Source organism: Aedes aegypti, chromosome 1, assembly GCF_002204515.2.
Source record: "Aedes aegypti strain LVP_AGWG chromosome 1, AaegL5.0 Primary Assembly, whole genome shotgun sequence".
Classification (NCBI taxonomy): domain Eukaryota; kingdom Metazoa; phylum Arthropoda; class Insecta; order Diptera; family Culicidae; genus Aedes; species Aedes aegypti.
The window spans coordinates 142987401-143131579 of record NC_035107.1 but is presented as its reverse complement, the minus strand read 5'-3'; the positions used below and the strand labels follow the sequence as shown (position 1 = coordinate 143131579).

The window sequence follows — 144179 nt, the reverse complement described above, 5'->3', positions numbered from 1 at the left end:
ATAAAACTACTCTATTTCGTTAAATAACTTCAGTTCAATTATTCACTTTGCACTTTTTCACTGAAATCGCATGGACGAACACGATTTGAGATGCTTAACGATCGACGCCAGTCACACCACTTTATGATACAAGTTTCTTCTCTTCAGCTCATTTGGTGCAAATTTAGATGTGCTTCAAATCAGTTTTATGTTTTTGGGCTGTATTTGAGTTTTAAAAATGTGTAACTCACGAATGAAGAAATAAAAGATAATTTAATTGTCGTCAAATGAAAGCCACACTAAAGTAACAAAAGTTCTCAGAATAAACATAGTAAATTTAAACATGTTTTATTTAATTTTAGACCATTTTTCTTCTGCACAACATAGAAAAATGTCTGGTTCTAGATAGATACTTGCCCACAGAAGGTACATATGGATCATTTATCCATATTAAATGTTCAGGAAACAAACGCTTCATATTTATACTATGGCAGTCTAGCCAAATTTTCCATGTAGCTATTGATAATAAATTGTTAAAAATCAATAAGTTTGAAGCTACCTCAAATTTCAGCCGACGTACTGAATAACATAATGACACAAGCATTGACCAATATTTTTTTCAAACACGTTAGCATTGATTTTCAATGATGATTGATGATTGTTTGTTCTAGAAGAGCAAATGCTGCTGTTACTGTGATTTAAACAATATCGAATGCAGCAAAATATTTCATAGCCAACGTCGTTGGCTCAGTAGGTAACGTGTTGAGCTCATAATTGGATGGTCAATGTTTCGATTGAATGTATCGAATATTTTTTTATCACAGTGTTCTGCACCACAACATCAAGCCTTGAAGAAAAATATGCGTTGAGAATTTTTTAAGGCCCATTTTGTCACCAAAGTGAATTATTTGAAAATGAGTAAAGGCAGGTGGCTCAATAGCAGCCATTCTGCCTACTGAAAACTCGTGAGAATAAAACAACTAACATTTAAAGCTACCAATTGGTTGTACGTATTTTTTTCTAAATTTTTGTATATTTTCAATAAAAGATAACAATTCAGTAATAACAATGTTTTTATTTTAAAGTTATTATATTTTTCTACATGATTTGTTTATGCTGACCTTAATAATCTAAATAAATGGAATTTACAAGGAAGTTTCATGAACAGTAAAACATATGCAAAAAAATCTGGAGTAACTACATTTTAACAACAAAAAATATTCAAAAGAAAAAACAACAGCAGTTATTAAATCTAAGCCTTATATATTCGATCCGCAATTTCTCCTTTGGAAAGTTTTGGAAACTGTTTTCGATTGATAAAAACATTTGCCAAAATAGCTTGCTTCTGATTTTCGTTTTGTGTAGCAAAATCTTTATATTTTTGTCCAAGTGCAACAGCACGCTCTGCAGAATCATTAACTACGGCGAATTTTGAACACATTGCCTTCGCTTGGATGAATTCTTCATGTGCTTCCCATTCTGATGGATCTTGGTTTAATATGACGTCCATTGGAAAACCCAGAATTTGGAAAAATATTTTTGAATTTTCACTAACGTAATCAGCGAGATCTTCATTGATTTTGTTAAAACTGTTGGAGGTAGTGATGCGCGAAAGATTCTGAACCATTTTACGTTTTAGGTCATTGGTTACCTCGTTATCAAAAAATGCTTAACATACATTTTGCTCGTTGAGATAATCCAAATGACGGAAAAGTTTCAACTTTCTAGCAGTGGCAATATCCTTGTCGACTTTTTCATAATCTGTTAGCATTTTTAGCAGATTTAAGTCTTTCCTTGGTGCCACTATCGCCAAAGGAGCCGTATACCAGGCGTCTAAATATATGTTTATTATAAATAAACATATTCTCTTTAATCCTCTCTGCTCTGCTGAAGATAGTGTAAATTGTTCTCTATATAAATATATTTTCAAAGTATATATGCCTTTTGCCATCCATCGGGCATGATGCATTGCACCTGCAAAAATATATTGTCAATATATTATTCTGTTTCTACTTAGCATAGATAATACCGGGCGCTTTCATTTTATTTTTCAGTGAACAAACGAAAAAAGAAGTGACCTTCTAAGAGGTTTTTTGCCCAAGACGGTGTACAATAAGGATTACCACCGCCAGATTTCGCTAACGGGTCCAACGAAGGCACGGGTCCAAACAAGGATCGATATGTAGAAAAAAAAAAAGTATCATTGAAAAGTACTATTTTTGTAGCACTGTGTCATGTACCGTTTGTGTACCACTGAGAAGTACTATTTTATTCCTTTATGTAGTTTTTAAAACTTCCGAGAGCAGAAAGAATTTATTTACGATGCGCACTCTTGTTTTCACCCACTGATCTATGTAAAGCTTCACCCATACCCACAGATCAATTTAAACCTAATGCCGCTTAATGGTTCACAAGTTGGCGGCTGCTTGCATGTCTCCCTAATTGTACCATAATTACTTGAATTTAAATGACCACACATCGCAAATAGAATGCCATTACAAATTTATACTGCAGCGGTCTAGCATGAATAGCACACGTTCTGGTTTCCAAATCTACCAAATTTAGATGGCCACGGTGTCGACTCAATGCATCAGAATAAAACCCCGTGCTATAATTGAATTAGTTGCACTATATGGCTCATTGCAACCATGTACTCCCTGCATATCAGCTAGCTAGTCACTTTGGCAGGACGTTAGTGCAGGACATATCTGCACATAATTCCTACCAATTTAACAGCTATTTACCGCTTTAATTGCGTTATAAATTCCGCGTATCTGCAGTCACAAAAATTGGTAGTCCAATAGGTGCTGGTTCTGCAAATAATAGAGACATCACTTCGACACCCTTCCCGAAGTCAAACCCGGAGGAGACCCCTATGCGACGCTCGTTCCATTGATGCTGCGTGAACATATTCGATCAGAGGTTAATAATGAGCGTATTTGGTGCAATTTGGCGCGCTTAACAGCCATGTAACTGGTATTTTATGTAATGGGAAACGTTATCTACCTTCATTATTATTTTTTCGCCCTTTAAAACTGTTCAGCGCTTTATCGGAAACGATTATTTATGATTATGTGACAATATGGTGTTGCTTTATTCAAAAGTTCTTTCAGGTGTCGTAAACAGAAGGTTGATAGACAAACTTGATTGAAGTTTTTTTTTCCAGAGCATCATAGATGAAAATCACTGATTTTCATATGTTTTGTGAATCTGCATGTCACCCTTTCAAACTCAAATAGTGGTGTAATTTGTTTTCCGTGTCCCTTCCGAAACGTCATATAGAAATAACTCCACTGTTAAAAATTAAAAAAAAAACCATGTGGCATATTTGTCGACTAAGCACGTCAAACATGGTCAAAAGTGTCAAGGTTCAGATTTGGATGCGTTTTGTAAATTAAAGTTTTAAATGTTAAATGCCCGTTTTTTGAGCGGGAATGTTTACCAAAGTAATGGCAATAACATGCTCTACGCTGTGTGGCAGCGCTAGTGATTTCAACGAGTGATTTATACTAGAACAAAAATCTTCTGAAATTCTGTGTAAATATTTATACTGAAACACGTTTAAATCACTAGCACCACCACACAGCGTATTGCGTCAAACAGTGCACTGCAGTGGTGAATATCAGTACCTTGAAATATTTCATATTCACCACTGACATCATCATGGCAACTTAACGATAACAGCACCAACACGATGTTGCTACTTGTATTTCCATTGAAAATGACCATTAATTGTCTTACACAGTTTTACAATCGACCTTAAACATCTGTTATCTGTGGGGATACCTTCAAGAACTCAACCTAGCATATATTGATAACCCTAGGAATTACCCCAGAGATTTTACCAGCAATCCGTCCAAAGAATCTCTCAGAATTCAAAATGTTTGTAAAACTCTTATATCGAACACTGTGCAATTCACAATTTTTGATATTTTTTAATTTTTGTTATGAAAATGGTCATAGCATTGTAAATGACATAGCATTCTAGGGGGAGTCTACGATTTTGTTTCGAACCATGAATTAGGTATAGGAAAATAAGCTACCATGGGGAGCAAAAAATGCTACGTTAAATGGGGTAAATGAAATAATTTGCATATTTTAGTAAATATGTGAATTAACGTTTTAAACTCATGCGTAAACCTTCGAGGCCATTCAGAACATTACGATAGGTATCAGATTCCTGAGATTTTTCAACCATAATTGCACAATAGAGCGAAAGATTGTTTACCTGTTAAATATAACTCCGTAACAAGTTGGCAGCGTTTTTATATTTTCAGCGGGAAATAATTTTCTGTACCACTTCTGAGTTGTCCCCTTTGACAGTTTTAAACTGCAATGAAAAAAGATTCAGAATTAATTCGACATAGACCTAAAAATAGCTAAATTGAAACATCATCAGTTTTCTAATCACGTGAAGCAATAGGGTGGTTCAAAATTTAAAAAAGTTTGAAAATCCAATCTCTCATATCTTTCATACCATTCTTACCATAAAAATAGTGTTCTTTGAAATTTTTAGCATTCTATGAGGTGATTTAAAGGTGGTCCAAAGACGATGTAGGTTTATATGGAAATTACTATGGAGAAATTTTGGAAAATGTTTCAAACAAGTTAGTATTGAAATGTAAGTACAAACTTGTCGTTCCATAGTAAAAACTCATTCTACAAACCATAATAAAGAAAGTTGCTCAAGAGCGCAACTCAATCCGATGGATAGGAGAAGAGATATTCATAAGTTTGTTTGCCATTATTTAGCTTTATATGTGATTATAGCCCATCAATCATCTACAAAAATCCCGAACAAAATTAGCTGAAAAGGATTTGTTTCTTCAGCACCGTCTTTCATTAAGATTCAGAGAATGAGTTTTTACTATGGGATGATATGTTTGTACTTACATTTCAATACTAACGTGTTTGGAACATTTTCCAAAAATTCTCCATAGTAATTTCCATATAAACCTACATCGTCTTTGGGCCACCTTTAAATCACCTCATAGAAAGCTGAAAATTTCACAGAACACTATTTTTATGGTAAGGATTGTAAGGAGAATATGGGTGATTGGATTTTCAAACTTTTTTAAATCATGAACTGCCCTAGTGGGGCAATTGAAAAGTTTCTCATTAGAGATTGAATTTGTGTACAAGGTACAAGGTGCGCAATTATCATAGAACATCAGAACGTTCTGATAAATCAAAAAACACTATACTCAAAGCGTTAAAAGCTATTATCATGGCATTTCTCTAAAAAATGTTGCCAAATATTACGATATTGATATGTGTACTTCGGACAGCCGATTAAAAGCAAGACGTTGATTGAAAAGTTCCAATAGAAGAGAACGCACGAAAAAAGTTTCGAAATACTTTATTGGAGGATTCCGTTTGATTTCCCATGCTGTCCCATGATGTAAGAACTGCCATTGGAAATGTTGCAGTTATAATGCTGTCGAATCATTTCATCAAACATAACTGAACAGAAGAAAATTCAAGTAACAAGAATAAAATGTTCTTTGTTTACATTTTATTTATGTTATTGTTCATTGAGACGCCATAACAAATGTTAAAGGTAATAGGAATCGTCAATATAACTGTTAGTTTTTTAATTTATTGCTCAAAACGATAAACTTTTCACTTGCCCCACTTGAGGGGCAAGTGAAAAGAAAAGAGGCGATTTAAAAAAAAAACCTTTATTTGTACTTTTTTAGTTAATTTTACATAAAAATCAATTTCAGCATACTGCTTATATTTGGTGGGAGTCAAGGTAAAAAATATACATGACCTCATTTGTTTCAATTTAAGGTCTCTAGAATTTGAAGAGTTCCACCTATGCGTAATCCATTACCCACTTGCCCTAAGGTACCTTACATGATTTTCCGTATATATACTCATTACCATCTCATTGGAAATGAACATAGCACAACTAGTCTGTTTGAATTGCATGTATGTCCAAGTTATACACGTTACCCTAGTATATACTAGCGATCGATGATAAGTATAACATTTTAATTCTAACTATATGTGCCGATGGCCTAGTTTCAGTAAGAATTGCTCTGTATAGTCGCACAAGTGACTTTTTATGACCATTTTGCTTAAATCGCAATTTCTTGCCATGCTGTTTATCTAAGTATAGTGCTCGTTCGCAGGGTATCGACTACCTGGAAAAACCTAGAAAGTCAGGGAATTACATTTTTGACCTGGAAAGTCAGGGAAAGCCACTATAGGTCAGGGAAAAAATAGCTTTCAATAGTATACTCCAAACGAGTTGAATGTCTGCAAAGTTATAGATTATGTCAACACAGCCATACAATAGTTAATAATAATATTGTAATCAATCTTTCAAAATAGCAGTTAACCATCTATAGTAGGGGAAAATGGGTCAGTTTGGCCACCTTAAGGAAATGTTGATAAAGTGCTGCAAATATTATGGGTTCTTCGAATTATTTCATGATTTCCAACATTTTTTAGATCAATACACTTAATCCGTATGATTTTCGTTTTCTTATAAAGTTCACGAATGAATGTGTGTTTTTCCAAAAAAAAATATTGTTTGAGTCGATTTTTTATCGATGGGATGAAATGAGCACCTTATTTTATGTTGTGAAATTATCTCATGTAATCTAAAAATTCATTTTTTTTTTCACTACACTTGAAAGTTATTATTATTTATAAACACTGTGCAAAAATACTGAATTTGAAAAAATATTCTAACTATTAAACATCATTCTAAAATGATGAAATTTGAAAGAGCCATTCGGGCAATATGGGCAGTTTTATTTTAACTTTATTTGTTTAAACTATATTTTACAGTCGACTCTCCACATCTCGATGTTCTACATTTCGATATCTCTCCTTATGTCGATTATTTCCTCGGCCCCTTCATTCTGCATATAATTTTTTTCTCCATATCTCAATATCCTCTCTATCTCGATATCTCCATATCTCGATGTGGTTTTGTTGATTTTTCGTTCCCGATTTTTTCTCCGTATGTCGATAAGCACTTTATCAAAGGATACTAGACCAGATTTTCGTGATTAAAAAATATTGAGGAGCATGAAATGACGTCTGTTTGATTATTATTATTCCTATTTTCCTAACAACGGAGCGGTTTTCAATCTAGTATTCATTAAAAACATGTTCTATGTCTCGATCTCTCCCTATCTCGATGGTCCCTTCGATATCGAGATGTGGAGTGGCGTCTGTACTACTATCCGGAAAATCCTCAGAATTCAAAATGTGGTGAATTAAGGTCTAAGCGTCACTGCAGGATTTTTCTTATATTGATGTGCAGTTTTTTTTTAGAATAATCTCCTTATCTGGTGATTATTCTAGAGAATACTCAAGTACAGTCACACCGCAGTTATGGATAGCACACAGATAAGGATCAGAGTTATTATTATTATTATTATTATTATTTATTGAAATTCGTAACTTAAGACACACATCTTTTATGTTACATGATTTATCATGGTGTAATTGATGTTTAGTTTGATTTGAAACTGGATTGAATTGGATATTTAAGTATAAACAGACAATTAAAAACTAATTACTACTACGATTAAAATGCTCAAAAATCTTCCTTCTAAAGCTTGCCAGTCCTCTAGATTGGATAATAGTGAGATCATTAGGGAGTGAATTCCAGAAGGCAACACCTCTCACGAAAAAAGTTCCACCATACTTGGCAGTGCGATGACGTTGAATTGCAAATTTTCTTGATCGACTTCCTCGAAAAGCAGACAATTTGTCGTATAAATAACCTGGAATTTTATTGTTGACAAGATTAAACATGAAATGACAACATCTTAATTTGGAAAAATTGTCAAAAGAGCATCCAAGCAGGTTTACCTGTAAATGAGATACATGTGAAAGTCTATTCAATCCATAGACAAATCTTACGCATGAATTGAGAGCTACACGCATTTTTTTGTATAGTATGAGACGAAGATTGCATAAGCCATAGATCACATGTAACGAAGTGAGGCAAAATTAAACTCTTGAAGAGCTTAAGTTTAATATCCGTATTCAGGAATGCTGCAGTTAACTGAAGATTGCGTAATTTAGCATATATTTTACCACACTGATACATAACGAAAGTATCCCATTCAAAGTTTGATTGAATGTTGAAACCAAGGCTCATAGCACATTCAACATAGTTAAGAACAACATTGTTGAGCTTGATTTCCGGTTTCACAGAATTGAAATTTCCAGTGTTGATAGCGTTGGATTTGTTTGGATTCAACATGAGTTTATTCTTAGTGGCCCATTTGAATATTGCGTTGAGATCTTCATTGATTTTCCAACCAGCTGCCTTAGAATGTTCAATATATATTTGTACATCATCTGCAAAAATGTGTATACAACTATGCTTTACGATTGAAGAAAGGTCATTAATGTACAAAGAGAATAATATTGGTCCTAAGATAGACCCTTGAGGTACACCTGAAGCCACATGCAACAAACTGGAGAATTCGCCATTATTAAATACTGATTAATATAGATTAACAGCATTAAGCGAAAAGCCATAATTTGACTGAAGCTTTCTACACATAATATTGTGTGAAACACTGTCGAAGGCCTTCGCAAAATCCAGCAGAATAAGTAAAACAGGTTTGCCGTTGTCTAAAATAATCCCGATGTCATCAAACACCTTAAGCATGGCTGTTTTTGTGCTATGTTTAGTTCGGTAACCAGATTGAAAGCACGAAAGTAGATTATTATCATTAATATAGCTGCAAAGTTGATTTTTGACAATTCTTTCAAAAACTTTAGAAAGTGCACAAAGTATACTTATAGGGCGTAAATTTTCAACAGTATTTAATGAAGACTTCTTCTTCACAGGAATAATTTTGGCTTCTTTCCATGCTGATGGAAAACAACATGTTTTAATTATAGCATCGAATAAGTGGACAATTTGGTTTACAATCATAGGAGATATAATTTTTATAAATTTCAGTGGAATATTGTCGAGACCAATAGCATTGGATTTAATTTCATACAGCGCATTTATAACATCAACATTACTAATTTCATTGAAATGGTACGAACCCCAAGATGAACTACTGGTATATTGAAAAGTTTCGTTAGGTGATGAAAAGTTTTTTGAGAAGCATTCGTTGATCTCGTCAGCACTATAGTTGTTGACACTAACAGGCACAGTTTTACAAACATTCATCAATTTTAACCTTTTCCACAGCTCCGTAGATGATAAATTTGAATTTAACTGATCTCCATAGTAAAGTTGCTTAGCTTTGTGAATAAGTGAGTTAACCTTATTACGTAATCGTTTAAACATAACATGATGTTCAACATTATTAGTAGACTTCCAAAGTTTAAATACTAAGTCACGATCAACCATCGCTGTACTTATAACGTCGTTGAACCAAGGATTGTATTTTTTACGCAACCGCACAGTTTTTAATAGGACATGTTTATCAAGTAAGAGCTGCAAATGGTTATTGAGCGTCTCATTTAAAATTTCAGGGCTGTCAATACGATAGAAATCAGCCCAATTGATAGATTCAATATCGTGTCCTAGTTTCTCAGCATTTATTCTGCTATAATCACGGTAGTTGATAACATTATTGTCTACATGAATTGTATCAAAGTCCAAAGATGCAAAAATAATATCATGGTTTGAGAAAACAGGAGCTTCAATTTGATTAAACCTTAAAACATCTGATAAATTATTTAAAAGATGGAGATCTAATTGCGATGAACCTCTACCATGGAAAAATGTTGGTTCGCTACCAACGATATGGAGCTGATGAGCAACAAGCACTTCTCGTAAATTCATAGCTTTAGGTGAGTTCTGTAGCATATTTGTATTAAAATCACCTAAAAAATGAATTTGGTTGTAAAATGTACCATATTTTGACAATAAATTATCTAACACTAACGAACAATCAACATTTGGGGGGTTGTAAAAAGATCCTAAAAGTAGTTTAAAATTGTTTAGAATAAGTTCCACTAGAATAAATTCAGTATTGGCAATATTATCACAGTTTGTTTTCTCTATCACATTGTATCTCAATCCATTTTTAACGTACATCATCACGCCTCCTCCCAGGCGGCTAATTCTATCACATCTGATTACTTGATAGTCATCAAGCATGATTACTTTATCATCAATTCTCTCATTGAGCCACGATTCGCAAACACATATAACATCAACATTTGATATGGCAGCTATTCTTCGCAGTTCATCAAGCTTTGAAAGTCTACGAGCACAGATACTCTGACTATTTAGAGAACAAATTGAAAGCTTTCCAGGATACAACGCGGATTTCATTACTACTCCAGGGGTACACAAATTCGTGAAGGTGTCGTTAGGGGTTAGGTTATCCATTATCAAGAACAAGGATAGCAAACTGAAGAAGAAAGAAGATTTTGAGCACAATCATAATATTCGCAACATACATTATTCACATTTTTTTTTCACAATACCAAAAAGCAAAACCATAATACAGAATCAAATCAAAAACCACAAAACTAAAAAACTAGCATCACTGCTGTAGATTCATAGCATAATTAACACAAACGTCGCTACAGATTTCCATTGGCATCCATGTAGGGTAACCAATATAATTTGGACCCCTATATATTTTGGACCCCCTTGGCCATTTTCCTGCAAATTTCCCAATTTAAATCGAAAGATCAACTCAATTTGCATGCTATTTAGGAAGATAGGACTATTCCGCACTTGCATCAACCGTTTGTACAAAGAAAATGTTTTTATTTTATCTGAAATTAATTTAATTCAATCGGTGCATCCATGCAACCGTTACAGAACGTTACACACAGAAATTGAAGCCGTCAGAAAGTTTCAAATGTAAACAAAAACGTTTTTTAAATTTCTGGACAAAAATCGTAGAATTTCTTCGGTTTTCCATTGTCGATCGATTGATTAGACTATGGGCAAGCATATTATACATCCAGTGTCATGGACTTTGTCACCAAACGATAAAAAAATGCCGATGGTCCAAAATATATACTTTGAGGGTCCAAAATGTATTGGTGTGTCCAAAATAATGAAAAACAGTGCTTCACAATTCAATTATTATCGACGTTTTTTGGATCCCACATGACCATTTGGGTATTTTTATCTCGTAGAGGAAGTTTTTCTCTACATTTTGACATGTTCTTTGACTTGGTTACGCTGTGCAATCAATTAATTGGGACACAAAACTAAAATCACTTCCTTAGGGGGTCCAAAATACGACCGTTACCCTATGTCTCAGTAGTGTGTCATCCAGCGGGTACAGTTGTTCGTAAATTGACTTTTAGGAAGGAACAGACGGAATGACTTGAGGATCTGATTGGAAGGAAGAAAGAAAAGAACAGGTATGTGTACAGTACATTGACTTTCAGGTGGAGGAGACACGGACTTACAAGGAAAGGAGTGATGGGAGAAGAATAACATTAGGGGAAGGGTACATCATTGCAGTAACAGCTCGATATCATTCATGGTTGTTATCACTCTCTCAGGTCCTCCATCAGTTGGCTTAACATATACATTGCCATCCCTCGAATAGACTGCACGATTTTTTCCAGTTTTCTTGAGTTGAAGAGCCTTTGAGCGAATCTCTCTTGCGACGGGAGTAAGGTTCTCATTAATGTATACTCTTTTGTTGACTGGAAATTCGATTTGCGACAGAGTGATATTCCGAGTCCGCAGATAGCAAGAGAAAAATTCATTACTCTGAGCGTTGAATGCAAATTGGAGCAAAATAATGGGTGCAGATCCAGCGTTTGCTCCCGGTTTTGATAACCGCCTTATATCTACTAGTGGTATTCCGTTTTCGAGGTATCCCAGAGAACGACACCAAGCATCGATGTAGCTGCGTAGATTTTCTCCAGACGTGTACGGGACTCCGCTAATGATGAGATCATTTCGCTTCATTGATCGATCTACAGCGTGAGTGGCTTCAGCTTTCGTACGCTCAACAGACGACACAAGCTCACCGACAGTTTTGTTGGTATCCTCCCGTAACTTTTGCATGTCTGAAGTGAGATCAGAGCGTAGTTGAGAGATCTGCGACGAAAGTTGATCTCCCATTTTCAGTATGTCTTCCTTCGTAGTTCGCTGATACGATACAAACTGAGATTTGACTAGCTTTGCTAAATCAGCAACACTCATATCAGAAGCCGTGGTGTTCCGTTGTTGCGACACAGAGTTGCTACGAAGTCTCATAGTGCTCAAATCTTCCTCGGACATCATGGTCGCCTCACAGATAACGGGCGGCAAACTATATCACAGCACGTTAACTGCTCGAAAAATGGTGAATGTACGATCTTCGGTGGTTCCACTTGGATGAAACACAAAACTTCCCCCATAGTAAGATTGTTTGTATTAGAATAATAAATCAATTGAATGGTGCGTAAAAAATCTCGGTAGTAGATCGGAAACCGGTTGTAGATAAGCAGTATGAGCGTCAGAGGCATCGCTAGGAGTTTTAATATCATATTGCTTGCGTCCTCAACACCCCCCATAACTCCTTATGTGATTAATGAACGGTCCCTATATTGGTCCAGTTTTGGACTTACTAAAGATATTACTCAAAGAATTCCTTCAATATTTACTGAATTATTCCGCGGAATCATGAATGGGGAAAAAACTGTGTTTCTTGGAAAAATCTTTTGAAGTATTCCTGAATAAATTCTTCAACAGTTTCTGGAGATGTGATTAGTGGAATTATTAGAGAAATTATTGCTTTAGTTTATGGAGGAGTAGTAAAAAAATATGAACACATTTTTCAGCCATTTAGCAGCACAGATTGTTACGGACAATCATGCTCCAATCAATCAAACCCATACACCGTGACATGGGGCCCAGATAGCCGTAGCGGTAAACGCGCAACTATTCAGCAAGACCAAGCTGAGGGTCGTGGGTTCGAATCCACCGGTCGAGGATCTTTTCGGGTTGGACATTTTCTCGACTTTCCAGGGCATAGAGTATCTTCGTACCTGCCACACGATATACGCATGCAAAAATGGTCACTGGCACAGTAAGCTCTCAGTTAATAACTGTGGAAGTGCTCATAAGAACACTCATAAGAAGCTGAGAAGCAGGCTCTGTCCCAGTATCATCAGAAGGCCGGCTCCAGAGGCACGTTCCCCGCCGTTTGGGAGATTTGTGCCATCGCCATAATTGAGCCTATTTCATCATTTACCCGATGGGAGAGGAAAGGGAAGGGAAAGATGGGAGGAAATAGGAGTGGGGTCCCTTGAAGAAGGAAAATCGCATAAGCGAATTGAGAGCATGTAGCTTAGGGCAATTCAAATTTTAAAAATGTTTGAGAATCCAATCTCCCATATGCTCCCTACCATTCTTACCATAAAAATAGTGTTCTGTGAAATTTTCAGCTTTCTAGGTGGTGATTTGAAGGTGGCCCAAAGACAATATAGGTTTATATGGAAATTACTATGGAGAAATTTTGAGAAATGTTCCAAATACTCTAGTACTGTAATATAAGTAGAAACTTATCATCCAATATTGAAAACTCATTCTTCAAACCCCAATGAAGTATGTTGCTGAAGAAACAAATCAATTTTGAGTTAATTTTGTTTGGGATTTTTGTACATGTTTGCAGGGCTATAATCCCATAATAAGCTAAATAATAGCAAAGCAATTCATGAATACCTCTTCTGCTATCGGTCGGATTGAATTTCTCTCTTCAGCAAATTTCTTTATTATGGTTTGAAGAATGAGTTTTTACTATGGGATAAAAAGTTTGTACTTACATTACAGCACTAGCGAACTAGGAACATATCTCAAAATTTCTCCATAGTAATTTCCATATAAACTTACATTGTCTTTGGGCCACCTTTTAATCACCACCTAGAAAGCTGAAAATTTCACAGAACACTATTTTTATGGTAAGGATGGTAAGGTGCATATGGGAGATTGGATTCTCAAACAATTTCAAATTTTGAACCGCCCTAATGTAGCTCCATACCACAATGGGTTCGAACAGCGCCCTAAAAAGGACACTGCAAAAACGCATGAGCGTAAAGAGAGCCTATAGCTCATTACCATAGCGGGTTAAGAATAACAGAATGTCCTGAAGATTCAGGTTTCTGAAATCAGTTTCACTTAATAAGTGTTAACCATTGGATTGGATAGTTACATATCAGATGATAAGAAGTTCCATAATCGGAATATTTGTTATGTGATAGTTGAGTCGGCAGTGGCCAGTCAAGGTTGTTACCAAGAGACTGCAATTCTGCTTTGACAGATTTGTTAAATACTTAGCCACCTTTGGGATGGCTCAGTAATGTACAATTTTGTTTGACGACATGACTCAAAATTATTCCAATATTGATTTTCCTTAATGAATGTGGACCGTCATCATCAGCCGTTTGTGATGGTCATTGAAGATCAACGGACTACGCTCGAGAATGAGAACAACTCCAATGTAGTTTATGACTTTAACCATTGCGATTTGGATGTATTGAATGTTGCAATTTCACAAATCAATTGGCGAGAGATCTTGAACTCTGGTACTTTGGACGAAGCTGTGGATAGTTTCTATGGCGGATTGGATTCTAGTTTTCGACAACACGTTCCTTTGAAAAGACAATCACGACAGCATGGAAGCAGACGACCTTGGTGGAACAGAGAGTTGCGGAATCTTCGAAACCGGCTACGTAAGGCTCGTAGTAGATACTTTCGACTGAGGAATGATGACAGTAAAGCAGTGGTGCGCGACTTAGAATGCCAATTCAATTCTTTAAACGCATCACGCTTTCGGTCGTACATTTCCCGACTAGAAAGAAATATAAAGGATGACCCGAAGCAGTTTTGGACTTTAATTCGAAACCGAACATCTACGAAAGCAATTCCTCACACCGTTAACTATCTTGGTGATACATCTTCAACGCCGTTGGAGTCTGCAAGTCTTTTTGCGTCGTTCTTTCAAAGTGTGCTAAGTAATAACTCACCACCTTTGGTTGAATCGTACCTAAATAGATTGCAGAGTTTCGACCTCAACTTGCCTGCAACTGCCTTCACTGAGCGCGACGTGTGCATCTTACCTGGCACAGGGTTTACCACGATCAGAAACTAAGAGAAGTTGACGGTTGTAAGGGGCCTGGATTGGATGGATTATTGCCGTATTTCATCAAACAGTGTTCTTCTTCGTTGGCTGTACCGGCTACACTACTCTTCAATCGTTCGCTCGAAGAAAGCACATTTCCATCGAGATGAAAGGAAGCGTCGATCACGCCAATTCACAAAACTGGAAATGTTCATGATGTTACGAACTACAGAGCAATTTCTATCCTGAACTGTCTGCCGAAAGTTTTTGAGAGTATGGTATTAGATTTTCTTTACCCGGCGGTGCGTAACATCATTGTAGTCGATCAGCACGGATTTATGAAAAAGCGCTCAACTACAACAAACCTCATGAGTTATGTGTCTTTACTGGTCGATCTAATAGATAAACGACAGCAAATCGATGCAGTATACATCGACTTCTCGAAGGCTTTCGACCGTGTCCCACACCAACTTGCGATCGAAAAACTTAAGCGGATTGGATTTCCTGATTGGCTGACCAAATGGTTTTCTTCGTATCTCAGTAAACGCTCTGCTTCCGTAAAGCTTAAGCGGATTGGATTTCCTGATTGGCTGACCAAATGGTTTTCTTCGTATCTCAGTAAACGCTCTGCTCCCGTAAAGCAGTTAAATCGGATCCGTTTTGCATTTCGTCGGGTGTTCCTCAGGGAAGCCATCTCGGTCCTCTTCTCTTCGTACTCTTCGTGAATGATCTTTGCAGCGAATTAGAATCCCTGAAAAGCATGTACGCTGACGACATGAAAATTTTTCGTGTGGTGTCCTCTCCAGTGGATTGCTGTGCACTACAGGCAGATGTTGACAAAGTTCTGATCTGGTGCGAGAGAAACGGAATGGAGGTTAACATACAAAAATGCAACATCATTACCTTTTCACGAATCCGCGCTCCAATTCTTTTTGAGTATTCGATGCAAAGCTGTACGTTGAAAAGAGTCTCAACCATTAAAGATCTAGGTATCACCCTGGACAACAAACTGCGTTTCAACGAGCACATATCGTCGGTGATAGCTAAGGCCTACGCAGTACTCGGTGTAATCATCAGGAACACTCGGGATTTCAATGATATTTACTGCCTGAAAACATTATACATCTCGTTGGTTCGCAGCCTTTTGGAATACGGCGTTGTGGTCTGGAGCCCGTATCATGCTGTGCAGATTGACCGCATCGAACGTATTCAGAAATGCTTTGTCAGGTTTGCACTTCGTAGACTACCAAGGCGTAATAGATTTCGACTCCCTGCTTATGAAAACTTATGCGCACTCATCAGTCTTCCGACGTTGGCAACTAGGAGAACATATCTTCAGAGGCTTTTCGTGTTCGACCTACTGGAGAACAACGTTGACTGTCCGGATATTTTGGAAAAGCTTCGTTTCAATGCTCCAGGTAGAACGATACGGCGTACTGACTTCTTTCGACGATCGGCACATCGCACACAGCATGGACAACACAACCCACTCGATGTTTGCTGCCAAGTTTTTAATGATGTGTATCACATGTATGATTTTAATTTGTGTAAATCTGCGTTCAAATCTAGAATAAGTAATTAAGTTTTAGTCTGTGCGATGTTAAAATATCGAAGACTGTAAATATATGAATAAATATTGCTTGTGCTGAGTTGCCGCCCAAGAATTTCTGAAGCTTCACCCAGCACTTCGAAATTAGAATAGCTGCCTGAGAGCCAATGAAGTCATGCGATGCTCCATTCCGAGCTAATTCATAAGCCAATTTATTCCCAGCAATGGAAGAATAGCAAGGACCCATATAAGTTTTACAGAGTTCACTGAATTCAGTTCCTCAAATTGAGTTCGACGTGCGATAGCAAGCTTAGACCTTGAGTTGACCTAAGCAAGAGCTTTAAGAGCAGCCTGACTATCTGACATATTCCTTTACAAATAGCCAGACGTCAACTAGTCCCGCGAAGGGAGTTGTGAGAAACAAAGTGACAAGCAATTGTGGAATTCACTCGAAGCAAGGACAATTGTGTCCCAATTCACCGGAAATGGAAACATTCAAATCACTAGGATTTCCAATGGACGGAGAGAATTCATAGAATTTGGTCACAACCAATTCCCAGTTTGTGGAGTACAACAAATGCAAAGTCTGCAAATTTACATTCATATGTTCATATAGAAATGTAGCGATGATCAGATAATGATTCATCATCTGATCAATTCGTTAACTCGTGACTGATTCTGTTCAAGCAGAGCATTATGTCTAACACTTCTTCTCTAGCAGATACCATGAAGGTTGGGCGATTCCCTAAAATAAGTAATCCAAGATTTGAACTACTTGAGCATTCCATCAGACTGGAGCTTCTCAAATTAATATCTGAGCTGCTCCAGATGATGTGATGAGTATCAGCATTACTACCCACAAATCAGCAGAAGGCCTTTCATAGGCAGTGAACGACAACTCGTTTGAAATCAACCATTGGGGATGGTTCATCATGTGGTAAATACACCACAAAACGAAAGACGTATTTCCAATTGAGGTCACCAACAGAAATATCAATTGTGACAGCACATACATCTCTGGTTGTTAACTCAGAAATGAGTGTAGCAACGTCAGCGCTATTTACAAGCACGCATGCACGAGGTATGGCACGCGAGTTTGCCATTTCATTTTTATGAAAGTAACAAAAACTGGCTCCGCAAGGTTACCTAGAAAAAAGTTCACAAAAGTAAGGTTTTTACGCCATTTGAACTGTACCATTTGCATTAGTCTACAAAGATTAATCGTTGCTGATATTTTATGCTGAAGATTGGTCTGACTAAGCTATCCTAACCGTAGCCACTACCCAAACTAGGCAGGATTAAGCTTTTCGCAACCTCTGAACGAAAAATAGCAGCAGCGAAAAAACCAGATCGGTATCTCTTAAAAGTCGCCAAAGGCGAAAACCACAGACTACACTGTGTAATACGCATAATGCGAAACCATAGAGGTGGAAATTTTAAACTAACTTACAACGTATTAATAATCCCACCCTAATTTAGCCTCAGGCTTGAGACTGAAAAAGGGCAGCCGATTATCTCGGAGAAACACAAGGTACGGGTTGCTCCGGGTAGCACAAGAACATTGCTCCGGGTAGCACAAGAAGGGCATAATACTGTAGAGGGCGCCCTGGTACTCCACAGGCTCCGTTTGCGGTTAGGTTTTATTTGGACCCCCCTAACCATTCATTCTTAGGCACGGTAAGCTTAAAGCCGCATGAATTAGAGGTCACCTGTGAGGTGGACTTTTACCACCGGAACAGGCAGTCCGTAGTGTTAATTCTTAGCCAGTTGAAACAACCGCTACCGACACTATACGGCTATCTAGGCTGATCGGGAAAAGGAAGTTAACATTGATGATTAACTCCTGACGTGCCCAAACAGCCCAATAGAGTATTCGTACCTGCCACACGATATACGCATGCAAAAATGGTCACTGGCACAGTAAGCTCTCAGTTAATAACTGTGGAAGTGCTCATAAGAACACTCATAAGAAGCTGAGAAGCAGGCTCTGTCCCAGTAGGGACGTAATGCCAGAAAGAAGAAGAAGACACCGTGACATGAAGCTCTTAGCTGCCTGACGACACTAAACGCAAGTCAACGCAGATCAGGAATGTTAGATATCCTGAAATAGTTTATGAAATTATATCTTTTGATATTAAAGAAATATGTGTGGTGAAATATCAGAAGAATACCTGAAAAATACGTTCAAGAATTTCAGGAGGGAAATCATTGTTGAATTCATTAAAGCAATTCTCAGAGAAAGTTCTTCGGCATTGCGTGGTATTTTACCTGAAAAAATACCAAATTTCTTGAGGACCTTTTCCATGGTCTCTATAGATCGCGACTTATATAAAAACTAGTGGTCCCGGCAAACTTCGTCTTGCCATCAAGTGGGCTTCTGATCTTCCCATACAAAATGACAGTTCCGTTCACGCTCGTTTTCCGACTTTCGCGGTGAACATCCTGCAGTTTTTATACACACAAACACGTCGAAACACTTGACGAACAAAACGGAAAAATAATCATTCAAAGCCGTTGACCCGTTCGGAAGCCATTTCGTGACATAAAAACACCATTCCATTTTTATTTATATAGATAGATAAATAGATATGGTATACTCCGGTAGCGAAAGGTGTAAGAAAAAAATGATCGTTTATGTCTGAATTTTATGAAATCATTTCTGAGGTAGTTAAGTATTTAACATTTGTGCTTGAAGATTTCAACTGAGTATGATTATTAGATGAAAAAGGATTTTCTGAGTTTTCAAGTTTTAGTATTTTAATCACACGAGTTTTTAAGCTTTAAAAGTAAACTCTTAAGTGTTCGCAGTTTAATCAAAACACGCTGTACAAAATTATCCAACAGGTGTATTTGAGCAAAGTAAAAGCTTTTGCTCAGTTTATTCATACGAACTTTAACCTAAAATATGCATTATGCAAAAAAAGTCAGATATGTATCTTTTTGTATATCGTAATTATTACGATTCAAATTAATCAATTCATTGACCTGGAATTTTCTTGAAGACCGCTGAGAGGTCAGGGATAGTCAGGGAATTTTATTTTCAAAATTGAGTCGACACCCTTGTTCGATTTTGACAACATGCCAACAATATTCGAAACATTTTCTTTTATCACCGTAATAATGACAACGAATTAAATTTACCTATTCTGAACATGTTTAGCTTTAAAAAAGCCCACAAAAACATTGAGATATATGCATTTCCGTGTTACCAAAATCGAACGGTTGCTAAGTTGCCAAAATCGAATCGTGCTAAAATCGACCGGGCACTGTACCATTGATTAATCCATTTATCGAAATAAAAGCTTCGAATTAAATTCAGGCTCCTTTGCACCAAAAGTAGTACTAAGACTATGACTATGGTACTTACAATAACACTAATAAGAGAAACTATTGTTTATTAAACCAAATAAAGGAAAAATTAGGAACTTTATAACGTCAATCAAAGGCTTTCGATCTAGGAAAATATTGAGTTACACGTCTTCTAGGTAATAATCGAACTCACGACTCCCTGCTCACTAGATATATGACGTAAATCGATTTTTGGTTTTTGGTTATTAGTACATCGACCCTAGCTTTTTTGTGTTTAAAAAACAATGCTTCTGGTAGAGGGCTCAATTCTAACAAAATTTTGTTCCCTTTTTGCGATAACCATGCTGGAACCATTTATACCCAGGTAACCAATAAACCGTACATTGGGTCAAAATTTGATTTACGGCTGATATAGTTCCTATAAGCCGTTAAATAGCACTATTTAAGCCGTATATGGGGATTGTGCCCGATATACGGCTTATGGTTACCTGGGTATATTTATAATTGGTCCATATCCTGTGCAACTGGAGAAAGTTTATCGCTCGTCTATCAACTCGCTAGAAACTTTCCAACTCTTTTAAATTGTAAGCAAAACTGTCCCCGATGCCATATCAAAAGTTTGTCCACCTTCTTTATTGCGATTATTTAAGACCTACTTGGGCAACTATACCTACAACTAACTACCTATCCAGGCAAGACAGGCATCTCGAAAGTTTACAGGGTCAGCCTTTCAGGAAGTAAAGCATGTCACACTCGATTTATGCGATGACACAATCTGTTGAGTGCAGTCTTGGGAACTGTGACCACAATTCATCACAGTTCATCGATTCTGCCATTCCACCAAAACACAAAGCAGCAGCAGCATCAATACCATCAGGCGTTGCGCTGCCAACGGTTCACACACTGCTTGACTGTTTTTGTCTCTCCACTATGACCATTTTCGGGCAGCCATTCCAAGCTGAATGATTGAAAAAAGTGTTAAATCATTCAATCGCTAATATTTCGCTTGTGTTTTCAACTAATTGAAATCTATTAGCTCTAACAGAAAGACAATAATCATTCCGTTACGATACATATAAACAAGTTCAATTTCATACTGCCTTTATCGAGCAAAAATGCAAAACCCCGAAAACCGCAAAAATCGTGTCACCACTGTGCTCGAGTCATTTCGCATTCGGGGTTGAAAAACGTTAGGAAGAAGAAGATTACATTTTTGAAGAGCCGTGACATTTTTTTGTTTTGAACCGTCATGGTTTGCTTTGGATGTTGATGGTCGTGTAGAAAGATGTAAATGTAGAGGCGGTAAATGTTTGCTCCAGTACTTTTCTCATCCCTGGTTGAGTGTTTCCTTCGCCATTCAGCTGCGTCTGTCCGGATATATTGTTCGGAGTGCGGAGACATCTGAATGAATAAATAAACAAGCCGATACCATGTGAATCAGTCTGTTGTAAGGACAAGGAAAAACTTTTTTCCTATCCCTAAACTCCGCAAAATTGAACCCCAAAGAATGTTTGCTACCGGTTGGAAGATGTTCACAGATCGATCGGCAGCAGCGTACAAATTGTGGAAAATGTGTCGAGAGGTGAAGTTGGTTTGGACACATGTGTTGCAAATGATGAAACGATGATACCGCTATCTACCGCAGAAAGTCAATCCCATTCTGAAGAGTAACCGACGACTGTTGGCGAAAACGTTCCCAAGTAAACACTATTCTCTGCCATCAGTCGAGTTAAGAGCTGATTTCGAGAAGGAAGAACTGCTGCGGCAGATAAATTATTTTCAAATAAGCCGAACAAATCAATCTTCTCCTTGATTGATTGCTGATTGGTTGTGGCTAGTGTAGATTACCGTTAAAATTGTTAGGTTGAGCGTATCTTAAAATATCTAGGAGAAACTAAAATAAGACTAAATTTGAAGCACAGAAAAAATTGCAATCGATTCAAGTATATGAACGGCAATTGATAGGGGCCTTCCTTAGCCGAGTGGTTAGAGTCCGCGGCTACAAAGCAAAGCCATGCTAAAGGTGTCTGGGTTCGATTCCCGGTCGGTATAGGATCTTTTCGTAATGAGAATTTCCTTGACTTCCCTGGGCAAATCGTTTTTGCTCCACACCGCCCATTCGATTCTAGATCAAATTCTGGGTATCCTCCCAAAATTTGAGCTCATTCGGACGAAAACTGAGACTGCACAAGCCCTTCAAAGTTTATATGGGAATTACTATGGGAAAAGCAAGCAATTCATTCAATTGGTCATAGTTGTTTCCCATGTGCTCTTGGTGATTAGAGCTACGTTGATACTGTGAGATACATTCATCAGTTACAACTTTGCCGAAGACCGTTTTAAAATCGGACGCCTCAGTAATTAGTTATTGATTTATATCCAGTCACAAATTCTTCAGCAGTGCTCATTTAACTTCTTAGCAGGCAACATTGCTGCACCTGGCGCGAAAGATAGCACGCACAAATCATGGCTACTATGTTTTACTGCATATATCCAGTGATGCCTGCAGAACAGTCCAATAATTATAGTCAAAGTTTTACAACTCATTCAAAAATCAATAACTAATTACTGGGGCGTCCAATTTAAAAACGGTCTTCGGCAAAGTTGTAGCTGATGAATGTATCTTACAGTATCAACGTAGTTCTAATCTCCAAGAACACATGGGCAAACACTATGACCGATTGAATGAATTGCTTGGTTTTCCCATAGTTATTCCCATATAAACTATAAATGGCTTGTGCAGTCTCAGTTTTCATCCGAATGCGCTCAAATTTTGAGAGGACACTCAGAATTTGATCTAGAATCAAATGAGCGGTGTGGAGCAAAAACGATTTTTTGAACCACTCTACTGGGCATAGAGTATCATCGTACCTGCCACACGATATACGAATGTAAAAATGTCAAATGTGCCAAAGAAAGCTCTCAGTTAATAACTTTGGAAGTGCTTATAAGAACACTAAGCTTAGAAGCAGACTCTGTCCCAATGCGAACGTAATGCCAAGAAGAAGAAGAGAAGTAGTTGATTACATGTGGAACTTTTTTTTTTCAAGCTCCAAAATACCGCTATTTACCCAATAAGTTTAAAGCACAGAAAAACTTACAATCATTGATGTTGAATCTATTATCTATTAGTCTAGTGATAGAGATATTGCCTGTTGAAAATGCATTATTGAACTATTTCAGCTAACTTGCATGAAAGTTTACCGGCTTGTATTGCGATTTATTTTGCCACCGAACTCAAACTTTATGAGTTGAATATTACTTATCAACAAAGCTCATAATACTTTCGATGTTTTATTATTTTATGAAAATTCTATAGATTTGCCAGAAAGGATTTTCTCAGTAAGTTCTTCTGGGATTCTCTCATTAAATCTTCCATGAAATCCAAACTACAATAATTGCTCCGATATTATATTAAATTCCCGTGGAACACACCAGAAATGCTTAGAATAGTTTTTTTATTCCAGGATTTCCTCCAGAACCATTTACATAAATTGTTACGAACTCTTCGACAAACAGTGAAAAGTCACCAAAACTAAACTAAATGATAATAATAATTACCATAATTGTACTTCAAGTAATTGTATTGTATTCTAGATAAATCCCTAAAGAAACTTATAGGATTCTTAGAGATCCATGAAAAAAAAACAGTGAATGAATCCTCGAAAAATAAAACCTCAGTCCATGTTTTGGCAGCATCATATACTTTACTTTACTTTTGCTGGCTCTACGTCCTTCAAGACATGACCTGCGCCACAATGTTACGCCAACTAACTCGGTCCATGGCTGCTAACCTGCAATTTCTCGACTCCCGTTCGTCTTGTACCGGCCGTATTTGCAGTGAAAACCATTCTGCGGGATTGCTGTCCGGCATTCTCACAACGTGTCCCGCCCATCGTACCCTTCCAGCTTTGGCGACTTTCTGGATACTGGGTTCACCGTAGAGTTGCGTAAGCTCGTGCTTCATTCTTCTCCTCCATACGCCGTTCTCACATTCTCCACCGAAGATCGAAAAAAGTGTTTTGTCTGTTCTGGTCGATTTTAGACGTTCGATGTCTTCAGAGAAGTTATTCGTAATTGAGTTTTGCATCTTTTAAGAAAAAAGTTGAATAGGGTGGCCCTTATTTAAGTTGAAATTTTGACTCAAACTTTTTTGTTTGATGAAATTTGTGGATGCGCTCTTCTGAAAACTTTTAGAAAATATTATTTTGAACAACTTTGTCGAAGACACTTTTGATCTAACTCTTCATTTGAGCTAAGTTAATTGATTTTGAAAGTTTTAACTTAGGATGGACCCATAATATCAGTTATTTTGATCTATCTTTTTTATTTTCAGTTCTACGTTAATGTGGTCTTCAGAAGAGTTGCAGAGGAAGTAAAGATACACATTTTTGCTGAACATCGCAAGTTTGTAATTCTTGTGATTTTGAAGTTATAAGCAAATTTAAGTGAAAAACTATGAAATCTTTAGATGCCCATAACTCATGGAGTTGGTTCGATAAAATTTTTCTTTTAGTGGGTTTAGAAAGGCCATGCAATAGGCAACTTTTGATGCAAAAACTATGAGAACGTAATTTTTGTAAATTGATAAAATTCAATTCAAAAATACACTTTAAAAACTCAAAATTCGCCTGTAACTCACAAAACTTTAAAGTTAACGAAGTGCTGCCTTAAGCAATGTTGTAGATTTTAGCCAGATCTAAAACTTTTTCATATCGAACCTTATGGAGAAATGTGAAACAAAAAAATGTAGAACTTATAATACATTTTACTATTAGTTAATACAAAATTATTCCAGTAGTAGCAATATAATTGCACTTTTATTCCATCAATAATTTTCCAAACCTGCACACTATTTGATAACCTTGGCTTCTTCAATGATATTAGTTTAGTTCTGTACCCTAGGACACTATTGTATATATTTAGTCACAATAATAGCAGTCACAATTACGAAACATTTAATGTTCCTTAAGTTGCATTGACATCATTTTACATTTTGAATTATATGTGAATTATACCACTGAGTACCGATAAAATAATAATAAAATCAAAATACCATACAAAGTTTACATCAGCAAGTATATGAAAGCGACTAACTTAATGTTTTATAGTAATAAATATAAGGTGACCTACATCTGAATCGTATTATCATATCTTCATATTTAGTTTCACATAAATCTAAAAAGTGGTGTATGGACAATTTGTATATCTAGTTAAATTCTACAACTTTGCTGAAGACAGCACGCCGTTAACTTCAAAATCTTGTGAGTTACAAGCGAATTTCGAGTTCTTTAAGTGTATTTTTGAAGTGAATTTTCTCAATTTGCAAAAAATACGAATTACAAACTTGCGATGTTCAGCAAAAATGTGTATCTTTACTTCCTCTGCAACTCTTCTGAAGACCACATTAACGTAGAACTGAAAATAAAAAAGATAGATCAAAATAACTGAAATTATGGGTCCACCCTAAGTCAAAACTTTCAATATCAATTTACTTAGCTCAAATGAAGAGTTAAAAAGTGTCTTCGACAAAGTTGTTCAAAATAATATTTTCTAAAAGTTTTCAGAAGAGCGCAGCAAAAAATTTCATCAAACAAATAAGTTTGAGTCAAAATTTTAACTTAAATAAGAGCCACCCTATTCAACTTTTTTCTTAAAAGATGCAAAACTCAATTACGAATAACTTCTCTGAAGACATCGAACGTCTAAAATTGATAAGAAAAAAGAAAACACTTTTTTCCGGCTAAATTGTCGATTCGGTCCATTATGTGTTGTTACAGTGAAGCGGTTATTCACGTCATAGCTGCAAGGATTTCAACAGTAATTTGCCCTTATTTCTTAAATAGGTTTTTTTAGTTAACGTTGGAATAGCTAGATACTAATAGTTTCATATGGAACAGCTATTTTTTTTGCAAGCAGTATATCCTTAAGGTGAAACAGTTTGGAATCAACTTCCAAGATTGCACTGGAACTTCAAAGGCACAAATCTCGCGAAGAAAGCATCCAACAACAGTGAACTTTTTATTTTGGCTTTGTGCACTAGCAGAAAGCTTAAAATAAGAAGATCAGAAACGTTTGCCAACTGTTTCTCCAGTTTTGTGCCTTTGAAAACGTGAGTAGGGGCACAAGTCGGCCATTGTGACGGCCATCTTTGGATTCCGAGATGTTTCGCCTTAAAGCTTTCGTTTAAGTAAATCTTGCTATAATTTGAATCAAAAAACTTGATTTTGAATTGTCATGCCATTTTCTTAACTAAGTGGACATTAAACCAATTTTTTAATAATTTTGTGCGTTTGAGTAGCTTTATATCAAATATATCTTGATGTTAAAACATTCAAAAATATTCAAAATATGAATATTTCGAGAAAACACATATGGCCAAATAGAGAATCACTATAGCCATAACTGGAACACGTTGCCTAAATCAAATGCCTACAAAAAATCAAAAACTAATCGATGTAAGTTTGAACCTATAATGTCGTACTATTGCTCAGGGTAAAAAAGATAAGAAGAAATGTCTGAAGGAAGTCTTCTTGTTACTATTTTTTTTACTCACTTTAGTTGTATAACAGTACATTATAATGAGTAGCTTCAAAGCCGATGAATTAAAATAATTTGTACCGAAATTGTTCGCAGCATCTAATTAGCATGTTGAAAGATTTCGCACGTGCGTTGATGTAAAAAAAAGCATTGAAGAACTAAAATTTTTAGACTTAAGAAACATATATAAAAAAAGATTTAAAAATAAACTCGGGAACGGGTCTAAAAACCTTCTGTACTCATCACTATTAACGCAAATGTACCGACAATCTTAAATGACGTATTGATAAATTGCCCAATTCTCGCATAATTTGTGATCTCGCCCTAAAAGCCATTGGTAACCGAGTGTGTAGCTTGTTGTTAGCGAGCAAACGAAAGAATTTACACGTTATTCAACAATGCTACGAGGAAGAGAAGATATTCCTCTATCTCCCAAAGGTGATAGTTTTCATCCTGGTTCATTAATTTGCATAGAAAGAAGGAGCTACACACTCGGTTACCAATGGCTTTTAGGGCGAGATCACAGGTTGTGCGAGAATTCATGAAATGCGACCCATCCTAAAAAAAAACTGAGCCTTAAAATCGATTTGGATTTATTCACACCCTTACTATGCTGAGAGGGGCCTTCCTTAGCCGAGTGGTTAGAGTCCGCGGCTACAAATCAAAGCCATGTTGAAGGTGTCGGGGTTAGATTCCCAGTTGGTCCAGGATCTTTTCGTAATGGGAATTTCCTTGACTTCCCTGGGCATAGAGTATCATCATTCCTGCCACTTGATATACGAATGCGAAAATGGCAACTTTGGGGATTTTTTTTACTATCGTACAAATTGGGCGGAAGGGTCTCAGATTTTCATGAAACTTTTTCCACAGGCAGGGCTCATGGATATATGAATAAAAAAAAATTGAGAAAAATTCAGGGTCGCCTATTTTTCCGGAAAACTCAGGTGGAAATTTTTTGTTTTCCCTTGACACTACTTACTTTGGAAAATCATAACTCATGAACGAAGCATCGTAGAAACAAAGTTTTTATATGAAAATTTAAGCAAATTTTCTCAAAAATTCAAAAAAAAATATGAACTGGAAAAAGATTTCCACAAAATTTTCCACCGTTGGGAAAATTCGTAAAGAAAAGCCGGAAAAACTATGCCCGAACTCGTGGAAAATTTTCAAAAAAATATTTTCGAGAAGGTAATTTTATAAGCTTTAATCACTGAAATTTTTGGAATGCACTTTTTTTTCGTTTTTGAGTTATGGCCAATTTTGTGAAAAATGTCCAGATGTGCCATATAAGACTTTTTTTTGAAAAATCATAACTCAAGAACGAAACATTGTAGAAAGAAAGTTTTTGTATGAAAATTTAAGCAAATTTTCTCAAAAATCCAAAAAAAAATATGAACTGGAAAAAGTTTTCCACAAAATTTTTCAACGTTGGGAAAATTCGTAAAGAAAAGCCGGAAAAACTATGCCCGAACTCGTGGAAAATTTTCAAAAAAATATTTTCGAGAAGGTAATTTTATAAGCTTTAATCACTGAAATTTTTGGAATGCACTTTTTTTCGTTTTTGAGTTATGGCCAATTTTGTGAAAAATGTCCAGATGTGCCATATAAGACTTTTCTTTGAAAAATCATAACTCAAGAACGAAACATTGTAGAAAGAAAGTTTTTGTATGAAAATTTAAGCAAATTTTCTCAGAAATCCAAAAAAAAATATGAACTGGAAAAAGTTTTCCACAAAATTTTCCACCGTTGGGAAAATTTGTAAAGAAAAGCCGGAAAGACTATGCCCGAACTCGTGGAAAATTTTCAAAAAAATATTTTCGAGAAGGTAATTTTATAAGCTTTAATCACTGAAATTTTTGGAATGCACTTTTTTTTCGTTTTTGAGTTATGGCCAATTTTGTGAAAAATGTCCAGATGTACCATATAAGACTTTTCTTTGAAAAATCATAACTCAAGAACGAAACATTGTAGAAAGAAAGTTTTTGTATGAAAATTTAAGCAAATTTTCTCAGAAATCCAAAAAAAAAATATGAACTGGAAAAAGTTTTCTACAAAATTTTCCACCGTTAGGGAAATTCATAAAGAAAGGCTAGAAAATCTATGCCCGAACTCGCGGAAAATTTTTATTAAAATATATTTGAGAAAGAAACTTTATAAACTTCAATTCTAGTAACTTTTAGGATGTACTTTCTGTTTGTTCCTGAGTTATGGTCAATTTTGTGAAAAATGACCATATTAGCCTTTTCTTTGAAAACCCATATTTCAATCGAAGCATCAGAAAAACAAGGTTTTTTTTATCAAAGCAATTGCAAATTTTTTAAAAGATCTGAGAGAAACGATATGGGATTGGTTTTAATGAAGTATAAGTCGGATTGGATTATATTTTTCATGAAACATTACACCGTTAAGCAAAGCTGAAAAAACTGTTTCTTTTCCATTCCAAGTATTGAAAAATATTGTAGGATTGGATCTTATTGATCGCTCTTTTCAAATATACTTTGTTTGAAAGCTGGAATAGCTAATCGGGTTTTCATTTTTTTTTCTTAAACAGTGAAAAATGTCCTGGGAAACTGATTCCATTTCAAAAATTTCATATTTTTGAGATAATTTGAATCCGGTTCGACAAGTCATGATGAGTCTTGAGTCATGATTTTTTAACGAAAAGGCATGTATGGCAAATCTTTGCATTTTTTACAAAATTGACCATAGATCAGGATTTAAAGAAAAGTACATCCTAAAAGTTACCAGAATTGAAGGTTATAAAGTTTCATTCTTAAAAATATTTTATTAAAAAATTTCCACGAGCTCGGGCATAGATTTTCCAGCTTTTCTTTATGAATTTCCCCAACGGTGGAAAATTTTGTGGAAAACTTTATCCAGTTCATATTTTTTTGGATTTCTGAGAAAATTTGCTTAAATTTTCATATAAAAACTTTCTTTCTACAATGTTTCGTTCTTGAGTTATGATTTTTCAAAGAAAAGTCTTATATGGTACATCTGGACATTTTTCACAAAATTGGCCATAACTCAAAAACGAAAAAAAAGTGCATTCCAAAAATTTCAGTGATTAAAGCTTATAAAATTACCTTCTCGAAAATATTTTTTTGAAAATTTTCCACGAGTTCGAGCATAGTTTTTCCGGCTTTTCTTTACGAATTTTCCCAACGGTGGAAAATTTCGTGGAAAACTTTTTCCAGTTCATATTTTTTTTGGATTTCTGAGAAAATTTGCTTAAATTTTCATACAAAAACTTTCTTTCTACAATGTTTCGTTCTTGAGTTATGATTTTTCAAAGAAAAGTCTTATATGGCACATCTGGACATTTTTCACAAAATTGGCCATAACTCAAAAACGAAAAAAAAGTGCATTCCAAAAATTTCAGTGATTAAAGCTTATAAAATTACCTTCTCGAAAATATTTTTTTGAAAATTTTCCACGAGTTCGGGCATAGTTTTTCCGGCTTTTCTTTACGAATTTTCCCAACGGTGGAAAATTTTGTGGAAAACTTTTTCCAGTTCATATTTTTTTTGGATTTTTGAGAAAATTTGCTTAAATTTTCATATAAAAACTTTGTTTCTACAATGCTTCGTTCTTGAGTTATGATTTTTTAAAGTAAGTAGTGTCAAGGGAAAACAAAAAATTTCCACTTGAGTTTTCCGGAAAAATAGGCGACCCTGAATTTTTCTCATTTTTTTTTATTCCTATATCCATGAGCCCTGCCTGTGGAAAAAGTTTCATGAAAATCTGAGACCCTTCGGCCCAAACCGGTACGGTAATAAAAAAAAATCCCCCTTTGTCAAAGAAAGCTCTCAGTTGAAAACTGTGGAAGTGCTCATAAGGACACTAAGCTGAGAAGCAGGCTCTGTCCCAGCGATGACGTAATGCCAAGAAGAAGAAGAAAAAGACTGAGAGTGTCCTATCACTGAGTTAAGAAAGAAAAAAACATGTTTGTCCACTGTCGCCATACATTGAATGGTTGCATGTCTGAGCAGAGATAGACATCTTTATAGTGAGGGTTTGACACAATAAGAGAGAGCACCATCCCTAAGCGATTAAATTCTAAGTAAGCAAATAAGCTCATTATCCGGGAAAGTGGATAAGAATTACGTTAAGCTAAATTGAATGACAATTTATTTTCTGCTATATTCAAGCACACAGTGATCTTGGTGACGTTGCCATTTCTTCTTCTTCTTCTTGGCATTACGTCTCCACTGGGAGAGAGCCTGCTTCTCAGCTTTGTGCTCTTATGAACACTTCCCCAGTTATTAACTGAGAGCTTTCTTTGCCAAACTTACCATTTTCGCATTGGTATATCGTGTGGCAGGTACGATTATACTCTATGCCCAGGGAAGTTAAGGAAATCTTTATAGTTTAACCACTCGGCTAAAGAAGGCCAGTTTTTGCGTTGTCATTTAGTAGTTTTATTATTTGTTAGTTAAATCGCACCAATAATGGGCTGACTGCTACTTTTTTTATTCCATTATTAGTATCATTTCAAGCATTATATGTATTTCTTGTATCTAAAAAAACATGGCGAATATCGGTGCATGTGATGCAGTATTCGCCACCTAACTTTTATATACAAAAACAAAGTTTTTGACCAGTTCTTATATGTTTCCTGGCATTGATTGCCAGGATTGAAAGATTTCAATCAACACAACATATTGACAGTCTTTAAGTATTTTTAATGATTTATTGAAAATTTTGATAATTAGTAAAGAAACAATAGAAAACAATAATAAAAACTAACTGTTTTGCTCCGTTGCCCCAGTAATAGCGGTACGTTCCTATAATAGTGAATTTTATGGGAAATCAATTGAAACCACTAACAGATGTAACACACTAGGGCGGTTCAAAATTTAAGAAAAATTAGAAGATCCAATCTCCCATATCTTCCTTCCCATCCTTATCATAAAAATAGTGTTCTGTGAATTTTTCAGCTTTCTCGGTGATGATTTAAAGGTGGCCCAAAGACGATATAGGTTTATATGGAACTTTTGAAAAATTTACCAGACACGTTATTACTGGAATGGAAGTACAAACTTTTGGTCCCATAGTGAAAACACATTTTTCAAAGCAATTTGCTGGAGAGAGCAATTCAATCCGACGGATAGGAGAAAAGATATGCATAAATTTGTTTGCTTATATTAGCTTTATATGGCATTATAGCTCTGCAAACATCTAAAAAAATCCCAAACAAAATTAGTTCAAAAGGGATTTGTTTCTTCGGAACATTTTTCAAAATTTCTCCATAGTAATTCCCATGTGAACCTTCAATGCTTTTGGGCAACCTTCAATTAAATCACCACCGCAAAAGCTGAAAATTTGACAGAACACCTTTTTATGGGCAGGATGGGATATGAGAGAGTGGATTTTAAAATATTTTTTAATGTTGAATGGCCCTAATGTAACACGTAAGATTTATCAGAAGCTCAATGCATCCTGCAACAGCTTTGTGCCGCGAGCCGAGATGTGCAGGGATCAGGATGGGAGCATCTTGACGGACTAGCGTGAGGTGATCGAAAGGTGGAAGCAGCATTTCGAAGAACACCTGAATGGCGCTGAGAGCAATGAAAGTCGAGACAACGGAGAAAATGCCTTCGTCAGTACTGCGATGGAAACCAACCAGCCCCACTTTGAGGGAGGATAAGGATGCCATTCACCACCTCAAGAACAATAAAGCTGCTGGTAAGGATGGTATCGGATGGGCTGAACTCATAAAGATGGGCCCGGAGAAGCTGATCATTTGTCTGCACCGGCTGTTAGGCACAATCTGGGAAACAGAACAGCTACCAGAGAAGTGGAAGGAAGGGGTAGTATGCCCCATGTACAAGAAAGACGACAAGTTAGATTGCGATAACTTTCGAGCAATCACCATTCTAAATGTGTCCTACAAAGTATTATCCCAGATCATCTTCCGTCGTTTGTCACCTGTTGTAAACGAGTTCGTGGGATGTTATCAAGCCGGCTTCGTTGGCGGCCGATCGACAACGGACCAGATCTTTACAAATCCTCCAAAAATGTCTTGAACACCAGGTCCCAAGGCATCACCTTTCCATCGATTTCAAGGCAGCATACGATAGTATCGACCGCGTAGAGCTATGGGAAATCATGGACGAGCACAGCTTTCCCGGAAAGCTCACGAGATGAATAAGTGCAACGATGGAAGGTGTTTGCAAAATTGTGTGAAGGGTTCAGGCGAACATTACAGTTCGTTTGGATCCCGCCAGGGACTACGACAAGGTGACAAGGTGTGTTGTTCAATATTGCGCTCAGGGATGGGAAAAGTACTGTAGCAAACATTTATCGCCTCTACATTTACATGTTTCTACACGACCATCAAAATCCAAAGCAAACCATGACCGTTCAAAACAAAAAAAATGTTACGGCTCTTCAAAACTATATTCTTCTTTTTCCCAACGTTTTTCAAACCCGAATTCGAAATGACTCGAGCACAGTGGTGACACGATTTTTGCGGTTTTCGGGGTTTTGCATTTTTGCTCGATAAAGGCAGCATGAAATTGAACTTGTTTATATGTATCGCAACGGGATGATTGTGCTCTTGCTGTTAGAGCTAATAGATTTCAATTAGTTGAAAACACAAGCGAAATATTAGCGATTGAGTTATTTAACATTTTTTTCAATCATTCACCTTGAGATGGCTGCCCGAAAACGATCATAGTGGAGAGACAAAAACATTCAAGCAGTGTGTGAACCGTTGGCAGCGCAACGCCTGATGGTACTGATGTTGCTGCTGCTTTGTGTTTTGGTGGAATGGTAGAATCGATGAACTGTGGTGAATTGTGGTCACAGTTCCCAAGCCTGATTGCGCTAGAAGGTGTTATGCGGAGAGTCGGGCTCAACAGCCGGGGCACGATTTTTACGAGATCCAGTCAATTTGTTTGTTTCGCGGATGAAATGGACGTAGTCGGCTGAACATTTGAAAAGATGGCAGACCTGTACATCCGCAGCAAAAGTTGGACTGGCGGTGAATGCGTCCAACACAAAGTACATGCTAGCTGGTGGAGCCGAGCGCGACAGGGCTCGCCTAGGTAGCAGTGTTACGACGAGTTCGTCTACCTTGGATCCTTGCTGACGGCTGACAATAACGTTAGTCGTGAAATACGAAGGCGCATCATCAGTCGAAGTCGGGCCTACTATGGCCTCCACAAGAAGCTGCGGTCAAAAAATATTCACACCCGCACCAAATGTACCATGTACAAAACGCTTATAAGGCCGGTAGTCCTCTACGGGCACTTGGAAGTCTTCGAACGTCGGGTGCTTAGGACGATCTTTGACGGTGTGCAGGAAAACGGTATGTGGCGGCGAAGGATGAATCACGAGCTCGCCCAACTCTACGGCGAACCCAGTATCCAGAAGGTGGCCAAAGCTGGAAGGATCCGATGGGCAGGGCATGTTGCGAGAATGTCGGACAGCAACCCTGCAAAGATGGTGTTCGCCTCGGATCCGGTCGGTACAAGAAGGCGTGGAGCGCAGCGAGCTAGGTGGGCGGATCAAGTGCGTATCGATTTGGCGAGCCGAGGATAAAGGCCCAAACGCAATGATAGCGGAACGGCGACGGAAAGCGATACCGGTTCGCCAGCATGAATCACACCATCTCAACTGAGCTGTCAACGTAGGAAGTGAACCAATACTGAGTCGACAAGCATGTTATAGTTCACGCTGGTAAACCGGTTCCGCTTTCCGTTGCCGTTCCGCTATCATTGCGTTTGGGCCTTAAAGAGATACGGCCACGAACCGAGTATTGTGGCGTAAAATTGTTGATTCAGTGTTATCCGTTTAGATGTTAACTAAATAAATGGAATGAACTGTTACAACCCAGATTTTCTACAGTGAACTTCGGATTGCTTTAGCAAATAAACACAAATTGTTTCGCAGCTACTATTTGGATATTGCTTTTGGGTGGTGTGGCATGTTGGTTATATAATGGTACAAGTCCCCTACAGAGCGAACGATATAATTTGCTAGCTGTTTATTATTCGGGTATTATGTGCTATAAAAAAAGATATTCAGACCAACACTTTCTGTTCTGTTTCCAACTTGAGTAGGTTTACACAAAAATATCAACAACCTACACGGCAATAACCACAAACAGCCTATGCACTATGTCCAAAGGAACAATTATCTCGCTCGTTTTCTAGTCGTAGGCCTGGTACTTGAATACGAAGGATGGCTAAATGTATGTCCCTAGAAATTCTACTAATGTCATTTGTGCCAAGTTTTCTATGTAAAAGCAGATAATTCACAATACTTACTGTACGATGGATTTCAAATGGATATATAATCACATTCAGGAGCTCTAATTATTTAATTATTGTTATTTTTGTGTAGTTTTGTATAATAATGCGTTCTTTAATTGACTTTGGTAAATACTTTTTCCCAACAAAGCTATGACCAACTGAGGTCAATTGAACGTAGTTAGTAATTCACAATAACCGTCGATAACAATGGCAAGAACTAAGCGAAAGGTTTTAAAACTAACGTAAATTCGAGGTATATTTTCAACCGCAAAATTAAAAATTAACTAAAGGTCAAGAACAACAAATTTGGCCTTTCATTGTGTCGCTCGTTTTGCACAAAAATCATGAGGAAACAGCATGCGACGCGACCCTTGTTCTTTATTCGTGCTATTACAAACACATCAAAAGTATAGTAAATATTATAACTTCAATTAAACTATAATTTATTTTTACTACAATTTTGACTTCTCTTTTTCGTCATCGGCATAGAATCCGTACAACATTCTATCTTACGACAAGTTTGAAGAATCTCTCTATAGCCAATTTGAAAAATATAAAGCAATAAGCCTCATTAATATAGTTTGCCTTAGAGACACACGCTATGAGTAATGTGTGATTTCAATATCAGAATATGCGTGTTAAAAGATGTCAGTTAGTGAACAGAAGCAAGCTGCTATTTGTAATATACTAATAGGAATGGTCCAATTTTGTTCGTAGTTTAGGATACACATATAGGCTAACAGTACAAGTAGTATAGATCTTTGGTCTAAATATTCGTAGGTTACAACGAAAGCCTATATCGGATGAAGATCGAAACACCCTCAAAATACTGTTAAAATTCTAGATACTGAAGAATATAATCGGATTCACATTTGATTGAAATATCATACGGAAAGGGGACTTTTGTCCAAAGTATAGCGTGAATAATATGCAAAAATTACTAAAGTAATCACAATTTTCTAGGGCTTTAATGGCTAAAATAGTCTTCCAACCTCCAATATAACGAGTAAGCTCCACAAAAGCACATTCGATGCTAAGAAACGGTTTACGCACAACGGGTAACTAACTAAATAATGGTAAGCACTGAAATGGCTAGATCCTGCATCGTCTACAGCGCGATCAACTTGCTGCGGCACTGGGCTTTGTCCCACTTTTCCTCCAGTTTTCGTATTTCGGCTGTTGGTGTTTCGGGATTCCTAGCTGGTAGCACTGGTGTCTGTAAGAAAAAGCGGATTTACAGATTATGGAAATGGGAAAAAGGTAGTGTACTGCCAATGAGTGATATTATTGAAATCAGGCATTGAAATAATGGGTACTGTTGTCCTCACTGATTGATCCTCCATAACTCAGTATGGATAGCGCCGCGCTTACCAGGAGCTTGCGTTTGCGGGCAATTACAGCAGAGCAGTCAGACATCATCCTCGAAAACGCCGCTATAGCCGTAGATGACCTTTTACATGCATATTCAACGAAGCTGAGCTTGTCATCAATCATTACCCCAAGATGCCTAAGGGATCGCTTGGACTCTATGGTGCAATAACCTACCGAGATAAGCGCCCGTTGCTCGAACTTGCGGTTGTTGATCACCACCACCTCTAGTGACGGGTCAGTCCTAGTTTCCTAGACTTCATCCATTCCTCAACTATGGAAATAGAGTGCGCTGTTGTCCCTACTTCCTCCATCGATTCGCCATAGACCACTAGGGTGATATCGTCGGTGAAATCAACAATCTTATTACCCGTCGGAAGAGGCAGCCTCAGTACATCATCGTATTGAACCTTGAGGTACTCCCGCGGTAATTCGAACGCTTTTATGGCCCTCATCTATGTCATACAGTAGAATCCTCCCAGTAAACACGCAATCATATATGATAGTATATATGAGTACAACAGTGGAGGCGTATATCATCGCCTCCAGTTTTGTACTCTTATGTACTTTAGTATACGAGTTTGTGTTTACTGGGCTACCATCAAAATAGCTTTCTAGAAGCGTACACAACTGCACCGGTACCTTGAGGCGGTGAAGTGCGTTGGCTATCGCTTCCCAGCTTGCGCAGTTGAACGCAAGTGACAACCGCGCAGTAACGGATGCCGCTCCTTTTATGCTCGATTGCCACCTCAGCTTTCTGAACGACTGACTGGATAGCGTCCAGAGTAGATATACCTTCCCTGAATACAAACTGGTTGATGGACAGGCCGTCCGCACCTTCCGTACTAGTCTGTTAAGGGTCTACCTCTCCAATAACTTGCCCGTCGTATCTAGTAGACAGATTGGTCTACAGGCAGACGGGTCACCTGGTGGTTTCCCCGCCTTTGGTAGTAGCATCAATATCCGTCGCTTCCATACATTCGGGAAGATTCCTTGATCTACGCAGCGTTGCAACATTTCCGGATCCGCATTCACTGCCGCTTTTAAGGCAGCATAAGGGATATCATCGGGTCCCGGTGCCTCATTTGACGCAAATTCACGACTTCTATTTCGACTTCTACCAGCTATTCGTTCATCACCCTCGTTGCTTCTTCTCCTTCATCTGCCGCAGACAGCGCTGGGAGCCATGGGCTTGTGGGATGATGCGAGAAGAGTACATCGATTATCGATCGAAGCACTTTAAAGTATGCCCGTTCTCGACTCTTGATTTCCTTTTTGGGACCTTACTTTGCCTCTCTGAATGCTGCACTGCGTTAACTTTTTTGTGCTTCTGTGCGTGCACGTTGCATTCTTCGTCTAGCCTGAAGGCAGATTGCATTTGCAAATAATTCGCTCCACCAGTACACCAGCGGCCTGTTCTCTCTAGGAGGGGATTTTCTCGGCATGGCAGCATCACACGCTCGTGATGTCATAGCAACTAGCTCTTCACCGTTTAGGTCCATAGTGTTCCGTTCGCGCTTCAGGGCTTCAGTGAGTACGTCGCCGTCGAAGCACGCTGTTTTCCAACCTCGAGCATGGGTCGATAATCGATACTGCACCATTTCTGTGGAAGGTACTCACTGTACCCACATTTGCCAGCTCTACATTGCAATATTTGGCCTCTTTGGTTGGTGCAGCGGCTACCCCACTCCACTGCCCATCCATTAAAGTCACCAGTTATCACTACTGGCTGCCGTTCAACTAGTTCGGTTATCATCTTGTCGACCATGTGGGAAAATTATTCAATCGACAATTTTGGGGTGCGTAACAGCTGCCATAGAACACGTCGTTTGAGATAGAGACTACCTCTTGGATTGGGTGCCGTCCTGTCGTCCCTATAGCTGCCAGGTGTTGAGACCTATCCACCACCCAGTTCCCGTCGTTGACTGGAATGCGGTATGGGTCCGACAGTAACACCACGTCAGTCTTGGTTTCCGAGAATGACTGCTAAAGCAGCTGCTAGGCTGCATCACAGTGGTTTAAATTTAACTGTGTTGCTTCCGTTTTGGCTGCTTTGATACTCCGCTTGTGCCCGGACATTTGGGTCCACCCGTTATTTGTCCGTTGTCTGCTCTGTCGACACAGATTAGGCACATCTTACTTCTGTCGGGATCATTGCAATTCCACGACTTATGGCCCTTCCCAAAACACTTGAAGCAAACTTCAGGAGGCTGTTGTATGCTCAACCGGCAAACCGACCAGCCTGCCTTGAGTATGTCCAAGTTCTTCACTTTGTTGGCCTCTGCAACGGCAGCCTGATCGCCGACACCTGAGTTCCCTGCGGGCACTTTCTAAGGTGGATGGCCTTATTGGCTACGTCGATGTCACACTGCTCTTTGAGGGCAGCCGAGACCACCGCTGCATCGGTGACCTCATCCAGATTTTTACACTGGAAAGTCGCTTCTGCAGTCAGGGATCTTACATCAACCTCGTCGCCAAGTACTTCTTGTGGCAGTTGCTCATAGGCTGCACACCTTTGCTTGACGTCCTTTTTTAAGACTAGGATCATTTCACCAATCCTAGTCCGCCTTATGCTCCGGACATCTGCGCCCATTGACGATAACTTCTCCGTGCTTCGCATCGCCTTCAGAACCTCGGCGTATTTCGCCTCCTCCGTTTTGATAACAAGTTCCTACGTTTCGCTATTTTTGGTTTGGGATTGGTCACCGTTTCCGGTTTGCTCCTTACATTCTTCTTTCCCAAATAGCCGTAGCGGTAAACGCGCAGCTATTCAGCAAGACCAAGCTGAGGGTCGTGGGTTCGAATCCCACCGGTCGAGGATCTTTTCGGGTTGGAAATTTTCTCGACTTCCCAGGGCATAGAGTATCTTCGTACCTGCCACACGATATACGCATGCAAAAATGGTCATTGGCATAGTAAGCTCTCAGTTAATAACTGTGGAAGTGCTCATAAGAACACTAAGCTGAGAAGCAGGCTCTGTCCCAGTGGGGACGTAACGCCAGAAAAGAAGAAGAAGATTCTTCTTTCCAACTCGTATCCACGGGTTGCTGTTACTTTGCGCCCATGGTTCCTGTGGATGCACTGCCTGGTTAAGATTATCCCGTGGCTCTTTTTCTTCCCTTTCTTGGCCTCTCCATTGTTGCCATGTCCTCTTGAATGCGGAGCTCGGCTCGTGCCAGCTTTTCCGCTCTGGAGGACAGCCGCGTAGGACACATTGCCCTTAGAAACCATGCGTCTTTTCACCACGTGTTCTTCCCGGAAGGTCCTTTATTTCGAATCACGTATCGAATAATATCACCTGATATATTCGCGTTACCTTTGAACGAAAACACTTCAGTCTGGCACGACTTACGTGTCTTTTATGCCTTCTACCTTGCCAAGTTGTGCATTGGCTTTTTCATAGTCTTGCTTTGCTGCAATTTCAGCAGACTTCTTTTCAAGTCCTTGCTGATATCGATGATGACATCGCGCTGCTCAGCAGCCACCTGCATGTTCGAGAATTACTTCCCTATTGCGATTCATCGCTTCGATTAGTCTCGGGTCATCACGTCACGTCCATGCCGTCGTTACAGTGTCTAGTCTTTTGCCCACACTGTTCTCACTTAAATTGATGTTGGTCACCTCCTTTCTTGGTGGGAGCTTTAGTCGGTTACTGATGAGTCCAGAAGCCTCTCCTTCATATTCCGCATGTTAGGTGTTGGTTGGTGAAAACCAATGACCGGTGAAGTGCGCTGATGCGCGGTGAGCAATTACTATTTAAATTTGGAGAAAACCATCATGCACTAGTTTTAAGAAGATTTTGCAGGGGCAGTCAGGCTCTCAAAATAATGTTTGGAGCAATGAACCACTTTGTCATAGTGTATCAAGTTCGGGCTGCGATTATTTTCTTCAGTTTCACCTGAATTCCCTACGAGCACGCGCGGAGGGAAAACAACAAAACCGCTAGAGTGAACCAAATAACGAGCGGGCTGCTGAAATACGGTGTTCAAGTAGATGACGGAATGTGAACAAGAGAAATGAAAATTGAATTGCTTCATCTGTTCGAAAAAAAAGAAATTTCTATCACATCGTGAAAATTGGGAAGCAGCGAATAAAATAGTTCGATCAAGTTTTTTGAGGACGTTCTAAGGACTCCGTAGAATACGTGACTGGCGACTGGAAGTTATGTACCGAGTCAAATGGAGACGTCTAGGCAAGAGATCTCAAACCTTACCTAATAAATGGACGACCCCTCATGATTAATAAATAAATAAATAAATACATACCTTGACGGAAATCTTCCTTGGATCAAAGTTTGCACTCAAACTTTGCAGTCCTTTTCCAATATTCGATAGCGGACTCGTCAACTTCTTCAACTGTTTGAATGCATTCTCACTTTGGTTTCCCGTTAAATTTAGAGTTAGATCCCTACGAGAAAAAAAAAACAAAATTCAGTTTATCACCCACGACTGCATAATTGATACAATAAGACATACTTTCCAGATCTTCCCTCGATGTTCGCTTTTTCTCCTGACTCGGTCGTACCTCCATCGACTCGAATCTCCGGCGTAGGACTACGGCCACGGATCGGCGAAGCACACTCGAGCATTCCGGCCGGCATATTTATGTGGTCAGTTACGGACGATATCGACATAGTTGACACATCGGACGACATTTTTGCAAAGTTATCCTTGTCGACCAACATGCTGGCAGGATTGCCATCGCCACCAGCCGACCCTGGACCACCCATAACAATTCCCACCGAAGGCAGAAACACGTTTTCGTTGTACAGCGGATTCTCCTGCACCAGTTCTCCTTCGTCTGGTTCATAGATACTCGTATCGGCTTCGTCGGACTCCGAGCTCGAACCTTCGGATTTTTTCAAACTAGAACTTCGCGATCCCACCGTGAATCTGCTACGCTCAGCCTCATCAGCTATTTGGCCTGCATGTATGTAAGGTACAGGATTTGCCGCCTTTGCCTTTTTACCGGCAGACGAGCGGCCTATTTTAGTTGGGTTCAAACTTTGGCCAATTTTTGAAAATTGACCCCGCAACGTTGCTCAAGGCTTTCGAGCCCATTTGAACCAGCTGTGATTCTGAAAGGTTCCTAGGAATGCCCGGCGGAACCGAGAGGAGTGTCCTGCTTTTTCTCCGTTGCAAACTTCCCCCGCATTGAAAAGGAACATTACCACGTCCCCGATTTTCTAGTGCAATCCGGAAGAGATCAACGATCGCCGTGAGAGATTCCGTGATTTCTTCCGTTTTCTTAATTACTACGGCTACGTTATTGAAGAATCGGATATTTGGAGAACGGAACATGTGGAAATACCCGTCTACGCCGTCAACAGCGTAATTCAAGCGAATACACAGGTGAGCAGGTGCCGGGCCCTGGAACATTTTGTTGTGCTGGAAGAGGCCGAGCTCAATCAGGGTAAGGCTATCCAGCGATACGTTCTCGAAGCGGACTATCTTATCCAAATGGGAATCGTACTCTGCGACTATGTAACAATCATCCGTTAGAATGAGAATAGCGTCCACCTCCGTCTCGTTGGGATCACCAGTACTGAGCAAGAATAAGAATATGATTCGATTGACATACTATTGTTCTATGCTTGTGCAATATATGATAAATAATCGGTATACCTACATTAGGCAAAGCACCATAATGGTAAAATCAAAGCGACAGTGTTTTACTAATCAGCATAATTGCATGCAAGAAACGTAAAAATAACACGATGTTCTTAAAATGTATGAAACCTTTAGTAAAAGTGCATCTCACGATTGATAATAAACTCTGTAACCTGTTCACGGTTAATGGCTGGCCATGGCGTACCATTGATACCTCGTAGTAATAAAATAGACCCCTTTGTGTGGTCCTTAGCCTCCTGCCCAGCAACTCCTATCCCTACTTCCTCGCGGTACTGGTCGGGGTACGAGCAACCTTAGGGAAGATCGGGTAACCAACGCCGGGGGGAGTTTGATCATATGCTGACAGAGAAAGGGGGGAGGGAGGGTTTGCTTCTGCAATCCTGCAGCGTCTGTACTCTATGTTAGGAGCGGCTCACAACAAGAGAAGAACTCTAAGCTAAACTGTGGCACTATGGCCTTCCGAACATTTAGGGGGAATGGTCCTCCGAAAATCTAGAAGGTTGGTGTCATGTCGTGCAAACCAACCGTTAAAACACATCAGCACAGGAACGTAAACGAAGAATACGGACCAGAACAATCGGCAAAACCCATAGCGACGCATACTCTCCGATGTACCGAAGACCCGCGGTTTCGGCATCGTAGCACTGCAGGAGGTGTGAGCAATGGTGCGAACGTTTAGAGGTAAGCATACCATCTACCAGAGCTGCGGCAACACACGTAAACTGGTAACAGCTTTTATAGTGATGGGTGCATGCAAAGACGCGTGATCGGGTGGTGGCCGATCAATGAACGAATGTGCAAGGTAAGAATCAAATGCCTTTTTAACTTTAACGACTCCAGATAGCCGTAGCGGTAAACGCGCAGCTATTCAGCATGACCATGCTGAGGGTCATGGGTTCGAATCCCGCTGGTCGAGGATCTTTTCGTGGTGGAAATTTTCTCGATTCCCTGGGCATAGAGTATCTTCGTACCTACCACACGATATACACATGCAAAAATGGTTAATCGGCAAAGAAAGCTCTTAGTTAATAACTGTGGAAGTGCTAATAAGAACATTAATCTGAGAAGCAGGCTTTCTCCCAGTTGGGACGTAACGCCATAAAAAATAAAGAAGAAGACCGCTGCCCAAGCCACGATGTCAAGATCATCATAGGAAATTTGAACGCTTATGTTGGCCAAGAGGAGGAGTTCAGACCGACGATTGGAAATTTCAGCGTCCACGGCTGACGAACGAGAACGGCCTACGACTAATAGATTTTGCCGCCTCCAAGAATAGGGTTATTCGTAGCACCTATTTCCAGTACAGCCTTCCGTATCGTTACACCTGGAGATCAACTCAGCAGACAGAATCGCAAATCGACCACGTTTTGATCGATTGACGGCGCTTCTCCGACATAACCGACGCCAGGTGACGGTAAAACTGCGCCCAAAACTATCCGTCATCAACGATGTACGGTACCGACGACCGCCTCGGTTCAATCTAGCGCGACAGAAACAACCGGATGTCGCCAATGCGTACGCGCAGCATCTTAAGGCAACGTTGCCGGATGAGGGCGAGCTCGATAGGGCCCCTCTTGAGGAGTGCTGGAGAACAGTCAATGTCGGATATGGTCGGCGTTAAGTCAGAGGGGACCAAGGACAAAACTTGAAAAAATTGGATTATTCTCTCATTAGAAGCGAAATTACCTTACTTTCGATTCACTTTGATCAGATTTTGAATATGCTGTAAACTGCGAGAAATATGAACCAATTTACTTTGGATGATCAATAAAAATCGATAAAAGGTGCAGTCAGGTGAATGATTGATATTTTCCTAGAAATTGTTCAGTCAGAGTGGACCAAGTACACATAGTCCATCAGAAAATCGTTCTATCAAAGGTTTGGATTATGATTTTTCATGATAACCACTTCACATTATATTCTTTAAAAGTAACACAAAGATGTTAGAAATATTGAACCAAATTTTTAACGAGTTCAAAAATTACAGAGCGTTAGAGTTTAAATCCATTTTTCTCAAAATATGAAAAATGTCACTTGGTCCACTCTGACTTAACGCCGACCATATGTGGAACGGAGATCAAGAAACGATTGGTTCGACGAAGAGTGTCAAGAGGTTTTGGGGGAGAAGAATGCAGCGCAGGCTGCAATTCTGCAGCATGGTACGTGACAAAACGTGGAACGATACAGACTAAAGCGGAAACAGCAAACCCGCCTGTTCCTGGACAAAAAGTGCCGCATGGAAGAGGTGGAATGCCAAGAGTTGCTGTACCGTTCTCAAGAAACTGAGCTGAAATGTACCGGGATAAAGATGGGAGCATCTTGACGGACGGACTCGAGGTGACCGAAAGGTGGAAGCAGCACTACGATGAACGCCTGATTGGCGCTGAGAACACAGACACAGTAGATCAGAACAGCGAAGGCGATGGCTACGTCAGTACAGCGTACAGTGGAAGCCAACCAGCTCCCACGATTGGGGAAGTTAAGGATGCCATTCAGCAGCTCAAAAACAACAAGGATGGTATCGGAGCCGAACTTATCAAGATGGGGCTGGACAGGTTGGCCGCTCATCTGCATCGGCTGATAGTCAGAATCTGGGAAACGGAACAGCTACCGGATGAGTGGAAGCAAGGCATTATATGCCCTATCTAAAAAAAGGGCGACAAACTTGAGTGTGATTCTCTTCCGTCGTCTATTAGCTATAGCAAATGAGTTCATGGGATATTATCAAGCAGGTTTCATCTACTGCCGCTCGACAACGGACCAGATCTTTTCCGTCCGGCAAATCCTCCAGAAATGCCGTGAGTACCAGGTTCCTACGCACAATCTGATCAACGATTTCAAGGCGGCATACGACAGTATTGACCGTGTAGAGCTATGGAAGATCATGGACGAGAACAGCCTTCCCGGGAAGCTCACAAGATTGATTAGGGCAACGATAGACGGTATGTAAAACTGCGTGAAGATCTCGGACGAACACTCCGGTTCGTTCGAGTCTCGGTGGGGACTACGACAGGGCGATGGAATTTCGTGCCTGTTTTTCAATATTGCGCTTGAAGGTGTCATGCGGAGAGCCACGAGTCGAGGCACGATTTTCACGAGATCCAGACAATTTGTTTGCTTCGCGGACGGCTTGGTTATTACTGGGAGAAAATTTGAAACGGTGGCAGATTTGTTCACCCACCTGAAACGCGAATCAACAAGACTCGGGCTAATGGTGAATGCGCCGTAAGCTCATGCTGGTAGACGGAGCTGAGCGTGACAGGGCCCGCCTAGGAAGCAGTGTCACGATCAGTGCTGGGAATGGTAATAGTAGTAGGCTTGAATTTTGCGAAAATCACGTGGCTCTTCCCAGTACAGTAGTTCAAAAACGTGAATCTCATCAAGTAGCCTATGTTGGGTGAATGAATTTTCTAAATCGTGTCACTGAAGGCTCTAAATGCGGGAAATGCAGCGAGAAATAGAACATTTTTCTACAGTAATTTTGGGTTGCCCTTAGCAACGGGTGTTTTGCAATTTTCAAGGCTTTTTCCTACAGCAGCGATGGGCGTGAGTTTCACTGGCTTTACTGACTGTGTTTGGCTTTGTTTGGCTACTGTAGAATGAATTTCAGATTTTTTCCCAACCCTGGTCACGATAGACGGGGATACCTTCAAGGTGTTGGACGAGTTCGTCTACCTCGGATCATTGCTGACGGCTGATAACAATGTTACTCGGGAAATATGAAATCAATGGAAATCGTGTCTACTATGGTCTCCACAATAAAACGCTCATAAGACCGGTAGTCCTCTATGGACATGAGACGTGGACTATGCTCGAGGAGGACTTGCATGCTCTTGGGGGTTTCGAACGCCGAGTGCTAAATACGATCTTCGGCGGCGTGCTGGAGAACGGTGTGTGGCGGCGAAAGAACCACGAGCTCGCCCAACTCTACGGCGAACCCAGTATCCTGAAGGTAGCTAAAGCTGGAGGGATACGCTGGGCAGCGCATGCTGTTAGAATGCCGGACAACCGCCCTGTAAAGATGGTGTTCGCCACGAATCCGGTCGGAACTAGAAGGCGTGGGGCGCAGCGAGCTAGGTGTATTGACCAGGTGCACCAGGACAGCGTGAGTCGCAGTCGAGGATGGAGAGAAGCGGCCATGAAGCGAGTGAATTGGCGAAATATTGTTGGCAAGGTTTTATCAGGTTAATTGATGTAACACCAAATAAATAATAAAAATAGCCTGTTCATTAAGCTTTCGTTTATATCTAAAGGACTCTACAATAGACCTTTTCATATTTTCAAAAATGTCTGGAAGCTCCCCAGTCAACCAATACTTTGATTTTTCATTGCAAAATGTACTTCTGGCCAAAATTTCATCCAATTTAGAGTATATTTAGTTGTGCTTCAAATCAATCATGTGTTTTTAAGCTATTTTCAAGCTTTAAAAAATCATAACTACCAAACGAAACATCAAAATTTATCGGAAATACCTCTACATAGTAGTTTATCCAATTCTACGAACACGATTTAATGATTGGAGCAAGTTTTAACATAGTTTGGTGAAGGTTTGTATCTCGAGGTTCTTGAAAATCACTATTTTTGGGGAGTTTTCTCCCTGAAAAACATACCTGCATGAAAATTTCGTATTTTTAATTTCCAGACATGATGACAATGCATATTTAAAAGTCAATCCCGTTCAAAGTTACCATTTATCTTACGAAAATAAATTGTAAAAAATAGATAATTATAAAGTGCATTTGTAAATCCACTGTGGGTGAGCCAAGGGCACCACCGTGAGCTTCAAGGAATACAAAAAATGAACACGTTAACACTGCTTTTTCTCAGTCGACGATGATGATTGTTTTCAAATCGTTCTAAATGATCAGTGAAATGCGATCAAAACAACCATCACTCGGAAAGAAAAAGCAATGCTAACTTGTTCAATTCATTCGTTTTCGGTACATGTCATGTGATAATCATCAGGTTGCAACGCGGTGCTCGATCTTTGGGCATGTATTGTAATTTATTGCCTTAAGCAATATGTAGTCTTTTGATGGTCAATGAATTCATAAATGTATTTTGTTTGATTCCCGTTGACTAGGGCCTGAAAAAATAACGCCAATGGGTGTTTTATATACCATGTATATTGGAGAAAACTGTAATTTCTGGGTACTGCGGAGTACAAATTTGGATCAAACAATGTTAAAACTCAATTTAATCTTATTAGCGTGTTCGAAAAACATTAACAGAATAGAATTAGCTTTCAAATAGTGGTAATAGCAAGTGGTTTTGATTTTCCACATGCTAGTTATGATTTTTCAAACCTTGAAATAAGCCCAAAAACACATTTTCAACTTGAAGCATACTGAAATCTTTATCACATGAGCTGAAAATTTGACCAGACATTGTTGTTGGCATGAGAATTCCGAATACTGCTTGACCGGTAGATTTCCAGGCATTTTTTAAAATATGAACAGGTCTACTCTACAAGCATGTCGTGGAACATCAGCAAAAGCACTGAAAAAATCTCATTTGTGGCCTATACTGAAAATAATTGGTTTTCAAAAATTAAAATCGTTTTGAAAAAATAAATCCCGATTACTTTTTCATATCGACGTAACTTCCATACGGTTTTAAGAAAATTAATTCAGAAGAATCACAACCTGTCTTTTAAAACTGTTTCAAAATGAATCATCTTTTTAATATTTTTTTTCGACGTGTACATTGCTTAAATTTTGCATACATGGCTCGCGTTCAAAAACTATGGAGTTCCTATTTTTTCACACAAGAATTTTATGACAAAATGATGAGCCATTTTATTCAGTTACTTGCGACGTTTTTTACCAGTGTAAAATCGATTCAAGTAGTGATTTGTTTGATTCGTGGTTAAGTCACTTTGTCTCTCCATACAGCGGGGCGGCGAAAGTAGTGGTTAGGTTGCGAAAGTTGAAAATCTTACATTCGTCGTTTTGTAAATCCGAAAATTAAACGTTCTAGAAGTGAAAAATCGAGTTGGTTCAGAGCGAAACGTGTAGAATCTCGTCTGTGAAACATTTAGGATCGATAAAGTAAGTTTGTACACTTTTTTGACTTAAGTCTATATGAATAAGTTTTCGAGAAATGGTACTTTTTTTAAATATATTTTGTCTCAAGATAGGTAATTATGTTTACTACCAACCGTCCATACATGTCGATATGGTCACTTTTAAGGAAAAAAAAAAGTTTTTCTTACAAAAACTTTTCTTGTCTAAAATATTTTTTTAGCGTTTCATTTTTAAACAAAACTCAGTCTCAATCATCTCATAATTCAATGTACCTTGAAAAGTGAATCAATTTTGTCTAATCAGTTTACTTTAAATTATCGAGAATTCCATATAAAAAGGGCTCATGGCGCGTTTCTCGCCACATTCAATGTACTCGGAGTTGGCAGCTCTCTCTTATAATACAAAAAAGGAGGTCTCATATTATCGAAAATATTATTCCTTTATGTTTTTTTTTCTAGTTTCGAGGGAAAATCACATTTCTCCCCGGGGCTAGACAAAACAATATATAGCTATAGCTAGGAATAATATTTACGATAAGGTCTCATATCCATTTTTTGTATCCTTGTACACAATTACCTATCTTGAGAAAAAAATGTATTCAAATAAAAAATGCCTATTTTTTTTAAATATCAAATTTAAATTTTGATTTTTTTTCAGTGTAGGTCACAAGAGAGACAATTTTATATGAAACTCTCGATAATTAAACTTAAACTGATTATACCTAATTGACTCGCTTATTGAGTTCCATTGAAATCTGGGAAATTGTGAATTTCACTTAGTTTTTTTTTTGTAGACATGAAACAAAATTGTTAGGAAAACTTTTTCCTTCAAAAAGTCCATCTCGCGATGTATGGGCGGTTGGTAGTAAACATAATTACCTATCTTGAGACAAAATTTCATCAAAATAAAATATGATAATATTTAATGAACTTTAAATTTCGAATATTTTTTATATTTTTCATTGAAATCTGAGAGGGTGCTGCCAACATCTGTTCGAGTTGGCGCGAACTGCATTATGTGCAATGCTTACAAGAGTAGATTAAAAAAAAATACTATGTTAGTTTTAAGGTGATTTGTTAGCCGTTAAGTGTGTAATAGGGGTGTATAATTTTAGCCTATTGACAATAATTGAGTTAAAAAATTTGCGTTCCCGTATTCTAGAACGAATTTATTGAGATACTGTAAGAATTGATTAAACAAATAAGTAAAACAACAACAATTCCATTAAAAACACAGTACAGAAGAGTGCAATTTATTTACGGTCCACTATTATTATGTGTTTGAAATAGGTTTTAAGCTAAAATATAATACTACGTAGAAGTTAAGAAAAAACTGAACACTGAAATATTTACAATAATATCGTAAATTTTTATTCACAATTCAACATAAGTATAAAAATACTGATAGCATATTTTAAGCATTCTGATTTGATAGCACCGTGTTTTTGTTAACTATTGCAAGATATTCGAAACATCATTCGGGGCTTGGCAACTTGTATGAAGCTATAAACTAAAAGCAATCTCTGAGGATACAATGATCGTTAGCAGGTATACAACAACTATGAACTAAAGCACAGCAAACAGTAACCTAAAATTATCTGATCAAAGTCATATTCACATTAAACGTTACATAAGCGGAAAATACAATCTACGTGTGAGTTACTTTTCCTCTACACTACTGAAAAATCAAAGGAAACAAAAGAAAAATATAGTGTTTAAAACATAACTTTACACTACTGACCATGGTTGGACAAATGACGTAACTATCATTGGCGTTTGCAGCATAACACAGTGCAACATTTTCAAGGTCATTAAATAACAAAATCCTGTTTTCAGATCTTGAAAGTACGGGTTTGGGGTTTTGAAAGATTAGTTCAAAACTTGGAGCTAAGCGCTTAAAAAGCGCAAACTTTTCTGGTAATGTAGTGCTGGTATTCTATTTGTTCGGAATATTTTTGATACGAAAACACCGAAAAAATTGCAGTTTTTCACATTTTATAATTCATAAACCGTTTATATTTTAGTATGTCGGTCTTCCACAAAAATATGTTCTAAATTGTCTCAGCTCTTAATTAACACAAGAAACTTTGCTGAATTTGTGATAGCCTACAAACGATCCTTCTTTTTGTTTTGGTCTTATTAACACTAGTGATCATACTGTTGTAGTTTATACAAAAACAGATAGAAAACTCTCGCACAAAACTAAGTAATTGAAAATTTTATAATATTTGTTTGATCCGAAACGCTCAACTCCAATCCTTTGTTCTTGTAAAGCATGATTTGTAATCGGCATCTTTTACGTTCAAGGAATTTACTAAAAGAATACTTTTAGATAGTTGATAAACATATACGTCTTATCTTTCTTTATATTTGTTCAAAACTTAGTATACAACGTTTCGTCGAGGTAAAAATCATAGCCAAATGTGATCAATACAATTGATGATTGTATTAACTTTTGAGTTAGACACATTTAAACAAAAGTGACCATTTTGAAGCTCTACGATTGAATGTTCTCAATATTTACATTGACCAACCAACATGGGCTTGGCTTTGACGTTTTTTATAAGGTATCCAATACAAACAAATCATCTTGACAAAAAAAAATATTCATGCGAAGTTGAATGTAATGAATTCGAACTGATGCCTAGCCAAACCAGAATCCTATTGAAAGTCATATGTCGATCTTTTAATACCATATCAGGATGTCCTAGGGCATCAATACAAATTTAAGTCAATCTTTCTACATCTGGTACATTGAAAAGTCATAAATGTCCCATATTTGCCGTTGAAGCAAAAAAGGAACATTAAATTGTCAACTTTATCGTTGCGTAATAAATAAACGCTGCGAAATCTTCAAAAAGCTGAAACCTAACGATTTCCGATCGACACTTGGTTTCGATTCTCTATCTAACGTTGCACGAATCAGCCTGATCAATTTCTTCGGAAATTGATGACGATGATAGATCTGCCATAAATTATTTCTCTTTACTTAATCGTACACCGACCTGTAGGATTCTGGCTGCGATTTGTCTCTTCAAAGATGATGATAGATCTGCCATAAATTATTTCTCTTTATTTAATCGTACGATTCTGGCTGCGATTTGTCTCTTCAACGTCTTTTAAATTATGGGGCCGACCACACGTCCCACACTGAGGCGGATTGCTGTTTTCGACGGCTGTTTTAACTAGTATTCTGACTATACATCCTAAAGGTTTGGTGTCTTTGACAAAGTATTTTGGAATAATTTGTACTACATTTTGACCCATTCAAATTTAAGCTAGATAAATGAAAACTGATCTAGATCAGTATTATATTTTGATAGGAGCGTCCTAGCAAAACACTTCCTTCTGCAAAGTTGTTCATTAAGGCTTTTTTGACATTTCTTCCGAAGACATTTACACTCTATCATTGACGTGGGAGGCGCTGTACGACACTTTAGTAAAAACAATAAAAAAATCGATTTTGATCATTTTTTATATAAAAAATGGATGAAAATGTTTTATCATCGAGGTTGGAAAGCTTAACAATAAAAAAAAATAAAATAAACTACATTCACTAGCAAAATTCGAAGATTTAATGATACTAAAAGTATAAACTATGAAACTAATGTTCTTGACTAGTCGTGACCAAAAAAATTAGCTGCCGCCATCTGCCGCTTCATCAGTTATCCAGGATTTTGTAAAACAGTATTTTTAGACTGCTTTTACTAAAAATGTAATTAAATCTGAAAATTTTGCTAGTAAATGATGTAAATTTACTTTGTTATAGTTAAGCTTCTAAGACTAGATGACAAAATATTTCTTAACATTTTTGTTTGTACGAAAAAATGGTCAAAATCGATGTTTTGACTGTTTTTCACTAAATTGTCATATGTTGCCTTCCACGTCAGTGATGGAATGTAAGTGTCTTCTTCTTCTTTGTAGAGGAAATTTTTTTTGCTAGGACACCCCTATCAAAAGATAAAACTGCTCTAGATTAGTTTAAATAGCTCAAAATGTAGCACAAATTATTCCAAAATACTTTGTCCAAGACACCAAACCTGTAGGATGCATATCCATAGTACTAGAGGTTTTGGCCGTCGAAAACGACGATCTGCCCCAGTGTGCGCCTGGGCCATTCGAATCTTTTTACGATAGTTGCTACTGTGGTTCGCTTGACTACACTTCTTATGATGCTTTCCGGGCGGACCGGTTGGATGCCGAGGCTGGTCTGACTTCCTATTCGCAAGTGCCCCGACGACCCAAAGCCGGCGGTTCGTCGTGATCGACACTACTCGTCGTAGTTCCCAACGGTGAAGCTAGCCTACTCCGATGGAGAGCTCCCCGACGGAGGGATATCTCCCGTAACCGGTAACGTTACGCGTTGTTTTTATTCCATTGTTGGCCGGTCCAGCAATTCCGGTTGGCTTCCGGTTCACTGGTGCAACGAGGACTCAAGCCAGTAATACGCCCGTTCTACTCAGAATATCCATCGACGGCGGATCTAGTGTTGCCCAACGGTTAACTCGATGCTGGTCGGTGGCCGAGGCAGTCCTGCGATTCCGGTGGAGCATGACTTCCGATTCGCAAGTCACCGACTACCCATCACCGAACTACCCCAAGCAACCAATAGTTCAGATTGTATTTAAACAGTGAACTCCAAAGATAACTTTTAGTATAATTCTAGTTTCAAGGGAAACTTAATTGCTGATTAACCCTCTAATACCCAACCCCGCCTTTAGACGGGGTACACTTTGGAATTTTGTGTATTTTTTCATAGCTCGCAAATCAAAATGATTTTATTTTTGGCTTATACCTTGACCCATAACACGCATATAAGAAAAGTTTTTTATGACTTTTGAAACTTTTTTGGGTTTTTAAAAATTGTTTGAAAAATTGCATTCTTATGTAACCTACAAATGCCTGGGCTTTATTTAATGTGTAATATAAAAAATCATACCTTCTATATTTTTCTACGATTAACCTATCACAAACGAAGAGCCTGGTGGTATTAAAATCATTTCAAACCTGTTTTTCCGTTAGTTACACGGAAAATAAAATACGCTCCGAAAAAAAATTAAAAATTTAATATTTTAAAAAATACCGTAACAATTAAAATTTTTTTTATTGCCAAAAATCAACAACTAGAAAAGGCTTCAAGAAAAAATAAAAAAAGCTAGGGATGTTCAAAAATAAAAATTATAAAAATCAAAAACCAAAATTTAAAAATTTGCGAATAAAAATAAATAAATGCCCAAAACGTGATTAGAACGATTTTAGATAACGAAAAATAATACTTAAATCGAAAATAAAAATTTGGGTATTAGAGGGTTAAGAGAACACTACGGATATTAACAGATCTTTATCACATGTTTATTCTCAAAAGAGTAACCCGTGAACTTACCAGCAACTAGAAAGTTCAAAAGTGGGAATTGAACTTCTTTCTCACTTGAAGGTCTATAAGGATCTATAAGCAACTTAAGTGAGTTTTATGAAAACTGTAAAGTTAGATTAATTACTTAAACAGTGAGCTGGTTATCCCAAAACATGCCCTTCGATCCGAATTTTGGTTCCTTGGGACGTGACGCACGAAAAACTCGGCCTAGTCCCCGACGAAGGATCTAGCCTACTCCGATCGCCCTCTGGTCTTCTCGTCATTTCTGTTGCAGCGACGACATGATTTGCGTTATCGCACTGTTCACTGCGTGCCACGTACCTATGTGTTTACACATTTTCTGCACGATGCTGTCGGGGTTTACATTTCCGTCGCTGCTTCCGAGCTGAGAGAGAGGAGACAGCTCACTGACAACTGGCTTGTTTTCTTGGCTTCTTTGATTTCTTCTTCTCATGTTTGGGCTATGCACAATGGTTCGGAGAGTACAAACTGGGTCAAAACCATTTTCACATTCCATTTGATATCAAAAAGATCATAAAATTTAAAATTTGCAATAGCAAATGGAGTCCAATCGACAATATTTAAATATTCAACTATTTTATATTCGATAGCACAGGAAAACAACCTAAATTTTCAATTACATCCAGTTTTAGTTCGGTTAAATTTTGACGGTTTTTCACGTTCTGCCCTTCGAATGTGCGGTTTTCCAGTGACAGTTGATGACAGGTTTCCATAACTTTTGGGAGCTCGCAATCTAAGCCAGCTGTCTCCTCTCTCTCAGCTTCCGAGCATTTCGCTTCGCACTTCCGCGAAACTTGGGCAGCCAAAAACTACATGTTGCGGTGTCTCGTCGATGTTTTGGGCAGTGTGGCGACTCTGAGTGTCCGAATCTATGGATATACTTTCTGAAGCATCCATGACCTGATAGGAACGGTATCAGGTAGAAATCAATCTCTCTATGCTCCCTATTCATCCACGTCGACAGGTTTGGAATGAGCCGGTGGGTCCATCTTCCTTTCTCCGCGCAATCCCACTCGTGCTACCACATCGCCATAGATCCGAATCTGGCCATCTTCCGTACGTTTCTGATGTCTCTGCGTTGATAGCACTTTATCCTCCGCCAAAGTGATGTAAATGGGAATCATATAGGCTATAACGCATACAGCATCTGACGATATCGTTCTATACGGACTCGCGTCCTGAACCGTCAATTGCCGAAGCGCTCTGTTCAGTTTTTCGCGATTCCGCTTTATTGTGCCCTGCCCCAAGCAGGAACTCCATACCTCAGTATAGATGACGAGACAGCTAGCAAACGCTTCGTATTGCTGCTTGGACAGCCATGATTCTCCCTATTGCATTCATTGCCTTCTGAGACTTTTCGCATGCGTAGTCAACGTAGTTGTTAAAATTCAGCCAAGCGTCTATCTTTACTCACAGGTGCTTCAATACGCGCTTCGGTGCAATTTCACACCTCCATCTGCTGAATTGCCTGCGTTGACCTTCATCTGCTGAATTGGCTTGCAGTTGCTGATTAGCAACTTCTGCTACATGTGTAAAGTGGTATATGCACTGACCCTTCACCGAAGTATTTAATACCGTAAGTAGTTCCGGGGAGGCCAAGGGTAATGTTCTGTACACTATATACAGTGCATGGATACTGTATACAGATTTCCCCCTTAAAAAACTTCCTTACGCATCTACCATGTCATTTCAGTGTCATGTTTGTACAAATAGTGCCTTGATAGTTACGCCATTTATGCTACCACGGACAAAAAAAAACAATCATAGAATAAAAAGTGAAGCACTTACCTCGGGTCAGCATCTATGAGGCCCCAAGCACCCACTGGCAGTTGTGTTGTGCCCAGCAGCAGCCGCCGACAGTCTTCCACGAGCAACCGGGCATGTTCAGCACCCTCCAAGGCGTCTGTCTCGTCGACCACACCGGCTTGACCGCCGAGCGCGTTAACCGACTCGGCTGACACGTTATTTCCGAGCATCATGTCTATAGTGGCCTGTCGGTACGTATCTTTGAATCGAGCCAAATAGTAGCTGTAATAGAAAAGACAACATTTCTGCAGAAGCTAACTCACTGTAAGGTGTCACCCAAATTCGTCATGGATAAAATGCTTTACAACGAATTGGAGCGACTCCCTCATTGGTATCTGCAGTGACCATAAAAGTAAGAGGAATAACCTGGCACCGAAGAGAACTTCTTCGAGCAATATGTGTTCCGCGCTCATCACCCCATGATTGTAGTACTCCAGAGGGGCGCCACGTGACGGTACAATGGCGGTCGTGGCAACGCCGAGCAATGCTTCGCAGACGTCGTCTTCTACCAGCGGTTCGAAGGCCTCAAGATGGCCGAGCATCAAATCGATGCAGCTTTGCCGGAAAGAATCCGCGAAATGTTGTATGAAGTAGCTGACGAGGAGCAATGCAATAGTGTGGCGTGTCAAAAAGCGGCAGTGAGTAGGAGAAAAAATAGGGGAATATTTCAGTTACCAAACCAATTACCAGAGCAATAATAGGGCAATTGGGGCGGAGTGATCTATTATAGTTAGTTGTTGTTAAAATCGACCCAGACAAAAATCGCATGAAAGGTCACGTTACAACTCGTTTATTCATATTAATTACATCAAACCCGCAAAACACTGTGGATAAACTCATCAGATTGATCAGTTTCCTCGCATAAAACACTTCTTTTCTGAGTTCATTTGTATATTTTGTTTCGTCCCGTACACTCCTGTAAAGCAAGTCGAATCAATCCGTAGCAGCTGTCAAATCAACATTTGTTATCATAAGTTAAGTCGCATGAGATCACAGGTTAGTTCACACACATCTACAACATGGTGCTAGCAATAAATTTTCTTCAATCTTTTGTATCTCAAAATCCTGGAAAGTATGATTGATAATTCAACAGCTAGGTAAAGCTAGTAAAAAATTTCTTCGATCTCCAGTATCTCGATGTACATGAAAAATGAAGGTTCGTGTCTAACAGCTTTGCCGAAAACACCAATCTTCTAGCTGATAAGGATCTTGAGATACAGACGATTGAAGAAAATTTGTCACTAGTGTCATCTAGCGGGTAAATTCTCAATCAGATTATTCATTGCTAGATAGCCCTTGTTATGCTGAATAACTTTGTCGAAGAAACCAGCCCTCTAACTGATTTGGATGTTAGAGGCCAATTTTGGACCCCTCGTGTCCACGCTTTTTCCGTTACCTAGAAAAGGAGGACGGATCAGGAGGGTTGTCGCACCCCCATTTATTTCAAAATTTATTTCAAATGAATTGGTCGGTGTTCAGATAGACCGAACTACATGATTCTTGGCTTAGTAAAGATAAGTCAAGAACTTCGTCAACTCTGATCTTTTCGATGAAATTTGGATACAGATGTTCCATCGAATAGATAAGTTTTAATATTACGGCAATATTGCACATATTTTGAGATTTAAAATGGTTTATCACCATTTTTATGAAATCATCTAAAAAACACTTGGTCCAATTTGACTAAACACCGACCAATTGATCTACTGGTCTCCGAATTGTGGCTATTTGAAAATTCAAGGTTCGTCTCGGACTTTTAAGGGTTAATTACAACAATAGCAATTCTAAAGCTTTGGGGAAGTTTTGCACTATTGATCAAAAGACAACGTCCTTGGCTAGGGTTTCATACAAAAAACGCATAATTTCCTTAAGTGTGAAAGTTGTCCATTTCCTCACGGAAACCTCCTCAGATTATGGAAATCTTACTTACAGCTAGTTGACTAGAGGCAGGTTTATAGATTCCTCAAGTTTATCTGCCTAAGGGCCGATTTCTTCACCTTCGCTTAAGCCGTTAACCACGTTTACCCATACGATTAAACCAGGTTTAAGGCCTAAGCGGTGGTGAAGAAACCGCTTATAAGTGTACAAATGGTCAATTAGCAAAAAAAGAGTAGCTGTGGAAGTGCTCATAAGAACACTAAGCTAAAGAGCACGCTATGTCCATGTGATAAGCGATTGTTTTATAGCTTTATACGAATTTGACGTCCCCGGCGAAGTGAATTGCTTTGGTATTCTGAACTACATTGCTTTTCCAGCACCTTCGTAGATCTATGGAGATACAGACCTACCTCTGGGCGACTCCAATCTTGTTTAAGTGATGCAACAGTGTTGCAATACTTTCCATGTGCTTTCTGTTATGTCTGATTCGACCAGAATGGGAAAACCCCATTTCCATATGTAACCCGAAAGTTGTACGAATATATCCGATGATTTGAGATACCGAGATCGTCACTGAGTGACCACAAACATGTATAAAAAGCGAAGGAATAAACGATGACGTGAGTCTATAAAAGTCTATCTTTGAGATCGTTACTTTAAAGTTAGAAAGCTTAACCTTATAGTGAATATAACAGTGTCGGCGAGGAACAATTCGAACCGGTAATTTAGTGACGGAAAGTGATTACAAGGTTTAAGAGAGTGCGAACTTAACACGTGCTTATTAGGCACATGAGTATAACATTAGTGTACGAATAATTCGTTAGTCGTTATAGTAAAATCGTTGCAATTCGGGATATAGTTAATCAAGGTGATACAAAGGGCACATTTTTTCTCCAAAAGAACCATATAAGAGATCTACAATGTGAATAGCTGTTGTTCTTGAACAAAGCCTTTTGTGAGAAGATTGCGCCAGTTTCTATTCGACAGAAGCGCACATATCAACCATTTTGTTAAAACACAAGTGAATACTAAAGCTGTGAAATTGAATTAAAGTGCATCAAGGCTTTTGGCGGAAAAATTGTACCAGTGAGATAATTCCGGCAAAATTAAGTGTCGGTGAATTCTAAGAAAATTTATTGAATGCGAGAGGTTCTCGTAACTGAGCACAGAAAAAAAAGTGTATAGATGTTTGTAGAGTGGCATACAGCAATATTGCAATTTTTAAGCACGAGAAGTTCTCGTAAGCAGTTGGTTATTTGAAGGTATTAGCTTGTAGTAAGCAAGCAGAAGAAATTGGATAAAGAACCAGTGATTAAGTACATCGCCATCTAGTTTCGGAATTATATGAGAGGTCATCGATACAGTGAGTGAGAAGTCAGTTGGACATCTATACAGTGAGTGAGACCAGTGCTCATCGACATTGGAGTGATACGAGCCATCAGTCTGGGGTGAGACGATTCACCAGTGGGAAGAGCCTTTGGACATCGCATACCAAGTTAACATCGACATCTAAAGTAATATCAAGATCACGTAAGTCGTTCAGTTTTTTTTTCCTTTTTACATATTCTGATTATCATTTTCTATCATTTTAAAGCGTCTAATCAGCCATAATGTCTTTAATTGGTTCCGTCGATCATTATGTCCGTGGTACTAGTTTTTCTAGTTACATGGAGCGCATGGGATTTTTGTTTCATTTGAACAAAGTGAATGCTGAAAACAAAAAAAGCTTGTTAATAACACTTGGGGGACCAGTGATATTTGATGAAATGAAATTGTTGTACCCCAATAAGGATTTGAACACAATCGATTATGATGACATGATACAAAAATTAAAAAAACCGTTTCGATAAGGCAGAGCCAAATATGCTTTATCGTTACAGATTTCATAATCTCATTCAAGGCATTGAGGAGTCTGCTGAGAATTATATTCTAGCAATTAAACTGTTAGGAGAAAATTGTGGTTTTGGGGATCATAAGGAAGAAGCTATTAAAGACCGTATTATTTTGGGTTTGAGAGATGAGGAATTGAAGAAAAAGTTATTGATGGAGGACGGAATGAATCTTGAAGAAGTAGAGAAAAGAGTCGTGAGAAGTGAGTTAGCTAGTTTGAGAGCAAAGTATTTGGGAGATGAAGGATCGAGAGTATTTTCGATTCAACACAGGCTGGGAGCAAGAAGTAATGAGTATGGAGAGAATGGTAGAAACAGGCAAGGAAGATCATTCGTACGTTTTAACAGCAACAACCGTAGATATAGTCGTAGCAGGAGTGGTGGAAGGACGCCTAGGGAAGATAATACATATAGTCGAGACAAATACAATTACAATGGTCGCGATAGGTACAATAACGGAAACAACAACAGGCGAACGGATCACTCACAATTGACTTGTAATTATTGTAAACGATTAGGCCACATCAAACGAAACTGTAGGTTACTCAAGGGATCTCAAACGATAAATTTTGTTCAGCAGGAGAATTTAGACAAAGTAGATGGTATTTATGATTTTAAACGCTTGAGAATTGATTCTGATGGTTCAAATGAGGAAGAAGAAGATGTTTATCCTTGCATGATGATAAAATCTATAAATCATATAAGCGAGCCATGTTTGGTAGATGCATTAATAAATAACATCAATTTGCGGATGGAGATTGATTGTGGAGCAGCAGTTTCTGTAATGAGTAGTTACACCTATTCCGCAAAATTTTCTCACATTGGAATTTTGCCTTGCAAAAGCAAACTAATTGTTGTTAATGGTGAAACACTTGACATTGTGGGAAAAATGTTCATAGATACGGAGTTGAATAACAGGAAACAACAAGTTACCCTTATCATTTTGAATAGTAAACATAAATTCACTCCTTTGATTGGTCGAAATTGGCTTGACATTTTTTACCCTGATTGGAGAAATGTGTTCTCCAGATCACTATCGGTAAATAATCTTGACGTAGCATCTAACAGCCACAAATATGAACCAGGTAGCATAAAGCTAATGTTTCCCAATGTTTTTAAGAAAGATTTAAGTGAACCAATTATAGGACATGAAGCAGACCTTACTTTAAAAAAGGAAACACCGATATTTCGCAAGGCCTACGACGTACCATATAGACTTAGGGATAATGTGTTGAAACACTTGGAACACTTGGAAGAACAACGGATTATAACACCAATTGACGTTAGTGAATGGGCTTCCCCGGTGGTGATCGTAATTAAGAAGGATGGAGATATACGCATGGTAATTGATTGTAAAACATCTATTAATAAAGTCATAATTCCAAGTACATATCCTCTTCTATTATCGCAAGATATTTTTGCATCTCTTTCTGGGTGTAAATATTTTTGTTCTCTCGATTTGACGGGGGCGTACACGCAACTTCAGCTTTCTGATAGATCTCGTAAATACATGGTGATTAATACGATAAAGGGTCTATATACCTATAATCGATTACCCCAAGGAGCGTCATCCTCCGCCTCTATTTTCCAGCAAATTATGGACAATATTCTGATAGGTTTAGAGAATGTGAGTTGTTATCTGGACGATGTCCTTATTGCTGGTAAAACATTAGAAGAATGTTACGAAAAACTTATGTGTGTGTTAGATAGATTGAAAAAAGCAAATATAAAAGTAAATTATGAAAAATGTAAGTTTTTTGTCCAGTCTTTGGAGTATTTAGGACACATGGTAACAGATGTAGGATTATCACCATCACCAGAAAAGCTTTCAACAATACAATCAGCAAAACCACCAACGAATGTTTCGGAGCTCAAAGCATTTCTGGGTTTAATCAATTATTACGGAAAATTTGTTCCGCATCTGGCATCAAAACTCAAATGCCTTTATAGCCTGTTAAAGAAAAATGCTAGATTTAATTGGAATGATGAATGTCAAAAAGCATTTTTAAATTGCAAGGAATCTTTGATTAATGCCAACATTTTAGAATTTTTCGACCCATTCAAACCAATAGTTGTTGTATCAGATGCATGCAATTATGGATTAGGAGGAGTTATTGCACATGTTATAGACGGCCTGGAGAAACCAATCAGTTTTACTTCTTTTTCATTGAATTCTGCCCAAAAATCGTATCCCATTTTGCATCTAGAGGCTTTAGCCCTCGTATGTACTGTGAAAAAATTTCACAAATATTTGTTTGGTCAACGTTTTACAGTGTTTACGGACCACAAACCCTTAATAGGAATATTTGGGAAAGAAGGCAAGAATCAGCTATGTGTAACCAGATTACAACGATATGTGATAGAGTTATCAATATATAATTTTGACATAGTTTATAGGCCAGCTTCTCAAATGGGTAATGCGGATTTGTGTCCCCGTTTCCCTTTAAAACAGGAAGTTCCAAAGAGTTTAGATATCTGTATTATAAACAGCGTTAACTTTTTCAATGATTTTGCTTTGGATTTTACGTCTATTGCCAAAGAAACAAATAAAGATCCTTTAGGCCGGAACAAATCTGAAAATTTTCTTTTGTCACCATCAAGCTTCCAGTCGATTATCGCTCGAGTGCTTGGAAGGATAGAAAACGGGCATGAAAAGATTGATAAAATCTACACCGGGAGTCTATCAATAGAGCAGAAGGATCTGTTTGAAGTTGATCAAACTTCTGTTCTTCAGGACGCTTCAAGAGTGATTGGAACGTGCACTAAAGTTTTGTGTAGACTGAAATCAACTCTGGAGCCTTCGAAACAACCAAAAAATGCATTTCATCAAATGATGCAAAGTGCCAATTACCTGAATCAAGTGGAGAATCGAGCAGAACATGAAACCATTGATGATTCTAAACTGCATGACAACAGATCTCTGAAAACTGTACCTGCTAGCAGTTCCCAGTCTGCATTAGCAAAACTTATGTATAAACCGCTTCATCAGTTTCTGATCCAAGAAGAACCGTGCACTCCCGTGAATTTGATCCTGTATGCTCCGGTTGAAAGAAAAGCGAGATACAAATATATTCAAGGACTATGTTTTGAATTCGATGTAAACGTCTATCGTTCATCCAAACCGAATGCCACTTTTGTGTGGAGGCTGCCCCAAGAGCGATCAGAATCTCAGATAGCAAACACAATCCATCGTTTAGAATCCGGTTTGGCTGACCGTATTAGAGTTGACAAAGCAAAACGGGCGGAAGAAGCTTTTGGAGGCCTAGCTTCGTGGACCGACAAAGATTTAAATGATTTTTTGACTATTTGTAAAGGTAATAACTTTCTAATAGTGATCCATATCATCCACTAACAACTTTTGTTTGATTTTTAGATGATAAAGACACCGATGATGCTAATTCTGAAGACCTTTCGGACACCGTAAAAGGAGTTCAGCTGCTTTTGAATGACGGCCACGAAGTTGAAGACGTTATCCTTCTTCGAGATCAAGAACAAGAAGCTCGTGATGGTAAATTCAACAACTTTTGGAAAGCTGTTGAAGCTGTGATATCCGAGAACGATTTAGCTGTTGCTCAGGAAAGGCGACATGGGACCACTAGTTGGATATCTCCTCTTTGTGTCTCCCTACGCGATCTGATGGAAAAAAGTGAAGAGAAAATGAATCAACTTTTTCCAGAATCGTTGATGAATAATGTACCCTCAATGGAATTCTTCCGTCTTCAATTCTCTCCCAGAAACTCACGTACTAACTCGGCCAAACGATACTACAGCAGATTTGACATAAAATATGGACTACAAATACGTACTTTGCGAAAATCACATCCGGATCAGCACTATGGAGCAAAGCAGTTCCAATACATGAAAATTATGGCAGGTACGTTTTGGTAAACCAGTATTAAAATAGGATAAATTCAAACAATTTGCATATTCCAATTGCCCTGGAAAGTTCATTGAAATTACTGTTTTAAGTCCAGCCCTAAAAGATTGTTTATGCAGTTCACAAAAAAGTTAATTCCATGTTTACAGGTCTATTCTGTGATACAAGTATTGTATTCTTTTTGGACGATAAAGCAGCGATTCCAGTGGGATTTGAGGGTGCTCCAGTCAGTGCTACTCGGAGGCAGTGATCTGTTTTGAAAGCAGGTTTGGATAACAGAGGACTGAACGCTTTGGACCATGACAATATTCCGCAGCATTTGACCCCTTCCATAACAATCAAGCTGATTCCTCCTTCGGAACTTTCCAATGCATGGTATGCTGGACAGCCTTACATCATTATCAAAGATGCTATATTTCAGCACTCAACTGCTTTCCGACATGCTTCAGAGCTTGTTGCTCGCTACTCGAAAAATGATCTTGAAAGACCAATACTGTTCACTGGATCAGATTCGGGACCTGATCATAATTTGACCTCGATCATGGTAATGCTTAGTTACATTGCCATATTTCTTCACTTGGATCTCGATTTTCTGTGCGCAGTGCGCACGCCACCAAACTTTTCATTCATCAACCCAGCAGAACGTTTCATGGCCACCGCGAATCTAGCTTTGATCGGAGTTTCTTTGTCGAGGAACCATCTCGGTGAAAACGAGAAGTTTGTCAAAAACCTACTGTCAAAAAGCAATGGCGTGAAGCTCAAGAGAAACACCCCCAAAACGACTATCCTCGTTTAGCTCTAAAGTTTAGCTCTTAGGTACAAAAGATGCACGAGAGTTGCTTCAGTCAAGATTCGAATCATTATGCTACAAAGAGGAAAAGGTGAAAGTATTTCCAGCTGCAAGCGAAGAGAACATCCAGGCTATCAAATCTGAAATAACTAACCAATGGCCTGCGCTAAATTTGAACAAAATCTCCAAGGCTCAAGCTATGAGCGATTCATCGTTTAAGCAGTTTTTCGATAAACATGTTAAAGCGACTGCTTATACCTTTCAGGTAAGAACAATATAGCAATCCTAAGATTTGTTTTTAATTTTTTATTCCTAACTCTTCTTACAGGTAAAGAAATGTCAAGATGAGAGTTATGCTTACCACAAATCAAAGCGGTTGGACCTCAACGTGAATTGGCTACCAACACCTGAACTCAAAGGCGACAAATACAAGTCATTTGATGAAGTCTACGGCTCCGAACCCAACGATGCATATCAACCTGGGAGGGAGAAACCAATACAAAACTTCTGTACGTCATAGTGAGCCGAGATTCCGCTGTCACGAACTGTCACTGTGAGCCCAGATTTCAAACATTGGACTAACATGAAAAAAGCGCGTAACTGATTAAAACACATTTTCGTATTTCTTCAAAAGTGATAAAAATCGAATGAAAATCAATTCATGCACATAATGCAAGTAATGTCACGTGAGCACCATTTAATCTGATTGAACATAAAGCATTGAAAAACGCATCGTTCTACTTTTTCCATTGAAAATAAATATTTAGTGCATAGAAAACTGTGGCCCTTTTTTCATGTTTGTCAGGAAAGATCGAAGGTGCACAACAAAAGGAAACTACCGATTTTCTCGAAGCCTGCCTTGATTGTTGTTGGCAAGCTGGAGTTATCTTGCCGTTCAAAATAACGTTGTCTTATATTTCGTGTGTAGTATCGGTGCCTCCCTCCCAGATATCAACCAAGTAAAACTAAAACTTCAAAAGGAGATAGTTTGCCCCAACCATCATTCCCACTAGCTTCTACCAGAGCTCGGTTGATGTACGGAGTGCAAATTTCCGCGAGTTTTGTATTCGCGATATAGCCTGAATGAAAAGGAGTTGTTCGATACGAAACGTTTCTTCGATGAGAACTACTACATTTGTGGTAGTCAGCTAGAAACATTTCCTGACATTTTTCAACATCCTAAAATTAGCTGCTTTGATCCTATCCATCTTCATTATTACCAGTGTCCATCTCTGAAAGGCTATAAAAATATGTGTGCAAAATGCCTTTCCAGTAACGCGAATATCACATATAATAAAATCAATCTGTGTGAAAAATGTCATTCACCAAAGTTCAAAACCGTGGTTGTTAAGCAGCCAAAAGGACGATCCGTTAAGAAATAATGTGTTATTTTCGATTAAAATACTGTTTTGTTGCAATAAAATAGTTATTTATGCAACAAGATGCAAAATGATGATTTTTTCAGCACGAGTTGTACATTTATCCAACGAGGCTCGCCGAGTTGGATAAATACAACGAGTGCTGAAAAAATCGAGTTTTGCAACGAGTTGCATACAACATTTTTTGCTATTACGAAAAATGCCGTTTTATTGAATTATTTCTAACTGCACAATCCTATTTTAAGAGTATCCACATGGCCTTCCATTCGATGCATAGACTCAGTAGTTTTCAATCAGGTAGGCTGTGACACAACAGCCTGATCTTAATTATGACAGTCACAAATTTTCACGCTTCAATCGAGATTCTATTGATCTGATTTCGACGAGGACTAGGCTAAACGCCGCATACAATTTTCGACTTTTTAAGGTAATCCACATGTACCAAGCTGCCTGCACGAAACGTGAAGAAACGTGAAATTAGGTTCCGGATATTTTGCGATTTACCCTACAGCAACCTTTACAAACACTGGGTGAGCTGCTTTTAAATCAGAATGGCTCTCTGATCTCCCTTTACTCGGATGCTAATCGCCCAATTGTTGCAGAAGCAGAAGCAGGCATGACCATGTTAAAAAACCGTGAGATACAGGCGTATTAAAGAGACGATAAATCTCCGAACTGTTTAGTGGAATATGATGAGTATGGAGAGACGCAAAGTTGGTGACACTCAAAACAGAACTGAAAAGTGCTACTTTTCAGCACCGAAATGAGTGCTGAAAAGTAGCACTTTTCAGCATTGTTTTTGTTGTCAGGAAAAGTAGGCCGTTATGTTGTGCATTAGCTTGATATAAAGTAGGCTTATATGCAACGTAATAGCAAAAATTAAATTTATTGAATTTACCTAAATTTCCATTTTATTATTTTTTCTCTCCCCCCTTCACAAATTTCTAAGAAGAGTGACAAAAGAAAATTTTAATATTTGTTCCGGCCTTATTATCCCAAATAAAACAATTTGTTGTACGTGGATGGCCCAATAAATTGGAAAAATCATATAGGGAAGTACTTTCATTGAAAGACGATCTTGAAGAATCAGGAGGATGTTTATTATACAAGGATAGAGTATTTATCCCAAAATCATTACAACCAGAATCTTTGAAACTCCTACATGCAAATCATTGCGGTATTGTTAAAATGAAACAGACTGCAAGACGTAGTTTATTTTGGTTAGGAATAAATTCCGACATAGAAAATTTTGTAAGCATTTGCCAAGCATGTTTGCAGATGACAGTGGTACCAGCTAAACCAGAAACTACGCCATGGACTCCTACAACACGCCCTTTTAGTAGGCTGCATGCTGATTTTTTTATTTTGAAAGATTAACTTTTCTTTTGATAGTAGATAGTTATTCTAAGTGGTTGGAGATTGAACTTATGCGTTTTGGCACGGAGGCAAGCAAAATTGTTCGTAAATTTGCGTCAGTTTTCGCTAGATTTGGTCTCCCAGATGTTCTTGTAACAGATGGTGGTCCTCCTTTCAATTCAGCTGTTTTCATAACTTTTATGGAAAGACAAGGAATTAAAGTCATGAAAAGTCCTCCGTATAATCCTAATAGCAATGGTCAGGCAGAAAGGATGGTTAGGACTGCAAAAGATGTTTTTAAAAAGTTTCTATTGGACCCACAGACGAGATATTTACCAATTGAAGATCGTTTGATATACTTACTGGGAAATTACAGGAAAACGTGTTGTTCTGATGGCAAATATCCATCAGAAAAGATATTATCATTCAAACCAAAAACATTGCTAGACCTTTTACATCCTAATAAACATTATAAGCAATATTTAGAGATGCCTCCAAAAGAACAGCAGACAATAGTCTGATCCTTTTTCTAACTTAATTCCAGGGGAAGAAATACTATACAAGAATCCTAACAGAAAAGAGATCGAAAAATGAATTAAAGCTAATTTTGTGAAAAGAATCTCACGAAATGTTTTTCTTATTTCAGTTGGCAGACACATGATGAACGCTCACCGGAACCAGCTAAGGATAACGAAGAAACGAGAGGGGTGCACAAGACTCAATGTGGCCCTACCGAACAATAAGCGGCGCAGAGAGAATTCTAGTTCAGATGAGGACGAGTTTTTGGGTTTCCCCGATGAACCGAAGCCTTGTATACCTGAGTTGGGAAACACTGGGCACAATTCAGCAGAACGTAAGAAAAAGATGCCATGTTTACGACGTGAAATCATCACGCGAAGTGTTTCGCGTTCGAAAATAGCCTGTAAGGATATACCATCAAGCATAATTGGAGAGTGAGAGAAACTAGACGTGTTATTGAAATAATTGAAATTTGCGATACAGCGAGGTCTGACTGTGTACAAGTAAATTATGTTTTAATTAAGTAAATGAAATTGATTGAACTTAATTTGATGATTCTTAAAGGACTTCAGATTGAAATGAAAATATGTGGAATTGAAAAAAAAAGTATTTATACATACACATTTAAGTGAAGAACATATCGCTGTTAGTTCAGTGTCTTGTTAAACTATCTAGACAAAAAAAAATAGTTTGAAGCAAACAAAATTGCATTCAGGATTTGATATTGTATATTATGTAAAGTTAAACTTAGCGATGGAGAATTGTTATGTCTGATTCGACCAGAATGGGAAAACCCCATTTCCATATGTAACCCGAAAGTTGTACGAATATATCCGATGATATGAGATACCGAGATCCTCACTGAGTGACCACAAACATGTATAAAAAGCGAAGGAATAAACGATGACGAGTGAGTCTATAAAAGTCTATCTTTGAGATCGTTACTTTAAAGTTAGAAAGCTTAACCTTATAGTGAATATAACACTTTCATGCCTAGGTTTGGGTTATTACAGCCAAATAGTTGTTTAATGATGGGAACGTTAAGTGAGAAATAAAGTTGTGTAGTGAATCAGTGTCTAGAACTCGTTTGTATCCAAGATTAATAGTAGGTGAAAGTTTTTTCACTGATATATTTTTCTAATATGCGCTATTTTCAAGCCTTTAATCAAATACCGCATAAAATTTTGACGAAGGTGTTTCCTTTAAATCGGCTGAGATGAAATTATCATTGAAATTTATTAGTGAACCGAACTCTTATTTGAAAGAGTAAGGTTTTAAGTAAGTAAAGATTTTGGTCCGGTTCTGAAGGAAGTATAGTTATTATGGGAGAAACTACTGTACACGGCATAGCGTATAAAATTATTTGAGAAATTTCCAAGAAAGTCTTCAAAACATCCTTCACGCTTTCTTCCAGGAACGCTTCTGGGAAATGGATAATTTTCAGAGATTATTAGAAAAGTCCATGAAAAAATCCTGAAGATACTTCCTAAGAAAATCCTAAAATAACATCCAATGAAACCGATGTAGTTTTTTTTTTTTTTTTTTTTTGTATGGTATTCAGTTGGAGCTGTCTGACAGCTTAACTTGTCAAGGCTGAACCCTCGGTCTGGCTTTTGCCAAGTTTCCCCTCTACCAGGACCAATACTCAGACGGACTAGGCAATGGCGCCCACATGAACACTGTTTTTTTATTAGTATTGTGACGTGGTAGTTTTTGAAAAGTGCCCATATTCCCTTGCTTCTGAGAAAAGGAAGCATTGTGAAAATCAGCAGCTCCATCAGAATTTATTTGAAATAGTTGTGTAGTAGTGTCATTACTAATACTGTCTAGTCAAAATGGTTTTGAATAATTTGTCATTCAAGTGCTATTCTGATTACTCCTGTCTTTTACGTAAGATTAGAGTCTTAAATGTCAATTGTCGTCAAGTTTTAACAAAATTAGGCTGTTTAGTAGTAGTCCTAGTTAATTTTATTTTTTGTTGTTAAAAGTGTTTATTGGTCATTACGTTCATATATCCTCAAAGAAAAAAGTCGCTTTCCTTGTCTGTTCAACAATTTTTCGAAACTAGCAAGTGTACCCTAATGATCGATCTCAGCGTCTTACTTTCCATAGTCATTTTATAGTGAATATTGAAGAGTAAAGTTACCTTAGGTTTCTATTACAGTCTCCTACATGATTCACTTTTCGATGGCAAATGCAATGCTTCGCAATGCCTACTTTCTACTTGTAAATTTTGCGAATATGAAGCTGGAATTAGATTATTTATACCGCTGTTACAGAAGAGGTATTTCTTATTATGGCAATGTAAAAACCATATTAAAATAAGATTGTCGCCACTCATTTCTACTCAGTGAATCTACTAGTCATTTTCCTAAGAGTTCCTATGTATTCCCTACGTCGTATATGATAACGATGTATCTAACTAACAAAAGGCAAACTGAACGTCACCAATAGTATTAATGTCCACTTCGAATAGATTAATTATTTGAAATGGGCATCAATTCTATCAATGACGCAGAATGTCCGTTGGATCACATCCGAGATATTATTGCGTCTATGCCATATGAATTATGACGCGGCTTTAAGCAAAAAGTGCCAAAATGTGATGCCACCACTACAGGTTACGCCTTTGGTTTCCATCATATGGGCTAATGGATTATGCCCTCCTATCGCGGCAAGGTCGCATAACCAAGGGGAGGGGATGAAACCGATGTAGTATTTTTGAAAGAATTCCTAGACGCTTGAGGAAATCTTAAAGGATAATTGAAAAATCAACTCCTGCAGGAGTTACGTGAATTAACCGTTATGATTTTTTTGTGAGAATTCCTGTAGAAAGAATTAAGAGTAATCTCTATGGTATTTACTGTTGCTGTTGTACTAATTCCAAACTTTTCGGGGCAACATTAGTACTTGTTAATCATATAAAAACGTTGGAATGTTTAGTTGATTGTAGCGTTCTGCGAGAAGAGCTTACTTATTCTGATTTAAGTTACTTTGCAGATTAGTTTATGCTAAGTTAATCCTCTTATCAGTTACTGTCATTGACTCCAAATAGCTTACCGATTTGCCGAGTTCATTCCATCTTTCATTATGCCACTAATTTTACGTTCGCCAGTGCGAGTGTAGTCACCCTGGATTTGATAAGATTGCACAATTATTAATTGGAATAGGTATTTCAACATAAATAAATAACTTGCCTTCAGCGCGTTGGTTCCAGCATACTGTCTACTGATAACGTCCCCGTTATTGGCCCAAAGAATCATAAATGGTACTTTTAGCTGTTCGGGAAGCTGAGAATATGGGGGCGCCAAACCGAGCTTAACCAACTGAGATTCTAGCACGGCCTTCCCAAGGGCCGTTTGTACCACGTTGGTGCGATCCAGACAATCCATACAGTTCACCCGAAAGACGCTCTTCTGGTTGCAAATCGAGCCATTGCTGTCCCTCCAATGGAATCCCATCGAACCGGCCTCGGGAGCCAGCGCCTCAATCAACGAAGAAACATTCTCAAAGCGCATTCCTCGACTGAAAATAAAATGTTCTGTGGAATGTTTCTTAGTGCGCAATAGACATCCCGGAAACTTACCAATACTCGTGAAAATCGAATGTAACGTAAGTGAGCTTATCCGAGTTGAGCCGCACAACATGGTTGGCATATGCATCTCCAATTACTTTCTCTTTTCCGCTTTGCTCCACCAAGTTGATGATGCAGACTGACTGATAGATGTTCAACTCTTTCTCGAAATGTTTTTCAAATGCCAAATGAGTTTCGGTTTCGTCTAAAATTTGAATCAAAATGATCAGTTATCGAAATGAATTATCCAATGAGCAATGTTCGCTAGAATACTGAAAAAAAAACAAAACTTGAACTGAAGGACGTTGGATTTTTTTTTTTTTTTTTGGGAGATGGAAAATAGATCTTGCCGAAAATGTTGTGAGAATTTTACTAAGAAATTTGTAAGAATTTTAATTTTGGATTCTTTTATAAATTCTGCCGAAAATCCTGTGAGTATGTTGTCCTTGATTTGATAAAAAACGTTCTTAGAATTCTGTCATAATTTTTCATAGAATTTTGTCAGAAAATAGTATTATTTGGAAATCCTGCCCAATGTTTTCTTAGAATGAAATCCCGCAAATTGCGAGAATTTGCTGCAGGATTCTTTAAAAAAAATATCCTAAGGATTCCGTCACAACCCCACCAAGACTCATTTCAAAATCCTGTTCTAGAATCTGAAAAAGTTTGTCCTGCTCAGAATTCTGTAGGAAATTATTTAAAGTTTGTGTGTGAACCCTCCCAGGATAATGCCTCAAATTTGTTGATGAATAGGATTCTGTGAAAATCTTGCCCAACCTAGATCTATTTTAGTTTGTCTCAAGTTCGCCGAAAATCAATAGAGCTTTACAGCTACCATGGGAAAGAGAGGGTTTAGTTTCCTATGTTTTCAAGGGAAATAGGTATCAAGACATATTACGTGCAGAAATACCTGTAACTTATAAAAGAAATGGACATTTTATCTAACTTTTCAAACTTGCTGGCTGACGAGAGGTCCACCAATTTAAGTTATTAAAGCTTTTCCTCTAGTTTTGACATATTCTAGCGAACATAAAAAAACACAAAATGTGGCGATGGATGGCGGTCCGGTTTTAACAAGAATTTCTCCAATACACTATGTGAAATAACATTTACCTCGATCTAGTCTGGGTGGAGGCCTGTACTTGTAACCTGGTTGGCTCCAATAAATCGGTACGGAGCCTCTTACTTGAGTAAACGATATTTGGTGTTGCCGAAGGGAGAGCACTTGCTCAGTTTCAACATAATTTGCGCAATATCCGTCCTCGTCTACGCCTCGTCGCTTATACCGAGTACCAGCTCGGTAGCGCGATCTCCGGGAGACCAATGCTAGGGTGAAGCACTCGTTCCCAATTACACACTGTTCGACCTGAACGAATCCTTGTATGATTGGCAGCACCCAGTTATCATCATTCAGTTTGATAATATCCTTCAACATGTTCAAGTTCCAGTAGAACCGATCATCATGAGATTCGCCTCTTCGTTGCAAATTATTGGTAATATCACAGTCTAAACTGTAGTAGAAACTATCGCTTTCATCAAAAATTCGATGCAACTCATCCATAACGCGTTTTTCTATGCGAACCGGATCCTTGACGACCATTCCGACAGTAGATTTCACCTGACTTGATGCTATAGCAGCAGCCTTTTCCGTTGTATTCTTTATGGTACTCCCGGCACTCTTAACCGCTCCCCAGGTTTTATTAACAAGGGCGGAGCTTTCGAATAACCGATTTCGCGGCGATGCCGTGGACGCATTTTGCCCGGATCCCGCTTGCGTCGATTGTCCACTTGAAATACTGCTGCTGATTGTTTTAATGGTAGTCGACGTATTGTGCTTGGAACAAGGAAGCAGAATAGTGTCCGGTTCTTCTGCTCCCAGAATACAAATACTTTTAATTTTATACACCAAATTTGGGGCATACAATACTCCCACAGGAACAGCCTCTTTGATGATGATTAAGTGTGGCTCGAGGACGCCTTGCAGGGCAATGGTTCCAATGATCCCATGGGTAATACCAATGCATTCGATGTCGTCCACCGAGGATAGATCCCAGCCTGAAATGAGATAGATTTATGAATCCTTTTTTAGCAAAATTCAAATCATGCTAATCTGATAGTTTAGAGGCAACGGTTATGGCCAGTACTGGTGCGTGCAGTTGACCAGGTTTGCACCAGCCAAAGGGGGCAGCCTTTGCGTCGCGTATTTGTCATTTTAAGCTTTCTGCTTTCTGCTGCTAGCAAAGCATAGAAATAGCGAGATTTGTGCCTTCAAAGTTTTGATACATTATTGAATTTTTCATTTCATTTTTTTTTTCACTTTATTTATTACAGTCAACTCTCCCTTACTCGATATTGAAGGGACCATCGAGTTAGGGAGGTATCGAGTTACAGAACACAAAACCAGTGCAACTGCAATCCAAGGGACCATCGAGTTAGCCATGAAAACCAACTTTTACTATGGTTCTCTAACTCGATATCGATATACGGAATATCTAGTTAGGGAGAGCTAACTGTAATTCAAATTTAACGTCACGTGGCATGTGTCTAGGTATCTTAAGCTGAGCTATGGAAATCCTTTCAACAGCTAAAATAAAAACAAATAATTACTGGTACTCAACGGTTGAAATGGATTCATGGAAGAAAAACGTAAGAAAAACCTTCATCATAGCAAATAGAAAGGGTATAAATAGAGGAAAGGTACAATACTACTATTCTAATATCACAGGAGCTACAGGCACAATTGCTCGAGCAAAGGGTTTGCTGATGTTGCACCAGTAGTCGATTTTTTTTTTTATTTTTTGCAATTTCGTGAACGCCATCTGTTGGATACTGTGGGTCTAGGTTCACGATCATTTTTAGTAGGGCAAATGGGGGCAATATGAACATACGGGGCAATATGAGCCACCCCTGATTTGACCTCACAAACAGTGCTTTAATATCTAGTATCATTATGATCCGCTAGAGGATGCTTCAAATAGCCACCACAATGAAAACCGTAAGAAAATTCGTTTCAAAATTAGAAATATTCACAAAAATGTACAAATTTATCCTTTGTAGAGAAAAGCTTATAATGTTGGTTGTTCGGACGAGTGAAAGCAAAACTCCTTTTTTGCAGCAATCTTTTACAGTGTAGCTCAAAACTAAAAGTAAAGCATTTTATTAGAACAATTTGTTAGTTAGTGGATCGATTTCAATATATTTTTACCACTCACATAAATGGTTTTCTTTTTCCTCTTCCAATTCCGAACAATAAATTTGCGCTCTATTTCGCTTAGAACCTAAGAATTCATTCCGTTAGTGTTACAAAAGTAAATGCGGTTGATTATATTACTTACAAATCGTTGATAATAGTTATTTAGATCAATAAAGTAGCGAATTCACTCAAATAATGAAAATATAATCTAGCACGCTTTCAAGATCACTTCCAATTCCCTTTCTTTTTCATAATCTGTCATATAACCTGTCATCTCGGATGTCACTTCGCAGCAGAAAACCCAGTTGTTGAGCGCAGTGGTGCCATCAATTCCCCCGCCTGTAACTCTGGTCCAGCCTCGAGTGTTTGGCCAGATTTACCTTCGAGTTCCATCACCGCTAGCTTGGTCACAGCCCTGCGAAGAATTTTCCTATTAGTCCTAACTAGAGCCTGACGTACACGACCGTCTTTTCCAGGAATTAATCGCTCGACTCTACCACGAACCCATGTTCTCCGGTTATCTCCGTCGGTGATGTAAACCAAGTCTCCTACCTCAATCGGTTTGCTCTCTCCAAACCACTTACTGCGCTGATTAATAGTGGGTATATATTCTTTAACCCATCTCTCCCATATCACGTCTGCCAGTTGTTGCGATCTTATGTATTCGTCCCTTAGAGCTGCTGCAGTATCCGTTACATAATGTTGGAACTTCCGTTCATCTGAAGGAAATCCCCGAAGGAAGTGGTTAGGGGTTAATGCCTCTACCTCGGCAGACTCTTGGGGTACATAAGTTAATGGCCGAGAGTTTATTATTTCCTCGGTTTCGGCTAGCACAGTCAACAAAATTTCGTCGGTCAGTCGTCCGCCATCCTCGAAAGCCTTCCTTACCACTTTTGCTGATCTTACCAAACGTTCCCAGCTCCCACCCATGTGGGGGGCTGATGGTGGGTTAACATTCCATTGGGTACGCGCATCAGTGAAGGCGTCCGCACACTCGATGTCAATCTGTCGTCCAACCATTCCAAACTCCTTACTAACGGCCTGAAAGTTAGTCCCGTTATCTGAGAAAAACTCCAGGGGTACTCCTCTACGGCACATGAACCTGCGAATAGCCATGATGCACGCTTGGCTTGTGAGACTATGTGCCACCTCCATGTGGATAGCCCTGGTGGTCAAGCAAGTCATTAGTGCTACCCACCGCTTTTCAGTACGCCTTCCGACGGTTACGATGACCGGGCCGAAGTAATCGATGCCGACGAAGCTAAACGGACGCATTCTTGGACAAAGTCGTTGATTAGGTAGTGGCGCCATCCTAGGGGTCGTGGGGTGACATTTACGAATTTTGCACCAAGCACAATCTTTGGAGATTTGTAGAACCGCCGCACGTAAATTTGGAATATGAAAGCGTTGGCGAACCTCATTCACCACTGTTTCACGATTAGCGTGTCCAAACTTTTGGTGGTAGTACAACAGCAACTTTTTCGTTATATCGTGGTGTTTTGGTAGCACGATTGGGAATCTCATTTCGAATGGAATAAACTCTGCATGAGCGGACCGTCCTTCCATCCTTATAATATTGTTTTCGTCTAATAGCGGCGATAGTTTGAACAGAGGACTGCAACGTTCTAAGTGATGTCTCCTTTCGGCTGGAAGGTCACGATTTTTGACCAGTGTTTTTAACTCATCTCCAAACACTTCTTGCTGGGCCGCTTTCCACAGAACATTTTCAGCACGAGAGTATTCTGGCTGTGTGTAGGGCGTCACAACACCTGCCAGTGGACGTTTGACGATCCTCAGTAGTTTTTTTGTGGCTGGTACAGCTGTAATCCTTTCACCCAACTTCTTTTTACGGCAGTTTGCAATAAAACGAAAAACGCAGATAACCGATCTAATCAAAGTTTTCCAAGACGAAAAGCGAGCAGTATCGATAACCACTTGTGGCAGAACAATTTCGTGAAACAGATGAACGGCGCGAAGCTCTTCCTTCGGGTTCGGTTCCACCATTTCATAGGACGGCCAATTTTCCTCCCGGCGATACAAAAATTCTGGACCAGTTACATATTCACCTTTTGGGTCCAAGGGTGCATAAGACTTCCATTTCGTCAGTACATCAGCGGCATTCATTTTACTAGGAATCCAGCGCCAATCGTCGATATTCGTGTGGGTGAGTATCTCGCCTATACGAAAAGCCACAAACTGTTTATATTTTCTGTGATCCGATTGAATCCAACCGAGCACAGTTCGAGAGTCGGTCCAAAGCACAGTTTTTCCAATCGGAATCGAGTGGCCTACTTTTATAGACTGCGAAAATCTGGCGCCAAGAACCGCTGCCAACAATTCTAGCCTAGGGATAGAAAGATGTTGCAATGGAGCAACCTTTGCTTTAGAGGCTACTAACGCAGTCCTGGGAAGGCCGTCAACCACCGCACGGAGATAAGCAACACAACCATAGGCGTTTTCACTTGCATCTGTGAAAATGTGCAGTTGTAGCGTTTCGTGATCAAGAGAACATATGGAAGAAAAATAGCAGCGAGGGATTTTCAAAGCCTCGATCGTTGGCATTGCTGCGGTCCATCGCTTCCATTTGTAAGCGGACTCATCGTCGATCATATCATCCCACGCGCATCCGGAACGCCACAAATCCTGAATTATAAGCCGTCCATGGATTGTTAGCGGTGATAGGTAGCCATGCGGGTCAAAAAAACTCATGACGCAACTGGAGACTTGACGTTTTGTAGGCCGCAAGTTACCGGAGATAAACGGTTCAAGTTCGCTTCGTAATCTGGTTGAAAACTGGAACACGTCTTCCCGCGGATTCCAAGCGACTCCGAGCACTCTTTCCGTTGATGTGGCTTTGGAACTGAAGTGTACGAGCTGCTCCGATCTGGGTTCACCTAATTTATCGAGGAATACTGAAGAGTTCGAGACCCAGCCGCGGATGTGAAATCCTGCTTTTGAATGAATCAGTCTCACTTCCAGTGCTCGTTTAACTGCTTGGTCAACATCGTCGGTGCTATCTAAATAATCGTCGACATAATGTTTGTGGATAATCGCATCGACTGCATCCGGGAACTGATTAGCGTATTCTCGTGCATTCTTATTTTTGACGTACTGCGCCGAGCATGGCGACGATGTCGATCCAAATGTCGCCACGTCCATTACGTAAATTTGAGGCGGACCGGATGTATCGTTGCGATACAGAAACCGTTGGGATTGCTTGTCGCTTCTTCTTATTCGAATCTGGTGATACATTTCCATAATATCACCTCCAAAGGCAATTGGCCGCTCACGGAAATGGTACAGCACGACAGGAAGATTGGTCAACAGGTCCGGGCCTTTAAGTAATGCTGTATTCAACGACGATCCGTGTACAGCTGCTGCCGCGTCCCAAACCAGGCGTATTTTAGAAGGTTTCTTTGGATTAAGCACCACGTTCAATGGAAGGTACCATACCTTTCCGGGCTCGGCATCCTCCAAATCCTGTGAAGTCAGTTTATGTGCATACCCTTTTTCTAAATAATCTTCAATTTGCTTGGAAACGTTTTGCTGCAGTTCGGGATTCTTGGAAAGCCTTTTTTCAAGATTCTTCATCCGCTTAATCGCCATAGGATAACTATCCGGAAGTTGCGGATGGTCCTGCTTCCACAGCAAACCAGTTTCATACCGGTTTCCAACGCGAACAGTTGTCTTCTCCAGCAGTTCTTTTGCACGACGATCTTCTGCTGATTCTGGCAACATTGAAACGGATATCCCTGAATCCTCTAGCACGTAGTGACTTCGAAGTAATTCGTGCAGCTCGTTATCTGCTGGACTTCTAATATCGTGATGTCCTCCAAAACATGCTGACGATTCAGCGCTTTCTTGTGGACCATAAACCGTCCAACCAAGGTGTGTGCGGACAGAAATTGGCTCACCAACATTGCCGATTCGTGTCTCCAATGGTGCATAGACATGTAGATGTTTCAGTCCAATTAATATTTTGGGCGTGCCGTTGTGATAATCCAACACTGGAAGACCTTCCAAGTGGCGATATTCAGCTGCAACAGTAGAATAATCTAAAGACTGCTTAGGCAGCTCCAGTCGATCAACGGTGTGTACGTTTTTCAGAACGAAATGCTCGCTCGACTCTTGTCCTGAAATCGTTAGTTGAACTACTTTGGAGTCACGTTCCACTCGTGTAATTCCTGCTGTCCATTTTACAAGAATTGGCTGGGATACTCCATCTAGCTTAATGATCTCCGCTACTGATTTCTCCACGAATGAGTAGGAGGCACCTTCATCAAGAAAGGCGAGTACATCCACTGATCGTTCGCCGTTTGTCAGCCTAACCGGTACCATTCGAAACAGAATAGGTTTCTGCATCTGCAAATCGTGAGCGTTACAATCAGCTGTTACCGGCACAACCGGGCGATATTTGTTTGGAGGGTGGAGCAATGGGTGGTGACGCTCTTCACACGATCCAACATTACATTTGGTTTTGAAACGACATCGCACCTGTCCATGTTCGTTGAGACAAATACTGCACAATTTCCACCGGTTTACTTCTTCCATTCGCTGTTCCCATGAAAGTTTGCTGAATTCTTCGCAATATCTTACTCGATGATCTTTTCGATTGCAAATACGGCACGGTTTGCGGCTTTCTTCTCGCTTCTCTAGCTTTTTGCTCATCTGGTCCTCTGTCGTTGATCCGCTTGATTGGTGATGATCTGCTTCACTGATGTGGGTGTGCAGGAACCCTTCCGGGTGTTTCTCCTTTCGCTTCGCTTCTCGCTTATCCTTTCCGATTCGATGGCTCTGTTCTATTTGCATCTCTCCGAAAAGCGTCACTTCACTAGCATCGGCTACTATTTCTGACAGAAAATCCGCAAAGGTAGTTAACGTCACGTTAGCCTGCTGGCGTTTGTAACGTACCCACTCGAGCTTAGTGGTGGACGGTAATTTTTCCACTAGCTCTTGAATCAACATGGGGTTGACCAAATGATCCCGGAGGCCCGCAGCAATCAGATGATCGCTTAGTTGCTGTACAACGACGCCAAATTTGATGAACGTTTGAAGTCGATCGATTCGTGGAGGATCCGCCTTTCTAGCCTTTGTCACCAATGCCTGAAGAAGGAGCTCCGGTCTGCCGTATAGACTCTTCAATGTATCAATAACAGCTGGCACGGTTTGTGGAAGCAGCAATCTGCTTCTTACTGCTTCTAATGCGACTCCTTTTATACTTTCCTGCAATCTGCCAAGATTCTCCAAATTCGACCAGTTACAGGCTTTGTTGCTATTACACCAACTGCTGTAAAACAATGGCCACTCTTCTGGCTTGCCAGTAAATATCGGTAACTTCTGGAACGGTCCTTTCCGAGCTGCGAGTTGAGCCTTCGACAATCGTGGTTCTGCATGTTGTTCCCCATATTCATCGTCGTTGCTAAATTCACAGTCATCACTTGAAGCATCATGACTGTTGTGCAACTGGAATTGAGTTGCGGTTCTACCAAGCGCCGGTGGACATCTAAGTGAAGATAGATTCAATCTGGATGGATTGCCCGATGGTTGGTTGCATTGCGATTCAATGCCAACAGGGGTAGAATTTTTCGGATAAGCGCCTCGGTGATCAGCGTTATGTAATAGCTGTGTTTGATTCACTGGATTTTGCGTTTGATCCTCCAACGTCCTGTCATCTCTAGCATTTTCGTGCGCCTTTCTGCTTCCTGTACCTCTAATGGAAATAGCTCTCGATCCATCGTGTTCCACGGACAATTCCTCTTTCCTTTTCTGAAACCTTTCTTCGGCCATCCTCTTCATCTTTAGCATCTCTCGTTCTAGCTCTAGTTCCGCAATACGCGTCTGTTCTTGGCGCTCTAACTCCCGTTGAAAATTTCGTAGCTTGATTTGCCTCATCAGCTCCAGACTATGTTTATGGGCTTCATCGGCCTTTTGTTGCTCCATTTCGTTAGCTATCCACTGTTCACTTTTCTCGTATCCTGTGTCGCTCTTTGTAGTATTTCTGCATGCCTCACAGGTCCACGAAATATCCTTGACCTCGTCTGTAACGTCCACGCACGAGAAGTGGAACCAGCGCTTACAGACATCGCAGTAAACCATCTGCTGGTCTGCATGATTCGGCTTATCACATAGTCCACAGTCATAGCCGGTGGCATTGAGGTTAGAATTATCTTCCTCGTTATCACTCATCATTTATTTTTGAGTTTGTTCGGACGAGTGAAAGCAAAACTCCTTTTTTGCAGCAACCTTTTACAGTGTAGCTCAAAACTAAAAGTAAAGCATTTTATTAGAACAATTTGTTAGTTAGTGGATCGATTTCAATATATTTTTACCACTCACATAAATGGTTTTCTTTTTCCTCTTCCAATTCCGAACAATAAATTTGCGCTCTATTTCGCTTAGAACCTAAGAATTCATTCCGTTAGTGTTACAAAAGTAAATGCGGTTGATTATATTACTTACAAATCGTTGATAATAGTTATTTAGATCAATAAAGTAGCGAATTCACTCAAATAATGAAAATATAATCTAGCACGCTTTCAAGATCACTTCCAATTCCCTTTCTTTTTCATAATCTGTCATATAACCTGTCATCTCGGATGTCACTTCGCAGCAGAAAACCCAGTTGTTGAGCGCAGTGGTGCCATCATTGGTAGTTTTCAATTAAGGCTATAAGACAATTATATTTATTATTCTGGTAAATTCCATTTACCATTCCATTGAAACTCCTGATAATGCTGAACAATTCGTGAGCGAAATTAAATTTGTTCATAATCAAAATTATTGAAAAACGAAATATTGTTTGAAAAGTGATGGGGCGTGGCAAAGTGAGCCACCTAGATTTAAGCAAAACAAAAGGTATTTTAAGCATTAAAATGAATAGCCTAAAGATACTAGATTACTTTTTTACTGCATCTTCATCTTAGTGCACCGTTACAAGTGGAACATTTTGCTAGAAAATAGGTTGAACTAAATATCGCAATTTAATCGCAATTTAATACTAGTCTGTCTATTATATTTAAGGTTTCTATCAAAAATAAGCCGCTAGAAAGTATTAATATCAAGCAAAGCTAATAAAATTTCCCTTACAATATTGTACTGCTTATCATTAGCTCTTTTCTATACTGTTTTAAATAAAAATCATACGGTTGAATGAGGTGGCTCATAATGCCCCATATGGTTGGTGAACACGCAAAAAAACATGGTTTCTCAAAAACGTTTGTAAAAAAAACATGTTGATTTTAACATAAATTATCGACATAACATGGAAGAAAACATGTTTTAGTACAAATCACTTGTAATAACACGATAGTTTTTGTTGCTTTTCTTTGCATTCCAGGATGTTTTCCTTAGGTGGCCCATATTGCTCCGATCACCCATATCCTATTTTGTTTCACTTGAAGCTTTTTTTATGAACAGCAGCGCAGTCATACCAGGCGGGAAATCCGTACGACATTGACTGTCTTGTAGATTAGAAGCTGTGAGTTCGTATCCAACCGTGAACACCTATTGATAAGGGGGTGAAGCATTAGAGTGATGCAAATTTTGAAATGTTTGCTCCCCTATGCTTAAACGATTTATATTATGGTAAATAGCATCCTCCCAAAGTTTGAAATGATTCGGAAGAAATTTGACTGTGCACAAGCCATTTGAAGTTTATATGGAGATTACTATGGAAATCGCAAACCTTTTGTGTTCAGGCCTCTATCTCTTCGACATAATATTTTATGAAAAAGTGAACAATCTCTGCTCATGTGAAATCCTTTCAGCTACAACTTTGCTGAAGACCACATTTTGATAGGACTTAAGGATAAATTGCTATTCTTAATCATAAACTGGGTTTGCATTTTGCATGCTCAACCAACTGCTCGGCAGGCAACAGTGATGCTCCTGGCGGGTAGAATAGATCAAAGTAGTGATCCTTTATAGAGAGATAAGCGGAAGTAAAATGGAATGATTTGGCAACAGACCAGCAGTGCTGATTTTGCTCGGCGTCGAGAATAATATTGTAACACGGACATGACTTCCTCATTGCTAAAAAGTGTATTTTGTTTCGTTATAGATCTTCGAGCTACATATCCAAACTAATAAACAGCTGAAAAAATCAACAACTAATAATTGCATTGACAAAAATTTAAAAAAGAAAAATATTTCATTTTTTTGCTTCATACAAAATTACTTTTACCGAAATAATTTCAAGCGGATTACATTACTCTTCAAGAAAAGTTCAAAACAAACATAACGCATGTTCGTTTGCACTGTAAACTCGGCATTACCCTTTAATGTGGAAAAAATACCCACTTTTTTCTGATATATGGAAATGTCAAAATAAAGGGTACTTTCAAATTTTGAATAAAGGGTACTTTTCTCCCATTTTGACGTTCAAGGGATTTACCCATTAAAGGGTGAAAATTTTCTTGGAGTTTCTCACTAATCATTCTAGTGCACTGATCAATGTTCAGCAACAAAAACTGCTTGTGTAAAATTAAAATGATTAAATTTAAAATTAAATTAAATGGCTCGGTAGGAAAGGTAAGTAACTACAACTTGCTCGGTAATTTGTTTATTCTATCACTATTTTGTTCAACGAAAATTAAATTTTTCATATGGTTTACAGGATGTGCTGCATAAAACGAATAGGAATCAAGGACCCTGATTGGAAAAATCATCTGCTACCGAATGTGCTGCTGCTATGATTATTATAATATATATTTATCTTTATGAATAAAGCTACCTAATTAATCTAATCGAGGTTTGTCATTCAGTTTTTTATTTCATGGAATTCACTTATTCTAAAGAAATATAAATTTGAAAAAGAAAACAGTGTAAATTTTACCCATTTCGCCAAAATTTTCATTCGGGATAATGGGTAAAATTTACTCGTTGTTTTGACGTACAAGCTGTTTACTCTTTAAAGAGTAAAGGCCTTAAACTAGTTTCTCTCAAAGAGGGTACTTTTTTACCCTTTAAAGGGTACTTTGGTGTTACAGTGTGGCTCACACTTTGACAGCTCTCGCTGCTCGATTGGCTCACACTTTGGCAGAAATGTCAGCTTCCGCGAATCTCTCTTATAAAGGATTACTAGATCAAAGTAATCCAGGCTACTATGTTCTACAGCAAAACAGCAGTGTTGCTCTGAAAGTAATTGAATGATTATCTCAGCATGATTTAGACTTTATTATCACTAGTATACCAAATTATCCCTACGTCCCATCAAAATGTGGTCTTCGGCAAATTTGTAGCTGGGAAGATTTCACATGAGTAGAGTTTGTTCACTTTTCCATAAATTATTATAACGAGCAGTTAGAGGACTGAACACAAAAGGTTAGTCTTTTCCATAGAAACTTCAAATGGCCTGTGCAGAACCAAATTTCTTCCAAATTGCTTCAAATTTTGGGGAGAATGATTTTCACCATAATTGACACCGTTTAAGCATAGGGGAGCAAAAACTTCAAAATTTGCATCAGTCTAGTGAAGCATTCTTATCAATTTGTTGCATGTTCTGAGAGTGTTCTGAATGTGGGTAGCGAACGTGATTTTGCGGTCCATAGTCAGTCCAAGATATCTTGCGTCGTTTGACCATGGAATCTCGCGACTCCATACAGAGATCTAATTTTGCGGAAATTTGTGGGGACTTCGTTTGTGGGTAAAAACAAGCGCCTGTGATTTATCCGCGCACTGTTCAACATTCAGCATAAGTCTAAAACAGCAAGTTTTATGTTACACGACACTCAGCTCAATACAGAGTCAGAATTAGGGCGAATGTGAACACTAATACATTATCAGTAAAATCGGTTTGAAGTTCAGCGGATATAATTTCAATTCTATAGTATGTTTCTGATTGATTTAATCGCATGATACTATTTTGTATGATCCATTACAATATTACTTTTGTAACAAACCATTTGATTTATTTTCATATTATGAACAATATGTTAAAATAAATAAAAATGTATCATGCGCCATTTATTAAAATTTAGAATTGTTGCGCCCCTCGGTTTTCGTCTTCTTCAGTTTGACTGCAGCGATTGCGCCTTTTGACCTCGTCCTTCTGGTTTGACTATCATCAGCTTCGCCGTTTTGCTACGCTCTTTCGCACGAACCTTCATCACTATCGCCCTTCTGTACACTATGTTTTAAATGCGCCCTGCTGTCACACTCAATCTCAAATGCGCCCGGTTACCGCAGGGGGGGGGGGGAGGTTGGATCGAAGGAGAATATGAAATGCACCTTTAACTTGTTTCGTGAAAAACGTTATTTTTAAGTAACAGCTGTGTATTATATGATTGTAATTTATCAAATAAACTGTTAGGTGAGTAAAACTCAATTTGTTTTGTCAGTTAGGCCGTAATTCTGGTACAGTATTGAACTCTTTTAACTGATACCAAGTTATTATTTCCCAAAAGTTTTAATGTCAATCAAAAATGATAGGACCGACAGGCTTACGTTAAGTTAATATAAAACAAATACTAAATACTGAAAATAGTTCCAGGGCCTCACCTTAAAAATTTGGATCAATTTCTAACGTAGATCCAGAATATGTATAAAAAAAGCTGGATGCTTTTAAACAACCCAACTCATTACATTCAAGCCCCCTTACAATGAAACATCCTGTGTACATCATTGGTTCTGCTTCGGAGTCTTCGTAAACAAAGAAAAAAAAACACTCACCACATTTGATTTGAAATTCTGATGTCGTTCGATTCCACCACAGGCTTTTTTCCTTGCGTACGAAAATGTAGAAACTCTCGGTTTGGAAAACCTCCATCGTCCTTGGTATTGATTTCGATGCAATAATTTCTGCAAACTGTTGAAAATCCGATCCGAAAATGCAGCCCGCGTTGATTTCCCGGAAGAAATCAATAAAACTTGTTTATCTGAGTCATTCTGCCTCAGATTCGTACGCCCATTTTCTGCGTTCTTATTTTCGATCGGATAACTGCACTCGTTGGAAATTCACCGAGTTTAGCACTATTGTTCTATTAATATTAACACTTGTTCAACTGCTATCACCGTTTTTGAAAGAATTCGGTAAGCCAATATTGATTTTTTCTTGAATTTTCTGCAGCAGCAATGAGTAATTTCCTTTCTTCGCTTTTCGTTTTGCGAAACTGATTGCTGCAGATTGTTGTTGGAAGGAAAAATATCAGCGAAAAATGACATCTGTGCACAGTAAAAAAGGATAAATTATTTATTTATTTCAAGGTTTATAAAGTTTGGGGTCGCGACTAGTGATCCTTTATAGGCCTTTTCATGTGACAGGTCCCTCTATGCATTTGTTTATATCGGTAGAAGACCGGTGCATACACGAGGCTGTCATTTTCATAGAAGAACTGTCAAAGAACTTCCCGATCAGCTGTTTTGGAATGTCATGTGAATAGGCCTATAGAGAGATAAGCGGAAGTAAAATGGAATGATTTGGCAACAGACCAGCAGTGCTGATTTTGCTCGGCGTCGAGAATAATATTGTAACACGGACATGACTTCCTCATTGCTAAAAAGTGTATTTTGTTTCGTTATAGATCTTTGAGCTACATATCCAAACTAATAAACAGCCAAAACAATCAACAACTAATAATTGCATTGACAAAAATTTAAAAAAGAAAAATATTTCATTTTTTTGCTTCATGCAAAATTTACTTTTACCGAAATAATTTCAAGCGGATTACATTACTCTTCAAGAAAAGTTCAAAACAAACATAACGCATGTTCATTTGGCTCACACTTTGACTGCTCTCGCTGCTCGATTGGCTCACACTTTGACAGAAATGTCAGCTTCCGCGAATCTCTCTTATAAAGGATTACTAGTCGCGACAAGACGATCGTGGACGACAATATTTGTATTGCCAATATACTGTGCATTGCGCGATTATTTATCGCGACGGCGATCTTGAAAACTTCTTAAAATGCGTGTTGATCGCCGCAGGTACTTCAAATCGTTTTGGTGTCTTCTGTGCGATCATTCCTGATTGTCCAAGGCATAATCGCGCAGAAGACACCAAAACGATTTGAAGTGCCTGCGGCGATCTACAAGCGTTTTTTTTTTTAAGATAGTCAGCGCGAGAATTTGTCGTGCCACGCATAATATTTATTTGCTTCTCTGCAATATTTTCATCGAGTTTAAGTCGGGTCAGCCACGTGAGGACGCTCGGCACAAAAATCGATTAATTTTCATGATGCTGTGTCAAACAATTTATCGTGCCTCGTGTTTCCGATCGCTGTTTAGCAGCAGTATGATCAAACTTTCCTGATTTCGCAAAGGAGAATGCTTCTCGCCAGTTTTCAAAAATATGTGGGCTCATTCACAAATTTCATAACGCTGTAGGAGGTGGGTGGGTGTCCTGTTACGGCTCATACAAAATTTGTATAATATTCATACAAAAAACGCTAAGAAAGGGTTAGGTGGGTATCAAAAATGGCCATTTTTGACGTTATGAAATTTGTGAATGAACCCTTATGAATAGTCCATTTTACGAGACGTTTTTGAACAGCTGATCGCTTATTTTATGAATGAAATTTGGACAGTAGGTGGTGTCGTAACGTGTGAAAGTAACAGCAATATCATCAGTGTTGCCGTTTCGTAAAATGGACTATTCCCCAGTGTTGTGAAAAACTCAATTCTCACAACTCACGCTTGAGATTTTTCATGCGTGAGTAGTCAATCACGCAACTCAGCAGTCAAACAATCACGGATGAGTTGGCTCACCTTTTTGACTCATTGTCTCGTATTTCCACAGTTTACTCACACACGGCAATAATTTCTTGTTAGTCTGGTAAAATTATAGTAATCCTTTCTAACGTAATCAACAATATTCGGTTTCACGAGTTTTGGCCGGGAGTTGATTTTGCATCAAAATCTCAAGCGTGAGATTTGCGGATCAGATCTCTAATGAGTTTGATCTCTCGTTAGAGCGTATTGATTGACATTTGAGTGCGAGTCTATCAACACTGCTATTCCCAAACTTTACATACATCAAGATGAACATGAATCGAAGCACGAATCTGAAGAACCAAACATCCGTTTAAGCTGAAAACTTAATCGATTGGTCACTAGCTGGTGGTGATTAATCGATTAGGTTTTCAGCTCAAACGGATGTTTGGTTCTCCAGATCCGTGCTCTTGAAAATTTCAACTTTGGCTTCGATTCAACTTCACCTTAATGGATTCCATTGCCAAACCCTGCTGTTACTCATCTCGGTACTGAATCAATTAAAATTCAAACTACATACAGTTTCCCCTTATGGGTGACGATAATAGAGATAGAAAACTATAGAGGACGAATGTCGCTGCTGTTCCCTTTGTTCTCGCTCAGAAACATGTCGGGTATATAAGTGTCAAACTGCATACATTTTCGCGTTGACATTTATAGCCCCGCCTATCTCCGCCAGCAAAAGATGTTCCTGCAGCGACGCCAGCGACATTCTTCCTCTATAGTTTATTACCTCTATTGTGACGATCCATGCAAGTGAACCATTTATCGATCGATTATTCCAGCTTTTCATGATGAAAAGAGCATCAATAATTCCACATAATGCTCATTAAACTATTTAAAGCGGTCCCCGTTCATCCTTTGTTACAATTCCCTTAAAGATCGCTTCCTCGTCCCATTTCCGCATATTCTAATGAATCATTAAAATAACCAAAACGGCCGCTATGGAAAGCATAGATAGCACCACTGTAGCCTTGTGTGTTAGACAGATCAGCAATGCTGTCACAATGTCAAATCCCACATACAGTGGCGCCTTTATTTTGATGCGGTGAGCACTTGCAAAAACTACCCTCAATGATCCATTAAATACGTTCACGATGGAAAAGCCGCGCACGCTTCTAAAATTCAGAGTGCACGCATCTGAAATATTCATACAGAATACGTAACGAAGGGGCCAGATAGCCGTAGCGGTAAACGCACAGCTATTCAGCATGACCAAGCTGAGGGTCGTGGGTTCGGATCCCACCGGTCGAGGATCTTTTCGGGTTGGAAATTTTCTCGACTTCCCAGGGCATAGAGTATCTTCGTACCTGCCACACGATATACACATGCAAAAATGGTCATTGGCATAGTAAGCTCTCAGTGAATAACTGTGGAAGTGCTCATAAAACACTAAGCTGAGAAGCAGGCTCTGTCCCAGTGGGGACGTAACGCCAGAAAGAAGAAGACGTAACGAGGGGGTGGGTGGGTGTCAAAAAAGGTCATTTTTGGTGTTATGAATTTTGTGAATGAACTCTAAGATGTTACACATAATATAAATTTTGGAAAACAGTCATACAAAAAGCGTTACAAGGGGGTGGGTGGGTTCCAAAGATGGTCATGTTTAACGTTAGGGGTCATGCACAAATTACGTCACGCTCCAAGGGGGGGGGGTCGAGCCAACCGTGACAAGCCTTGCAAAATTTTTGGAGGACTCATACAAAAAGTGTGACAAAGGGGAGGGGGTCGAAAAAGTTGAAATTAAGCGTGCCATAATTTGTGTACCATCCCTTATGAAATTTGTGAATTAACACTTGCTTCCGTAATCATTGCGTTTGGACCTTGTTGCTAGCGATTTTAGTGAGATATTCTTGTTGCCAGTAAAATAGTTCTCGGGATTTTGAATTCGCCAAACTCTAAAGCCTGATTTGCTGCTGAACAGGAATCGCTAAGAATTTACTCAAAAGAGAATATCAAATGCGTCTTTTTGTTTTCTCACTTAATTCATTTAAAAAACGTTATTTTTTAGGAACAGCTGTGTATTATATCTCAATTGGAACGTGGATTTGTATGGAAATGACAGTTCGCCGCTGTTCCAATTTTGACATTGGCGCCACTCTTATTTAAATCCACTCTGGTGAATAAAACTCAATTTGTTTATATATGTCAGTTAGGCCGTAATTCTGGTACTGTATTGAAATATCCTATGGGGTTCTGCACAAACATCTTTCTGTCTCTTTTACTCTTCCTTCAAATTTGTAAACAACAAGGCCAGTAAATGTCAAGATCCCATACGAAATCAAAACAGTGCAGTGGCCTATTCGCGATAACTTTTTCCGTGCAATGCTTGTGGCATTTCCCATCTTTTCTGTTAAACTTGGTAAATTGAGTTGCTTGTGCGTTTTGTGGGCCTCACTTACACCAATAAACAAAATCAACGTGCGTGAGTTACTACTCCGTCCAATCGAATGCCAGCCAGATGTCAAACGATTTGCTTTCTTCTTGGCATTTTCTGGCTATCCGACATTGCGTTCTCCGCGGAGCGTCGATAGAAAACCAGTAAATTCTCAGTGAACTCGAAAGGATTATCTTCTAAATGGTGTTCAATGTGATATTTCAAGTGCATTGCCTATCGTGAAAGTGTTATCGTCAAGTTTCTGTTGCTTTTTGGAGGTAAATTAAAGTTTCCAAAATTTCCCGCCTCCAAGCCGAACTGTCAGTTGGTGAGCGCGTAAACAAAAGTTTACAAAACTCCGCGCGAGAAAAGTTCTCGCGGTCTGGGGAGAGCTCAGCACTCACCACTGGTTCTTTGTGCGAGTGTGTTGGTGTGTTGCGTTGACTGAGGCACTCACCATCGCTTTGACAAGCAGTTGAGAGGGAAAAAAGCGAAAAAAAAGTGTTCAAATCAAGCCAGCCATTGAAGAGCACGGACGGAAGACGGAACATCAAAGCAAGCCACCTTCGAGAAAAAAAGTGTCTGGCAAGTCGCAACCCGGAGGAAAATGCCTCTCCTACGGCAAAAGCTGTTCCAGAAAGTGTCCGGACAAGAAAAACATCGCGATAGTGACGAAGTGTTCTACTGTGCGACCACTAATGAAATCTTCAGCAATTACGAGTAAGTTTATTTCATAGCATCTGTGCCTCCAGTGGATCTCGGAGGATAGTGAAAAACGAAATTCCGCAAGTTGCTTCATGTTCGTTGTGGAAGGAAAATTGGGGTGGAATTCTGAATTTTTCTTCGCGTTGGCTGAATGATTCTGGAGTTTCGGAACATGATTTCGCAGTGTTTGTGCGGTTATTGACTATGGCTCCATCGATTGCACGAAGAAACATTCAAGTTTTGCGGCATTTCGGTGTAAATTTTGGCCCCTGGAAAATGCGACGAGAATCAGCTGGCCTCCTTTTCCTCATGACTTTAATGTGAAATTTCGCTTTGACTCATGCCATGGCTTCCTTTGTGGCAGTGTTTCTCAATTTGGGGCTCTGCGTTCTAAATGGGGTGCAAAGGGTTGAACGTAAAATATCGACTCAAGAAACAGTTAAGCATTCAATTTGATGGGATGAAGTAAGGACAGCTGGTATTTGTGCAATCTAGAATATGTACAATGTGCAAAAATCGTGTATCCATAGCTGTAAACATAAAAACATCATTCCACTTGACTAAAATAATGGTTTGTAATTTGTAATTTGAACTTTATTATAAACGATAACCTGTTAGTTGAACTTTACATCGGGTCAAGGTTCTTATCAATAAGTTTATGTAACGTTAACAGTACAATTATACTTAAGTACAATATACAGTTTTGATATTTTTTTGTAAATACAATTAAATACATTACAATCACTATGCAGATCTCGCGTTTGAGATTACTTCTACATTTCCACAATTCTGAATTAATCTTTTAGTGATGTTCGATATGCTGCAATTGTTCATTCCACCTTTGGTCTATCAATTGGAAATTCCTTTTCATATAGGATCAATAAAATTTGTTTTGTTTTGTCGTAGGCAAGAATCTTCACCGAACAGCTAATTTGGATCTGGCTTTGTTAAGTCTTTTTTTCAACATTTTCACCCAATGCGGGGGACTATGCACCTGAAAAGAAAAGTAACACAGCGTTACAAAAATAACAGGAGTTTCAGAATCTAATACCGCTCTTAGAAATGTTTCAGAACGTTATAGTCTTGAGCTAAGGTTGTCAAAGTTGCTTAAAATATTGATTTTCTTTTTTAAAATTTCTTTATTAGTATCATTCCAAACATTACATTCATTTCTCATATCTATGGATAGGTATCTATAGGTGTTCTGTGTAAGGCAACACTTTCATTTATTAATATTTTGTTAACACCACATTACTTTTCATTTGTGAGTTGATTTCACCTGCTTATAAGACAAAAAAGCAAGAAGTTGTTTCCGAGATACGACCGCCAAGTTGACGTTGGATAACGTTAGCTTCTTTTATTTCCCGGTTTGAGACCGTTACGAACTTATGAAAGATTTATACAGGTCGGACTCGATTATCCGGAGTATCGATTTTTATTTCACTCCGGATAATCGAATCCTCCGGATAATCGAATCACTAAGAAAAAAATTGAAATCTTCGATAAAAGAACATAAATATTATCTTTATTTGTTGTTTTATTTATATGATGCGGCGGCGTAGCCAGAAATTATTTCTAGGAACAGTAGGGGTCTTTACAAGAAAAAACAAACTTTTTGACCAGCATATACAAAAACCACTTTTTCAAACCCCCTGTACTTAAATACGTTCAAAACTGCAAAACCATTGATGTTGTATATTGCAATACCAAATTATCTCAGATTTATGCATAAAAATTGAAAAAACAAGAACATCAAAAATCAAATTCCGGATAATCGAGTCTAAAATTCCGGATAATCGGATCCCGGATAATCGAGTCCCCGGATAATCGAGTCTCCGGATAATCGAGTCCGACCTGTACTGCTAAAAATCTAATCAATTTTCACACTATTTGTTGCATGTCTATTTTGACGTATTATGCACAGGCTCACAGGCGCGTCTACGTTCGAATCCATGGGTAGGACAAACGTTGGCAAATATATTGTGCACAGTGAAGATAAGAATAATTTTAACTATGGACTGTAAATTCAAAGTTTCTATATTTGAGGAGCTGAAACGAAAAAGGGTGTACGAGTAAGTGACATTTTTGTCGGTTTTGAGTTGAGTTGAGAAAATTCTATTGTTTAAAAGCGTTCCAAAGATATTTTCAGGTGATATTTTCCGCTCGAAAGAAAAAAAAAATGACATTGCGACAAGTATTCCTGTACATATCTTTCTTTTCATTATTTTCTCTAGGAATGTCATCAGAAATTTATTCAGGTGTTTGCCGAAATGTTTCGATATTACTCCGGAAATTTCTAAAGGAGTTCAATTAGTGATTATTTCCCAACGAATTTCTCCACGAATTTTAATAGGAAATTTCTACAATCATGTTGTTCAAGATCCCTCAAGAAATCAATCTAGATTTTCCCAAGGAGAACCACAGGAATGGAATTTCTCCAAAGATTATTTCATGAATCATCTGAAGGGTGTGGTTTAAAGGCTTCAAAAATCATTCCTCCAAAAATAATTTGAGAAATTTTTCAAGAAAGTCCCAACTCCTCCAAAATTTGATCTAGTGATTCATCCATCAATTTCTCTGGAACATCCTCCAAGATTCCTAGTCAAAAAGCCTTCTAAACTTCAATCAATCACTCCTCCAGAACTTTCTACGAATTCCCTTTGAAGTTGTCTTTTAGGATTTATATAAAATTGCAAGTAGAAATTTCTCTTAAGATACCTTCAGCAATTGCTGCAGAGATTCCTTCTTAATTTTTTACAGAAATCCCTCCAGTAATCCTCAAGTAAGTCTTGAAATTTTTTTGTCACGAATTCTTCTAGGGATATCTCCAGGAAAATGCCAAGCAAAATTTCCGGAAATATAAATCCGTGAGGTATTTCTAAAGAAAATCTCTCAATCTCTGATGAAACTTGAGTAAGTTTCAAAATCACCCTGAATGAGTAACGATCTCTGAAATAACTTCTGGACTCTTCAGGAAGTTTTAGAAGATTTTCTCGATACTGTCATCTCTCCCTTACTCGATATTCCGTATTTCGATATCGAGTTAGGGAACCATAGTAAAAGTTGGTTTTCATGACTACCTCGATGGTCCCTTGAATCGCATTTGCACTGGTTTTGTGTTCTGTAACTCGATACCTCCCTTACTCGATGGTCCCTTCAATATCGAGTTATGGAAAGTTGACTGTAGTTTGTTAAGATAATCGGAAAAAAATCAATCGAGTCTCGGGATAGTATTCCGCAGTAACAACTGTAGAATTCGGTAGAATGATAAGCGAAAAAATATCTAAAGGAAGTTCTAGGATATTTTTGAAAAATAAAAAACAATCAAAATAATACCTGAGCAAATTACTAGAGGTAGTAGCTTTGGAGTTCTCAAATATTTCCTAAAGCAAATTGTGGAGAAATTCATTTAAGCATCCTTTTAAAAATCACTGGAAAAATTTCTGGTGGTAGATAAAACTATAGAAAAAAATCTGGAGAGATCCCCGTAGGAAACCTTGAAAGTATTCTAAATTAAATCACTATGATAATTTATGAAGCTTTTCCTCGGGGAATCTGATATGAAATTCTTCCATAGCCTGTTATAACGGGTTTCTGAAAGTTTCTTTGGAGCCTGTACAATCCAATGCAAGCAGGATAAGTAAATAAGAGACTTTAGATACCATTTTGGTTTAAATATATACTTTAGGTTTACCTATGCTGACCTTCCATTAAAAAGAGACTTGTGTTGCAATAGAGACCAAGTCTCTATGAAGAATCCTACTACCAGTTCTGTCTTTAGGATCATTCATTAGATCAAGTTTCGTTATTATTCATATTAATAAAAATTCTATCCATTTTAAACCAATCTCACGAAACAAATTTGACAAAAATAGACCAAATTGCTTTTGTTTTACAACCAGTGTGGTTGTTCTAATATCTTCTATTTCTAACGTGGATAAACCGCAAATATTCTGTGAATTTGTATTGTTATTTTCTTTGCACATAAATGACTCGTTAAATCGCAGTTTTCAGGGGAAACTGAAGATGTTTGAAAAATGTTTAATCAAGTAGAAACTCCGTCATATATTTCGTAGTAATTTCTTCAGCAATTCTCACAAAAATCTTTCAAAAAATCGTCATAATCAGCTCTAAATAAGTTTATGAATGATGCCACAAATTAACAGTAGACATTATTCAAATGATTTTTCAGGAATTTACTAAGAAGTAATTCCAGAAATTTCTACGGAATAAGCTAAGAGCTTCTAGCGAGTAAGAGACTGTTATGCCTTTATTTTTCAATATGGGACTACACTAACTTCATATTTTACACAACATTTTCAAGCATTTTTTTTTTAAATTTTCATTTGCATAGTAAAGTATATATTAAACATAAATGTTTCAAAAAATAGGTGGCACGAAAGTCAATATGGATAGTTATGCTCTTATTGGCAGTGCTGATCTTGATTTTTTTGTGAAATAGTGGGTAGGACAATACTTTGAGTGTCCTACCCTGGTGTTTATGTGCGTAGTACATGTCCTACCTGTCCTACCCACTTGACGCGCCACTGGACAGGCTTGATAATACTCCTCAACATCATCAGAGTTTGGTGACATACTCTAGTGCAGCGTGCTGCCTTTGCCTCTTTGCGAGGGAGCGAAAAAATGCTAAGCAGAGAGGCAACGAAAATTGAGCGAGGAAGTTGTAGCACGAAACACACTAGAGTAAAATTCCATCAAAAAAGAATGCTCTCACAACTCCCCAAGCCAAAGAGGTTGACCGTCGTACTTGTTTTCCTGCATTCAGTTGTTTGGCATTTTGAACATGATTGAAAACAGACAAGAAAAACCATGAAAAATGATCAATTTCACCCGAAATTACGGTACATGTAAACTTCAAAACGTCAAAACCTTATAACAGCAAGAAAAATGTGCTTTTCTATGGAAAATAAGACATGCCTCGATATTTACCCCTTTATCAATAGTTAAGTCATAAAAATCAATAGTTTTCATAATTTTTTTTTCGTTTTTCGAAATTGTACCCCAGTATGTTGCCGTAAGACGTTATCCAACGTCAAAAACGCTTCCAAGTTACTTACCCTAACTAAACCTAAATATATAACGCATCTATCGTGACAATAGAAGATTGCAACGATTTTTGTCTAAAATTATTAATTACAGGTCGGACTCGATTATCCGGAGACTCGATTATCTATTATATTTGTCTAAAATTATTAATTACAGGTCGGACTCGATTATCCGGAGACTCGATTATCCGGGGACTCGATTATCTGGGATTCGATTATCCGGAATTTGTTTTTTGATGTACTTGTTTTTCAATTTTATGCATAAATCTAAGATAATTTGGTATTTGGTGATAATTTACAATATTATTGGTTTTGCAGTTTAGAACGTATTTAAGAAAAGTAGGGATTTGAAAAGTGGTCAACATTTCTTTTTTCTCGTGAAAACCCCTACTGTTCCTAGAAAAAAAATGTATGGCTACGCCTCCGCATCATATAAATAAAATAACGCAAAAAGATAATATTTAAGTTCTTTTGACAAAGATTTCTATTTTTTCCTAGTGATTCGATTATCTGGAAAAAATCGATACTCCGGATAATCGAGTCCGACCTGTATTCTATTTGACATTGTTCCAATGTTTCAACATTGGATATTCTATGTAACTCATTAGTAATATAGCAGGAAGAAAGCTTCAGAATCATTTTCAAAATGTTATTTTGAATCATCTGCAGAGTTTTTTTTTCTGGTACAACAGCTAGTCCATATTAGTACAGCATACAGCATGGCTGGCCTGAAAATTCATTTGAAGATCAATAGCTTGTTCTTAAGACAAAGTTTCGATTTTATATATTTGTTACATTTGGCTTGTATGCCCTCAATGAGATTTTTGAAAGTTAAATTTTTACTCACTTCATCTGACCAATGTATTGGAACCCCTCTCATCGTAACAACATGTCCAGTGTCCACCTGAAGGTTTCAAATAAAGAGCTTTTGGTTTATGTGGGAATATTATTAGTTGAGTTTTGGAAGCATCAGTAGAAATCTTCCATTTTTGCAAGTATGAAGAAAAAATATCCAAACTTTTTTGCAATCGACTACAGATGACACGCAGACTTTGTCCTTTGGCGGAGAGGCCTGTGTCGTTCGCAAACAAGGATTTTTGACATCCCTGAGGTAACTCAGGTAAGTCAGATATGAAAATATTGTATAATATTGGTCTCAAAATGCTGCCTTGAAGATCATCAGCTCTTACAGGAAGTCTTTCTGAGTTCTGATAATTAACCTGAAGTGCACTATTTGACAGATAGCTTTGGATTATTCTAACAATGTATGTTGGAAATTTTACATTTTTTTCATTTTACAATCAAGCCTTCATGCCAAACACTGTCGAATGCTTTTTCTATGTCTAGAAGAGCAAGACCAGTAGAATAGCCTTCAGATTTGTTGGAACGGATCAAATTTGTTACACGTAAAAGTTGATGAGTGGTCGAATGTCCATTGCGGAATCCGAATTGGCAAAAATTGAATTTTCGTTGATGTGGGCCATCATTCTGTTCAAAATGACTGATGGAGGAACGCAAACTGATTGGACGACAGCTAGAAGCTTCTGCAGGATTTTCGTCTGATTTTAAAATTGGTACAACTTGGTATTTTTCCATTTGCCAGGAAAATATGCTAATTGAAAACATTTGTTAAATATATCAACTAAGAATGATAGCTACTTTCTGGAAGTTTCTTTATGAGAATGTAAAAAATTCCATCATCGCCAGGGACTTTCATATTTTTGATTTTTTTTAATAATACAGTCATCTCTCCCTTACTCGATATTCTGTATCTCGATATTTCCCCTAACTCGATGGAATGCGCGGTCCCTTCAATCTAGCATGCTTTGATACCTCTGTAACTCGATACCTCTCTAACTCGATGTTCCCTAACTCGATGCTATCTGTTTCAGTTTCCCAAGTAAATTTACCTCTCTAACTCGATATTTTCATGAAAAGTTCCAAATGTCCTCCAAACGTTAATAAATTTCATGAATTTCATTATTATGATTAAATTGATAGTAAAATTAAAGTTTACTGCCAATTTCTGGGTGCTAAAATTTTTAATTTTTGCCTATCGGTAAAAAAGTATCACAAAAGTTAATGTGGTGAAATGGTATTGTTTTTCACGTGAAAATAACTATTCTGAATGTATTTTGACAAAATAATAAAAAGTTGAAAATTTGAAAAATATGTGTTCTGTATCTCGATACCTCCCTAATTCGATGGTCCCTTCAATATCGAGTAAGGGAGAGTTAACTGTAGTTATCATTTCTTACAAATCAGTCGCCCAGGAATTTTGGAAAATGTTCTCTTGATTGAGAATGTTTTCGAAATCCTGAGTAACTTGATTTTCTATTGGACTAGTACAGTAAAACCTCCATGAGTCGATATTGAAGGGACCATCGACTCATGGAAATATCGAGTCATGGAACAGAAATGCTGAGGAAAGCTGTTTGAAGGGACCACGAAGGGATCATCATACCAACAAAGGGTGCGACTTATTTTTCAAAAGTTCTCAAAACCAAAAATTCGTGTTCTCTTCTGAACTAAATAAAAAAAAAGTTTGTAGAATATCAAAGTTGTCTAAAATCAAAGACTATTAAAAGTAGTTTTCCACAAATTTTTCACTTTTTACTTAAAAAATCATCTATGTTTGACCACAACTTCTTGTATACTCAACCAATTCAAAATCTTATTTTTATGATTTTGAAGCAAATTTGGTAATTTTTAAGGTGAAGATGAATTGAAGCCAAACTTCAAGTATTCAAGAGCACGGATCTAGGGAACCAAACATCCGTTTGAGCTGAAAACCTTATCGATTGGTCACCACCAGCTAACAAGATACTTTATAAACTTCAGTTCAACAGTAAAAATGTAATTTCAGGCGGAACAAAATAAAAATGTTAAGGGGTAGTTTTTGTTAAGTTAAATAACTATGTCAAAACCATTTTTCAACTGAATTTGTTATACACTGCCCACCGAAAATATGGAATCGTTGCAATACTGAATATTGCAGCACTTGAAGTTTAGCATCACTCAAAACATAGTGAAAAAGGTTTTCTTTTGTTACAATAAAAAGATTGAGTAGATTGAATGATGTACCCGAAAAAAAAATGAAATTGCCTCCGAAATCCTGAAATAATATTAATTTTAGGTGATGCTCAACTTTTTAGGGTGCTGCAATATTCAGTATGAGTGTTGCAATACGCGATTCCATACTCAAGATGGGTAGCGTATGTACAGTTTGAAAACAACTAAATTAGCTTCAAAAGCATGTAAAAAATCTAGAATCATATAAGTATTTGAGAAATTATGATGAAACAAAGATTTTTTAGATTTTTTAGTAGAAAAAGGAAAAGTTTAGAAAAAAACACGGTTTTTAGACGAATTTGATGTTTTACAAATTTCATAAATTTAATTAAAGAGAATGGTGCTAAAAGCTTCAAAATCGTGGCCAGGAAATATGGGATAGATTTAATTTACAAAAAGAATACAGTCGACTCTCCATGACTCGATATTCAAGGGACCATCGACTAGTATTAGGGGGAGATCCCCCTGTACCGGACACTTAAGCCACTAAATTCATAATTCGAAAAATATTGGTTTTATGTGCTCGTGTTACCCATTTATGATAAATATTATCTTTTTTATAGTGTACAAAAATAAATTTGAAAATATAAGTATGAATTTTGACATTGCATTTTGATGATGTATTTTAGTACCAAATTGATCGATCTTGAAAGGTGGCACCCAATACCGGACACAATCTAGAAATGCCTCGAATTCTGTAAATTTGAACATCATTGAATGTGTTTACTTTAGGAATAGTATATAATTGGCAATTCAATGCATTTGCAACATTTACAAGAACAATTAGAGTATTTCATAGTTTGCAAGATGTCCATCAAAAACCTCTTTCTTATATGATGAAAAATAGCACATTTTACGATGTTGTTCTGAATGTTCATTTTTCTTAATTTTATTGCATGTTTGATACCATGATCCACGGAATCCATGAAAAATGAATGTATTTTGAGACACTCGTGCAATAATTACAAAGATATCATATAACAAATCAGGCTGTACGTACTGGGGGACAGGAGGTGCTTAAACAAAATTGTAATTTGTCCATATTTAGTCCGATTATGGTACAAAATTCATTCATACTATCAAATTAGGATTATGTTCGAATATGCTTGCGTGATCGAAAGTATTTTTTCATATTCAAAATAATTACTAAATAGGCTCAAAATTAAGGCAATACGTCAATTTTTTTGAAATTTTCAATCTTTTGTACTTTTTTAAAAAGGCATGCATATTTCAAGGATGTGTTATTCTACGCAAACATTAGTCTCCATAATAGCTTCCTTTACTACTAACACACCATCTTGATTGGACCATGATTTCTCAATGTTTCGACTTTGTCCGGTATTGGGTGCTGTCCGGTACTGGGGGATCTCCCCCTATCGAGTTATAGAATATACCGACACAAAAAAATCACAAATCGAAGGAACAATTTTATGTATTTCCAATAAGTTACCGCGGGGCAAGTGGGTAAGTAAGTGGGGTAAGTGAAAATAATTGGTATATTTTACTGAATATGTCAGGGTGGCCACCGAACCGGGAAAAACGGGAAAAGCGGGAAAAAGACGGGAATTTGAATCCATCGGGAAAAACCGGGAATTTGAGATGGTCACCGGGAAAATTATTTTGAAAGAACATCTTCAAGCTATAAATCTATAAATCATCAAAAATAAGTTGTAGAAAGTTGATATGGTTGATCATATTGCCATTAAGCATCTGTTATCTTGGAGAAATAACTTTTAAATTTTCTTGTTAAAACAGTCTAGTTTGCTACACTCAAGTTGGTTGGTAATGTTTTGGAATACTTTTTTTTTATCTCTTACTATCAGGGCTTATATTTTTTCTTTATCTTATTTGACTCAAAGCTTTGAATCAGATATTAAAAGTTCTTGCATAAAGTAACATATTGGATTCATTATTTTCTTTAGTTACTTTAGTTTAGTGTGGCTTTGTTTCATCCTCATCTTAAACTTATTAGCTTTAGTGAACTCTTAATTTTTACACATTTAGAATAAAATGCCGAAACTCGGCTTTCGGAAACCAAGATCCGTACAGCCGAGCGCTCGGCAGTCATCTCGGTTTAATAGTTTTAGCTGATAAACTCGGTTTCTGTGAAAGAATTTGGCTACCGTGTTAAACTGAGAATCTCGGCATCTCACAAACTGAAATCTCAGTAAAAATGAACAACAATCTTTATTGAGGCACTTTTGGCCGCAGAATATATTCTTAATTTATTTAGTTTACATTTGTGTTTTTTAAGCAATGCTAACTTTGGGCTGCCCATAAATCATAATTGAAAATAATTATTGACATGTTCTTAAAATACGACTATTTATAATTACTTTCCGGCAGAAAACGAACGACATTGTATACTAAATTACATAAAAAGCAACAACTTTGAGCATACTTACAGAAGAGTTCGTACAATCTAACTTCCTCCAGACTTATAATTTCAGGCACTTGGTTAATTGTGGAAACTTTTCTACGATATTTTCATTACTTTTCTACTTATACACAAAACCGATGCACTTTTCCGAATGTAAATGAAAACAAGATGGTAGATGGTAAAACAAAATACTGAGAATCTCGGTAAACTTAGATGGAAACCGATATATCAGCATTCGAGCCAACTGAGTTCGGTGAAAACGTTGTTAACGTTGGTGCTCGGCTTACAATATTGCCGAGATACGGGTAAAATGTAGAACTAACCGAGATTTCAGTTTCAGAAGCTGCCGAATCTCGGTTAAAATTATTTGTTAGCTGGGTTTTCAGCAAAATGGCCAGAAGCCGAGTTGACTCAGCATTTAAAAATGCCGAGCTCGCGAACAAAATTTAAGTGTGATGAAGAAAAAAAGTTAGATTGAAAATTGAAATACTTTAAATAGGGTAATAGGGAACAAAAAGAGCATATCTAGACATGTAAATGGAAATGGAATGCTGTTTGTATGTCACGAGTTGGCTTGAGAACGAGACGACTGATTTGAATTATTCTTTCACTTTTGTTTTCTTTAGGGTCTCCGACGTGTATGAGTGGAAAAATATTTTTGGGAAATTCTTCAAGAAAGCAAATTTGACATTAACTTTTTTTAAGTTTTTTCAACAATTTGTTATTCCATACCAATTGTACTACTACTACTACTACGAATATTTTTTTTGTTATTGGACGGAAAAATACCGTTGAAAAGTTTGAAATAAAATTTTTGGTGTATTCAATTGAAAAACCGATCGAAGGGGGTAACGTTCAGACTCCTCAATTAAAAACCGGGAAAATTCTGAAAATTATACCGGGAAAACCGGGAAAAAAGCGGGAATTTCAAAATGAACATTTGGTGGCCACCCTGATATGTGAATTAACGTTTTAAACTCATGCGTAAACCTTTGAGGCCATTGAGAACATTACGATAGGTAAGAACTTTCTGAGATTTTTCAGCCTTTATTGCATAATAGAGCGAAATATAGTTAACCTGCCAACTATCACTCCGTAACAAGTTGGCGGCGTGCATTCTTATTTTAATATTTTCAGTGGGAAAAAGTTGAGGAAAATAATTGTCTGTACCATTTTGAAGTTGTCCTCTCTGATAGTTTTGAACTGCAATAAAAAAAGTTTTAGAATTAATTCTACATAGACCTAAAAATAACTAAATTGAAACACTGTCAACGTTGATTGAAAAGTTCCAATATAAGAGAACGCACGGAAATCTTGTGGGATGTCTATGTAAAGCTAGTTCAAAACATAAAAAATGAGGTATAGGTGTATCCACATAAAAAAAGTTTCTAAATACTTTATTGAAGGATTCTGTTTGATTTCTCTTGAAGAGTTATCCGACGTCATATCCGATTTTCTTAAAAACAAATAACGAGCGGTGGAAATTCTACAGAGCAGAAATGGAATTGCTGTCCCATGATGTAAGAACTAACATTGGAAATGTTGCAGTTATAATGTTGTCGAATCATTTCAACAAACATAACTGAACAGAAGAAAATCCAAGTAACAATAATAAAATTTTCTTTGTTTTCATGTTACTTATGTTGTTGTTCATTGGGACGCCTAACCAAATGTTAAAGGTAATAGAAATCTTGAATGTAACTGTTAGTTTTTAAATTTATTGTTCAAAACGATAAACTTTTCACTTGTCCCACCTGTGGGGCAAGTAAGACGTTTTTCAAAAACTTTTTCTGTACTTTTTTCTTCAATTTTACATAATTATCAATTTCAGTATACTGCTTATATTTGGTGGGAGTCAAGCTAAAAAATATACACGACCTCATTTGTTTTAATTTAAGGTCTCTAGAATTTGAAGAATCCCAACTATGCGAAATCCATTACCCACTTGCCCCACGGTACCTTACATATATGATTACTTCGTTAAGGAAGCAATATTATTTTGTTGATAGCATTTTATAAACTATTATTTAAAAACTTTTTTCGACATGCTAAAAAAATCACGTTTTTTATTGAAAATATTTATTTATTTGTATTTGATCCATCTGACATAAAATTTGTCTTAATGAATATAAGTAAAACTAAAAAACAAAACGAGCAACAAACATCAACATTACATGAAATGCACACTTAACTATGTCTAAAGTATTCAGCAAATCGATTACGAAGCGTCGTCATAGTGATGTTAAAATCGAAAAGATGATAAATTTCGTTGAATTTCGTTGCCATATATCTAGTTGGGTCATGCTGTCCGTATAGAGTGTTCCGACTGCCGAGACTGACAAAATTCCGTCTACGCAGATTCCGCTCCGGAGCGTAGATGCTAACATCAGCCAGAAGGGATGGCGAATCGATGTCCCCTTGAAGCAACTTGGCTACAAAAGCGGCTTGCGATACACAACGCCTGTTCTCCAAAGTATCAATCCCCAATAAACGACAGCGGTCTTCGTAAGGAGGCAGGTTACTGGGATCACGCCAAGGAAGATTTCTAAGGGCGTGGCGCAGGAATTTTCTCTGAACAGATTCAATTCGGGTAATCCAACTGGCGTGGAACGGACACCACACTATCGCAGCAAATTCCAGAATAGAACGAACTAGAGCGCAGTAAAGGGATCTCAGACACAGCGGGTCGCTGAAACCTTCTGTTACCTTCAGAACAAAACCAAGCTGTTTGTTTGCCCTCGAAACGATGTCATTAAAGTGATAGTTGAACGTGAATTCTTCGTCCAACCAAACGCCCAAATCACGGACACGTTGTACTCGTTCAATCGCTGTACCAGATAGCGTGTATTGGAAACAGTGAATCAAATTGTCATCAAAACAGACGAAAAACAAGCAACAAAGCTGGCTCGTTCACAACCGTTTGTCCCAACTTTTGCGGATAATGATACAATCAGAAGCAATATTGTCATGACAATCACAGGGCGCAACATTGTTGCAACTTTTTCAACTCGCGATTAATCACCTATTTTAAACACAAAACCAAATTTGTTTATGTATACTGTTAGATAATGTGTCAATGTTTACTGACACGGAGAAAGTTCTCGAAAATTGCAATGCGAAGCCCAAAAAATAACTGCGCAGGTGATGATCGATCATTGTCATATTCTGTTCAAGTGATGATAAACTGATGTTGCGGAATGAAATTGTTGCAACAAGAACAGGAGATGACAATGTCTTTGTTGCTGCGTGTTGGGTGACAATTGATTCACTGATTGGAAATGAATAGGGTTCCGCTTTCGGTTAAACGATATAACTTGGTATTTTTCAATGCTCAACGTCATGCAGTTTCGTGAACACCACGCTTCGAAATCATTCAACAATCTCTGAAGGTGATGGCAGTCATCCAAGGAGTCGACGATCATATAGACTTTTGTATCATCGGCGTAGAACAGCCTGGTCCCGGGCGGTAAGACTAGAGATGCGTCGTTGATGAATAGTGAGAACAACAAAGGCCCAAGATTGCTGCCTTGTGGCATTCCGGATAAATTCGTGAATGAGCTCGATTCATTAGAGCCTATTTTTACGCATAACGATCGGTTGGTGAGATATGATTCAAACCAATCGATGAAGCTATCGGACACGCCACATTTGCGAAGTTTTTGTAGAAGGATTCCGTGGTCAACACGATCAAACGCCGCTTTCAAGTCCATATACACTGCGTCCACCTGTTTACCAGCATCGATCGCTCGTATGCATTGCGTTGAAAACTCAACGAGGTTAGTAGTGACCGACCTTTTCGGGAAGAAACCATGCTGATCACTGGAGATGTACTGTTTGCAGCTATTGAATAAGGAGTCGTTGATGATAATTTCAAATACCTTTGAGCAGACACATAGTGAAGTAATACCACGGTAATTACTCACGCTACGTTTGTCACCTTTTTTATGAATTGGAAATAGGAACGACATTTTCCAACTTCGTGGGAATACTCGGCATCCAAGTGAACGATTGAACAGCTTCACCAAAGGTATAAGCAACGCTGAGCATCTTTTTAGTAGCGCTGGCGGAATCCCGTCTGGTCCAGGAGTGTAGGAGGGCTTCAGCTTGGTTATCGCACTTGCTACTTCTCGTTCAGAGATTTCAAACATTTCATAGCTGAAGACATCACGAGTAGTATCATCCAATGCAACATGAACTTGCGATGGCGCAGCAACGAAATTGTTGCACGTTGGAACTGTTCCGCGAAGAGTTCGCATTTGTCGCTGGCGCAGTCAGCTGACTGCTCGTCTAGGTACATCGATGTCGGTAGGCCGTTTTCTTTCCTTTTCGAATTTATGAACGACCAAAATTGTTTTGGGTTCGTACGAAGGTTCTGTTCCGTTCTTCGTTTATAGCGAGCATACAGTAAAGCATTATAATTCCTGTACTCACGACTTGCTTCATTGAATGCCAATTTTGTCTGTTGCGATCGATTATTGCAATAGCACCGAAGGGCAGCAGAACGTCGGCGCCTAAGCAGACGTAATTGACCGTTAGACCAAGGCGGCTTGCTGGGCGGGCGACGCGGTGGAACATTATTCGTGACTGCTTGGAGCACAGAATTCGTGAAGAAATCGACAGCTTCATTAATATCAGGGATCGAATCCAGATGGTTCCAGTCAACAGACATTAATGCGACATTTAATGACTCAAAATTAGCTTTTTGGAAGTTAAATCCAGTGTAGTCGTGTGACATCTCGTATGTAACTGGCAACGGGCACATGACTATCAGCTCAATTGCAGGATGATGGTCATCAAGTGTCGTGAGTGCTTCGGCCGCTGCAAGAAGTGTGAAATTAGGCAACACAGTATCACAGACGAGGACGAGATCGAGAGTACGGTTTGTCGTGTTCGTCAATGTGTTGACCTGAGAGAGTCCATGGAAGCAAAACCCATCCAAAAGTGCAGAACTCGCTGGGCACATACGAGAGCGATCTAGATCGATAGAGAGACGATTGTCCGCTTCAGCAGCCCAGTAGATGTCTGACTGATTATAATCACCAAACTGAAGAATTAAGTCGTTTTCTGAGAGATTGTTGTGAACGGCTGCGATTGACTCAATATGACAACGAATAATATCCGCATCGTTCTTCATGTCAGGTGGTAGGTAAAATACCCCAATGCTCACATTTCTGTCAGGCAACAGGATCCTAACCCAAAGTTGTTCAAGCTGGTCATTGACAGGTGTAGGGTCCGAACAGCAATTGAATTGCGAAGAAACAGCTATCAAGACTCCGCCACCTCTCGATTTATTGCTGTTTAGAGGCGCTGCGATCTGTCCTGAACACGGAGTAGTGACTCCCAAATAGCTGAGCTGACAATATGCGGTGGTCTAGCCAGGTTTCGGTTAAAACAATCACATCATAATCCAGCTCGGTAACAGCGAGGAAGAAGGACTCGATTTTTGTACGCAAGCCACGGATGTTTTGGTAGTAGATGCGCAGACTGGAAGGTATGAGATCGTCAGGTAGTATACTGCCCATAACTGCATATTTGTAACATTCGACAAAAGTAGGCATTGAGTAAATCGAATACTAAGTGTGTGTTTTATGGCAGTATGGGAGGAAACTGAAATTTCTAAAAATTACCAGGAACTCAAAAATGCTTATTTGAGGCTGATATTTCATACAACCCATATCGCATACTAGGTGAATTGTCAGAAAATAATTCTGAGAGAAATTTCATTGCTAACACATTACGAGGCTCATTTATAATCTCAATGTGACTGTTATGCGGTTATAATTACCAATGTGACAAAACAACTTGGTATTTTTTTCGAATTTTCTAGAACAATCTCACAGATTTCAGTAAGTTGATCGAAAGTATTTATCATATGATGACTTTCCATGGTATTAACTCCATTTTGTCAAAAATGTCGAATGTGACTGTTTTGCAGTTATGGGCAGTATACTGTCAGCACATTCTGTGTACTTGCCTGACTGCACAGGTTGGGAGACCCCTTCACCACACCCTACTGCAGGACCGGGACGGCTGTCGAGCGCTGGCTGCATGGTCACGACTGTAGAGGGGGACAAAGGGGCTCCCGTAGTGCTAAGGATTGTGCGTCCCGGGTGTTGAAAACGATACTCGTTGTTACTACGCATGTCAAAAGATGACGAATCAGCATTGGTCGCAGTAGGAGTGCCAAGAGAGATGTCTTCAGCTAAGCCATGGAGTACTTCTTCCAACGTCAAGTCAGGATACGGTGAAGATGATGAAGTGTAGCCGGAGGTACTATAAATTTGATTCGTATCAGGCAGTGAAAGCTCTCGATCATCATTGTACTTGCCTGAGATAGCGGACTGGGAGGCCGCCAATCCACAACTAGACTCAGGGCCAGGACGACTTTGAAGAACGCTGGCTGCAAATGGCGCGACTGAGCTAGAGTAACTGGCGACTCCCAAAGTGCTTTCTGTGGTGCGTCCTGGTAAAGTTGCTTGATGCATTAGATGTGTGGTAGGCGTCGATGGTAAGTTGTTGTGGTCTGAGCAGCAAACGTTCTGAGTGCAGGAAATTTTATCACGCAACGAATAATTTGAAATACAAGAATACTTGCCTAGGCAAGCTTGATGGAAGACCCCCTTTCGACCACCAATCACAGGACTCAGACGACAGTGATGAGCGCAGGCAGCAGGAGGCAGGACTGGATTGGGGCGATTAGGGGCTTCCAAAAAGCTTTCTACGATGCGTCTGAGTTGCGGAATTAGCGTTGGTCCATCGAGGTGGTGGGCGTCACAAATGGGGAACGTTCCATCGCCGGAGTGATCGAAATGGTAGGTGTGGTCAACTGAGGTAGCCACATGTTTTTTGAACCGGTGCCTTCAAATTCCCGGAACAGGATACCTTGCGGCCATGTGTCCGAGTTAAGTGCGGTCTCCCGAAATTTCGAGTCCATTCCGACTTTGAACGATATGAAATTCATTCGACTGGTGTCAGCGCCTCTCTTTACTAGTGGCACTACCGTGACTGGATCCTGGCAATGAACACAGTCTTTAACCAGTTTCTCAACTGATTCTGATTTAACACTAGGATGGATTCGTGAGAGATACAGCCAAAACATTTCAGGAGGTTCGGGAACTGTACGAACTTCCGTGAAAACATTGTCATCAGCTACGATTCTCGTGCCAGTGACTAATGGTTTGCTAGTAGACAATCCCTCATTACGTCGACGTTTCAGCGGAGGTTGGCGCACGAGTCCCCCGGAGCCAGAGAGGGTGGGAGTAGAAAGTGCAATCCCTTTGGAAAGCTTAGCAATCTGCTCACCTTGCTTAGCGATTTCCTTTCTCAGTTCGGCGTGAGCAAGTTCTTGTCTCTCGGTCATTGCGTTAATCGCATCACCAAACGATGAGACAGTGGCCTTGAAACGCGCACATTTCATTAGTTTCACACATTCATCGCACATCCAAAACAAGTTTGGACAGGTTTGCACAATGTTCACGAAATTCTTGTTCAACTTCGTAACCGAACATCTCAAATGAATCATCCTATCACAAAACGCCATACAGGAGACAGATTCGTCCTCTCCTTTGATAGGCTTTGCGCAGTGATCACACGCCGATGTCATGATGAATTAGGCACTTTAGAGGCAGCAACGGTGGTTTTCCAGTTAGGCCCTTTTCAAATGTTACGCTTGAATTTGGATTCTGCAGTGTCTCGTTTCTCGCAGAGTTTATATACACAGAGTTGCGCGAAGAGACTTCTTTGAATGCTTGCTCTTCTTCGTCTTCGAAAACAGCCCCTATCTGTTTTGCTGGGCTGCTCGATAGGTAGACGGTTTGACAGTTCGATAGGTAGATTTGGTTTCACTCTTCGCGCAACTCTTCATTCATAGACTCTGGTTTCTCGTTGTTTATCGCAGCACGGGAGAAGTACGGTAGCCGAAAAAGTGCACAGAGAGCACAGCAAGTAAAACAAAACACAGCACTAATATTTCGCAGCAAACAGTATATTTACGACGGTCGATTTCGCAATGTTTTCACGATCTACGCGTAAACGTCCACACGACAGGTGTTGTTCAATCACACGGCTTCCACAATACACGGAATTCAATTCCGATAGTGAAATTTACGCGAGAAAAAAACGGTACTAGTTATCGGTACAGAACGTAAACAACCATCAAACACGATCGCTCGCGGGAAATTTTTTATTTATTTTTTTATTTTTTATTTTCATGATTTTCAATTTGTATTGCAACTTGCATGTATTTATTCACCTCCAAACTAGTATTAGATCAAGTTTTCCCAAATAAAAATGATTTTAAAATAGATATCGAGTTATGTAGAAAAATTTACCTCTCGCGTGACGTCGACTAGTGGAGATATCGAGTTATAGAAATATCGAGTTATGGAGAGCACGATGTATGAAATTTTGAAGGGACCGAAAAATCCATCGAGTTATAGAATATCGAGTTGTAGAGAGTCGACTGTAAAATAATTCGATTCAATCTTTTGTCATTTCAGCTGTAGGCGAACCAGTCATTAAAAGTTTAAACAACAATTTTAATTTTTAGTTGAAGTTGAGAGAGATCATGGTTTTGGTTGATTGAAGTTGCAAAGTGCACCCCGTTTGACGGTACACAATTCATTATGTCAAGCTTTGGGAACCACGGTCACACTAGAATTTTTTTTTTCAACCACATTATTTTTATTTGCCTCAGATTTCATCGATCAATTTTCTCTTCCATTTTCTGCGAAAACACAGAGACTATTTCCATCATGTCGTGCTCATCTCATCGATCGTATGGACGTGTGAGATCACGGGCAAACCGAATCTTACCTACACGGAAGCGCTGGAGTCCGAGAAGCAGGCACGCAAGCTGGTCCGATCGTTTCCCGCTGCGGTCAAGGGTCCGTTCCTGCTGGTGGCATCCCACACCAAGCGGAGTTCCTTCAACGAGATGCTCGATGATGTCTTCGGTTTTGTCAAAGATCATTACTTCAAGGGAGAAACGGTCGACGCCATCGATCCCAACGAAAACGTCTACCGGGAGGCTAAGATTGTCGAAGTGATCCCACCGAGGTAAGTGACCAAGTATGATGCTTCCAAACTGTTCTTTATTATCGTGTAAGTCTACACATCATACTTTGCGCTCTTCTGAAAAAAAAAATCCTGGGAAAATAGTGATTACAGTTAACTCTTCTTAACTAGATATTGAAGGAACCATCTAGTTAAGGAGGTATCTAGATACAGAACACATAGAATCGTACATTTTATATTTTTCTACTAACAACCTGTCACATCGCGTGACTATGTTTTAAATTGATAATTATTCTAGCTGTTACGTCTGTTTGTCTGTGGAAGAAGAGCTTGATGATATTAAAATAATTCCAAACCTGTTTATCCGTTAATTACGCGGAAAATAAGAATATTTCTCAGAAAAATATTAAAAATTAAATAAAATTTTATTAAATAATTTATTAAAATTTAAATTTAAATTTATTATTTTTTTTTTAATTATTAAAAATCAGTAACCAGAAGAGGCTTCAAGAAAAAATGAAAAATAATAGAGATGTTCAATAATAAAAATTATAAAAATCAAAAACCAAAATTTATAGATTTGCGAATATAGGTAAGGTACCTCGGGGCAAGTGGGTAAATGGGGTAAGTGAAAATAATTGATATATTTTACTGAATATGTGATTTAACGTTTTAAACTCATGCGTAAACATTTGAGGCCATTGAGAACATTACGATAGGTAAGAGATTTCTGAGATTTTTCAGACATTATTGCATAATAGAGCGAAATATTGTTAACCTGTCAACTATTACTCTGTGACAAGTTGGCGGCGTGCAATCTTATTTTAATATTTTCAGTGGAAAAAAGTTGCGGAAAATAATTTTCTGTACCACTTCTAAGAAGTGCCTTCTGACAGTTTTAAACTGCAATAAAAAAAGTTTTAAAATTAATTCGACATAGACCTAAAAATAACAAAATTGAAACATCGTCAATTTTATAATCACGTGGGGAAAGTGAAAAGTTTCTCATTAGAGATTGACTTTGTGTTTTCTCTTTAGGTAGCTATAAGTATACAAGGTTCGCAATTATCATAGAACAACTGAACGTGCTGATAATTCAAAAAACACTATACTCAAAGCGTTAAATGCTATTATCATGGCCAAATTATGGAACTTCTCTAAAAATAAGGTTGCCAAATATTACGATATGATTATGTTTACTTCGGACAGCCGATTAAAAGGAAGACGTTGATTGAAAAGATCCAATTTAAAAGAACGCACGGAAATCTCGTGGAATATCTATGTAAAGCTAGTTCAAAGCATAAAAAATGGGGCATGGGGCAAGACACTTAATCCGGTATTAAAATATTAAAATATATATTAATAATATTACGATTTATATTAAAGATATTATCTAGTGTGCTGGGAGTTTCCTCTCCATTAAGTTATCCAAATATATGGGTAGATGATTGACAAAAATAAACAATAACGATAAATTTGAATCTTATGTGGAGCAAGTTTAGATTTATTGTTTGATCTAGTATATCAGACGTGGTTGTACAAATTATGAAGTGCAACACTGCTGAGCCGATTTCACACTTAGATCTTGAAAGATCAATTGACGGAGTAGCTTTGTAAATATCGTGCTTCATCATTCCTGAAAAAACGTGTAAAAAGTTGCATGATGAATGTGGATTAAATAAAATGCAATGTCCAAATATGTCCAAAAAGACCTTAGTTCTTTCATGGATTGAAAGAAGGAATTGATTTCCCCCAGAGCACCGCACAAAGAATATCCTTGAAGATCAAGGATGTTCATAATATGTTTCGGCAACAGACCGACCGCTGCTTGGATTCACTCCAAGAAAAGTGAATGATCATACAACATTATAAATAATATATGTATTGCATTGAGATTTGAAGTGAAGATAAAAGCTCACCGTGTTTGAGTCCATCATGTAGGTTGATATCTTGAAAAGTCAGATGTCTTTGTTTCTTAAAAGAAAAGTCACAGCCACCTTGATGTGTTTCGAGAATATTAATGGATTAATATATATAATAATTGATATTAACAAATATTAATACCAATTTTATTAAGTGTCCTGCCCCATGAAATGGGGTATAGGTGTATTCACATAAAAAAGTTTCTTAAAGGATTTGATTTCTCTTGAAGAGTTATCCGACGTGATATCCGATTTTCTTAAGGCTCAAGAATCCATCATTCAATCATCAGCAATCATCAAAATTTTAAAACCAGTTTTTTTGTTAAAATTTCAATCAATCCTTATGAAAATCTATCATCGTATTTCTGATAGCAAGTGCAATGCAATGATAGATTTTCTTGGGCATTGCTTCAATTTTGAGCAAAAAAACTGGTTTTGAAAATTTGTAAAACGATGATGGTTATTTTCCTCTTAAAATGGCTGTGGATGGAAGCGGATCAAAAGAATATACGTAATGTATAAGTGAAATGTGGTTTGGGACATTAAAATAAGTATTTTGAAACATTTTGTTTCATCTCCATTGTTAACATATTTTTGAAGATACTGATGTTGTTAACTGATTTGCATTCGGGACGAAGGTCATTATGCAGCTTGAATCCATAAAAAGTTAGCTTTTTACGGCCCATTTCAGTATTTGGCCTGACAAAAGAAAAGTTTCCTGCTTGTCTTGATGCACGACTATGTTGAATCCTTCTTATGGCGATGTTGTGATGCAGTGAAGGGTCATGGGATATTCTGTAAACATGAGTGAGCGTTTGCAGATCGTACAGTGCTTTGATCGGTAAAACATTATCGCTTCGATTGTGTAGGATACGAGCAGATGCGTAATTAGGCGAGTATGATCGAAGTAGGCGATGATTGAGTAGAGTTAGTTAGTGACGGTGAGTGATAGCTAAAGGACAAGCAATCAGGTTGTTCCTAAGATTTACGAAATAAATCGGAGTGAAATTGTAAAACGCTGTGTTACGTTATTCTGTGATTGGTATCCTTTTGAATCCTGAATATCCTGAACTCTACAACTGGCGACGAGGATAAAGGTAGGAATTTGATTCATTTTTGAAATGATAAATGCCACCAGATTGTAGTTTGGCTCACACATTTTTTTGCCGGATGATGTGCTTTCGGATTTAATCCGTGTCGTTCACGTTATTTATATGTATTTGAGCAATTATTAGTAAAATTGTAATAAAATTGATGCATTGGAGTGTTATGTTCTTGAAAATGCTGAATGTTGAATGTTTCACAGAGTCATATTTTTTTTCCATTTTGACCGAAGAAAACGAAAAAGCTGCCCGTTGTTACTATAGCAACGACAGCCACGCTGGACTCCGAGGTTTACTTGTGAAAAAAAAAGCTCACTGACGAATCAGATGACAACGGTAATCGAGTAACAGTATCTATAGCAACGTCATTGACATGCTTTTGTGTATGTTCGTATTATTGGTTACTGCAAAAGTGTTGGTGATGGCATCTTTCGATATGATCATTGATGATTGAGAATGAGTTTTCAGCAGGGAACACGTTGGCAGAAACGAGATAGCAATAAAAAGTGAATGGTTGTTATGGGGACACGGGAGACCGTGTTATTTTCCCTATCTTTCGTCTCACTCTAACAATAATCAACAAAACTTTGTGGAAGCAAATCTCGAGTTTTAGTGAACCGATGAAGCTGAAAATTTATCGGGTTGTGCACTACATATATAGAATCATAGTGATACATTTTCGCATCGATATATGGAGTGGTTCTTGAGATTTGCTTCTTGAAATGGATAGGGTGATTATGATGACGTCCCGTGTGGCCTTATGGCCGATTGATTTGCTACAGCGGGAGTAACTGTCAATAAAAAAAAAAAAAAGAAAAAAAAGAACGGTAGTTGATATTTGAGCTGTGTAGTGAAAATAGAGAAGAGTTAACATTACATTTATTGCCTAAACAGCTGATTTGTGTGCTTGTAAGTTTGAGTTGTTGAATTATTGAAATGGCAAAAGAAGCAGTTGTTGTCGTAGGTGTATAGAGTTATTGATCAAATGGATTGAAACAGGTATGTGATTAGATTTTCGATGCAGTAAATTCTACGATTTGTTTATCCCTGGCCACGATCACAGGGTTTGACGGTGCCAAAGTAGAAGGTGCACCATAATAATACCCGTCTGTGAAACATATCACCTTCCCAATACTTTGGCACACCTCCAACGGTTCATGATTTATCATGAAACGGCTGCATTCAGGCGGAGGATCTGTTAATATGTTTCGGCATATTATCAGGTCCTCTTCGAACCGAGGGACCGCCAGGGCTCATTAGTTACTTATAAACCAGTACTGGTTGTTGATGTTTCAGTTCGTTTACACGAGCTGTAGCATCCTTTGTACTAATCAGCAATGGTGGTTAAGTTTCGAAGCCAACGTGTGATCAATCGTTTTATAATGCAACATAAGAATGGGTGTTTGGTGGAACTGTGCGTAGCACTCGTCGTTATTAAATTTAGTGATGGTGAAGGTGCTAATAGTGATTTTATAATAAAATCTATGGTGATGAAAATTTGAAAATGAAAGTGGAAGTGATTCTGGTAGTTTTGTTAAAAATATAATAATAATGATGTGAACTCTACTAATTTAACAATGGAATATAAACTTTATTGCCTAGCTCTTCAAACGTGCATGATAAAAGTGTTAATAATGACAGCGAGTGCAGAAGAATGGATCGAAGTGATTTTTTTTACGGTAAATTTCTTGATCATAGTGCTAAATCGTAGTTTGAATAGTAATGACTCTACAGCAACAATATAATGATACATTTAAATTGAATATCTTTTAATTACTTAGTAATGGTAACAGATGGTAAATGGTAAAAACAATGAATTTATATGAAAATGGTGTGATGTGAAAAGTGATATAATGGAAAGTATATCAGAAGTGTATTACGAAAGTTGATGAGTGATAATCGGTGATATATGTAATAGTGTCGAAAATAAAAGTGACGATAGTGAGTGATGAAATGAAATGGGGAATGAGGACCTTTTAATAAAACTATTTCGTTCTTCACTTTAACCACTCTAGTAGCATTTCAGACCTTATCATAGTTTGATAGTAGTCTGAACTAGTAGACTGCAAAACTACGGCAAGGGCTGATTGCTGCTAGTGTACACAGTGACCATTTGAGCAACATTGCTTAGGAACGTCTGTGTGATGAACGCAATAGAGGCTTATAAAAGCAAATGCTGGGAAGGAGCTTAGGGCAGATTAAGAGTGCCAGTACTACCCCTATCGCTACCGATAAAAAAAAAAAAAAAAAAAAAAAAAAAAAAAAAAAAAAAAAAAGTAAATTCTACGATTTGTTTATCTACAAGATTCCAATTGGAAATCATAATTTGCGGATTCTTCCTGTACATTTTGGTTTGCAGAGAAGGGTATTATGTTTGAAAAACAAAAGTGTGTTGATTAGGGCAAACTGTTTAATTTTACCCTCAGTGTTAAACAAAAAATAGGGGCCCAGATAGCCGTAGCGGTAAACGCGCAGCTATTCAGCATGACCAAGCTGAGGGTCGTGGGTTCGAATCCCACCGGTCGAGGATCTTTTCTGGTTGGAAATTTTCTCGACTTCCCAGGGCATAGAGTATCTTCGTACCTGCCACACGATATACACATGCAAAAATGGTCATTGGCATAGTAAGCTCTCAGTGAATAACTGTGGAAGTGCTCATAAGAACACTAAGCTGAGAAGCAGGCTCTGTCCCAGTGGGGACGTAACGCCAGAAAGAAGAAGAAGTTAAACAAAAAAAGAAATGTTTTGGTTGTTACTGTTTTCATTCAAATTTGAATGGATTTTCTTTACGTTTGCCTGTATTGCTTGAATTTCCAAATTGACGGAATTTCTAGCTACGCTCTGGTACAGAGAGTCGGTTATGCATGAACGAACTTTCAATGCTGCAACTGTGAAGTGTTGAAAATTATTAGATATCATTTTCTGTCGATTCACAAAAGCAGAAAATTGTCCAAATTAATCATGAGCATTTGAGTTATTTGGAAATGAACCAGAAGCGTTCCAAGGGTGGTGGAAAAGAACCAGGAGCGTTCAAAGGATGTCGATTTGAAACCAGAAGCGTTTCTCAAAGAGTTATATAGGAACCAGAAGCGTTCGGGATATATTTGGATTGAATCATTGGAGTTACGACTAAACCAGGAGCGTTAAGTCTAAAGAAAAAAATGTAAATTGGAGTATTGTATTGGAAATGATTATGGTTATTTTGAACCAGGTGCGTTATAAAGTTTGTGGTAAAAAAAATACAGTGAAACCTCCATGAGTCGATATTGAAGGGACCATCATAGTAACCATGACTTTATGTAATTGTAATTGTAATTGTAATTTATTAACGTTACGATACCCTGTCAGTTTACAAACTATATCTCAGGTCAAGGAAACGAACGAAGTAAATTTGGATATTAAACATTGGAAACTAGTAATTAAATCACGGTTTTACAAGTTACAGTGACTGTCAGTGTCAATAACGACCACATTAAATTTAATCTAGGTACCTATTATCTACTGCCATCGTTTGAAGGCTGCCTTTATGTTTTTAGTATGGAGTCGATATCGCGCAATGGAACATCGACTCATGGAGGGATGACTGTATTTAAAATTTGTGAACTGAATGAGTATATGGTAACATGTTGAGGCATATTGATTGAGAACCAGAAGCGTTCTGAATATATTGAATTAAGAATCTGCGTGCCTATGGATTTACATACAGGTATTGAGCGTTGAAGTTTGAATCGAAAAAGTATGACATAAAGTATTCTATTGGAGAAAATAGTTAAATGGAGAAATATGAATACAATACTAAATAAAAAAAATAAAAATCAAATCTGGAGTTTTATTTTATTATATATATATTTATATTGTATATGTTATGTGTTTAAAGTATATAAGACAATAAAATATATTTGTTAATGAGATATTTCTGGAACATGTAAACCTCGAGTCAAGCTAAAATGAATTAAACTAAAACAGTTAGTTTTTGTAAACTAACAATGTTATGTACTATTTGTTATGCACATTATTTGTGGTATGCACAAGAGCCATCATCCGGTATTTTCAAACGACCAATAAAATAAAAATACGGAGTTCGTATTGTATTTGATATACTAAAATAATGTTACAGATGGAGGAACCTCGCCAAATTGCATCGTTTCGTTGTGATATAATCGAAAAGGGGAAACTCTCGAGAGAATGGGAAACCTGGAAGTGGTCCCTTGAATGTTATTTCGAGGCATTCGATATAACCGACCAGAAGAAGAAGCGCGCAAAATTATTGCATTTGGGTGGTGTAGAATTGCAACGAGTTTTCCGCAGTTTACCAGATCATGCTAAAACGCCGTTGGTTACTCTGAACCCAAAGGTGTACGATTTGGCCATTGAGCTACTTGATTCTTTTTTCCAAGCTGGTAGGCAGAATGTGATAGAGCGTCGGAAGCTTCGTAAGCTGAAACAAGAGGTCAACGAAAAATTTTCTCATTACATTGTTCGACTTCGTCAACAAAGTTTGAATTGTGGTTTCGAAAAATATTCAGCAGATGTATGCGAGATACTGAAGGAAATATACTTAATCGATGTTGTCGTTGAGAATTGTCGATCGGATGAGTTACGTAAGGCCATCCTGAAGCGTGATCGTTCCTTGAAGGAAATCGAGGAAATTGCGGCCACTATCGAAGACACCGACCAACAAATGAGAGAGCTAAAAGAAGTCAACAATCCGATGAGAGAATCGTCGGTATACGAAGTTGTAAGAAGAGAGAAACCATCATCAGCGACTGCTAAATTCGATGGAGAGAGAAATCAAACATCAACCGTGTCTAACCGACGAGTTGCCCAGCAGTTTCCAACGAGAAATACCAAAACATCGTGTTTCTCGTGTGGGCAAACGGGACATTTCTCCAATTCTCGTGAATGTCCTGCTCGAGGTCGTCCATGTCGTCGATGTCAACAGCTGGGCCATTACGAGGTTGTCTGCAGAAAACGCAAGGCCAGTTTTCCAAAATCAAGGATTCCGGAGAAGGTTTGTACAGTCGAAAAATTGTCCGAGTCAATCAAGATGTCAGATGAAGGAGATTCAACGAACGACGAAAAAGTTTACTATGCTTTTTACGGAGGGAATGAGACCAATGTTTTGGATGCAGCTGTAGGCGGTGTTCAAATCAAGGTTTTGATCGATTCAGGTGCAGATGCGAATTTGATAAGAGCAGAAACATGGGAAATGATGAAGACGCAAAATGTGAAGGTTTTGAAATCTACTAGGGGATCATCACGCATTTTGAAAGGATACGGCAGCGATAAACCTCTTGATGTCATCGGAACATTTGAAGCAGAAGTCAGTATCGGACGTAGATCAATAGTAGCGGAGTTTTTCGTAGTGAAGGGTGGACAGAAGGATATTATAGGAGATCTTACGGCTAAGAATTTAGGCGTACTGAAGGTGGGATTAGATGCAAACAACGTCAGCATGGAGCAGAAGCCATTCGCAAAAATCAGTGGAGCTGAGGCGACTATCGAAATGGATCCAGATGTCAAGCCGGTGTTTCAACCTTTGCGCAGAGTGCCGATTCCATCGTGACATTATCGAGGTTAAGAAAGGGCCAGCTACCTGGGTGTCTCCGTTAGTAGTAGTCGGAAAAGTGTCAGGAGAACCGAGGATTTGTTTGGATTTACGGCGAGTGAACCAAGCAGTACTGCGAGAACATTTTCCGATGCCTATGGTTGAGGAATATCTTGCGCGTCTTGGAAAAGGAAAAATCTGGAGTAAACTGGACATACGCGAGGCATTCCATCAGGTCGAGTTAAGTGAAGAATCGAGAGATGTGACGACGTTTATCACCAACCGTGGTTTGTTTAGGTTCAAGCGTCTACCGTTTGGCCTAGTGACTGCACCGGAGATTTTTCAGCGTATCATGGAAGAGATGCTGTCAGGATGCGAGGGAACCTGTTGGTATCTTGACGATGTTATCGTTGAAGGAGAAACGAGTGAAATTCATGACAGAAATTTGAAGAAGGTAGAACTCTGAAATTTATTATAATGTTTCGATGTAATAAAAATATGGATTACGTAAATTTAATTTTAGGTTCTTCTTCTTCTTTTCTGGCGTTACGTCCCCACTGGGACAGAGCCTGCTTCTCAGCTTAGTGTTCTTATGAGCACTTCCACAGTTATTAACTGAGAGCTTACTATGCCAATGACCATTTTTGCATGCGTATATCGTGTGGCTGGTACGAAGATACTCTATGCCCTGGGAAGTCGAGAAAATTTCCAACCCGAAAAGATCCTCGACCGGTGGGATTCGAACCCACGACCCTCAGCTTGGTCTTGCTGAATAGCTGCGCGTTTACCGCTACGGCTATCTGGGCCCCCAGAGGTTCTTAATAGGTTCAAAGGCGTAGAACTAAATTGGGATAAATGTGCTTTTGGGGTTTCCAAGCTTGATTTTTTGGGACACCACATTTCTGAAGACGGAATAAGTCCATCACAAACTAAGCTGAATGCAGTTTCGTCATTCAGATCTCCCACTTGTGAATCAGAAGTACGGAGATTCTTAGGTCTAGCCAATTATTTGAACAAATTCATTCCGGATCTCGCGACGATTGCCGAATTTCTTCGAAATCTCACAAAGAAAGAAACAACATTCAAATGGACTCATGTGCACGAGACTGCATTTCAAATTATTAAAGCAAAGATAGCTTCCGCATCAACATTGGGATTTTTCAACGTAAACGACAACACAATAGTGGTAGCAGATGCAAGTCCGTCAGGATTAGGAGCAGTTTTGCTTCAGGAAAATACAAACGGAGATCGTAGAGTCATTTGTTTTGCGTCTAAGTCATTAACAGACACGGAACGAAGATATTGCCAAACTGAAAAGGAAGCTTTGGCATTAGTATGGAGTGTTGAGCGGTTTCAAATGTATTTGTATGGTAAACCATTCACTATCATGACTGACTGTAAGGTTTTGGAGTACTTGTTTACCCCTCGTTCGAAGGCGTGTGCAAGAATTGAGCGGTGGGTACTACGTCTACAGGCGTTTGATTATCATGTTGTGCATATTCCTGGTAATCAGAACATTGCTGATTGTCTTTCTCGTCTGGCAATGGTAAAACCGAGTGCATTTGATCCTGACGAAGAAATCGCAATTCGAGAAATAGCCATGCAAGCTGGATCTACTTTTGCTCTAAAATGGAGTGAAATCAAGGAAGAATCTCAGAAGGATTCTGAAATTTCCGAAGTTGTATTACTGCTGGCAAATGCAAATTCTGAGGAATTGCCTCTATCATATCGCGTGATAGCAAATGAACTGTGTTCAATTGATGCGGTTTTACTAAGAGTCGATCGAATTGTTATTCCACGTTCACTGCGAAGCAGAGTCCTTGAGATTGCTCATGAAGGACATCCAGGAATAAATATGATGAAAAGTCATTTGAGAACTAATGTGTGGTGGCCTAGGATGGATCAAGACGTTGAGAAATTTGTGAAAAACTGCAGAGGCTGTACATTGGTATCAGCACCAAATCCGCCTGAACCATTGGTTCGACGTGAGCTTCCAAATCAACCATGGACAGATTTGGCTGCCGATTTCCTGGGACCATTGCCGGAGGGTCAACATTTGTTAGTGATAGTTGATTATTATAGTCGATATATGGAAGTCTGCGAAATGAAAGAAATAACAGCTGCAGACACAACAAAGGAATTGGCCATTGTATTTAGTCGTTTTGGACTCCCAAGAACATTGCGCGTCGACAATGGACCACAGTTCAGCGAAAAATGTGATGAATTCAATGAATTTTGTGAAAGCAATGGCATCAAGATAATCAACACTATTCCATATTGGCCGGCAATGAATGGTGAAGTTGAGCGCCAAAATAGATCCATTTTGAAAAGGTTGAGAATAGCACAAGACTTGGGAAAGGATTGGAGATTGGAACTACGAAAATATTTGCTAACATACCATTCAACCAACCACAGCGTCACGGGAAATTCACCAGCAGAACTTATGTTTGGAAGAAAGATCCGGAATAAGCTACCTGGGGTACCATTTGAAGAAATAATGGATGATGAAGTTATGGAGCGAGATGCAATGCACAAGGAAAAACAGAAGGTCTATACTGACGCTAAAAGATCTGCTACAAAAAGTCAAATTACCATCGGAGACCGAGTAGTCGTGAAAAGAATGAAGAAAGCGCATAAATTGCAGTCTGATTATTCACCAGAAGAATTCAAAGTCATACGTAAAGTTGGAGGAGATACAACGATTCGTCCATGTGATTCAGGAAAGGAATATAGGCGAAACGTGGCGCACTTGAAAAAGATTGCGACTGCAGCAGCATCAGATGAAGAATATGAGAAACAGAGTCATGAAGCAGAGGTTATGCAAGAGAAGAATTGTGGAAGTGAAATGTGTTTAGAAGAATCTGTAGATGTCAGAAGAAATATGGAAATTGAGAGGAAAGAAAGACAGGTAGAATCTAAGGAAAATCAAAAACGCACAAAGCGAGTGACAGCTGAACCGAAGAGATACCGAGACTATATTGCTCATTAAAATCATTAAAGTAAGGGAGGATTGTAGGATACGAGCAGATGCGTAATTAGGCGAGTATGATCGAAGTAGGCGATGATTGAGTAGAGTTAGTTAGTGACGGTGAGTGATAGCTAAAGGACAAGCAATCAGGTTGTTCCTAAGATTTACGAAATAAATCGGAGTGAAATTGTAAAACGCTGTGTTACGTTATTCTGTGATTGGTATCCTTTTGAATCCTGAATATCCTGAACTCTACAGATTGGAATACAGCATGGCGGTAGAAAATCGGAAAGGTTTGTTTAAAGCAATCTTCAAGATTTTCAAGATAACTTTAACTTTATTGATTTTGATTTCTCCGCTAGAATAGGTATCACTCCGCGAAGCCTGCTAGTGGACTGTTGCCTGTTCATTCATGCATTCCATTCAGTTGCATTTTTTCTTTTATCGGTTGTACCTTTCACCTCTTCACACACGCTAGCAAGCTTTCAGTCTAGGCGCGCAAACAGTCTACACACGAAAAGCTCTCACATTAAACTCTGCTATCCTGCGCTGCGTAAAGTACAAGATTTTTTCCCAAACAAGTATTTTTGAGCAAATTTCAATCAATAATTCTTATGAAAATCTAGCATCGTATTTCAGATAGCAAATGCAATGCAATGATAGATTTTCTTGAGCATTGCTTCGATTTTGTGCAAAAAAAAAAACTTGAAAAAGTCTTGAAATTTTTTAAAATGATTGGTATGGTTATTTTCCTCTTAAAGCTCAATTAGTAAACTAAATTTGATGACAAAAACCACATAAATCGAAGATTACTTCAATGTTATCGCATGCGACTTTTCTTTATCATCACTCTACACATATTTAAAAAACTTGATACCCTTTTCATAACAACGTAATAGCAGTGATCGATTTATCTTCATTTTTTTTTTCTTTAATTGCAGTAACAAAACCAGTCCAGTAAAAGCTGAAAAAATCAAGTACCGCGTCCGATCCGACGATGGCAGTGAGCCAAAAGAGTGGACCTTGAGTGCAGAAAGTATCAAACGGGACCGTAGCTCAGCTACTCGGGACAAGTGTAAGGTTTTCCTAAAGCAAAACGTAGAGCAGGTCAACGGAGTGCTTCGGATAAAAGATGCTCCCTTCAAGAAGCACGTAACCGATGAGAAAATTACGGACGCTATGATATTCTTCGGTAAGCCACCGGACTTTGGAACATCAAAAAGTTTGCAAAGGGCCGAAGAGAAGAAGCGCATTGAGCAGGAAAAGAAAAAATCTTCCGAAAACGGTCCCAAGAAACGTGGCCCCAAACCTGGTTTCAAGAGAGGCGATGGCAAACAACAAAGCATGACAAAGTATTTGAACAAATCGTCCGAAGCAACGGACGAGAAGAAATCAGAGAAAAATTTAAAGCAAGAGATGGAACGCAAACGGCAAGAGAAAGCAGAAAAAGAGGCTTTAGAGAAAAAGCTCTGGGAAGAGCGGAAGGCGATTCTTACCGAACAGGTTGCAATTGCCATTAAAAAGTTCAATACCATTCAGGAAGACTTGGAGCTGAACGATCAAAAAATCATTCCAGAACCCAAACCAGTGAGCACCATTATTGATTCGAAGCATTTTAGTGATTTTATGTACATTTTGGAATTTATGACGTCTTTCTCTGAACTATTGTCGATTAAAGATAAATTTTCGAATGGTCTGTCTATGGATCTATTGGAGAGAGCTTTGCTGCTAAAGGAAGTAAATGGTCCGTTGAGTGACATATTTCAAGTTCTGCTGAGTACTATTTTCTCACACCAAGTCGAGGAAGAAAACGAAGTATACATTCGGTACGATACAGCGTCCGACTTTGGCATGCGAAAAAATGGAATCCCGTTTTTCAAAAAAGCGACCTTAGCTGGCATATGGTGTGAGACTCACTACTGCGCCAAATTGAACGAACTGCCGATGGATTCTACCACCGTTTCGGAAATACTTCGATTGCACTTTCTTTCGTCCGGTGCACTGATTGAAGAAAGGGGAGCCAAGTGGCGGTACTCCATGCGAGGAGGCTATCACAGCTCCGACGATCCTGGAATCCAGATAGTGTTGGACAGTCCGCACATTTTGAAGGCACTCAGTTCGCACACGGTGTTTCAACTTCCAGTTGGCGACGTTTTGAAGATTTTGAAATGCCTTATCGACCAGCTGTTGACGTACAGCAGCGTGCGGGAATTGATTGAAGAGCGCCTAGAGAAGGCCAAGATTGCTAAGCAGCAGTACTTGACGGCAAACGTGGCCAAGCGAAAGCGCGAAGGGCGCAACGCCTCCGAGAAGTGGGATATGAGGAACGAAATCAAGAAGAAGGTAAGCAATTCACATTCGGTATTTAAAGTCTTTTAGGGTAGCGATGCTATAGTTTGCCTATGGGGCCAGAATTCGTCCACTCAGTAGAACCTTCTGTTCAGGAAACCATCGAGAATTGATAAATTTTGACAGTTTGTCTCACTTACAACTGTACATTCTATTTTACTCTGTCTCTGCTAAATACCTATATGTTTACAATAATTTTCAGATTTTTACTGCAAAATAAAAACAAAGATTGCATTTTATTTGTTTAAGATTGACAAGTTGGTATAGTCCCATTTCTAGTTGGGTGTTGTTCATAAGCATTCCAACTTTTGTTTGCAAAACTGTGTTTTTACCTATTCTACCAAAAAATAATAAACTTTTTAGGAAAAGAACAAAAATAACAACCGGTACATTTTCTCAGGTAAACGGGTCTCCTTTAGAGTCCTGGTCAGCCCTGCTATTTTATGCAAGTCTGTAAAAAGGTTTTTTATGATATGTTTCTAAAATCTTTATTGTAATCAAAATGGTTCTATAGTCACTTTTTTGTCTGAATCTGCTTGCGGTGAATCCAGTTTCAAAATCCTAGATGCTCCAGAGAACTCTTCAGAGACTATTACGCGGCTATTCCACAGGTTCTTAATGACATTTATCTCAAATCTCGAAGAATTCTAGTGATTTCTCTAGTCCAGAGATTCCCTCTGTAATATTTCAGAAATTCCTCCAGGGATGCTCATTTGTCATAAGATGCTTAGAGGAATTTCTTCACAATTTAGTCCAGAAAATCCTAGAGCACTCCAACGCTCTTTCTTGGCAGTACGTCCTCACTGGGACAGAGCCTGCTTCTCAGCTTATTGTAGTTATGAGCACTTCCACAGATATTATCGTGTGGTAGGTACGATGATACTAGACGCCCAGGAAAGTCAAGGAAATTTACATTACGAAAAGATCCTGGACCGACCGACTCGGCTAAGGAAGGCCCCTAACACGTACTACATCCAGTAATGTTCAGTAATTACTCAGGAAGCAATCCTAGCGATTATCCCTGTATTTCCTCCAGATGTTTTTTAACTGATTCCAGTTGTTACTTCAAAGAAATTTCTCGCGGATTCTAAAATAGTTCTACCGTAAAATTTTTTAATAAAAAAAAACATAAAAGACATAAGAATGTACAATCATTATTAGAGATGTACCGAATATTCGGCCGGCCGACCACTGGAGCCGAATGTCTCGATTATTTTGATTACTAGCATGCAACGACCAGCGGAACAATCGGAAAACGTTGCTTATGAAAAGTTTTCCGGACTAAAGCGGGAATCGAACCCACATTCCTTGGATCGATACAGATATATGCTTAGTAACACTAACCGCACGGCCACGTAGCCCACACGATCACGTTCTTCCTTTATTATGCGATTCAGTGGTCTGCGGTGGTATATTTGCTCCAATTTCTATAAAGCACTTCCAGAAGTCAGATGAGGAATCAAGTGAAGTATTACCCGAGTTTCTTAAAAAAAATGAAATGGATAAATAATACCATCAATTGTTAATTATTAATAAGATACAACTCCTTAACTTCAGAAAATCAAATCCTCAGAACTTTATTCCACCACTAAACTATCGCAAAAGTTTTTACAGGTGCGGACACGCTAATAAAAGTGCTCAATGACATCAAATCGGATAGGTGTCGTGAAAATCAGAGAAAAAGTGCTCTGAAGATACCAACATGATTCGATGCAATCCCGCACTTTTATTCACACTTTAGTAGGTACTTATAAGGCCGCACTTCGCAGTCCAGTGGTTAAAGAAATACACAATACGATTATTGCAATTTCTTCGATCGATTTGAGAAGCTCAATAGTGTTTCCTATTGAAAAAAAAACTTGCTTTTTTGTTGTAGATCAAAATTAAAAGTGTAGTTTTCGGAAAATTGGACGAATATATGGGTGTTATACGGCCGAATTTTGAGGTTTTATTTGACCGAATATTGAGTTATTATTCGGCCGAATGTTCGGCTGAATAATAATATTTGAACTATTCGGTATTCGGCCGAAAGCCGAATAGTACTATTCGGTACATCTCTAACTACGTCGATTTTTTTCCATTTATTCCATGCATCTGCATGAGGATTCTTTAAAAACATAATCTACGATTACTTTCAGGAATCGCACCAAAAATTCTTTCAAGCATGTTTTCCAACTTTTCCAAGAAATCCTCAATAAGTTTCTCCAGTATTTTTTACAGCATTTCATCGAAACTTGTTGCGGTTCTAACATTCCTTAAAAAATAAAATGAAATTTCCAAAATTTTAATGGATACTTCAAAACTGAATTCAAGGTTCCACACCTGTTAATACTACAGCAATTATTACAGGCTATTGCTCTGAACATTCAAATATAATTGCTTATTGCTCCAAACATTGAAATATAAATTTCAAATTCATTCAAAGATTCGAAAGTTTTTTAGTTATCTTAGCAATTTATTAGAGATGGTTGGGTCTCGGGTTTTCGAACCCATACAAAAAACGCAACAGAAGAGATTCATGTACCGTCGATGGGGTGACAATGGGTCTAGGGGGTGAGATTGGGTCAAAACGGAAAAAAGTGATTTATGAAATATTTCAGCTAATAACGCTGATATTACTAAAAATAATATAGCATATGCTACGGAACATATTATTACACGGAATTCATCACAAAATACATTTTAAGAAATAGTAGTTTTTGTTTACTATGTCAATAAACTATGTTAAACTATGTATGTTGAAACTAGATACAATTTACAACAATATATTTCTCCTGTGCAAAGTATCACGCATCTACTTTAACCTCTATCGTTATATTAGTAGAAGGTTGAGAGTCTTTTCATTGCACTTCACACGTATTTTCCGGAATCTATTTGTTTTTACACAAAAATTTTATTTTTTTCGGTACAGTGTCTAAAACATCAAAAATGGGGGTGAGATTGGGTCAAGCAAATACGATAGTAGGGTCGGTGTTCCCTTAGTGGACGGTCCCCTATAGTCGCACTAGTGGCTTTTTACGGCCGTTTCGCTGGTAATCGTAGCAAAATAATTTTTGACATGAAGATCAGTAGCTATTTATCTAAGTACCATTGACACACAGCTCGATTTTGTTCAAAAAATGATCGAAATAAATAGTTTTGCTTAAAATTTTAGCTCCCTTGCACCTATAGTTAACCTATTGTTCCTATAGTAGCACTACTCAGAGAGACTATTTTGTTATTAAACAAAATAGTTGATAAATTAGGAACTTTTTTACATCAATCGAACGCTTTTGATCCACACTTCAAAGGAAAAATATAAAAGTTTTGTAAAAATACGGTTTTGATTTATGTTTTGCCTATTCCGTGAGGCTAGTGCTACTATAGGAACAGAAATTAGGAATAGTGCTACTATAGGCACTTGTGTTCCTATAGTGGCACAAGCGATAATAAATACAAAAACATGAGTTTTCCTATCTTTCCCTGGCCACGATCACAGGGTTTGACGGTGCCAAAGTAGAAGGTGCACCATAATAATACCCGCCTGTGAAACATATCACCTTCCCAATACTTTGGCACACCTCTAACGGTTCATGATTTATCATGAAACGGCTGCATTCAGGCGGAGGATCTGTTAATATGTTTCGGCATATTATCAGGTCCTCTTCGAACGGAGGGACCGCCAGGGCTCATTAGATACTTATAAACCAGTGCTGGTTGTTTATGGTTCAGTTCGTTTACCACGAGCTGTAGCATCCTTTGTACTAATCAGTAATGGTTGTTAAGTTTCGAAGCTAACGTGTGATCAATCGTGTTATAATGCAACATAAGAATGGGTGTTTGGTGGAACTGCGCGTAACACTCGTTGTTATTAAATTTAGTGATTGTGAGGGTGCTAATAGTGATTTTATAATAAAATCTATGGTGATGAAAATTTGAAAATGAAATTGGAAGTGATTCTGATAGTTTTGTTAAAAATATAATAATGATGATGTATAATGATGTGAACTTTACTAATTTAATAAAGGCCATAATACATTTTGCAATCATTTCTCTGAATATAAACATTATTGCCTAGTTCTTCAAACATGCATGATAAACGTGTTAATAATGACAGCGAGTGCAGAAGAATGGATCTAAGTGATTTTGTTTTACTTTAACTTTTTTGATAGTGCTAAATTGTAGTTTGAATAGTAATGACTCTACAGCAACAAAAATAATGAAACATTTAAATTGAGTATCTTTTAATTACTTAGTAATGCTAACAGATGGTAAATGGTAATAACAATGAATTTATATGAAAATGGTGTGATATGAAAAGTGATATAATGGAAAGTTGATGAGTGATAATCGGTGATATACGTGATAGTGTCGAAAATAAAAGTGACGATAGTGAGTGATGAAATGAAATGGGGAATGAGGACCTTTTAATAAAACTATTTCGTTCTTCACTTTAACCACTCTAGTAGCATTTCAGGCCTTACCATAGTTTGATAGTAGTCTGAACTACTAGACTGCAAAACTACGGTAAGGGCTGATTGCTGCTAGGGTACACAGTGACCATTTGAGCAACATTGCTTAGGAACGTCTGTGTGATGAACGTAATAGAGGCTTATAAAAGCAAATGTTGGGAAGGAGCTTAGGGCAGATTAAGAGTCCCAGTACTACCCCTATCGCTACTGACAAAAAAAAAAAAAAAAAAAAAAAAAACATGAGTTTTCCTATCTTTCATAATTTTTCCACAAAGCCAAGATAAAAAGCTTTCAGATGATCTAAAAATAATTCCGCAGGCTTTATTTTTTGATTTTATACGAATATTTGTTCTTAGCTATGCGGCTATTGGTACATCGACCCTAAATTAAATTGCAAGTCCACGTTTTTGACATTTTACGGTGCCAGGTGTTCTTTTTTTCATTAAGATGAGTTTAAAAACAAGTCTACTTGAGTATTCCGTGTAGCCCTGTTTTGGAGCGTCTTGCTGGGTAGTGCTTCTTGAAGCCCAAGCAGGACAGTTCGGTTTTGCGTCGTCCGATTGATTTTGCTGACGGATTCGCGCGTTTTTGTTGCCGGAGAATTTTTTCCCCCTGTTTTGGAGCGTCTTGCTGGGTAGTGCTTCGTGAAGCCCAAGCAGGACAGTTCGGTTTTGCGTCGTCCGATTGATTTTGGTGACGGATTCGCGCGTTTTTGTTGCCGGAGATTTTTTTTTTTTCCCCGTTTTGGAGCGTCTTGCTGGGTAGTGCTTCGTGAAGCCCAAGCAGGACAGTTCGGTTTTGCGTCGTCCGATTGATTTTGCTGACGGATTCGCGCGTTTTTGTTGCCGGAGAATTTTTTTCCCCCTGTTTTGGAGCGTCTTGCTGGGTAGTGCTTCGTGAAGCCCAAGCAGGACAGTTCGGTTTTGCGTCGTCCGATTGATTTTGCTGACGGATTCGCGCGTGTTTTCGTCGCCGGGGATTTTTTTTTTTTTTTTCACCTGTTTTGGAGCGTCTTGCTGGGTACGTATTTGGGAAGGCCCAAGCAAGACGGTTTATTTTCGGGACGCCAAGAGTTTTGCTGTCAGTGTCAGTTTTGTGTTCAGTCGAGAATGGATTACCAACTGGTGAGTTCGTTTCATGCCTATGATAACACATATTTTCTTGAAAGCGTAACTTTTATGTAATATTAAAACAAACTTTGTATGGTTCGTCACTATATGTGTCGGCATTATGCTTTTTTCTTATACAATTTGAATATACATATATTTTTCTCTTTTTGACATTATTAAAAATTATTTATTAAAAAAAATCTTTTGAATTGTTCGACATTGTGAATGTTGACGTATTTTCTAAAACTTCTACCATATCGAGACAAAATGCACAGTAATACTTATATGTAATTTTCAAACAAACTATGTTTGGTTCGTCACTACAAGTGTCGGCATTATTCCTGTTTCATATAAGTTAAAATATATACATGTAATTTTCAGTTTTCGTCATTAATAAAAACGTCTTTTGAATTGTTCGACATTATAGATGTTGACGAATTTTTCCCAAAACTTCTCGAGACAAAAATACAAAACTAGCTTTAAATACAAGTCGTATATTTCCCCCTTGTCCATGGATCGCATCACCGACCAGAGGTGACTCCCAGATCTTTTCCTCCCTCACTAATAAACACCCTTCCCGTGGTGATTGTGGAGATGCAGAGGTATTCTCGGTCTCTAGAAGCAACAATCATTACACCCTAACATTCCTTCCCCATCCCAACTGACTGTAAGGACTTGGCCGGCGCCGTTATTGATCAATAATATTAGATCTGCTAAAATTGCACTTCGAGAGTAAGCGGAAACTCCCATCCCTTATTCATTTGGATCGTAGTGCAATTCTTACCAGTTCCGATCAATCACGGAGTAGCAACCATTGACATGTACAGTAGAGTGATGCAAATTTTGAAATGTTTGCTCCCCTATGCTTAAACGATTTTAATTATGGTAAATAGCATCTTCCCAAAGTTTGAAGTGATTCGGAAGAAATTTGACTGTGCACACGCCATTTGAAGTTTATATGGAGATTACTATGGAAAATGACAATCTTTTGTGTTCAGCCCTCTATCTCTTCGTCATGATATTTTATGGAAAAGTGAACAAATTCTTCTAATGTGGAATCCTCCCAGCTACAACTTTGCCGAAGACCACTTTTTGATTGGACCTCAGGATAAATTGTTATTCATAATCATAAAGTTGGTTTGCATGTAGCATGCTTCATCAACTGTTCGGCAGGCAACAGTGGTGCTCCTGGCGAAAATAATAGATCAAAGTAATCCAGGCTACTATGTTCTACAGCAAAAAAGCAGTGTTGCTCTGAAAGTAATTGAATGATCATCTCAGCATGATTTACACTTTGTTATCAAAAATAACAAATTATTCTTACGTCCCATCGAAATGTGGTCTTCGGCAAAGTTGTAGCTGGGAAGTTTTCACATAAGATGAGTGTGTTTACTTTTCTATATATTATTTGGACGAGCAGTTAGAGGAGTGAACACAAAAGATTTGCCTTTTCCATAGTAATTTCCATATAAACTTCAATTAGCGTGTGCACAACCAAATTTCTTCCGAATCACTTCAAATTTTAAGAGGATCATTTTCATCATAATTGACACCGTTTAAGCATAGGGGAGCAAAAACTTCAAAATTTGCATCAGTCTAATGTACAGTCAGTCTATGCTATGCTATGCTATGCTACTTGAGTATTCCGTGCATTGAATAACAATGCAACGCATTTTGACAACTTCTCAAATCAGCATCTGTGTTTCGTGCGCAGCAACATCGTAAAATTTTATCAAATGGATTTTTTTTTAATTTAATTATTTATCAGTGTTTTTTTTTGCAATCATTTCTCTGAATATAAACATAATTGCCTAGTTCTTCAAACGTGCATGATAAAAGTGTTAATAATGACAGCGAGTGCAGAAGAATGGATCGAAGTGATTTTGTTTTACTGTAACTTTGTTGATAGTGCTAAATTGTAGTTTGAATAGTAATGACTCTACAGCAACAAAAATAAAGAAACATTTAAATTGAATATCTTTTAATTACTTAGTAATGCTAACAGATGGTAAATGGTAATAACAATAAATTTATATGAAAATGGTGTGATGTGAAAAGTGATATAATGGAAAGTGTACCTGACGTGTATTACGAAAATTTATGAGTGATAACACTGCGGAACACGTTTTTGTCTCCAGCATCAAAATGACTCTATTTACTTAATTAAGGGTTGCTGAATCCATTGCCGTTTACAGAAATATCACAGCACGTCTAGTTTTTGAGATATTGGTTGTTGAAAATGCAAAAAATTACTATTTCAGCCAACTTGCATGCAAGTTTGCCAGCTTGTAAGGCAATTTATTTGCTTAATTTGCCACAAAATTCAAACTTTGTGTGTATAACAATACTTATCAACAAAGTTTATAATATTTTTGAAGCGAAAAAGTTATATTTTGATGGTTTATAAAAGTATTGTATTTTGCCATATAAGAGAAACGAAGAATTTTGTATGGAGACTGCAAGCATGTTGAAAAAGATCGGTTTAATCTAAATTTATCGTGAAATTTCTACCAAAATATATCTAAAACAAAAGTTTAAGTCCTCTTTTGCATGCTTGGTGGATAATATCACAAACAAGTTTGATAAAATATTCTTCAAATTTTAGGTAAACATCAATAAAACCAATGTTTTATACAACTTTGGCGACCTGTAGCTAAAAATTGTGACGTGCTGGGAAATTTCTGAGTACGGCATCAGATTCAGCAACCCCAAATCTACTAGAGACACATAATTTGATCCTTGAGACACGCAAAAATGTCATTTTTGTTGCGCTGTGTAATCGGTGATAAACGTGATAGTGTCGAAAATAAAAGTGACGATAGTGAGTGATGAAATGAAATGGGGAATGAGGACCTTTTAATAAAACTATTTCGTTCTTCACTTTAACCACTCTAGCATTTCAGGCCTTATCATAGTTTGATAGAAGTCTAAACTACTAGACTGCAAAACTACGGTAAGGGCTGATTGCTGCGAGGGTACACAGTGACCATTTGAGCAACATTGCTTAGGAACGTCTGTGTGATGAACGCAATAGAGGCTTATAAAAGCAAATGCTGGGAAGGAGCTTAGGGCAGATTAAGAGTGCCAGTACTACCCCTACCGCTACCGAAAAAAAAATATATTTATCAGTGTTATAGAAGAAACATCTCACGGAAGTACAAATGAGTTCGATCGCTGAAATACCGGAATTATGACGTCAACATCTGCCTGATCGTGGAATGTCGCACCGAAATTTAACTATTTGCGAAAGTTTAAAATAATCACTGTTTCAGTACACCTTTGGGGAAACTGAATAGGCTTTCTGGCAACGGGGATGAGACTTTAAAGACAATTTGAGGGAAAAAACAAGAAAATTTATGTAAACTTGACGATAAATGTTGAGTTTACATTTTCTATTTTTTTTTCTAATTTTTCTATATTCTAATTTCTAATTTTTGGTATAATCGTTCTTTTAAGTGGGTTTATCATACTTGTGAAACATCTTAGATATTTATTTACATAGTATTTCATCAATATTTTACAGCTGTGAATGGTTTTGCAATCATATTCTCAAAAACAAGTTATTTTAATTACAGCGACCCAATGCCACCCCCTCTATGGGGTGAGATTGGGTCATTTTTCATTCACTTGTGGTGCCGCTGTGAATAAATATTTTTCTTAAACTTTTTGAATAGTTGTACCATCAAAGTACATACACACCAAATTTGAAGTTTATTGGAGTTAAATTGCAATAGTTATCCAATAAATAAGTCGTAGGGAAAGTGTACCAGTTATGGCCATTCAAGATATATCACGTATGGCGATATAGGGAACCACTATGGCCATAACTGGTACACCTCCCCTACATATCCCTTTTTGACCCATTCTCACCCCCAACGACGGTAGCTCAGTTATTTTGATTAAAGAGAAAGGAAACAAAGAGAGCCTTCTTCTTCTTCTTGATATTACGTCTTCACTGGGACAAAATCTGCTTCTCAGCTTAGTTTTCAATGAGCACTACCACAGTTATTAACTGAGATTATTTGCCAAAGCTGCCATTTTCGCATTCGTACATCGTGTGGTAGGTACGATGATATTATATGCCCAGGGAAGTCAAGGAAATTTACATTACGAAAAGATCCTGGACCGACGGGGAATCGAACCCAGGCACCTTCAGCATGGATTTGCTTTGTAGCCGCGGACTCCAACCACTCGGCTAAGGAAAGCTAAGGTTAAACCATCCCTTATGATCAAAAAAGGCTGGGTGAAAATTAACACTCCTTTTAATTTCGGTTCTAATTTTTAACCTCGTTAACTTTTTGTGAACACAGAAATGTGAAGGCTGCACATGATTTGCGCGAAACATTAATTAAATAACAATTTAATGAAAAAAATACTGAATTCTGTAGTTAATAGCAACGGATTTCATTAAACTTAGTTCGGGAAAATAATGAGGTATACTATTCTCAAATAAGTTCTTGCGGTTTTCAAATGTATCTGCTTTATAGATTTTAGTTTTTCAGTGTGTATTCTGGTGGATTTTTTTTAATGTTTTTGATTGACGGCGAGACAAGATTTTCGCGATGTATTTCAAAATTTACATGGCTTAACATTAAATTTTCAACTTCGACTGTTAATTAGAGATGTACCGAATATTCGGCCGGCCGAATATTCGGGCCGAATATCTCGATTTTTTTAATTTTGCCGAATATTCGTTCTGCCGAATACTAAAATCCGTTATTCGGCCGAATAGTGACCGAATAATAACAAAATAAACTAAACTGTAAAAAAATATTATGTTTATGTAAGGAAAATTTAAAAAATCAATAATTTATTCAAATGATGACCGAATTTTTCTTTTTATGGACACCTTGAATAGACACTTCGATGTCAAATATTGAAAAAGTGAGAATTTCTCTGTTCTATGGCGTTACCATTTTCTGCAAATCAAATTGTATCTCATCTTGCAGGAGCTGTAACGTACCGCTTGGCTAGTTAGAAGCGTTTGAAAATTTGTTTTCATGGTATAGATGCATCGAAGCTAAACCCGGCATTTTCAAGAGCACAAATCTAGAGAACCAGACAACCGTTTGTGCCGGTGTTGACCAATCATTCCAATATTCAGCGCCAACGGCTGTCAGATTCTCTAGATTTATGCTCTTCGATGCATCTTCACCTTAAAGTCCGTCAATTATCAGGACTTTCTATACGATCTATATTCTTTGCAAAACCTACTGATCACTTTCTTCTATTATTATGAGAGTCAGGGGTCTGCCGTCTATTTGCCTCAATTTTTATGAAACACTTCCAAAAGTCGGATGAATTGTAAACCAAATTTTTTAAACAAAAATCAACAATAGGATACAGCTTCCTTGCTTCAGAAATACAGAAATCCTCAGAACTTATGATTTCTGCAAACGGTTTCAAAAGCTCAAGAAGACGATCATTCATTTCCATTTATACTTCGTTATATTGTTCAGCTTTCCCTACTTAAAAAACTGCACATAAGGGTGTTATTCGGCCGAATATTTAGGTTTTATTTGACCGAATATTAAGTCATTATTCGGCCGAATGTTCGGCCGAATATTCGTTTGGCCGAATAATAATATTTCAACTATTCGGTATTCGGCAAAAGGCCGAATAGTGCTATTCGGTACATCTCTACTGTTAATCATAAAATTCCGGGGAACAGAAACATAACTTAGTGAAAAGTTTAAAAAAAAACTTCAAATCATAAAATTGAATCGAGTGTTTAAAAAGGCGAATTATAGCATAGTTATTCTATAACATAACGACATTTTGCATAAAACCATTTGACGTAAAGGACATTTTAAAATAGCATATTTTCATCAAGAAGTGACACTTTTTGAAAGAAGGGATATAATTCTGATTATGCCAAATGACCGTTATACCAACGACTCGTTGCTATAACGGTCATCTGGCATAATCACTGACCTGAATGTGATGAACTTCCGTACTCATCCAATCTTAACTTAACGTAAGAAGGACTACATCTAATTAATTATGCAATTCTGTGTATTCTCTAGGTCGTTGCTCACGAGGGTACCGTCGAGGAGAAAGCTGCTCTGCGTAAGGAACTAGAAGAAAAAATGGCTCAAGATATAGTGAAAATGGACGCCGACACCGAACGTGATGTTAAAAATATTCAGAAAGATATCGAAAAATGCAAAATTAATTTCTTTGATTACCAAATTTATCTCGGATCGGATCGTGCGCATCGCAGTTATTGGCTATTTGAGTCTTTGCCGGGTTTATTCGTAGAATACGACCAAACGCTGTCCGGCAAATGTCTGCAGGAACCTACGCCACATATTCCCGGACTGGCCTCTTGTCCCGCTGATATGAGGAAAAAGTTCATTACCCAAACAATCATGAATAACAAACTTAGTGAAGAGGACAAAGAAAACCATGCAAATAAAAAGGGATCACTTCTTGAAAAGCTTATGTTGAATGGAAGCGCCAAAATTAAAGCATTGATTGATCAAAACAAAACTGCCATGAATGGAGCTTCTGAGGAAGATCCGTTAGATACTAAAACCGATGTTCCCAAAACGCCTTCCAATGCAGAACTGCTCATGTGTACCGCTAATCCGAAAACTTGTCCAGTGCATGGCGATACTTATTCAGGACCAGTTTGGGGCTTTTTCCACACGGAGGAAGAAATCAATGCTCTAATTGAAAGTCTCAATCCTAGAGGTATTCGAGAGAAAACCCTACGCGAGAATCTGGAAAACGAAAAAGAACTCATTTTAACACATCTTAAGGATTGTCCAGTAGATCAAATTACTGCAAAAATAGAGAATCGAGAGGAAATACTAGCGGCTATCAATGCCAAGTACATTAAGAAGTACGATTCTCCTGACTTCAATCACGAGCCAGGAACGAATCCTAGCGTTATTTTTGAAGCTACCTTGCGGGAGAACCTTCTAGAACTTGAATCCAAAATTTCGATTGGCTACTTAGGCAGCATGAAAGTGACAGACAGGGAAGAGTGGCGCAGCGCTATCGAACAATTCGACTTTAAGCAACTGTCTGCCGAGCAATTGCGATGGGGCCGGAATCGACTGGCGGCAATGAAGGAGAAAAAAGAGGACGAAGAAGAACAAGATGAAGGCATGGAGAATGACGAATCGGATGATGACAACGAAAAACAACTGTCCCATGATAAGGATCCGGGATACGATTTGCCAGACCAGATCATCATTGATTCTGATGATTCAACTGACGAGGCTAAATTTATGCAAGAAGCCGCTGTTTTGAAAGAAAAAGTTCACAACTTAGCAACGGCCTTGCTGCAAATCGAACAGTGCATCGATCCGAAGTTCTTATGCTTTCCATTCGGAGCTAAGACGAAAATCAAAGACAAGACAGCCATCGCTAAATCAATAATCAAGGGACAGAAAAATCTGGCACGTTGGGAAGAATCGTTAATGCGTGCAACTAACTATTCCCAAATATTCCTACATTACAATGTGCTGTACGATACCATCCAGTGGAACAGATCAGCCGAGCGAATCGCTTGTATGATTTGTCGTCGAAAGGGTATTCCAGAACAGACGTTGTTATGTGACGATTGTAACCGTGCTTGTCACATGTACTGTCTGAAACCCAAGCTCAAACAAGTCCCAGAAGGTGATTGGTACTGTCCGAAATGCCGGCCGGACGATTACAAACGTAAAAGGCAGCCCAAGAAGCGGCAGGTCTTTGTAGAAGAGGAGCCTGTGGAAGAAGAAGAACCAGAGGAAGTTGAAGAGGAAGATCAAGACGCAACTGCAGATGACGATGATACGGATGCATCGACCACCGAAGAGGCCCTCGAGTGCAAAAAATGTAAAGAGACCGGTGCAACTGCGGTGTGTTCTACGTGCTTCACAGCATATCACCCGGATTGTACCAAGTCCCTTTCGGGTACACCGAAAAAACGCTGGAATTGTGATACGTGCAAGAAGAAATCGAAGAAATCAAGCAGTTCTAAGAAAAAATCAAAAAGTAGTAAGAAGTCCACGAAAAAAGTGGCCGTACGACTTGCTGCCGCTCCAGTCGAGGACGACAGTTTTGAGAACTATGACGATGATGTCGAAGATTTCGAAGAGGAAACGGAAGACGTCGTAAACGAAGAGGTAGAGGAAGAAGAAGAAGTTGAAGAGCCAACAAAAGCCAACACGTCAAGAAAACGAAACTCAAAACGCAAAGCTTCAGTAGACGAAAAATCAAGTGACGAGGAAACGTTAGCAATGAAAGTAAAGAAGGGACGTCGATCTTCTGCCAAACGTTCGCTAACGAATGGATTCCACGATGAGGATGAAAATGACGAAGATATGGTGCCATCGCCTCCCAGCAAATCGCGACGATCGGCAGCAAACGAAGAAATGAACTCGTCTAATTCTCGCAAAGCCAGGAGGACTGGTGACGATCTGCCACTAAATAGCGTAGCGTTATACACCTTGCTTGATGACATTTTCAAACATCCGGACTCATGGCCTTTCGATAGACCTGTTTCCGTTAAGGAGGTCCCAGATTACTACACCATCATCAAGAACCCGATGGACTTTGCCAAGATAAAGTCGAAACTAAATATGGGAGAGTACACGATAAACGAGCAAATGATGAACGACATACAGCTAGTGTTCCGTAACTGTGACTTGTACAACACGGATGAAACGGAAATATACAGGTGAGTTCTAATGCAACGGGAAATGTTTTTACAGGGAATATTCAAACATCCTAAATTAGCATCTACTGACCAGAAAGTAAAAGCTGAATTCAGGAACAATTCATTCAAAACTATTAACATAACTTCACTTCTTTTCAACGTGTGTTTCAAGGACATGAGTTATTTGTGAAATAACAATATATCTTAGATCAAGATTTCAAAACACTACATGCTAAAAAATGTCTAAAAAATGTAACATAGAATTGAGAATAATTTACACGAAATCGATCTTTTGTATTAGTCCACAAATCCCGATTTTGTGTAAATCGTACTCAATTAATTAAATAAGCATTTAAACGGATAAAATTCCGGTTTTGACACAAGATTTGCGATTTGCCAAGTTGCGTAGTTAATAAGCGAGTTGACATTTTATTTTGGCGGTCTGTACTGTGTGCAACTAAGTGGTTCATCAAGCATATTCCATCAGAGAGTTTGTTGTATTAAATCATTGATGTAGTGTTTGTATCGGTTCTATAACATTTTCTTCTATTTCAGAACTGGCCAGAATCTAGAACGCTTTGTGTTACAACGTTCCAAAGAGTTATCCCTTCCATTCAAACCGAGCGACATGTTGAAGCACGACTCGGTCCTAAAGAATGGCACCTCCACTCCATTAACCAACGGTGAGTCCTCGCCCAAATCGTCACACAAAGATAGCAGTAGCGGGAAAAGGAGGTCTACGAAAAAGTAATAAATTGCTTTTGTCCAACTAAGCGTACATACAATAGTTCTAAGAAAGAGAAACACTGGCTAAGTATTGATATGCGTTAAGAGTAGATTTTACACCTCATCGTTTCTTGTGACAATTATTTCTCGAGGATGAGCAGTTTTTTAATACTAGTTCGTACAGTTTAGATAAATATCATTGATAACACTTTCTCATTATTGGATACCATATCCACCAGAACGTTGGCTAAACTTGCAAAGCAAACTGATCGTTTATTGCAAAACATGCTCTTCTCTCATTTGTCTAAATATTAGGTTTCCTTATTTTTTTATTTATAATAAAATGACGTACATTAAGATAAAAAAATCAAATTTTATATGGAAGAATTGAGAAATCCCTAGAAATTAATGACAAAATGACTAGGTATGCAAAACAAAACAACATTCCTCCATCATGACATGGCATTGTGTTTTATTTTCTCGATTTCATGCGCTTTTTGAATAGCGCCCAAACCGTTGATTTTAGCGATATAGTTTGTTCGGAGAAGTTTCTTGGTTTATTAAAGCGCAACTTTTGACGAAAAAAGTTTTGTGATCAATCCACCTAGCAGTGAGATAGAAAAACTATTTTTTTCAAAACATTTAGATAGACATATGGTGTCTTCGGCAAAGTTGTAGAATTGGCGATTTGAAACAACTTTGTCGAAGACACGATTTTTCTATCTCTTATACTTTTTGAAATATATGTCGTTGTATGTGAGTGGCCCCTAAAAATCATACTTTTTATCATAACATTTTTCCATGATTTTTAACATTTTTTGTGTTTTATACAAAGTTGTTTGTCATAAAAAAAACCCGTGTTTTTGCTGAACATATCATCACTCTATCTTTTGAAGTAACAAAGTTATTCATGAATTACTCTTTTTTCAAGGGGTAGTTTAGGCCTCTATAACTGGCTTCGGCGCAAAATGGCGCAGACAACACTTACAAATCAGGAAAGTATCATATCTCCCCTATTGGCAGTTGATAAAAACTTTTGTCTATAAGCGTCTTTGCATGGGTTTTATTACGCGTTGCAAGAAAAATTTCGATTCCTGGAAAAATCACCTACATCGAGCAGGAAATTTTCCAGGCAAAAAATCAAAGACAGCTATGCTTGTTACTAGGTTGTTAATTGTTTGTTTTGTTTGATGACATTGAGAAATTTTGAGAATGATCGTTACGACGGTGAATTGCATGCTATGAGAACTAAAACATTAATATGTCTCGCATAAAAAATGGCATGTTGACCCAACTACAGCTGCTGTGGAACGCACTTATTCTGTTTGGTAAGGTCTGGAAGGGTTTGGAATAAGTACTATCCACTCATTCAGAACCGCGTCCATAGAAATTGAGCACGATGTGATTCGGTTGTTCTTCTTATCACACTGGAGTGAATTACTCGAAATTAGATACGGGTTGCCGTTTACGCGAATTATGCGATATTAAACAACGTCCCTTATCGAGGAAAATCTGTGTCAACAGCATTGCAAATCTTTGAAAAGTTCCGACGGCAAGTTTTCTTAAGCAATATTTATTGGAAATCTGCGATGTGGAGAAGACCTTCAGCTAATGACAAATTTGATGATGCTTCTATCAAACAGCACGCAAAGCACACTTTGTGAATTTTGTTCTGTGCGGAGATAGCTCGGTGCGCGTTATTTCCACGAGCCTATCCAAATTTTTAAATTTCCCCGCAATACTATCAAACAAATATGCCTTATTAAAACGAACTCGACTGATAATTCTTTTTCCTTAAGAGATAGAGAAGTGCGATATTCAGCAAAAACACGCGTTTTAAGATGTTTAACAACTTTGTAGAAGACATGAAAAATGTTAAAAATTTAAGTAAAAAAAAACAAAGTTATGAATAGAGATGTACCGAATAGCACTATTCGGCCTTTTGCCGAATACCGAATAGTTGAAATATTATTATTCGGCCAAACGAATATTCGGCCGAACATTCGGCCGAATAATGACTTAATATTCGGTCAAATAAAACCTAAATATTCGGCCGAATAACACCCTTATGTGCAGTTTTTTAAGTAGGGAAAGCTGAACAATATAACGAAGTATAAATGGAAATGAATGATCGTCTTCTTGAGCTTTTGAAACCGTTTGCAGAAATCATAAGTTCTGAGGATTTCTGTATTTCTGAAGCAAGGAAGCTGTATCCTATTGTTGATTTTTGTTTAAAAAATTTGGTTTACAATTCATCCGACTTTTGGAAGTGTTTCATAAAAATTGAGGCAAATAGACGGCAGACCCCTGACTCTCATAATAATAGAAGAAAGTGATCAGTAGGTTTTGCAAAGAATATAGATCGTATAGAAAGTCCTGATAATTGACGGACTTTAAGGTGAAGATGCATCGAAGAGCATAAATCTAGAGAATCTGACAGCCGTTGGCGCTGAATATTGGAATGATTGGTCAACACCAGCGATTGGAATGATTGGTCAACACCGGCACAAACGGTTGTCTGGTTCTCTAGATTTGTGCTCTTGAAAATGCCGGGTTTAGCTTCGATGCATCTATACCATGAAAACAAATTTTCAAACGCTTCTAACTAGCCAAGCGGTACGTTACAGCTCCTGCAAGATGAGATACAATTTGATTTGCAGAAAATGGTAACGCCATAGAACAGAGAAATTCTCACTTTTTCAATATTTGACATCGAAGTGTCTATTCAAGGTGTCCATAAAAAGAAAAATTCGGTCATCATTTGAATAAATTATTGATTTTTTAAATTTTCCTTACATAAACATAATATTTTTTTACAGTTTAGTTTATTTTGTTATTATTCGGTCACTATTCGGCCGAATAACGGATTTTAGTATTCGGCAGAACGAATATTCGGCAAAATTAAAAAAATCGAGATATTCGGCCCGAATATTCGGCCGGCCGAATATTCGGTACATCTCTAGTTATGAACAAAATGATTTTAAACGAGTTTTTTTATACAAATTTGTGTACTTTATGTTAAAAAATTCGTAACTCTTTTACAAAAAAAAAATTATGAACAAAATGATTTTAAACGAGTTTTTTTATACAAATTTGTGTACTTTATGTTAAAACATTCGTAACTCTTTTACAAGATTTTTAACATTTTTCATGTTAAGTTGTTGAACATCTTAAAACGCGTGTTTTTGCTGAACATCGCACCTCTCTATCTCTTAAGGAAAAAGAATTATCAGTCGAGTTCGTTTTAATAAGGCTTATTTGTTTGATAGTAAAAACCCATGCAAAGACGCTTATTGACAAAAGTTTTTATCAACTGCCGACAGGAGAGATATGGTACTTTCATGATTTGTAAGAGTTGTCTGCGCCATTTTGCGCCGAAGCCAGTTATAGAGGCCTAAACTACCCCATGAAAAAAGAGTAATTCATGAATAACTTTGTTATTTCAAAAGATAGGGTGATGATATGTTCAGCGAAAACACGTTTTTTTTTCATAACAAACAACTTTGTAGAAAACACAAAAAATGTTAAAAATCTTGGAAAAAAGTTATAATAAAATATATGATTTTTAGGGGACATTCACATACAACGGCATATATCTCAAAAAGTATAAGAGATAGGAAAATCGTGTCTTCGACAAAGTTGTTTCAAATTGCCAATTCTACAACTTTGCCGAAGACACCATATGTCTATCTTAATGTTTTGAAAAACTAGTTTTTCTATCTCACTGCTAGGTGGATTGATCACAAAACTTTTTTCGTCAAAAGTTGCGCTTTAAGAAACCAAGAAACTTCTCCGAACAAACTATTTCGCTGAAATCAAAGGTTTGGGCGCTATTCAAAAAGCGCATGAAATTGAGCAAATAAAACACAGTGCATGGCCCCCATCCCAAAGCATCGATTCTTACAAACTTGCTGTGGTTTTAATAAGTTCCTAAAGCCTTTTTTTTTCACTACCTTTAGAAAATTCATGCACCCAACAAAAACTACTTGATGAGATTCACGCTTTTAAGCTACTGTAGTCAGGAAAGCCACGTGCGTTTCGCGACATTCACAGTTCCATTTATCATTCCTTATGGAGATCACCTCTCCATACTTCAGCGTGTGGTCAGCGATGGTGACGTGGCTCATCGAGGATGGAAGGTCATGGACCCTGACCGTCACTGCGTCACAATCAAGGTAGACCGGATTACGAAACTTCACATTATTAGAAAGCATGGTTCGCTTCCAATTATGCTCAAATTGGTACCGTGTGACAATTTCTTTTGATATCATTTCAATCAGTACACAGTTGCGTGCGTGATGCAACTGCATACTCTTAACGTCCGCATATTGGAGTTTTATCTCATTGTCCAAAAATAAGTGCACTTTTGCACCTCAGGGCGAACTGAGCGCACACTGAAATCTATCACTAGTGTGTTCGGCCGCGTACCGGACATTTTCCACGAACTACTGATCGAGAAAGCGAGAGAGGCAATGAAGATCCCCACTGGGACAAAGCCTGTTTCTCAGATAAGTGTTCTTATGAGCACTTCCACAGTTATTAACTGAGAGCTTTCTTTGCCAATCAACCATTTTTGCATGTGTATATCGTGTGGCAGGTACGAAGATACTCTATGCCCTGTGAATCGAGAAAATTTCCTTTACGAAAAGATCCTCGACCAGCGGGATTCGAACCCACGACCCTCAGCTTGGTCATGCTGAATAGTTGCGCGTTTGCCGCTACGGCTATCTGGGCCCCTTGCGCAGTCTGTCTAGGTAGTTTTTTTGGCATTACCGCTCGCTAGAATGCGGTTGATGCTGATCGGGAATGATGATATCGCTTCTCGTTGATTGATTTTGATAACGCTTGGCACCATCACAGAGAAAAATGGCATTATGTATCGTGTTACAGAATATTGCTGTTTGCATTTGACGTGCAAATCCAGTCTAACTGAACTTCAATCGCGGTAACACAAAGTTACCAAAGGATACTTAGCAACGATGATTCATATCACCGCCTACCTAGCAAAGAAAATCAATCTTTGACATCGCCTTCCTTATTAAATATCTTACCGCATTTGGTGTTTGTGCATTTGATATTTGCATTTCAAACGCACACAGCAATACTAAAACAGTGCAAATATGCGATTCAAGGGACCATCGAGGTAGCCATGAACACCAAATTTCACTATGATTCTCTATCTAGATATTGAGATACGGAGGTCGAGTAAGGGAGAGTTGACTGTACCTAAGAGCACACTTCAACCTTCGAGCTGAAGAACTATAAACGCGTTGAATTCTCGAAGACATTTTCATCTGAATACGAGCAACCGCTTATGCAACATAGACGGTGACATATGGCGAATCGATCTATGGCGCCGATCAAGAAGGAGTTTATGGAACTAACTTATGATCTAGCTAATATGCTTCATACGTTGTACATCATGAAAAGATTGAACCCACAAGGCATGTGCTGACATACGAAGCACCTCTTAGCCTTTCTGTGGGTTTGGTGTAAACTTTGATGGTGAAAATCATAGTGTCCGAGCATAGAGGACACATTTCAGTGCACACCATTTTTGGTACATAATGTAATCCGTCATAAAAATTAATTGTAAAGGTTTATTTTTGGTCTCATGTGAGTTTTTACTTAAAACAATATGATTGTTTTAAACTGTACAAAAATTAACGGTAAAACTGATGTAGATTTTGAAATATTACCAAAAAACAAACAGTGTCCGGGCATAGAGGACTTCCCCCTACTTGAAGGAAGATGTTCAAAATTTTCTGCACATCCAACATAAACAAAGTGTGACTCTTCATTGTAAAATGGAAATTAGGGACTTTCGCGTCATGATATGATAAATCCGCGATTTTCGCGACCTTATTTCATGCACTCGCGATTTTCGCGACTGGCGGATATAAATCCACGAGAATCGCGCAATTCGCGAATGTTGTAACAGCCCTGCTTTTGTTATTGATAAAATATTTGAACTCAATGTATCATTTAATAGTGTTTTTACTAACTTGATGTAAAAACAGTGTCCTGTACGAATATAGGTGGAGATCCCCCAGTACCGGACACCGTCAAAAACTTGAGAAATCATGACATAATCAAGATGGTGTATTAAAAAAAAGGAAGCTATAAGAGAGAGGAATGGTTGCGTAGAATAACACATCCTTGAAGTATACACGTTTTTTTGGAAAAATAGAGACAAATTCCTCCCTGTGACAACCATGCAGATACAAGGTGATCTCGGTCTCCAGTAACAATAAATGTCACACTCATAATCCCACCTTTCCTTGATGACCGTAAAAACGTGGCTGGCGCCGTTATTGACTTTATAATGTTTGGAGTTCTCGAAAGTGTACATTGAAGATGGAAAGCTATTCCCAAGCTACATCTGTTGGTTCCTTGTGCAACTTCGATTATTCTGGTCAATCACGGAGTAGCAACTATGAATTGTACGGTCATCAATGTTTATGCTCATGCTTATGCTAACTATTCATAACTCAATGGACCAATGCACGAGTTCACTATTTGACGTTGGAGCTGTGCCGTGTTATTTATGTAGCCATGGTAACTAGTGAATTTGGCACCGCTCAAACATCAAATTTGTGAACTCGTGCATCGGTCCATATTGAAGGGACCATTAAATTATAGAACACAAAACTAGTTGACATGAAAACTACCTTATACTATGGTACCCT

General features: G+C 38.3%; 2 protein-coding genes and 2 long non-coding RNA genes across 4 annotated transcripts; 1 reads left to right on the top strand and 3 right to left on the bottom strand.

Annotated features, from left to right (window-relative positions):
- Positions 1-34294: 34294 nt before the first annotated feature.
- On the bottom strand, positions 34295-84481 carry LOC5579202 (phosphatidylinositide phosphatase SAC2). Its single transcript, XM_021849449.1, is given in 11 exon segments — positions 34295-35880; positions 40298-40439; positions 40508-41061; positions 41063-41576; positions 54871-55110; positions 55255-55482; positions 69637-69707; positions 69774-70101; positions 70163-70355; positions 71264-72205; positions 84012-84481. Coding segments are annotated over 11 exon segments (3417 nt in total). The 5' UTR covers positions 84109-84481; the 3' UTR covers positions 34295-35772.
- On the bottom strand, positions 73292-73677 carry LOC110677836. The gene is made up of 2 exons (XR_002501227.1): positions 73486-73677; positions 73292-73428 (listed from the first exon to the last, which is right to left on the bottom strand). It is a non-coding gene; the product is annotated as an uncharacterized LOC110677836 (long non-coding RNA).
- Positions 79542-79985, bottom strand: LOC110677833. Its single transcript, XR_002501226.1, has 2 exons — positions 79673-79985; positions 79542-79607 (listed from the first exon to the last, which is right to left on the bottom strand). It is a non-coding gene; the product is annotated as an uncharacterized LOC110677833 (long non-coding RNA).
- A 4046-nt stretch (positions 84482-88527) lies between the features above and the next one.
- LOC5579200 (bromodomain adjacent to zinc finger domain protein 1A) lies at positions 88528-137857 on the top strand. The gene is made up of 5 exons (XM_021849437.1): positions 88528-89143; positions 108386-108703; positions 121144-122545; positions 134138-136785; positions 137320-137857. Exons 1-5 carry the CDS (start codon positions 89031-89033, stop codon positions 137513-137515), a joined length of 4677 nt encoding a protein of 1558 aa, XP_021705129.1. The 5' UTR covers positions 88528-89030; the 3' UTR covers positions 137516-137857.
- Positions 137858-144179: the final 6322 nt, after the last annotated feature.

Coding starts and splice junctions, on each gene's coding strand:
- LOC5579200 (XM_021849437.1), top strand. CDS start 89,031: ATGCCTCTCCTACGGCAAAAGCTGTTCCAGAAAGTGTCCGGACAAGAA. Junction 89,144..108,385: donor GAAATCTTCAGCAATTACGA/GTAAGTTTATTT, acceptor GCGAAAACACAG/AGACTATTTCCATCATGTCG. Junction 108,704..121,143: donor GTCGAAGTGATCCCACCGAG/GTAAGTGACCAA, acceptor CTTTAATTGCAG/TAACAAAACCAGTCCAGTAA.